The sequence below is a fragment of the Mustela nivalis genome (assembly GCF_964662115.1).
Source record: "Mustela nivalis genome assembly, chromosome: 3".
Taxonomy (NCBI): Eukaryota; Metazoa; Chordata; class Mammalia; order Carnivora; family Mustelidae; genus Mustela; species Mustela nivalis.
In genome coordinates, this window is record NC_139022.1 from 84,527,384 (window position 1) to 84,651,934 (window position 124,551).

The 124,551-nt window shown below is 41.5% G+C and overlaps 2 protein-coding genes across 4 annotated transcripts; both read right to left on the minus strand.

Annotated features, from left to right (window-relative positions):
- Positions 1–592: 592 nt before the first annotated feature.
- On the minus strand, positions 593–26,565 carry LOC309860667 (general transcription factor IIH subunit 2). Its single transcript, XM_082722982.1, has 16 exons — positions 26,169–26,565; positions 23,501–23,584; positions 22,776–22,853; positions 22,418–22,454; positions 21,932–22,018; positions 19,530–19,580; positions 19,150–19,204; positions 14,672–14,777; positions 12,731–12,821; positions 12,473–12,560; positions 11,296–11,403; positions 9,659–9,722; positions 6,919–7,022; positions 6,280–6,382; positions 3,892–3,931; positions 593–1,187 (listed from the first exon to the last, which is right to left on the minus strand). Exons 2-16 carry the CDS (start codon positions 23,554–23,556, stop codon positions 1,068–1,070), a joined length of 1,188 nt encoding a protein of 395 aa, XP_082579108.1. The 5' UTR covers positions 23,557–23,584; positions 26,169–26,565; the 3' UTR covers positions 593–1,067.
- Positions 26,566–30,516: 3,951 nt separating this feature from the next.
- Positions 30,517–96,739, minus strand: OCLN (occludin). Of its 3 annotated transcripts, none has more exons than XM_082722972.1 (9): positions 96,519–96,739; positions 87,381–87,493; positions 81,878–82,553; positions 79,025–79,186; positions 49,025–49,170; positions 40,968–41,183; positions 37,290–37,461; positions 35,942–35,983; positions 30,517–33,041 (listed from the first exon to the last, which is right to left on the minus strand). In XM_082722972.1, the coding sequence occupies exons 2-9, from the start codon at positions 87,428–87,430 to the stop codon at positions 32,940–32,942; spliced, it is 1,566 nt and encodes a 521-aa protein (XP_082579098.1). In that variant the 5' UTR covers positions 87,431–87,493; positions 96,519–96,739; the 3' UTR covers positions 30,517–32,939. The 3 variants fall into 3 exon arrangements, with proteins under 3 accessions (XP_082579098.1, XP_082579097.1, XP_082579099.1); XM_082722971.1 differs by lacking the exon at positions 96,519–96,739 and adding an exon at positions 96,286–96,443; XM_082722973.1 differs by lacking the exon at positions 96,519–96,739 and adding an exon at positions 94,728–96,278.
- Positions 96,740–124,551: the final 27,812 nt, after the last annotated feature.

Genomic DNA, 124,551 nt, shown 5'->3' on the forward strand with positions numbered 1-124,551 from the left:
GGACTTCCGCTGCTAAGGGGGACTGCCTGATGGTTTTCCGGCAGTCCAGTGCTCCTGTTTAATAGCCCCTGGAGCAGCCAACCCATGCCGCGTGTGGCCACAGTTATCTTTTGAGTTTGAACGTGTACACCTAAAAAGATCCCTTTTGGTCAAAGCTATAAAATAGCTCTAGATGCATAAATTCTATAGTTATATTATGATTGTTTAGTTAAGACCAAAGAGACCCCTCAGGTGGGTGGAACAGTAATAATTTCCTAAATATTGCTTAATTTTAATCTCACACTGAATTAATTAATAAATAATAAAATTTAAAATGAATAGATTTTTAAAATAAATTTAAATCAAAAATTTTTAACAAATAATAAATATTTATTTGCCAGAGAGAGAGAAAGAGAGAGAACACAAGCAGGGGGAGAGAAAGCAGGAGAAACAGGCTCCCCACTGAGCAAGGAGCCCAGTGTGGGACTTGGGACTAGGATCATGACTGGAGCCAAAGGCACACACTTAACTGACTGAGCCATCCAGGCACCTCTGAATTCACATTTATACTTAATTTTGTTTACACTAAAACTGAATAAAAATAAATCAGAGATTCTGTATTTACTTTAATTATAAAGCAATGAAATTATCACATCAATTTAATCATTGTAAGTAAAGTAGATAACATAATGTGTAAGACTTTGAAAACACTGTAACTCAAAATAATAGAAAACAAAAATGAGTGAACTACTATTGAATTCTGGGCACTTCTGTGACAGAACACAAATTTTAAAGTTTAATAAAATTCTACATTTTCTTTTTCTCCCCTCCTCCCCTTTAAGTTTATTTTACCTTTAAGCAATTCATCGTGGCGCTCGAACTCACAACCCTGAGATCAAGAGTCTCATGCTCTTCCAAATGACCAAGCCAGGCGCCCAATCCTACATTTTCTTAGCAAAAAGTTTCTTAAGTCAGATTTTCCTTTCAAACTGCTCTTCACATTTTAACTGGAGTTTCTTCTGAAGAATCACTTTATTAACAATTGCAAATGTCCTTTTAACACGTATAATGTGTACCATATGCTAGAATCAAATACTTGAAGAAGTTGGAATCTTATGAATACAGCCAGGACAACAATGAAGAGAGTCGTGAACAAAAACATCACAGTCCACACAGAAAACATTTTGGCACACAGCACAAACATAGACCTGCAGAGAAAAAGAAAAGAAAATTTAGACAGCAGTTTCCAGAAGTACAGAACAGCTAGAAGACATTCAAACTGCTTTGCTCTTTTAGATCTCTATCAATTTTCCCTACCCATCTACCTACTTTATTACTTTCAATATACTATTCTCCAATTTAAGGTGATTATTTTTCAAAAAAACCCATTCCTTACAAATGAGAAAATTACTTTGTCTTGACTCCTTAAAGTTTCTTGTATTGTAAAACATTCTTAATTACTTCGTTTTAAGTAACTACTGGGGAAGACACCTAAGCTTGAAATTAGTACTACTTTCAAATGCTTAGATTATTCCTCTGATTTGATTACAAAGAAAATCATAAATATTTAACACAGATTTAGTTATTGCTAGGGAATGACCTCACAACCAAACAAGTTATATTCCTCTTTTATTTAACTATTAAAGAATATGGAAAAAACAAATTTAAGACAAAAAAAATCCATTATTTCATCAATATTACATATATGGATACTTATGCCTTGGGGTGAAATTTTCAAGGCAGCATTATAAACAGGTTAAAAATTATTACATCTCAAGGGATGCCTGGGTGGCTCAATTGGTTGGACGACTGCCTTTGGCTCAGGTCATGATCCCGGAGTCCCGGGATCAAGTCCCACATTGGGCTCCCAGCTCCATGGGGAGTCTGCTTCTCCCTCTGACCATCTCCTCACTCATGCTCTTTCTCACTGTCTCTCTCAAATAAATAAATAAAATCTTTAAAAAAAAATTATTACATCTCAAAAGGCACAGAAATAAAGACAAAGTGTTTTCAACGACTTTTATTTATTTATTTATGTTTAAATTTATTTGGTAGAGAGAGAGAGAGATCCCAAGGCAGGCAGATAGAGAGGGGAAGCAGACTCCCGGTTGAGCAGGGCCCGATGAGCAGGGAGCCGATGCGGGGTAGGGGAATGGAGCGGTGGTGCTTAACCATCTGAGCCATCAGGTGCCCCAAGACAAAGTGTTTTTAAAAACTGTCAAGTGAGGGGGCGCCTGGGTGGTTCAGTGGTTTGGGCTGCTGCCTTTGGCTCGGGTCATGATCTCAGGGTCCTGGGATCGAGCCCCGCATCGGGCTCCCTGCTCCGCAGGAAGCCTGCTTCCCTCTCTCTCTCTCTCTGCCTGCCTCTCTGCCTACTTGTGATCTCCGTCTTTCAAATAAATAAATAAAATTAAAAAAAAAAAAAATGTCAAGTGAGGAATGCCTGGATGGCTCAGTAGGTTAAATGGTTAAGCCACTGCCTTTAACTCAGGTCTGTATGGATTCCTTGCTCAGCAAGGAGCCTGCTTCTCCCTCTGCCTGCTACTCCCCGTGCTGTGCTCCCTCTCTCACTCTGACAAAAAAGTAAAATCTTTTAAAAAAACAAACTGTCAAGTGATTCAAAGGTGGCTTTAGTAAGGATGAAGCTACTGATGTCCAAGAAGGATGTAAAACTTAATAAAATCGTTTTATGAATTGTGAGAGTAGAACAAGCAAGCAATCCTCCCAACTAATATTTCATACAGGGCATAAAGCATAGTTTTAAATATGAACACATAAATTCATAAAAACTTAAAACTAGACAGCTGTCTTATTTGCATCTTTACATAAGTGTATACATTCAAACTGGTCCCCTTCAAAAATTTAAAAGATATTTTCTCACTGGGACAATGGGGGAACAGCCTTTGATCTGTGGCCGCCTTTAGCAACAACTTCAGAACAAACTGTGAAAGAGCTTGAAAATACCATATGGAGAAAGAACTCCTAATACTTCCAACCTAAATGGAGGGGAGCTTGCCAACTAAAGACTGTTTATTAATTAAAGGTAAGTGGATTTTTAATTAAAAAAAAAATTTTTTTTTAAGGGGAGGTTGTTTGTTTTAAGGTTTCATTTATTTGACAGGGAGAGAGAGACAGCAAGAGAGGGAACACAAGCAGAGGGAGAAGCAAGCTTCTCTCTGAGCGGAGAGCTTGATGCAGGGCTCCATCTCAGGACCCTGGGATCATGACCTGAGCTGAAAGCAGATGCTTAATGACTGGGCCACCCAGGTGCCCCAGTTTTTGTTTTGTTTTGTTTTTTAAGGTTTTATTTATTTAAGAGAGAGAGACAGAGACAGAGAGCATGAGAAGGGGGTAGGGAGGAGTAGAGGGAGACAGAAAAGCAGGCTTCCTGCTGAGCAGGGAGTCTTGACATGGGACTATCTCAGGACCCCTGGATCATGACTTGAGCTGAACACAGACAACTGACTGAGCCACCCAGGTGCCAACTAAAGACAGTTTAAAGTACCAAAATGCTGTTAAAGAAAAATTAAAATGCAGAATTATAACAAAGACTATTTAAACCATTTTACTCCCATTTTATCAGGAATTTATTTATCAGTTTATTTATCAGGAATAACCTGATAGGAGCTTGGTTTTCGGTAATATACTAGAAACTTCTAATGTTATTTCCTCAATATTTCTTACATAATACTTAATATTTATCTATTTATTTATTTAAAAAAAAAGATTTTATCTATTTATTTGTCAGCGAGAGAGACAGCACGAGCAGGGGGAGCAGCACCAGGGTGGAGGAACCAGGCTCCAACTTGATCCCAGGACCCAGGATCATGACCTGAGCCAAAGGCAGATGCTTAACCAAATGAGCCACCCAGGCATCCCAATACTTAATATTTAAAAAGTAGATGAACTTACATGTTGGTCTTTCAATTCCCCCTGACATCCATAACAAAATCTGAAAAGAAAGTTTAAGAATCATTTTGTTAGGAATGCATTCCTTAAAATAGCGTAGCAAAATCTCAGTAACAAGAATCCTGTAATTAGTAAGTATATTATCTTTACACATGACTTTTATGAGAAAAACAGAATTAAGAATACCAATAACTTAAGAAATTCTACAGTATATTGCAAGATCATCTCAGAAAGCAAAATCCTACTTCAGAAAATCTGTTAAATTTTATTTTCATCAAGGTTAAATATGAGCATGCTTTCCCTCCTGGGATTCTGTGAGGGAATTACACCCTACAGAAAATAATCTGAGTGACTATTCTGCAACTCTCCTGAGAATAGCAGGTAGCCAGTATAATTCCAGATGCACAGAACAGAAGCTAATTCATGTCTGGATAGCTAAGGGCTTAATTTTCAAGAAATGGTTTTAAGAGTTAGAAGTTCTCAAAACTTAATACAAAATATAGCAGCCCTCTCCTTACCAACCCCACTTCATTTCCAGTTCCCAAACACTTTCGAAACTTTTGAAACTTGTAACTGTTTGATAGCTACCCTCACTTACAGTGCTATTTCTTGTTTTTCTGCCATTGGCTATAAGCCTCTATCTAAGGAAGATCAGAATTTAATTCTCTTTCAATCCTCTTGATCCCACAGCATGTACATATACATAAGTAATGCCATTCTCAATTCTATGTACTGCAATAATTTTGAATAGAGTAATATTAAATGCTTAGCTTATTAGGACTATATAAACATATTCAGCGGTGTCTGGGTGGCTCAGTGGGTTAAGCCTCTGCCTTCAGCTCAGGTCCTGATCTCAGGGTCCTGGGATAGAACCCTGCATCATTGCATCATCAGACTCTCTGCTCAGCGGGGAGCCTGCTCCCCCCTCTCTCTGCCTGCTTCTCTGCCTACTTGTGATCCCTTGTCTGTCAAATAAATAAATAAAATCTTTAAAAAACAAAAAGGGCTTATAAATTTAAAAAGGGACAAATGAGGAATTTAAAAAATAAATAAACAAACATACTCATCTAAGCCATATAATACAACTCTTCCAATCTTCAAAACATTTTTTTCCTGGAGTTAATAACTATATTGTGGTCCACAAGCTTAGTTTTCTATATAATTACCACCAACACACCCTCAACTTTTCCCTGAAAAATCTAAATGTCCTCTCTACATTCACCCACATCAGGAATTCCAGTTTTCACCCTCTTGGTGACCTCTCTCCTGGAACATTCTAACCTTCTCCAAACTGGACTATTTTGACATGTGACACAAAAGTGTTATTCTGGAATCTCCCCTTATCATCATCCTAGGGCTTTCTTTAGACACATTTGAACTAGAACAATATTCCTATTCTCTTCCGGTCATTCTCTTTCTCAGTTCCTCTGAATCATCACTTCCACAGCTTCCCCAGAAAGTCTCTTTTTGAAGCCTCACAAGTCTGAAAATGTCTTTATTCTACCTACATTTATTTTTTTTTAAAGTTTTTATTTATTTATTTGAGACAGAGAGCAAGCATGAACAGTGGGGGTGGGGCACAGGCAGAGGGAGAAGCAGGCTTGCACTGAGCAGAGAACCTGATGTGGGACGGATCCCAGGACCCTGACATCATGACCTGAGCCAAAGGCAGACGCTCAACTGACTGAGCCACCCAGACGGTCCTCTACCCAACATTTAATTGATAGGTTTGCTAGGTATGTCATTTAAGTTGGTAACAACTGTCCACATGTTGAAGGAAATCTTGCTCTCTGGCAGCATCCAGTATTATTGAGAAGCAAAATAATTTTAATTCCAGATTATGTGACCTAATTTGCCCTCATCAGAAATGTTTAGTTTTTTGCTGCTTATTCTAAAATTGCACAATGATAAACTCTAGCATGGGTCTATTTTCTCTGTTAAGACTCCTGAGAGTCCCTTTCGAGTTCTGTCCTCCCATAGCAGAAAATGTCCTTTAACTATTTCTTCCCTACTCTCCATATGATCTTTTCTCTATTTCTTTTATTATTTAATACTAGACCTTCTGGATAAACCCTCTGGTTTTATACCATGAAAATCAGCTAAGGTTGCAAACTGGGAATTTTTTTGTTGTTTTAGAGAGTTGATTTTTCAAAATATACCATACTTACTATTCAGAGATGGACTTAGGGAAATTAATAGATTTCTGGAGATCCAGATCTGTTTAATAATGACTCATTTCAGTCAGAACCAAGGCATTCTACCATCTCATTTTCCATTTTAGAAGTAATCTTGCCCAAGTTAACAGGACTATTTTTTTTAATGTAATAACAATGCATTCAAACATTACTCTACCACATATAACAGATTATAGATTAATCAACACTCATATACTTTTCTCCATTATGTTCTTCTAGAGGAATTTCTTGAAAAGCATCCAAAGGAAATAAATGATGGTAGGACCGAGCCAAATGTGGAGCAGACACCAAAGTGAGACCTAACAAAGAAAGCAGAGAACCATGTTTAATAGCCCAAACCTCGTTAAGACAATGGCTGAAATGTCAAATGATAGGCTAAATATTTTCAAGGTTTTTTTAGGTTTGCTGGTACTCATTTCTTCATTTACAGATCACCTTAAAAAGGAGATTTGAGGATGGAGTCTGTTTTCTATCATTAATCGTGTGACCTCTCTTGGCTATTTGCTTACTTAAAAATGAAACAAATTTCTACAATGCAATTACTTTTTTTTTTTTCAATGCAATTACTTTAATTCCTCATTGTCTTTACATATATTTTACAAAGGTTAAGAGCTGCAAAGATGTCTCCTGGATCTACTGCAAAGCCTTTGAAGAACAGACTCCTTTCAGAGGGAGAATCAGAAAACTCCTGGAATGTCATGTTTATACTTAGAAATGGAGTACTGGGCCCTCTGTAAAAAGAGGAATCCTTAATATTTACAGTTACTTTAAGAGCTACATAGATAAGAAGTTATTCAAGATTAATTTACTGGATAGAGAACAGCTAGTTTCTTACCACAGATTTTACATTCAACTGGAAGCTCACAGTACTTGGCCCGACACTGTGGGCAGAAGTATCCTCCTAATGTAAGTCCTGGCTCAGTGTTGCTATCCAAGTGCCTGTGGGAGGAAACAGTACTTTTAAAGTGGTATAGAAAGATGGGAATGGTTACAGCAAAACGAAGTACACTACCTTGATTTTAAAATCTTGAAGCTGTTTCATAGTTCATTTAAGCCAAGGTTTTCTTCTTTTCTCTCTGCATTTCTGTTTTGAATAGCGTATATTAATGTCTGTTTTTGTGTGGGGGAGTGTTTTTGTTTTTAAGTAATCTGCACATCCAACGTGGGGCTGGAACTCACAACCCTAAGATCAAGAGCTGCATGCTCTCCTGACTGAGCCCATCAGGTGTGTTGCATTAATGTCTTTGAATTCACTCATTTTTTTTCTTCTTGAGGGGCTCATCTGTTATTAGTTCCATCCAGTACATTTTTCATTTCAGACCCTGTATTCGTCTCTAAAACTTTGATTTGGGTCCTTTATGTAATAGCTGTTTTAATACTTTGTCTACTAATTCCATTAACTGTGTTGTTTCTTTTCTTTTCTTTTTTTTTTTTTTTTAAAGATTTTATCTATTTATTTGACAGAGAGAGATCACAAGCAGGCAGAGAGGCAGGCAGAGAGAGGAGGAAGCAGGCTCCCTGCTGAGCAGAGAGCCTGATGTGGGGCTGATCCCAGGACCCTGAGATCCTGACCCGAGCCGAAGGCAGCGTCTTAACTCACTGAGCCACCCAGGCGCCCCTAACTGTGTTGTTTCTAAGTATGTTTCTGTTCCATGAATCTCTCTTTGATATGGGTCCTATTTTCCTATTTATTTGCATGCCTGGTCATTTTTTGTGGGTGGGGTACTAACCACTTCTCAGTTATATTATCATAGGTGTCTTTGTGGGCTAAGTTTTTTCATCTGATAAATGCATATTCTTAAATTTAATGTCCAACTTATCTATTTATTTTGGTAGCATAATTCTTTTTTTAAATTTATTTTTAACATATAATGTATTATTTGAGGGGTACAGATTCACAATACACAGTACTCACCATAGCACATATCCTCCTCAATGTCCATCACCCAGTCACCCCATCTTTCCCATCCCCCTCCCCTCCAGCAACTCTCAGTTTGATTCCTGAGATTTAGAGTCTCTTAGTTTGTCTCCCTCTCTGGTTTTCTCGTTTCATTTGCTCCTCTCTTCCCCTATGATCCTCTGCCTTGTTTTTAAAATTCCACATATTAGTGAGATCATGTGATAATTGTCTTTCTCTGATTGACTTATTTCCATCCATGATGTTGCAAATGCAAGATTTCATTTTTTTTTTTTCATGTCAGGCCTGGTCATTTTTAATTGGCTGCCAGACATTATGAATTTTTCTGTTTCAGATGCCAGATTTTTTGGTAATGCAAATAATATGTTGGGGCTTTTTCTAGAATACAGTAAAGTAACTTGGAAATAGTTTGAACTGTTCAAAACTTTAGAGTTCATCAGGCTGTCCAGAACAGCTGTTAGTCTAGGGTTAATTTGGTTCCATTTCTGTGGACTCTATTCAGAGCCCATTGTTAAGATATCCCTCCACACTGGTAGGACCATGAAGTGTTTCCTGCTCCATGTGGGCTCCTACAACTATGCTGCCCGCTCCTCATCAGGAGTTCTTTCCTGGGCCTCTAGTGGCTCCCACACAAATGTGCTGATCATGACTCTGCTGATAATTCATGGGGAAGTCTCTGCAATCTAGAGAGCTCTCTGTACATCTCTTTACTTTCTAGCACTGTGCCTGGAAAACTACACCCATTTAGCCTCCCCCAACTCTGAACTTGGTGTCTTCACCTGACCAAGACCCCCAGGCTCTGCATGAGTTTTCCTTCCCTGTACTGCAGCCTAGAAATTCTCTTGAGGCAGTAAGCTGCACTCACAGGGCCCACACCTCATTTGCTTCCCTTCCTGCGCTGCTTGTTGTCCACATCTGAAAATCATTGTTTCATATATTTTGTCTGGTTTTCTGGCAGGAGGGAGGACAATACATTCAGTCCCTTATTGTACCTTTATAGCTGAAGACACAACTCTTATTTGTGATTTTGAAAAATTGCTTTTAGTTTTATAATTACAAAAATAAAAAGCTCTGAAGTTAAAACACAGTATGTTCAAAAAGGCCTAGGAGCCATCCCTTTGCCTTTCTCCACACACTGCCCAGGTAAACATTTGTTTAGTTTTTACTTTTTATTTCTGTTACTTTTTTTTTTTTTAACATTTTATTTATTTATTTGACAGACAGAGATCACAAGTAGGCAGAGAGAGAGGGGGAAGTAGGCTCCCCGACGAGCAGACAGCCTGATGTAGGGCTCGATCCCAGGACCCTGAGACCATGACCTGAGCCTAAGGCAGAGGCTTAACCCACCGAGCCACCCAGGTGCCCCATAAACAAGTATGTATATCCAGTGAAATGCCCACTGTCATCTTAGATGAGTAGCAGCATACAATACACTTTTCTCTAACCTGCTGTTTTACTTAGTAACAGAAGATTACTCCGCAGGAGTAAAAAGAGATAGTCCTCACCCTTGTTACAGCTATGAAGACGGTAACCTTTTACGAAAGCCATTGCACTGCAAGCGCACATAACTCAGTTTATGTTCTTTTATTTATAACTTATAGGAAAGAATTTAAAATGTCAAAACATAATCACTGACAGTTTCAAGGTTTTTACTTACGCCATGCTGAAAGAGGGTTTTGCATCTTGATCAGACAGAGAAGCAATGGTATGCTGAGGAAATCCTTCAGAGAAGAAAATGTATTACTTTCTTTTTTCAAGCAAATAGCAAAATTCTAGGACTAGGAACCTAAAAATGTTCCTACCAGAGAGCCCAAGGAGTTATACAAAAGTTCTCTCTCCTGCCTTTCAGATTTATTACAGTATGGCCAAGCTGACTGTAATTCAGGTCATGAGAAAAATTAAAAGTAGAGAATGTGGGGCAAAGTTCTGTCTGTACATATGGTTGCAGATTCTAAAGTTTATAATTATCTAATTTAATGACGACACATACTGCTTTTTTTTTTTTTTAAGATTTTATTTATTTATCAGAGAGAGAGAGGGAGAGAACAAGCACAGGCAGACAGAATGGCAGGCAGAGGCAGAGGGAGAAGCAGGCTCCCCGCCGAGCAAGGAGCCCGATGTGGGACTCGATCCCAGGACGCTGGGATCATGACCTGAGCCGAAGGCAGCTGCTTAATCAACTGAGCCACCCAGGCGTCCCCATACTGCTTTTAAAAAGAAAATGTTTGTAAGTTTTAAATACTTCAGACATAATGGAGGAATCTATTACATAGTTGTCCACTTTCATTTTATTATTATTATTTTTAAAGATTTTATTTATTTGACAGAGATCACAAGTAGGCAGAGAGGCAGGCAGAGAGAGAGGGGAAAGCAGGCTCCCCACTGAGCTCCCAGGACCCTGGGATCATGATCTGAGCTGAAGGCAGAGGCTTTAACCCACTGAGCCACCCAGGCGCCCTGCCCAATTTCATTTTATGTAAGAATTTACTTCTATGTTTAAAATCCTGGAATGCCTAAACTCATGCAGTCTGTCTTCCATACATATTTTTAAATTGAAAATACACCCAAGAAAAACAAAAACCATAAAAAAAAGATTTCATTACAGAAAAATGTTAAGTCTATCTACATATCAAAACAAGTAAGTAAGGGTCAGTCAGTTAAACATCTAACTCTAGATCTGGGCTTAGGTCGTGATCTCAGAGTTATGAGATTGAGCCCCACACCTGGTTCCACGTTCAGCACAGTCTGCTCAAGATTCTCTTTTCTTCTCTCTGTCCCTCCTTGTGGCTTGCACATGCACACACTCTCTATCAAATAAGTCTTTTTTTTTTTAGTAAAGATTTTATTTATTTATTTGACAGAGAGAGACACAGCGAGAGAGGGAACACAAGCAGAGGGAGTGGGAGAGGGAGAAGCAGGCTTCCTGCTGAGCAGGGCGCCCAATGTGGGACTCCATCCCAGGACCCAGGGATCATGACCTGAGCCAAAGGCAGATGCTTAATGACTGAGCCACCCAGGCATCCCTCAAATAAATGTTTAATAATAAACAAATATCTATTTTATTTTATTAATTTTTAAAGATCTTACTTATTTGGGAGAGAGACAGAAAGAGCAAGAGCAGGAAGGGCAGACAGAGGAGGACAAATAGACCCTGCATTGAGCACAGAGCCCAATGAGGGGCTCGATCCCAGGACTTCGAGATCATGACCTGAGCCCATGTCAGACACTTAACTGACTAAGCCACCCACGCACCCCTAAATATCCATTTTAAAATAACATAAAATAAACACTTACCCATGCGAATAAGTGAACATTCAGAACTTGAGCTAGCAGGTGGAGGACTAACATGATGTGTCAGCAATTCTTTGTAATGGCTTTCATCTAAAATAACATGGTATGTGCCTAATCAGATGAAAAGTAAAAGGAAAAAAAATTAGCTTTCCAGGCATAGGTACCAGTCATAGTTTCTTTTTTTTTTTTTAAGATTTTATTCTAAGTAATCTCTATACCCAAGGTGGGGCTCACACTCAAAACCCGAGATCAACAGCCACATGCCCTTTTGACTGAGCCAGCCAGATGCCCCTCAATTGTAATTCCTATGCAATTCTGTAGAAGTTTTACCATTTGAAAATGTATATTTTCAAAGTAAGTATTTAGGTTAAATTATCATTTTTCAAAAACCTCACTTAAATGACATCTCTAAACTAACTTCTCCAGGAATAATTATAATCACAATATAATTAAAGCCAAGTTGTAAGATCTTTACAAAGTATTACGTATTAGTGAAATTCCTAGTGTTTCTTTCTTTTTTTTTTTTTTTAAAGATTTTATTTAGACAGACAGAGATCACAAGTAGGCAGAGAGGCAGGAACAGAGAGAGAGGAAGAGAAGCAGGCTTCCTGCTGAGCAGAGAGCCCAATTTTGGGCTTGATCCCCGGACCCTGGGATCATGACCTGAGCCGAAGGCAGAAGCTTTAACCCACTGAGCCACCCAGACTCCCCTCTAGTGTTTCAAGACTTATAATGCTTCCTCTAAACACTGATATAATTACTGTAAAGTCCCTGCATTTTGAGATGATATCTTATAGAAGCAATGACACATTTAAGATGACTATCCATTGGGGCGCCTGGGTGGCTCAGTGGGTTAAGCCGCTGCCTTCGGCTCAGGTCATGATCTCAGGGTCCTGTGATCGACCCGCATCGGCCTCTCTGCTCAGCGGGGAGCCTGCTTCCTCCTCTCTCTCTCTGCCTGCCTCTCTGCCTACTTGTGATCTCTCTCTGTCAAATAAATAAATAAAATCTTTAAAAAAAAAAAAAAAAAAAAAAAAAGATGACTATCCATATTATGGATTTCAGGCCATGAAGTGACTTAAATTCAGTACCTTAAAAGTAGATGAAAACATCCTAATTAATAAATTGTTACTTCTTACATAGTAATTATGAATAAATACTGAGGAATCTAGATATATACCACCAGTTTCACGAGCAAGTACAGTGCAAACCCGAACCTCTGCAGACAATCCAATAACAGACACTCTTATTTTAGCTGCCTTTAGGGTCTTCATAAAATCCATGTAAATGAAGGATTTTGGGGGAAGAAAAAAAAAAAAAGCAAAAATTAACATACTTGAAAAACAGAATTTTCTGAAAACTAGTAATAAATTCACTACAGAATTCTCTTTAGAGTTATGACTCTGGTTTTGATTATGAAAAAATGTAGTGGTTCTACCTTGATTAGGTCATAGATATTAGATGGATCACAAGTTGTGAGGCTGCTAAAGATGATTAGGACTTCTCTACTTGTATGTCCAGGCATGTGTCTACAGAAGGATAAAATATATTCCCATTAGGTATAACTAATTAATAAAGACTTTACCCAGACAAAATAGTCCATGTGGTTTATGTGTTTAGACTACAGAGTATCTCATTTGTTTTAACATTGCAAAGGAATGAACTGGGTATATTCTAAACATGTTAATGTAAATTTTTCTAAAATTAGCTACACAAAAAACTGATTCATTTACTGTTTCCATAAATATTTACTGAATACTCTTTTAGGTTCTAGAAATAGAGTAATAAGCAAGAATGAACAAGGTTTCTGACATCATGAAGCCTACAAACCAGTAGATTCATTCTGTGCAAACTCTAAAGTGTACACTGGAAAAGTATGAGAATACCATATGGATCAACTTTAAGGTGTGTCTTGACAAAAGTAGCATGCTTCTTTTTTGAAGGGTATAATTTAACCTCATGGTGATTCAGAGTGATAATATTCATAAACATTAATTTCTGTGTATCATTTAATTATATGATAATTTAAAGGACTTGAAGACACAATGAACTGTTTTCCCCTATCTAAAAGGTATCTATGCTTTTTGGAGCAATTTTATCAGCTATTTACACTTTCCTGCTTCTGTCTGCATTGCTGGGCCCTCAGATTTCATTTGTGGATGCTGCTCTTGAGCCTACCTCTAATGCGGGTGTTAGCTCCTTCTCACCTACTTCAAAACTAGAAAAATGCCTATTATATAAGTATAATAGGTATAAAAGTCACGACAGACTTCCAGAGATAAAATATATGTGCTAGCACTAACAGAATATTTCCATTAGGGTCTTAACAACCTCCCAGATATCTGAAGTTGCTGGAAAAGCATGCAACTAATTTGCAGATGTACTACAAAGTAAGGAAAGTCAATAAACGTACAACAAACTCAAAAGTATTATGCACATTACATTTCATATACATTTCATAATTTCATAATTTTTAACAAAATATTTTTCCATCAACATTTCCTTTTATACTAATAGTGCTACAGTTTTAACTGTATTTTTCTAAAACCTCTAAGAATCTATCTTACCAACTCAAACGTAAAATAAAAACTACAAACATTCGGGTGCATGTGCCCCTTTGGATCACTACAAAGATACAAATGTAGTGATCCAAAGGGGCACATGCACCCGAATGTTTATAGCAGCAATGTCCACAATAGCCAAACTATGGAAAGAACCTAGATGTCCATCAACAGATGAATGGATCAAGAAGATGTGGTATATATACACAATGGAATACTATGCAGCCATCAAAAGAAATGAAATCTTGCCATTTGCGACAACATGGATGGAACTAGAGCGTATCATGCTTAGCGAAATAAGTCAAGCAGAGAAAGACAACTATCATATGATCTCCCTGATATGAGGCAGTGGTGATGCAACATGGAGGCTTAAGTGGGTAGGAGAAGAATCAATGAAACAAGATGGGATTGGGAGGGAGACAAACCATAAGTGACTCTTAATCTCACAAAACAAACTGAGGGTTGCTGGGGGCAGGGGGTTTGGGAGAAGGGGGTGGGATTATGGACATTGGGGAGGGTATGTGCTTTGGTGAGTGCTGTGAAGTGTGTAAACCTGGTGATTCACAGACCTGTACCCCTGGGGATAAAAATATATGTTTATAAAAAATAAAAAGTTAAAAAAAAAATAAATAAAAAATAAAAAATAAAAATAAAAACTACAAGCGGACAACACACTAAACATCATAAATGAGATTACATATTTCTCTTAAAGGTTTCATTACTGCTCAGCTTAGGAAGATACATATCAATACATTATCATCTCAACTCATTCAAAACAACTGGACACCAATTATAAATAAAAAATTTGAAATACCAACTTTAGAGTTTGCATAGCCATGCTTAAGGAGTTATAGAGAGATGGTTCTCCATGGCAGGTCATATCTACAGCTTTCTTCAAAGATGTTATGTGTTTCCTTGGGTTTCCTAAAATAGAAATAGAATAATCTACTCATAACATTTTATCTATACATTACAGAAATTTGTTTCTCCCCAAACTTATCTATGTTGTTAAAGAACAGAATCCCTTTGATTTACATTTTTAACAAGTTCCACTTTTACCAGAGGCATTTGTTGTATCAACTTTTACTTCATACAGAAAAGACAAAATAAGGGCGCCTGGGTGGCTCAGTGGGTTAAGCCGCTGCCTTCGGCTCAGGTCATGATCTCAGGGTCCTGGGATCGAGTCCCGCATCGGGCTCTCTGCTCAGCAGGGAGCCTGCTTCCCTTCCTTTCTCTCTGCCTGCCTCTCTGCCTACTTGTGATCTCGCTCTGTCAAATAAATAAGTAAAATCTAAAAAAAAAAAAAAAAAAAAAAAAAGAAAAGACAAAATAAGAGGGAGCACAAGCAGGGGGAGTGGGAGAGGGAGAAACAGGCAGGGAGCCGGATGCAGTGCTCAATCCCAGGACCCTGGGACCACGACCCTGGGACCATAACCCGAGCCAAAGGCAGACACTTAACGAATGAACCACCCAGGTGCCCCCACATTTTTTTTTTAATGTGAGGCCTGAACTCATGACCCTGAGATCAAGAGTTGCATGCTCTACTGACTGAGCCAGCCAGGTACCCTATTAGCACATATTTTAAATATTATTAACTTAAAGTGCAAAACTTTTTAATTTTAATACTCAAACATTTTCACATCTCTGAAGTCATGCTGCATCTTCCAATCATTGGCAGCCAAGGAGCACCTGTGACGCAGACATCACTGCTCCCACGTGAACCTACGAATGGCTACCACGGCCTTTTTCCAAATGCATCACGTACTTTTTTGTGCTATTCATGCTTAGTCTCACTGCCACTTCAAGTGTTTCTACAAAAGGTTATTAATGCAAAAGGTTCTATTTTTATGTAGAAAGGCAAGGAACAGAGCAGTAAGTTATAAATTTATTACTAGTGAAAAAAATTCATTAATAAAAGAAAAATTCCCTATTTTTCTTCAGGGGATTAAAAAAAGAGCTTTAGAAGACCTAAGAAAGGAAGATTTCTGCAAATAAAAACAGCTGTATTATCTTCTGTTACCAAAATAACATCTGAAAAAATTGTCTATTGCTATTTTCTCACACCAAACAATACATTTTTTGGTGTGAACAATTTATATTTATCATCTAGTACTGTAACAAATTTTAACTGCTAGAATGCTTCCTTCTTGATGGCTCATAAAATAAAAGTATCTTACAAATGATGGAATCTCAGAATCAATGACATATGGTATTCTTCAAACATTTTCTTCTATTTCAACACTGTCTTCATATTAATTAATGAAAATCAAAATATCATGAAATTGATTTGATCAGGTAATTCATCAAATTACCTCCACACTATTGAACACTTCTTCCCAATTTGTCACTACTGTTAGAAAGAGCATATTTGTAGAATGAGGTTTTTTTCTTCTTTCATAATGTTTCTTAAGTATAAATTCCAAGGAACAACCATTTTTCTATCTTTTCCCAAAAATGTTAAATAAATTAATCAGTCTATCAACACTATAGGTACCAGTTTTTCCATGGCTCCATAAGTAATATACTGCCTTTTAAACTTCATTTTGTTCATTTAAAGTATATAAAGTAATAAAATACTGAGTGGTTTTGATTTTCGATCACTTGTTTGACTAAAATTTCTTTTTTTTTAATTATTTTTTTAACTCTTTTTTTTTAAAGATTTTATCTATCTATTTATTTATTTATTTAAATTTTGTTTGTTTGTTTAAGATTTTATTTATTTATTTGACAGAGAGAGATCACAAGCAGGCAGAGAGGCAGGCAGAGAGAGAGGAGGCAGCAGGCTCCCTGCTGAGCAGAGAGCCCAATGCAGGGCTCGATCCCAGAACCCTGGGATCATGACCTGAACCAAAGGCTGAGGCTTTAACCCACTGAGCCATCCAGGTGCTCCTTAATTCTGTTTTTTTTTTTTTTTTTTTTTTAAATTAACATATAATGTATTATTAGCCCCAGGGGTACAGGTCTGTGAATCGCCAGGTTTACACACTGCACAGCACTTCCCATAGCACAAACCCTCCCCAATGTCCATAACCCAACCACCCTCTCCCTAGTCCCTTCCCCACAACAACCTAAAATTTCTTTTTTTTTTTTTTAAAGATTTTATTTATTTATTTGACAGAGAGAAATTACAAGTACACTGAAAGGCAGGCAGAGAGAGAGAGAGAGAAGGAAGCAGGCTCCCTGTTGAGCAGAGAGCCCGATGCGGGACTCGATCCCAGGACCCTGAGATCATGACCTGAGCCAAAGGCAGCAGCTTAACCCACTGAGCCACCCAGGTGCCCAATTTTTCTTTTTTTTTTTTAAAGAGTTTATTTATTTATTTGACAGAGAGAGATCACAAGTAGGCAGAGAGGCAGGCAGAGAGAGAGGAGGAAGCAGGCTCCCCAGCAAGCAGAGAGCCCGATGTCGGGCTCGATCCCAGGATCCCGGGATCATGACCTGAGCCAAAGGCAGAGGCTTTAACCCATTGAGCCACCCAGGCCCCCCTAAAATTTCTTTTTTAATAGCTATTTAATTTCTCTTTGTATTCTGGTATGAATTATCTGTCATCTTTGTCCATTCATCTACGTATAACTTCTTCACATTCTTATTTATCTGAGTAAGTTTTAAAATATCTGCCATTATTTAATACATATTTCAAGTATTTAGTCTTAGAATCAAAAAATTTTAGAAACAAGAAGTACCTCACTAAGTCCAAATCTGTCATTTCATAAGTAAGAAATGAATCTAAGAAGTTAAAAGATTTGCCTAAGACAACTACCTACCCGACAGCAGCACCATCACTTAAACCTACATCTCCTTGCTCTCTACCCACTTCTCTTTCTACTATGCCATACAAAAGAGTTTGTTCATATCCTACTGTATTGTGAGCATAGGAAAAAGGTGAATTAGTTTACTGTCAGTGTGGTTTACAGCAGTGATTCTGATCAGAGAGACAACGGGTGCTGTCAAAAGGCCTATCAAAATACCTAGAGGACTTTCATCCCTATATACATATGACTTCCCTGCACCCACAGAAAACTACTCTGAACGTGAGAAGGGTGCAAGACGGTTGGTCCTATGTCCTTTCCTTGGGGAAACCAACCTGTCCTCTCAGTATAACAAACCAGCTGCTCCCCCTGCTTCCATCATCCTGCTCCAGGTACAGGCACGTAATTCAGGCCTACCAACACAATACTGCACTCTGGGTCATTCTGCTCACGGGTGGGCAGGTCAGAAGCAGGGTCATTTGGAGACCTCTCTGGGACTTGTGCTGAAGCTACTGACTATGAGGGATATGGAGACTTGGGGCTAGTAACAGACATCTTTTTACCTTACAGAAATCCTTCAGAAAATGAGGTCAAACAGAACTAGAAACCCTGGAAACTACTATGTGTGAAATCAGCCCTCCTTTAGATGTGAGTCAATAATTTCCCTTGTGTGCTAAAGCTAGTTTGAGATTTTTTTTAGTTACTCATAACTGAATTTCTTGATCACTCCAGGCTAACATACATGTCACTCCTCACTGCCATAGTGAAAAACTATTAATTAATGACAAAAATATATTATTTCACATTCATCTGTATTGGTAAGGATGAAAGGATGAGAAAGGATAAAGGATAGCATATTTTGGAGACATTAAAACAGAATCAGTGATGTGAATTTGTTACAGCACATATACCAAAGCAAATAAAACCTGCACTACCTTTTTTTTTTTTTTTTTTAATTAACATGTAATGTACTATTTGCTTCAGGGATACAGGTCTGTGAATCATCAGGCTTACACATTTCACAGCACTCCCCATAGCACATACCCTCCCCAATGTCCACAAACCAGCGACTCTATCCCTTCCCCCACCCCCACCATTGCACTATCTTATAAGAGAATAAAATTTAGTTAGGCATGTCTTATAAGAAGAAAAATTGAATTATTAACAATAACTGCAACTCAATTTTTAAACCCTTTGTTCCTTAGAGGTTTAACTTTTAAAAAATTAATTTTAAGAGTAAGTGGATTTTTGGGAGTTGTTACAATAATTTTATCTTAATACTTTCAGGATAAGAATCTGTAAGCCTTATATAAACATTTACATTCATTGCAGTAGTATCCATTACCGTACAGAACTCAATTTAAAACAGTTCATCTTAGATACCAAGAGTTTAATGGAGGATTTAATGGACAGGTTATTAAGAGTTTCACATGGATAGAATAAAAGAAGTCTCCATTTTACTTATTAGCCAACCTTCTGAACAGGGTTACAAGGTTGAGTAAATAAAGCCAAGTCCTTGAGTTCTATAAAGGTAATTTTATGCATACCTGAGAGTTCAGTCAGTTTTTCAGCTCTTTTACTCTTTGTTACAATTATTCCAATCTCAAAATAAAAACAAAAATGATTATTAACAAATTATTTCTTCTTCATAAGAATGTACATAATGAAAATAAATTAGTAATTACAAAAGGCGTAAGTAACATATGAGAAACTTTTTCTCATGCTTTTGACAGAAATTTAGCTATGAGTTCACTGTACATTATTTAACTTTTAGAATTGTCTTGTCACTGGTAAGTGTACCAGAAACTGTTATAAAATCTGGGTCATACAGTAATTCACAGAACGTATGTCCAAAGTTTTAAAAATAAATTAGAATTGGCAGTAACAGCAGGAATCTAATTCTGAATTCCATCACTTATCTACATACCTGACTAATAGGATTTTGATCAAAATATTCTTCTACGAAGTATTCTAATAACTGTTTAAAGAAACACAAATATTAGATAAGGGCAAAATAATAACCACACAGAACATGTTCTGTGAAACCCACTTATCAAGCATTACTTCTCATGATTTTTAGGCTCATAGATTTTCAAATATGTTTAGTAAAAATATTAAATAAACAAAAATAAATTTAAGAACATTCAAATAAATAAAAATCACAATATTAAATAAATGTGAATTTAAAATGGTAAGTGATGAAATGGGTTTAACAGATGGAACCAGGGCACTGGATGGCTTAGTTGGTTAAAGATCTGACTCTTGATTTCAGCTCAAGTGGTGATCTCAGGGTGATGAGATAAAGCCCCAAGTCAGGTTCTGTGCTCAGTGGGAAGTCTGCTGGAGATTCTGTCTGTCCCTACATCACTCCCTGGCACATATGCTCTAATAAATAAATCTTCAAAAAATAATAAGAAAAGATAAATAAAAGATGGAACCATCTGGACTTATGAGATAGAAATAATCTAAACATGGAAAGCTCCAATGAAGCCAGAAACGAGAGAATGAGCAGAAATGAGGATGCGTTTTGATAAATTAGGAATAATCTGAATGTGTTTCTGAACTGGGGGGAAAGATCTGAGTAAGTCCAAAGACAATGAAAATGAGTAACTGACTGACAAAGCAAGACCATGACTGGGGTGAGAGGACAGAAATTAAGAGCATAAATAATTAGCCAGTTTGTTCATTTTTCTAAATAATGTGATGAAACTTCTAATTAGTTATAGTTTGTATTAACTCAAAAAAGTGCATTCTTTAAGAAAATTTCTTCATGGGAATGTGTAATATTTACCCAAGGGTAGAGGGTAGACAGAAAGAACTATGACCAAGTCCTAGGGCATTCTGGCATTCTAAAGTGGGAGAGAGGAGTCTAAGAAGAAACAGAGACTATATGTGACCAAAGTCAAAAGAAGGATGTGTGGGGCGCCTAGCTAGTTCGGTCCTTAGAGGGTGCGAATCTTGGTCAAAGGATCCTGAGTCTGAGCCCCACATCAGGGGTAGAAATTACTTAAAACAAAACAAACAAACAAACAAACCCACCACACAAACAAAAAACAAAAGAAGAATGCCTTTGAGGAAGGAAGAAGTGGTCAACTATTTCAGTTGCTATTAAAGATAAAAAGGAGTTGAATTTCACTTCCTAGAGGTTATGGTGGACCTTGAAAATGTAGTTGTGAAAAAAACACTCCAACTGGAGCGTGTTAAAGGTAGAATGCTGCAGACATTCAACTGTGGAGAGTTGATCAATACTGCAATAAAAGACAAATATAATCTAATAAATTTTACAAACTCATGTACACGAAGTACCCGAAAAGGAGCAGGGGATTCTGGAGCAGAATGCAGTCCAGCTGTAGGACTCAGTTTCTACCTCATCCTACTCCTCTGAAGCCCCATTCACCACTGAAAAAAATCCTGAGAACTTCCACTAATACTCTTGCTTTTGGAAAGAAGTGAAGAGAATGAGTATTCTTAACTTTTTCCTCCTCTGTTATGAATGAATAGGGAAAGAAATAAAGAACTGACCTTCCTTTTTAGAAGAGAAGAGCCCAAGCTTCCACTTAACTGAGGGAAAGAGTTCAAAGGCTGGAATAGCCTCATGGAAATGCATTATTTCCTCCCTCTCCTGCCCAGTTAGTTAAACAAGATACAGGATGGTTAATATAATCTCAGAAGATGAAACGAAGCCCTGTAAATCCAACAGAGTCTGCACACCACCCAAGCTGAGCCTCACCCCTTTGGTGCATACCATTTCACCCCAGGGGCTACTTTTAGGCCACAGAAAAGTAGAAAAGTTCAGTACCCTGAACTGCCCAGTCTAAAATCAAGCTTTAGAAGGGAAAACATGATCCACACAAAAACCTATTCATAGAGGTTCCCAGCAGCATTATTCATAATGGCCCCCAAAAGTGGAAACAACCCAGAGTTGTACACAATGGAATACTGTTTGGCAAAACTACAGAAAATTTTTGTGTTTTTCTACCACACCCCCGCTTTTTAAAAAAAATTTTATTTATTTAAGTAATGTCTACACCCAACGTGGGGCTCAAATTCACAACCCTGAGATCAAGAGTCGCATACTCCTCTGAGCCAGTCAGGCACCCCTGGGTTTTCTCTTCGTAATGATAAAAATGCTCTAAAATTGACTGTGGTAATAATGTTGCACAACTACTGTAATATTCAAAAACCTGTAACAGTATATTTTAAGTAAATTAACTTTATGGTATATGAATTATGTTTTAATAAAGACCTTATAGTAAAAAAAAATTTTTTTTTCTTCAAATTCAGCATCCTTTTTCACATTTAGTATAAATTAAAATGGTTTTACAATACCTTTAAAGTACAAGTTAGTCTATTTGGCTTTAAGTCTTGGTCTTCCATTGTTCTTGATCCATCTACTACCACATAAAGATGACGCATCTACCAAATATAAGCCACAAATACAACAATTTTCAAATAAATTTTTGGCCAAGAAGTAAAAATGGCATTTAGTATTTACATATTCTACACATACTTTTTTTTTTTTTTAAGATTTTATTTATTTATTTGACAGACAAGAGATCACAAGTAGGCAGAGAAGCAGGCAGAGAGAGAGGGAGGGAAGCAGAGAGCCCAATGCAGGACTCGATACCAGGACCCTGGGATCATGACCTGAGCTGAAGACAGAGGCTCTGAGCCACCCAGGCGCCCCTCTACACATACTTTTTCTTATATTCGTCTAAAACATTTATTCTCTTACTACTGTTAATTCTGTCATGACAGAATGTTTCTCTAACCCAACTAGCTCTGTATTGGTAAAGAAAAAAAATGTCAACATACCATTCCAAGTCGAACTTGTCCATGGTGCTCAAATACTCTGTTAAAATTATGTAAACATTTTAATGGAATGTCCTCTGTTATACCCCCCCAAAATACAACTTTTCAACTACCTGCATTTTTCAGTGAAGCAAATTATTAACTTATGTGGTCCACATAATTACAGGCATTTTGGACAGTTCCTGAAGACCCATTTCCCTTCTGAGGTGCTAAGTTGCTGGTTCTTTCCCCTTACTCAAGAGTTTAAAGGTCAGTTTCCCTAGAATACAGCTGAAATGAAGTACTGAGGAGTGGGTATAGGTGGACAGAAAGGCTTAAAGGACTCTATTTAATCTTTTGTAACACACAAAATTTTACATACTTTTTTCTCTTTGCTTTGAAGAGAATGTCTTCTATTGTAGCTTTAAGTGATCCCGATTCATCTTCTTTAAGAATCTCCCTAAAAGCAATATTTACTTGTTTGAAAAGCTAAAAATTTATTAACTCAAAAGAAATGAAAACATATATTCACACAGAGATCTGCAGATAAATGTTCATACTTGCATTACTCATAAAAGCCAAAAAGTGTAATCAGTCTAAAAGTCCATCAACTGGTGAATGCAAGAATGAAAACATGGTATACAATATAATGCTATCCGGTAATAAAAAGGAACGAATTACTGATCCCTGCTACAACATGGATCAACCTTGAAAATACTGTTATATGAAAGCAGCGAGACAATACTGATCACATATTCTATGATTACATTTACATGAAATATCCAAAAAGGCAAATGCATGGAGACAAAAAGTAGATTAGTAGTTGCCTCTGGCTAGAGACAGGAATGAAATTAATCGCAAACAGGCATGAAGGATCTTAATGGGGTGGTGAAAGTTTTCTAAAACTGATTTATGGTGGTGATTGCACAACTCAATAAATCTAAAAAATCGATGAATTTTAAGTTGGGAACAGGTGAATTTTAACATGTGTTAAACACACTTCAATAAATTTTAAAAACCAATCACTGAACGAGAAGAGAGACAAAGTTGTAAAGAACAGTAAGAAACAAGGTGTAAAAGAGAAGGGAGAAATAATGCCCTACTCACCATGTCCTTTCATAGCCTCCTTCCCATCGCTTAGTTCTTTCAGGTTCTTCATCCATTTTTTCCTTTAATGTATTATTCAATATCCTGTAAAAACCACTAAGTGTGAATTTCCTAAGAATATTTGGCACCAAATTCATACATTTAAATGTGAAAAGTAAAGAGAGAAAAGCAAACATACAGAGTAACAAACAAAGAATGCAAGGTCATCCAATTCTTTGCTATTTATTTAATAATCATTGTTGAATGAAAATACTGAACAAAATCCTCATGGAACTCTTTTTCCCATCCGTAAGAAAAAATACAAATGTTCACACACGAGTTTGGCACCAAGAGAGAGAGATAAGCATCTTTCTAAAATTTTTAAAAACAAAAATCCATTATTATCATAGGATAAAACTACAGAATTATGGGAAGTGAGAGAAGGTACAGATGAAACAAGATTAGCTACAAATGATGGTTATTATTATAGCTAAGTGATGGATCATGGTGCTTCACTCTATTACCTTTCCACCTTTGTATATGTGTGAATTTTCTTATTAAAAAAAAAAAAAAAAAAAAAACCTCTGGGGCTCCTGGGTGGCTCAGTGGGTTAAGGCTCTGCTTTTGGCTCAGGTCATGATCTCAGGGTCCTGGGATCAAGTCCTGCATTGGGCTCTCTGCTCTGCGGGGAGCCTGCTTCCCCCTCTCTCTGTTTGCCTCTACGCTTGCTTATGATCTGTGTTAAATAAACAAACAAACAAAATCTTTTAAAAAAAATCTCTAAGTAAGCTCTATGGTGAAAGTGGCACTCAAACTCATAAGGTGGATACCAAGAGTCACATGCTCTACTGACTAAGCCAGCTAGGTGCCCCATCTAATCATGAGTTTTAAAATGAAATGTATTATTTATAAATGGTAAAAGCTTATGGCTCATAATTCAAAAAAGGACAAAATATTAAATGTTTATTATGCTCTCAACTATTAAAAAATAGGAGATGTTTAGTAACTCAATAAATAGGACACAGTTTCATCTAGATGAAGGTTAACTGGTTTTTTGCTTTATTACTTTCTGTATTTTCATGTGAACATGAATTTTTTTAATAATCGGGGATGAAAATGGTGGTGGGGGAAATCTACTAACCACAGCCAAGTAATAAACATTCTAGTCACATCTACACTTCCATCTTCCCAAATGGTATATCCCTCCCCATCCTATGCTCCCACTTCCTTTGGCTTCCTTCTTCCATATATGATCAAAGGAATCCTAAGGGCTAAGAAGACATTAAGGCAAACAAATCCCCTCACTGACAGGAGCAAAAATTAATTTCTGTAATAAGGACCATAAGCAAGACCTTACACTTCCACTTATATCATGGTTTTCTATAGAAAAATGTATTTTAAAATCTAGAGAACTGACTTATCATGGACTTCTGAAATGAACATCTACTGACAAATTGGAGACTGCTTTAATGGTATCACTGCTTTCTGTGGCACCTGCTATCATCAGGGATTATTTGCTAAAGTTCTGTATGCCTCTCACTGAATTGACAAACCATTCCCGGGCATAGGAAGAGATCTATTGGTTTCAGGAAATCTGGTGATCTACTTCAGCATACTTCGGTAGAGTGCCTGAAGCAAGGACACATGACTTAGAATTCTAACATTTGTATTATTTCAATGCCCTGGGCTAGTGCTTGTAAATTTAACGATGAGTGCAGGCAGAGGATATGGTGATTAAATGAAGTTTTTGATCCTACATGAAAGTTTCTGTACTCACTGTGAAGTACAAAAATCAAAGCTTACATAGTATTCATGTTTTTAAACTCAAATTCTTACAAGTCACTACGGCCATCCATCATACCAATATTTAAACCGCTATTTTATTCTTAGTTTACTACTTTTAATTTTTCTGGAAGTCCAGAAACGCAGTGAGAACTAAAGAACAGAAGCTGCAAAGAGGCATACTTCTGGCTCACTACATCCAAGGACTTCCTAAGTAGATCTGTCTGCACTGGGAAATGACAGGGATAGGACAGAGGTTTTATGGTCCCGTAACTACTGACGTTCCAGGGGAAACTGGAAGTTTATCATGGATGTTATGAACGGAGCAGAAGGCTACGCATCCTAGAGAAAGATGTACTTGGCGACGTCTTAGGTCTGTTATCTCCAAAAGATCCGTTTCCTGAGGCTCCGACTGCAGAAAAGCCACTCTGCCTAGCAGAAGCCTGTCAGTGTGATTCCCGTCGCACGAACTCAGAATGCTGCTGCAAACAAACGAGATCTGCACCCAACGTCGCAGTTTAAGAAGCTTTTATTCACACATCACCCTGCCACGCTACGAGGCATGGGTGATCACTGTCCTGTTTTCATACATGGAACTCGAGGTTTACAACGCTGGGAACTCTCTCGAGGTCACACAGCCGGAGGCAAGTTAAACTCGAACTCAAGACCACAATTCCCAAAACTCGCATTCCGCTTTAGGGAAGGAGAGCCCGGCCCTGGACTGCAGCCCTAGATGCTTCCGTGCAGCTACAGGGCGGAAGCTGCCGTCCTCCCCCTCCACACGCTCCCTCCCACCCTCCATCCACAACCTGCGGGTCGAAGCCCTTCAGCCTCCGTCCCCCAACCCTCCCGCCCGGCCGCGAAGGCCCCTCCTTGCTGCCGCGCTCCCCAGACCGTCTATTCCCACCTTGGCTCCGCGAGGACCTCCACCCGCGCACTCGCCGGTCTCGTAGGACGCCGCTCTGCCCGGAAGCTCCGCCCAGTCTGCGCGGAGGCCTCTGCCGAAGTCCTTCCCCCGAGCGCCGCGGCGACGCACAAACGTTCCGGATGATGAGACCATCGGTCGCGAGAGCAAAGGGCTCGAGGACGGAGCGTTCCAGGAGCTGACTTAGGGTGCGAGGAGGAGCCTCTTGCCGCACTCTCAGCCGTTATTCACAGAAAGGCAGGAAAAGTGATGTCTCCTCGGCCGGGGAGCCGTCGGACCGGGATTTTAGGAGCTTGAATTTGGTGTATTCTGAATGCAGCAGCAGCAACTAAGCCAGAACCTTGCCGTGCCACAGTTTTCTGGGGCTGCTCTGCTGCCCTGTTCCTGCAAGAAGTATTATTGAGCACCTGCTTTGGGCCTGATAACAGTTCTAAGCACTGAGTAAATAGCAATTAAAGACTAATCCCTGCCCCCCCCCCCGTGGAATTCTTCTATGAATACATTTATCGAGAAAAACATACTGTATCAAATGGTGATAGTGCAAATGGAGAAAAATTAAGCATGGAAGGGGAAAATGGTACCAGCTTAGCAGAGTGCAAGTCAGAGGAGTCCTCACTGAGAAGACAGTCGAGCCCTGACCGAATGAGGAAGGGAGTTAACCATAGTTACAGCTAGGGCAAGCAAGATCTCCTGAGGCGAAGGGAACTGCAAGAGCTACCGCCCGGACGTGGAAACACATTCATGTGCTTCTGGGACTGAATGAGAAGATGGGTTGAGTGATGGCAGCGGAAGGCGGCTGGGGGCTCTCGACATTTTCAAAAACTTGGGACAGATGATAGTGGTTTGGAGGAGGGCGGTATGGCAGTGCAGCTAGCGAGAAGGGTTGGATTCTAATCTTGTCCATAGACCAGCTGTGGGTTAAAAAAGAGCCAGTGACCCAAAAGTTTTCAGTTGAGCAACTGCCCAGTTAGAGTTGCTATTTCTTAAAGGATGGGTGTGTGTGTTGATCAGTTCAGTTTTGGACAAGTTTGAGATGCCTGTGTTGCCTGCTAATACATACAGTTAGTAGTGTGCATGAACACTGTAGGGCCTTAAAATGGGAGAAAGATGTCAGCCTTCTGTGACTGCGGTGACCTCAAGCAGAAACCAAAAACAAGAAGTGGAAAACCAAAGAAGCAGGGGCCGAAGGATTTTTCATGTGTTTATGTGGAACTAAATTTTAGAACTGAATTTTTACAACTGATTATATGTCCTGACACATAATTATACATTAGATAACTGCTTGCAAGCACATCTATCCCTTCCCGCTTTGCTGTATATAACCCCCTGTGAAGGTGAAAGTTTCAGAGCGGTTCTGAGCAATGCGAAACAGTTTCCTGGGCTACAGTCCTCAGTAAGACAAATAATGCATTTATTAACCTACTGGGAGGCGGGCTTTTTTTGTTTTTTAAGAGGACACTAGCCTTTCCCACAAAGAGATGGCTAGGCAAGGCCCATGCAGAGGCGTCAGAAAAAGCTTACACCCAGGAGATGAACAGTGGGAAGGAACTGCAGGAACTGGAGCTTACTTCCCCATCAGCATACACTTCCCCGACTCTGCTGCCTATATCGCTTTGTTGGTACCAACATCTCCTCTTAGCTTCTGTCTGCTCAAAAATATAAACACCAGCCATGCAGCAGGATACTGAAAAGACCTGGATTTAAAATCAGGCTCTGCCACACTGGGTGAGTAGCCAACAAGCAAGTCACAAACTACATTTGATGTATGGAGTGGCGATACCTTCAGCTACCCTACAGGGCTTACGCATCACATAATGGCAGCTCCCTTACCAACTACTTTTAGCCCCCCCCCCCCCCAGAAGACAAAGGCCTTGTTATTTTCAGTGTTGTCTTTAAAAATGAAAGGAGGAGAATTTGGCATTGCTGAAATCTTTCCCAGGGCCAGTCACCTTTCATTTTTGCCTCCCCCACATCTTTAACTCTTCACAGGACTCAGACTTTTTCCTTGCCCTTCCTACTTTCCTCTGTCCTCCCTTCCTTTCACAAACTCCACTTCTTCCTTTTTCTGTTCCTCCATTCTGGTTGGCCACCGTGTTATAAGACAGGATGCATTCCTATGGAACAACTGGCCACAACCCCAAGCCCCAAGTATGTGTCATATATGTTCACAATCCATCAGTCTGGGAAAGCCTTGTTTTTTTTTGTTTTGTTTTGTTCTGTTTTTTAAATATTTTATTTATTTATCAGAGAGAGAGAAGGGGAGAGAGCAAGCACAGGCAGACAGAATGGCAGGCAGAGGCAGAGGGAGAAGCAGGCTCCCTGCCAAGCAAGGAGCCCCATGCGGGACTCAATCCCAGGACGCTGGGATCATGACCTGAGCCGAAGGCAGCTGCTTAACCCACTGAGCCACCCAGGCGTCCCGCCTTGGTTTTTTTTTTTTTTTTTAATTAAAAAATACTTGTGATTTCTGTCATATAAATAAATAAAATCTTTTTTAAAAAATTCTAATTTTTTTTTAAAAATGTAGGGTTTATACTCAATGTGGGGCTTGAACTCATGACTCTATCAAGAGTCCCATGTTCTACCAACTGAGCTAGCCAGCAACCCTAGGGATGGCTTTTCTTTTAAATGAAAAGAAAAAAAAAAAAAAAAGAGTCCCCAGCAAAGTGCATTTGTGGAGAGGAGGCTGGATCATTCAAATTCACAACTGTGAAGTTTACTCTCCTCTGTATATATTTTAGTCAAGGATCTTAACTAGACGTTGTACCAAGACAAAACAAAGCATGTATAAATCCATGGTAATCCCCTGACATAACTAGGGCTGACACAATATTCTAATTGTGTACAAATTGGGAGAAGAAATGGATCTAATCTAGTCTAATGTTTCAACTAGTAAAACTAAAGGATAGCTATGAAGAATGGAACAGTCTGTTCTTTGCCCATGGGTAGCTAGACACAGCCACCAGGCTTAATAAATTTATGAAGAGCTCAGCCAATGTTATTGTGCCAAAATTCAGACTGGAAGAGGTAGACTTGCCTTTTCCAATACCTTTAGATGAAACCTCACACACTGCAGAGACTCATTAAAAACCTTCACAACTTTTTATTTTTTTAAAGATTTATTCATTTGATAGACAGAAATCACAAGTAGGCAGAGAGGCAGGCAGAGAGGAGAGGCAGGCTCCCTGCCGAGCAGAGAGCCCGATGCAGGGCTCGATCCCAGAACCCCAGGATCATGACCAAAACCGAAGGCAGAGGCTATAACCCACTGAGCCACCCAGGCACCCCAACTGCTTTTAACAGTATAGAATAATCCTTATTTTGACACGTAAAGGATTTGTTATCATCCCTGAAGTCACAGTGCCAAGCCTAATGCCGTTATCTACCTAAAAGTCAAAAGAATTGATACCCTAAGGCTGCACCCAGCACAGACCAATAAGGATTGGGATGATTATACACTCTTACACAGGATTTGCTTTTTAAAAGCTTGTTTCGAGTCTCACCTTGCAGCTTTGGAAACTAGGTGTAACTGGCATATTTATTATGTTGTAATAAGGACTGTTGTTCTAAGTCCTACATTACCTTCATAACAACTATGGGAATAGGTACACATAGTTCTCACACAAATAAGCAAACTGAGGGACAGGAAAGCTAGGTAATTTGTCCAAGGTCACACAGCAAGTAACTGCTGCAGGGCAAAGGAAGAATAGGACAACACAAGCAGGGAGGAGCGAGCGGGTCCTGTGGCAGCCACTAGAAATCTCGGGGGGATGCCTATACCGGGTTGCAGTCCCCCCCCCCCCCCATAAAATCACAGTTATGTTTCCATGCTTTTCTCTAACTGCAAAGTGGTATTATTTTAACTTAACAGTGCTTTCTAAAAACTGCCCAAATTACTTGGGCAGTTTTCTTTATGAAAACTGTTCCCATTAAGACATGTGAACAATATGAAACACAGGAGGAAGGATGACACAGCCCTCCACCTAAGTCATTCGTCCTTTCACAGAAGAGAAGTCACACAGTTAGTGGAGAACCACAAGCTGCCAGGAGACTGGGTCTGAATCCTGATTCCTCCAGCTGAGCCTTCAGAAATGTGCAGACGAGGTATTTCCTATCACAGTGATGAAGCAGGGAAGACAGCTCTGGGTGAGGAAGTCTTAAACAACCTCAACTCAAGAAGGTCCCCAGAGCCACGACTGGAGAACTCCTTCTTCTTCTGCTCATACAGAACGAGTGGAGACACACACACACACACACACCCATTCTGGTCATTATAGATACTTTCAGTATTTCATATGAAACATTTTATATCAATTAAAAGTACTTAAAATACTCTTAAAATATATTTTATTAACACCAGACAGAGCAATCCCATTTTACCCAACCCATAAATTTAGTGACAGTCAACCCAGAACGGGAGTACAGAACCTAATACTCCAACAGACCAAGATTCCAATCCTATTTAATCACTTGCCACTGTGTGATGGGGGACCAGGCAACCTACCACATCATCAGTTTTCTTACATGTTAAATGAAGATGAGAAATGATTACATGTCAATGGAATGTTATAAGGATTAAATGATAATTTTATAGATGTGCGTGTATACAGTTTAACTTTGACTATAAATACTAGTAGCCTTCGATTTATTTCCAAAACTACACGGCATATATGAAAAAACTAACACCCGTTCTTTCTGGAAGATGGATATACATGTGTTTATAGTTTTCTATATTTCTTTAAATTTTTCAAAATACAGAGAAATTAAAATATTTGTCTTATCTACTTTTAATACAAAATCACCTACATAAAGGAATCCCTGTGTGCAGCTATCAGCAGGATCACAGGCTTTCCCAACAGAACTTCTGGAACAACTGTTTATATTAGAAGGCAGACTGCAGAAGTAAGCATCTCAGGTCAGAGCTGTAGGAGACCTCCTCTGACATCTAATCTAAACCTTTAATTTTCCAAACTAGAATTTGGCCTAAGTGGTTCTTAAAGTTACATCCAGCTGCTTAATTCCAAGAGGTATTTAAGTACCACATTTGAGAAATGGTTTTGTTATTTTATTTCTAAGTCCAATTTTCTGACACAATTTTTCAATGGAAATTCATGCTATTTGATTCTGTTCATTCAGCTGTACACTTTTGTTTTGTCAGAACCCCAGCAACCTTCCCATCTTCATAATCTAAGTACACTGACTTCCAAGAACAAAGAAATTTCAATTTTAGCATACATAAAACTGAGTTAAGTTGCTCAAGAGAGTCTTTACCGTCTGGTATAAAACCAAAAGGTATAAAACTATAAACTATTACCTTTTGTAGTAAGTATGTAAGGCACATGGAAAATTAAGAATTTCTTCAATTTGAAGAAATGAATCAATGTTATAATAGAAAAATTATTTTAAGATATATCTTTGGAAAAAGATTCAGACTTGTATATAAAGAATTACATACTTAAATGTCTGAATTGTATACTAATGATTATTTAAAGTTTATTCTTCAAAAATTTTCACAAAAACAGTTCTAAACCGAGGGGATAATCACAATCAACTGTGCTCACTATATGCCCACTACTATCAGCTAATTACACTTCACTAATAAAAATTTAAATTTAAAAAACAAGTGGTGAACCAAGGGTACCATCTGAAGTAATTTCATGTTTTGTGGGATTGCATTCTATTTCCAGAAAAATCATCCTTCTGATAGCCAAGACTGGGAAAGTGAGCAACCAGCACAGCACCCAAAATAGTTTAAAACATGAACAGATAAAACTGAGTATGATTTTCCAAAAACTTAACAGCACTAATGATGTAAAACAAGTGTATGAAAGAGAGACAACACCAGGTTTAATACCTTAGAAAGTATGTACAGAACCTGAACATTGTTCAATTCAAGTCACAACTGAATCAGCAACGTCATCAGATACTCTGATATAATGAAAAAGCCTAGTTGGTTTAAAAAAAAACAAACAAACAATGCATGTAAACCATAAAAGATTACAAAGTATTTTAGGTTACACAACAGAATTCTAACCAGGAGCTTTAAATTTTGATTCTTAAAAAGTGAATCTATATACAATCTTTAAGTTCCCATAATTTGTTATTTTTATATGATCTTTATTATCTGGATAACATAAAATAATAGAAGCTCTTTTTAACACCATTGATTCGCAGAAAGAAATCAACAGGAAGGTTGTAGTTAGCTAACACAGCTAACATACAAAAGGCCAGGGACTTTATTCATGGACTCAAGTCATAAAACAGACTTAACCAACACTGCAAGCCAGGAAACAAGCACTTTCACTTCAGACACTTCACTGCAGGGACAGAATTTCCTTACCTGAGAAGGAATGGTTATAAATAACAGTTCTGAAGGCAGAACTCCGGGAAGAATGGACGAGATAGCCTATGGGAACTAATGAGCGCACTTACATATTAACAGAAGACTGTGCAAGTTCACAGCACAGGTCACCGTGCTTCAAGGTTTAAAATCTTCAACCTGTAGTTAGTCAGTCCTTAATACAGCAGCCAAAGTTTAAAGCCTAGAATCCTTAAATGGAGTGTTCAGCCCAGTTGATTATCAAAAGCTAGTTATAAAATGCTTTAATACTGATGATATTAAAGCTACCAAAACTTTGTAATGATCACAAAGACTTGGTCTCCTGGGTTAGAATCCAAAGTCATTTTGCCTTCTGACAACATTGCAGAGATGTCAAATACTTCTTAATCTCTCAAGTTTATGCCATTTGTCTTTTATGTTTTCTGTCTGTCATAATCTCCCACCATTTTCTTGATGTGTGACAATTTGCTCTTCAGCTGCTTGCAATAATTCCTCTTATTTTTGTAATCTGCAGACTAAAAAAGAAAAAAATAAATAAACCAGGTAAATTTAACAGAATAAAAACAAGTTGTGTTAGCTGCTAGGAAGGCAGAGGTGAAGCAAAATAATCATGGAATATAAGTCAAAATTGTTGGGTTGAGGAATGGAGTAATACATACAGGCTTAGGCAGTTTCTCTGATCATACAGGCGGTTGATTCTTTTTGCTCAATTGTACCTTCTAACCTGAGTTTTACAAAGCATATGCTAATTTCTAGTTATTTGTAAAGTGACCCCCAAAATTAGTTGGACTTTTTGCTAACACATCATCTAAAAAAATCATTAAAGCAAGGGTGCTTGGCTGGTTCAACTGGTAGAGCATGTGATTCTTGGTCTCGGGGTTGTGGGGTCAAGCACCACACTGAGTGTAGAGAGAACTTAAAAACAATTTTTTAAAAGATTTTATTTATTTATTTGAGAGAGAGCAAGTGTGTGCTCGCACGCACACCAGGAGGGGGAGGGGCAGAGGGAGAAACAGGCTCCCAGCAGAGCGGGGAGCCCAATGTAGGGCTCGATCCCAGGACCTAGAGATCATAACCTAAGCCGAAGGCAGGCGCTTAACCATCTGAGCCACCCAGGCACCCCAAAAACAAAATCTTTTTTTTTTTTAAAGACTTATTTGACAGAGAGAGAGAAAGAAAGTGGGCACAAAAATGGGGAGCTAGGGGCGCCTGAGTGGCTCAGTGGGTTAGGCCGCTGCCTTCGGCTCAGGTCATGGTCTCAGGGTCCTGGGATCGAGCCCCACATCGGGCTCTCTGCTCAGCAGGGAGCCTGCTTCCTCCTCTCTCTCTCTGCCTGCCTGTCTGCCTACTTGTGATCTCTCTCTGTCAAATAAATAAATAAAATCTTAAAAAAAAAAAAAAAAAAAAAAAAAAAAAAAAAATGGGGAGCTATAGGCAGAGAGAGAGGGAGAAGCAGGCCTCCTGCTGAGCAGGGAGCCCAATGTGGGGCTCCATCCCAGGACCCTGGGATCATGGCCTGAGCTGAAGGCAGATGCTTTATCGGCTGAGCCACCCAGGGACTCCCAAAAAGATTTATCTGACACACAGAGAAAGAGAATGCAAGTGAGCATGAATGGGGGGAGGAGTAGAAGGAGAGGGAGAAGGAGACTCTCTGCTTAGGAGACAGCCCGATACCAGACTCGATGCCAGGACCCTGGGAATATGATCTGAACTGAGGGCAGACAACTTAATCAGCTGAGCCCCCAGGAGCTTCCCGAAAAACAAAATCTTTTTTTTTTTTTTTTTTTTTTTAAAGATTTTATTTATTTATTTGACAGAGAGAAATCACAAGTAGGCAGAGAGGCAGGCAGAGAGAGAGGAGGAAGCAGGCTCCCTGCTGAGCAGAGAGCCCGATGCGGGACTCGATCCCAGGACCCTGAGATCATGACCTGAGCCGAAGGCAGCGGCTTAACCACTGAGCCACCCAGGCGCCCCCGAAAAACAAAATCTTTAAAAAACAATTAGTCAGGGGTGCCTGGGTGGCTCAGTGGGTTAAGCCGCTGCCTTCGGCTCAGGTCATGATCTCAGGGTCCTGGGATCGAGTCCCGCATCGGGCTCTCTGCTCAGCAGGGAGCCTGCTTCCTCCTCTCTCTCTCTGCCTGCCTCTCTGCCTACTTGTGATCTCTCTCTGTCAAATAAATAAATAAAATCTTTAAAAAAAAAAAAAAAAAAAAAAAAAAAACAATTAGTCAAACAAAAACTGGTGATATTGGTTGACTTGGGAAAGGAGAAATAGGTAAATGGGGAGTAAGACAGGGAATTTTACTATATACCCTTTCCTTTCCTTTTTTTAAATTAAAAAAAAAAATTTTTAAAGTAATCTCTACAACCAACATGGGGCTTGAACTCAAAACCCCAAGAACAAAGATGCCCCCACTATATGCTCTTTTAAGTTCTTGCATTTAAAATTATGGTATTTTGTAATTTAAAAAAAAATTTAATATAATACCTATTAAAAACAAAGTTTTAAACCAAGACAGACCGATAAAGCCAAGTGTTGACAAGGATATGGAGCAAAAGGAATCTACACAGCTCACTGGGAAAATACTGGCAAACCAGGAAAGCCGTTGACACCATTTACCCGAGGTCAGACAGATACTTGCCCAATGACCCTGAAATTTCACTCCCAAGCACACACCTAACAAATGTGTTCACATGTGCAGAGACACTTACAAAAATGTTTCAAGCTGCATTAATTATAAAAGCCATAAGCTGGGAACAAGCCAAGCCCAACCAAGGCCCATATTGGACTCCATGCTTAGCACAGAGCCTGCTTTTCCCTCTGATCCTTCTGTGCTTGTGCTTTCACTCTCTCTCAAATAAATAAGTAAATAAATAAATAAATAAATAAATAAATAAAATCTTTTAAAAAAGAAATCACATCTAAAATATACATACTACATGATTCCATGTACATTAAGTCCAAAATAGGTTAAACTCCTCTATGTTGGCTAAACTCACTCTTCTCCTCTATGTTGGTAGAAAATAGGATGGTAGTTATCTGTGGGGAGAAGAAAAACTGGAGGAGAGCACAAGAGGGGTTTACCAGGGAAATGTATTTCTTCATCTGGGTGCCAGCTACAAAGGTAGATGGTTGCTTAGTGAAAATTTACCACGTTGTACACTCATGATGTGTGGTTTCTGTATATATATACTTCAAGTTTTAAAAAAAAAAAGCTTATCAGAATTGGTTGTAGCTGCAAACAACTGAAATGAAGTTCTACCTTCTGTTACAGTTTTCAGCTTGTGGTTTTAGGGCCTTTTGTCATAATCAGTGCTTGTGTGCTAAGTGTTCATAGTCATTTCAAAAGGTTAAATAAAAGACATATAATAGAAAAATTCTTCCTCGAAGGATCTTACAATCTGGGATACTTACTCCCTTAACTTGCTTCAGTCTATTGTACTCATCGGCAGCAGCCTATTAATGAGAAACACAATAGAGGATGGTTAGCGGGGCATTTTCTCTTTCAAAAATAACATTCCTGATGTTCTATTTTAGAGCTAAAACTGATACCAATGCCAAAATGACAGGCAATTAAAATAATGAAGTCTTTAGGTTCTAACAACTATTACAGTCAGCCAGAGGGCCTTAAGGCAGCCAGTAAAGAGAAATGTATGACTTATTCCTCACGTTTCATTTTCACAGACAGGTTAACTATTTTGTTTAGCTGCCTCTCATCTGTCCCCATGTTGGTCCATGTGCCACGCTGACACCAGAGAGACCTTCACTAAAGCATAGCTTTCATCTGGTTATAGCCCATTATGAAACTGGTCTAAGCTCCTTAGTAACTAACTTAAATATATATGTATTATGTATATATGTAAGTGTACAGACATATACCCACACTAATATATATATTTGTGATGTATATATTATAGATACGTTATTATATACTATACATATATAAAATATTTTGAGCAATAAACTAGTATTGGATTATAACGCAAAGCATAAAACAGATATCCATTTATGTCAGTACCGACATAAATTTATGTCAATACGGATATAAATGATTAAAATAGATAAACGTGAGGAAGTGACATATTTCTTATGCACAAGAATTCCAAATAATTTGTGTAAGTGCACTGTCTTTAAAGAGCTAAAGCATAATTTCCCATTCCTGAAGGGTGATGTAGGAACAGTGACTTCCTTGTAAAGAGTACAGTATAGAAAGGGAGATTAAAAAGGAAAGAGTAACTTTCACAGACAAACATTATCTCAGCCATGGGGGAAAACACCACCACCACCATAAGCTACTGCTGAGAAAAATAATAAGAAGGATGTAGTAAAACACAAGATAACTTCATATCAAAGATGGTGTGTGTCTAGGTGCACTTGTGCACGAAGGGGCTATATTAACAACCAATATTTTGGTGACAACCAACTGACAGAATTTAAGGCAGTTTATTTTTCAGTACCCAATTCTGTTTGCTTAATATTTTATATAAAGAATGAACTGTGTTTATAAATAGAAAAATATAGCTTTTTTTTTTAATAGAAAGGGATAAATGTACATAGCCTAATTTTTGTACTTTGTAACTACGTTAGTACACTCTTCATTTTGGAAAGACTTTCATCCAAGACAGGATTTCAGCTGTTTTTCAAGGAAATCAATTTGAGAACTGCTAGCCAAATCTGAGTCTGCATTAACAGAAAGGATACTCTATCCTCATAGATTAGAATAACATCATCTATAATATGTAATTATCAGGTCTGAATTTACCATGTACTCTTCACTTTCATCTCTATAGTCATCCAATTCTTTATCCAGACGAGAAAGTTCTTTATTGACCTCATCGAGTTCTGCTTGTAAGCTCTTATATTCCTGCAGGCCAGTGTCGAAATTTCTCTTGTACTGTTGTCTTTGTTGATCTGAAGTAATAGGTGGATATTCCCTAAAAATTGAAAAAATGACTATGACTCTAGCCGACATAAACCACAGTATTTCTTCATCAAAGATAATGAAGCTGGTGGGATATGGAAAATTACAATCTCCTGCTTTCGTTTTGTTGCTTATAGAAAGAGAAAGGTGGGATGCAAATGAGTTCTCTTAAGAAGATTATACTTCAGGGGCACCTGGGTGGCTCAGTCAGATGAGGATCAGACTCTTGATTTCAGCTTAGGTCATAAAACCAATCCTCTTCGGGCTCCATGCTCAGCATGGTGGCTGCTTAAGATTCTCGCCCACTCCCTCTGTCCCTTCCGCCTGCTTGCACTCTCTCCTTCTCTCAAAAAAAAAAAAAGAATGATTATACTTTATATATCACTGCTTATGCTTTTAAAAATACTATGCTTGAAAAAATATATATACTATGCTTGTGGGGAGTGCAGTGCCTGGGTGTCCCAGTGAGCTGAGTGGTTGACTCTTGGTTTTTGCTCAGGTCATGACCTTAGAAAGGTCCTGGGATCAAGCCTAGTGTTGGCTCGACTTCAGTGGGGAGCCTGCTTGAGATTACTTCTCTCTCTCTCCCTCTCCCCCAGTTTGTGCATGGTCTCTAAAATAAATACATCTTTTGAAAAATAAATTACTGTGCTTATATAATTTTTAGAAATAAAATTAAAGGGGCGCCTGGATGGCTCAGTGGGTTAAAGCCTCTGCCTTCGGCTCAGGTCATGATCCCAGGGTACTGGGATCGAGCCCTGTATCAGGGTCTCTGCTCAGCAGGGACCTGCTTCCTCCTCTCTCTCTCTGCTTGCCTCTCTGCCCACTTGTGATCTCTATCAAATAAATAAACAAAAATCTTAAAAAAAAAAAAAGAAAATTAAAAATCATTTATGAACTTTAAAAGTAAAGTCATAGGAACTCACTTATTCTAAATATACAACACCACATAATCATAGAATATTTCTGTTTAAAGTCTTAAAACTGGAATTTTGGAACATAAGTATGTTTTCATCATCACAGAGCAGAGCAGAGCAGGTGACAGCCAAGTAGTTGTTTTCTGCTACCAACTACAGTTTTTAGATTGTCTTTTTATTATTATTTTTTTTAAAGATTTTAAAAATTTATTTATTTGACAGACAGAGATCACAAGTAGGCAGAGATGCAGGCAGAGAGAGAGAGGAGGAAGTAGGCTCCCTGCTGAGCAGAGAGCCTGATATGGGGCTCGATCCCAGGACCCGGGGATCATGACCCAAGCCGAAGGTAGAGGCTTTAACCCACTGAGGCACCCAGGCGCCCCTAGACTGTCTTTTTAAATTGATCTTGTTTTCCTAAACAGGAATAGCTTATTTTGAGTCCTTTGATTACAGAAGTAGACTTTAAAATGTACATGTACAAAAATACATGCTCAGCATACAAATAATGCAGCAGTGCACAAAACTGAAAAAAAGCCCTGAAATTCTGCATCACTTGTAATTCTCAATATACTAGCCATTTTTTATGTGTCACTGTGATGCTCATTAACTAACAATCCACTGAGGAAATACTCTGAATTGTTTCACAGGACTAAGGAACTTCACAACAACAGGGAATTTCCATTTTTACATCTAAATTGGCCTTTTAACATCTTCATTTTACAAAGATGAGAAATGAAATGATTTGCTCAAAAGAGGAGTAAGAATTGAGGCTTCTTAAAAGTTTTAATTTAGGGGCGCCTGGGTGGCTCAGTCGGTTAAAGCCTCTGCTTTCGGCTCAGGTCATAATCCCCAGGTCCTGGGATCGAGCCCCGCATGGGGCTCTGCTCTGTGGGGAGCCTGCTTCCCCCTCTCTCTTTCTTTGCCTAATTGTGATCTCTGTCAAATAAATAAATAAAATCTTAAAAAAAAAAAGTTTTCATTTAAATCTTCCATGGTTCTAGTTAAAAATATATTTTATATCTAGATGGCTAAACTTGGCCAAGAACTTCTATTTCAAAGATTTATTCATTTGAGAGACAGAGAGCGAGCAAGCGTGTAGGGGAGGGGGAGAGGGAGAGAATCTCAAGTAAATTTCCCACTGGAAATGTGGCTCAATCTCACCACCTGAGCCAAAACCGAGGTTAACCTATTGAACTACTCAGGTGTCCCTGGCCAAGAACTCTTGTGAAGAAAGGGGAATGAAGAATGAGAATCACCAGTGAGATTTCATACTCTACTATACCACTCATCCCTCCTTCTACCCTGAGAAGCAATGTTTTGATGCACCACGATTCACACTACAGATGTTTCTGATTTGTACCCCACTTTTCAGAATACCTGAGCATCAAAGGGCCACACACCACCACGAGCAGAGTTGGTAATTATGCACTGTAACTCAACCACCAGCACACACAGGAACTTAACCACATCTCCGCCAGAACACTGCATTGCCCACTGTTTATGTAACTGTTTGCCAAAATCCTCCAGATTAAATTTTTTTTTTTTTCTTTTTGGACAGACAGAGATCACAAGTAGACAGACAGGCAGGCAGAGAGGGAGGGGAAAGCAGGGTCCTGGCTGAGCAGAGAGCCCGATGTGGGGCTCGATCCCAGGACCCTGAGATCATGATCTGAGCCAAAGGCAGAGGCCCAACCCACTGAGCCACCCAGAGGATTAAACTTCTAAAAGAATCTCTGGTCTCATCATGAAATCTTAACTTAAAAGTGAATGCCAGGGGCACCTGGGTGGCTCAGTGGGTTAAGCCCTCTGCCTTCAGCTTTGGTCATGATCTCAGGGTCCTGGGATTGAGCCCCACATCAGGCTTCTGCTCCAAGGGGAGCCTGCTTTCTCCTCTCTCTCTGCCTGCCTCTCTGCCTGCCTCTCTGCCTGCTTGTGATCTCTGTCGGTCAAATAAATAAATAAAATCTTAAAAAAAAAAAATCGATATACCTTAAAAAAAAAAAAATAAAGTGAATGCCAAAACAAAGCCATAGCATTGGTCTGGGAATTTTATGATCAGTAACCGCAGTTTCTGTATACTCATGTTTTCTTTGTTTGGAAGACCCTTCTTGGGTGATAACTGGTGCCCCAACACTGGTGGGGTTCATCAGTCACCTCGTGAAAGATGCTCAACATGTTTTTATTTTTATTTTTTTAAGATTTTATTTATTTATTTGACAGAGAGAGATCACAAGTAAGCAGAGAGGCAGGCAGAGAGAGAGGAAGGGAAGCAGGCTCCCTACCGAGCAGAGAGCCCGATGCGGGACTCGATCCCAGGACCCTGAGATCACAACCCGAGCCGAAGGCAGTGGCTTAACCCACTGAGCCACCCAGGCGCCCCTCAACATGTTTTTAGAACACAGTCACAGCCAAACAGACCCCTCCCCATCCACCTTTGTTACCAAAGAGTCCTAGGGGGGAAAAGAGCCTCCAGTCCTGGCTTTTCAAGGATGAAATTGTACCACCCAAGCCCAGCTGAGCCCGCAAGCACTTCCCCCAGCCGGCTGGCCCAGGCTAACATCAGAACCGGCATAGGCAGTTCCTGCACGAGGCCATCCACTACCTGATCCAGTCCTCCTCCAGCTCGTCGCACGACTCGCCGCCAGTCGTATAGTCTGTTTCATAGTGGTCCTGCTCCGGCCGCTTGGACCTGCCTGCTCTTCCTTTCGTGGGGGCTCTTCTGGAAGGAGTCTCATAGTTGCTGCTGCTGCTGTAGCGAGGCTGCCTGAAGTCATCCACGGGTGAGGTCACCGGCAGCTCCTGCACCACTTCCGGCACCCTAACGAAACAACAAGCAGTGTTCAGGGATGGTGGGGTCCACTACACCCCGTGGCCAGCAAGAGCACCATAACCACAGAGAGTAACAACAGTATGCACTAAGAGACATCCACACCTACATGTGTTCGCACAAGCAGTTCACGTACTCTGCATGACGGAGATCCCCAGGCTCCTGCGTTCAGGTTAGCACCAGCTCAGACCCTCTGGAACACACCAGAGGCTTTCAGGTTCCAACGTAAGGGGAGGCCCTCTGGAAATCCTTCTGAGTAAGATGGACCCAAGATTGCACTTTAGGAAGCCCAGGCTGCTGTGGGAGAGGTGTTTCCTGGACCTGTGCCAGGGACTTACTCCACAAAAGGCGGTCAAGAAAATAACACTCAGAATTCTTTTCCACAGGTTCTTCCAGGTTCGTGGAATTCAGAGTTGAAGAGAAATGCACGTACCTATCTACCTTTGGAAGATGACTCTCAGAGGTAAGCATTTTTTTATTTAAAGATTTTGTTTATTTATTTGACAGAGAGAGATAGGCAGAGAGGCAGATAGAGAGGGAAGCAGGCTCCCCCCCTGAGCAGAGAGCCCGATGAGGGGCTGGATCCCAGGACCCTGGGATCATGACCTGAGCCAAAGGCAGAGACTTTAACCCACTGAGCCACCCAGGGACCCCAGAGGTATGCATTTTTAATATTAATTCTAGACTCCTCTTCAGCAGTTTTCTTGTCAAGATATAATCTAGAAAAACTCAAGTACTAAAAATTTAAACTGCTAAGGTCATCTTATAGCCATGTAGACTGAATGGCATGGAAGCATTACAATTATTAGACTTATTTTCCTAATGCAATTATTTAATATTGCATTAGATTTTTTATTGCAAATGTTTCTGTGCCAAGCATGAAAACGAGGCCAAACACAAAAATAAGTAGCAAGAGCTATGGCAATGGTTAAGTACATGTGAGTGACAGCGATGCAGAGCTTAACTCTTCCTGGCAGCAGAGCTGCAGAAGGGCAAGAAGAGCACTGAAAGGAAGACAAAAGACAGGCCAGAGACTTTCCAGCCTCAGCCTTTGATATTCAAACCAACTATTTAAAATGTCTTAAGAGGGGGCCAGGGTGGCTCAGTGGTTGGGCCGCTGCCCTTCGGCTCAGGTCTTGATCTCAGGCTCCTGGGATCGAGCCCCACATCAGGCTCTCTGCTCAGCAGGGAGCCTGCTTCCTTCTCTCTCTCTGCCTGCCTCTCTGCCTGCTTGTGATCTCTCTCTGTCAAATAAATAAATAAAAACTTTTAAAAAAATAAATAAATAAAATGTCTTAAGATTTTTGTTTTCTCACTGCTTTCAATTTACAGAAGCTCTCATCTTGAGCTTTGTCTGTGAGGTGTAATCTATTTTTTAGGTGATCCAGAACTGCTTGTCACTAACTGTTGTCAGTCTTCAGATTTCTATCACACGTACTAATGTCTTGTAGAAACCTAAAGCGTTGGGATGTGTATGCACAGTTGCGGTGGTTAAGTGGGATTTATGCCTACTTTTGAATGTATTCAGGTTACAGTGGCTTTGTATGCTTTGTTATTGCTACATCTAAAGAAGGGAAAATGTGACTTTCTCCATGAGTCAATGAGTAACAAGTTCCTAGACACTCTGCCAAAACTGCCAGTATTATGCTTCTCGCTCTGGGAACGCAGTAGGTGTATCTGAGGGATTAGTGACTAGAGGAGGAGGAAGCCAAACAGCAAAAGAAAGTAGAAAAGAACAAAACCCAAAACATTAAAAAGGGCCTCCTCCCATAATTACTTTAGATATTGATCTTACAAATCTTTACTTTGTTGGGCTCCTCTGCCCCTTCCCCTTGCTTGTACACACACTCTCTCTCTCAAATAAATAAATACAATCTTTTAAAATAAATAAATAGCTCTTTACTTTGGAAGTTTTCCACCTCCCACTCTCCTACATACTTTCAACACCAGAGGGGTAACATACTTGATACAGCATAAAACCTAAACAAAAAATGCTTACTGTATATATACAGTTAAGAGCTAGGGAATATGGGGGCGCCCGGGGGGCTCAGTGGGTTAAGTCTCTGCCTTTGGCTCAGGTCATGATCTCAGGGTCCTAGGATAGAGCCCCACATCGGGCTCTCTGCTCAGCTTCCCTCCCACCCCCGCCTGCCTCTCTGCCTACTTGTGATCTCTGTCTCTCAAATAAATAAATAAAATCTTTTTTTAAAAAAAAGAGGGAATATGTGTACTGTCAATAATCTCTGAACCTACCTTTAGATACAAATTCCATTAGGTCATAATCTGCATGACCCTGAAGAGGCAACCAGCTGTATGCTTTCCCTGGTCTCCAAACTCAGTGTCCAGGACCAGAAGTTCACCCTTGTGTATTCTGTCTCTTCTATGCATATGTTTCCTTTACACATCCTCCCTCACTTGCCTTTGGTTCTCCCACCTTGCCCTGATTTTCAGTGTAGCTACTAGGTGTGGTCTTCTGTCCCTAGTAGATCGCCACCTCCATGAGAACAAGGACTTGGAATTCCCGGGGCACCTAGCCAAATACTGGTTACATGGCAGGTGTTCAAGAGAATTCCTGAACTGAAAACACATTCACAAGAATCCTCTTTTCTGATGACACCCAGTACCGACGAGGAAAGAGAAACAAGACATGATCAACATCAGTCAGCATACTGTCCATTATGTACATGGTATTTTATTTGATTTTAATCTTTTTACCAAAGAATTTATTTATTTATTTGAGAGACAAAGGGGACAGGGAGGAGAGGCAGAGGCAGAGGAAGAAGCAGGCTGCCTGCAGAGCAGAGAGCCTGAAGCGGGACTCGATCCCTGTCTCTGAGATCTTGACCTGAGCCAAAGTCAGACGCTTAACGACTGAGCCATGTAGTATTTTAGAACTGCCACCATTACTGGAGGGAATATCTAAACCTTGTCAATCAGAGAACCCCACCTCCCTAGCCTTGGGAATGACAATGACTCAAAAAGGGCCAATCAAGAATCTTTCAATATATTTTGTATGTCAGCTTTGGGAAAAAACATTCTATTTTCTAAATCCTGTGCTGGAAGGTCAATGTAGCCTGGAAAAAGTGGATGACTGTGCTGCTTTAAAAGAAGCTGTACTGACAATAAAGCCTACACAGCAACAGGAGTCCTCATATCTTCCTTCTGAGTTCCTGGCTCACACCCTTCCTGAAGGGAGCCCATTCCTTGGTCTAATGTGAACCAGTGAATTCCTACAACTCGTATACAGTCCTAACAGATTATCCTAATGGCTTCTTTACTGCACCATACAAGGGTTCATTGGCACTCTCGGGTGTCAGCCCACCTTGAAAGCTCTGGGACATGCCAACATTCAACTTCCTTGACTTACAAAGATGAATTCATCCTGGATTTAGACAGGATAGCAGGAGAGGTACCTAGTGGGGGGGCGGGTAGCTCCTAAATTTACCTAGAAAAGGTAGGGAAGCAACCATTTTCAGTTAAATTCTGCTATCTCCTAACCCAGTGTGAATTCTAATTGCCTTGAAATTCTAAGATACAGTACATGATGAGCACAAGGCACCAGACACAACTGTAATTACCGTATGATTCCACTTTATAAGAACTTCAATAATAAACTCAACTAAGAGGCAGTTACAGGCATCAAAATTGTGGTGGGGGGGGCGCCTGGGTGGCTCAGTGGGTTAGGTCTCTGCCTTCGGCTCAGGTCATGATCTCAGGGTCCTGGGATCGAGCCCTGCATCGGGCTCTCTGCTCAGCAGGGAGCCTGCTTCCTCCTCTCTCTCTGCCTGCCTCTCTGCCTACATGTAATCTGTCTGTCAAATAAATAAACAAAATCTTTAAAATAAAATAAAATAAAATTGTGGGGAGGGATGGAGATATCAATGAAGAATGGGCACATGAGGACCTTTTGGAGTGCTTGGCATGTTTCTCTGTTGGTGTGGTGATGGTGACTTCAGCATTCACACATGCAAAAAAAATCATCAAACTGTATGTGTTCAAGATTAGTACTCTTGACCGAATGTGTGTTATGCCCTGGGGGGAAAAATTCTAAGTGTGGAGGTACCTCATCCTTACCATGGACCTCAGACACAATGTTCCTGCTCTAATTCCTTGTCTATGGACTACAAGAGCAAGGAGAGGCCCTCGTGGGCTACTAAGCACCTTTATGAAAGCCTGAGGACAGACAAACCCATGACATAATGTGCATCTCCTACCCCATACAAGTGGATGTGCTCTGAATCTTCCAGAGCATGCAGAAAATCTGCCATGGGCAACACCTGGCCATATCTATTATTCCCCAGAGGCTGCAAGTTCCTTCCAACATTAATGGATACAAAACAGGACATAATGTCCCATCACATTCCTTAGCACCATCCCCATACTCCCCTTCTAGATTTTGAAACTAGGCATCACATTTGCATTTCCCAGACCTTCAAAAACGTTCTAGGGTGTAGGCTGGGAATAAAAATAAGTACACCCCCTGAGGACTACAATTCGAGTGTACCTATCAAAATGATATAGGAAATTTCTTCCAGCTCAGCACTTCTGCTTTTAGTTATTTTTCTTCCAGATGTATTCGCATATGTGAAAAGTGATTCATGTACAAGTTTATATCCTGTAGCGATTTGTAATAAAACACTGGGGGAAAAGTGTGCATCAATATAGGGTTAAAAGGTAGGGAAGCAACCATTTTGTACAGTACAGTATATCCATCTGGTGGAATATTATGCCGCTATAAAGCAGATCAGTAAACTCTTTGTACACTGATACGCACAATCTCCAAGACGTATTGCTAATAATGTATTTAATACGTTAGTATTTTTTTAAAAGATTTTATTTTTATTTATTTGAGATGGAGGGAGAAGAGCAAGGGACCACGAATTGGGGGCAGAGGGAGCAGGAGAAGCAGGCTCCCCACTGGGAGCCCAACATGGGGCTCGATTCCAGGACCCCAAGACCATGACCTGGGCCAAAGGTATATACTGGGCCACCCAGGTACCCCCTCAATATGCCAGTATTTTCTAAAGAAAGGTCTAACTAATGTACATTTTGGCCAACATATTTTAGAAATAATTTCTGGAATTATAAGAGAAATTAAGAGAAATCAAGAGTTATATAAGAGGGGCACCTGGGTGGCTCAGTGGGTTAAAGCCTCTGCCTTCAGCTCAGGTTGTGATCCCAGGGTCCTGGAATCGAGCCCTGCATCAGGCTCTCTGCTCGGCGAGAAGACTGCTCCCTCCTCTCTCTCTCTGCCTGCCTCTCTAACTACTTGTGATCTCTGTCTGTCAAATAAATGAATAAAATCTTAAAAAAAAAAAAGAGTTATATAAGAAAAATTGGTGGGGTGCCTGGGTGGCTCAATTGGTTAAGCATCTGACTCTTGATCTCAGCTCAGGTTTTGATCTCAGGGTTGTGAGCTCAAGCTCTGCACCTGAGTTCAAGCCCAGTGTGGAGCCTACTTAAAAAAAAGAAAGTGGTAACACTAGCTGCCTCTAGGAACAGGAACTAGGTAGTGGGGGACAAAAGCTAAACCTATGTCCGTTTTTCATTTTATATTTACAAATGTACTGGCTTATTCAAGAATAAGTAAGATTTTTAAATTGTTGCAAATGAACTTGTGAAAATATCTTGGTTTTCATGAAAAGAGACAGTATATGGAATACTATGTAACCATTCAGGCTTTATAATTAATTTAGAGGCACAGCTGGTCACAAGATGCATTATAAATATTTATTATGTATGCACGGAAGTCATACAAATCATACTTTTAAACTTTTACAAGGATTGTGTCTCTACTTTGTACACCTTTGCCCCTGACTGCCTCAAGCACTTTGGCTTTTTCTCAAAATCCAAACAGAAGGAGAACAAAGAAAATGCTCTTCCTCCAAATCATTCACAACTGAAACCAATGGCATAGTCAATTCTTTTTTATTTTATTTTATTTATTTATTTGACAGACAGAGACTACAAGTAGGCAGAGAGGCAGGCAGAGAGAGAGGAGGAAGCAGGCTCTCCGAGGAGCAGAGAGCCCGATGTGGGGCTCGATCCCAGGACCCCAAGATCATGACCCCAGCCAAAGACAGAGGCTTTAACCCACTGAGCCATCCAGGTGTCCCGGCATAGTCAATTCTAAAGACCCAAACAAAATAAGTATTGAGGGTAAGGCAAACTCCTGTTTCCAAGTTCCATTCCAGGGTAATAAAAAAAGCTATTGTCTCAAACTGACTCCACATTTAACTCAGCTGCAGGTGCCCAAACTACAGTGCATTCGGGGGGATTTCTACCTAAAGTGGACCACTAGATGGGAGGGATGGGGGTAGGCGCGGGAGCTGGAGATACAACTTTGAAGCAACACCAAGTTTTCCAGCAGATACACCTTTAACTTAAAACAATCCAAGTAGTTAAAGGGAAGATTTATTTATTTTTTTTAAATTTATTTTTATTTTTAAAATTTTTTTATTTAAAGATTTTTATTTATTTATTTATTTATTTGATAGATCACAAGTAGGCAGAGAGGCAGGCGGAGAGAGAGAGAGGGGAGGAAGCAGGCTCCCTGCTGAGCAGAGAGCCTGATGTGGGACTCAATCCCAGAACCCTAAAATCATGACCTAAGCCGAAGGCAGAGGATTTAACCCACTGAGCCACGCGGGCACCCAGGGAAGGCTTTATTTTTTAGTCTACAAAGGAATTTGAAGTTCTAGAATTGTATATAGAAAAGAGGGTGGCTGCCTGAGTCAGTCGCTGGAATACGTGACTCTTGATCTCAAGGCCGTGAGTTTCAGCCTCACCGTGGGTGTAGAGGTGACCTAAAAATAAAATCTTCAGGGGCACCTGGGTGGCTCGGTGTGTTGGGCCTCTGCCTTCCACTTGGATCATGATCTCGGGGTCCTGGGATGGAGTCAGAGAGCCCCGAGTCAGGCTCTCTGCTCAGCGGGGAGTCTGCTTCCCCATCTATCTCCCCCTCTGTCTGCCTCTCTGCTTACTTGTGATCTCTGTCAAATAAATAAATAAAACCTTAAAAAAATAATAAAATAAAATCTTCAAAAAAAAAAAGATGAGTAATTTTTCATCCTCAGGCAAAAATTATATCCAGTCTACAAATGTATTTCAAAATACCCTTCCCTTTCTAGTCATTAGGTTGAATTTGAATTAGGCTTTACGGTAAATTAAAACCACAACAGGGATACCATTTCAGCAACCATAATGGCACCTACTCTAGGCCAGAAGCTCAGTGTGAGATTATTTACACTACTTGTAAAATGGACACCTACAGGCTTTATCAGTTTCACATCCCCCAGCAACATGAAGGATCTAGCACAGCCAGTGAGATCTCAGAATTCCTGAATTCAAACAAAGTCTGCTCGTTAAATAAAGATGGATGTGCCTGGGGGGTGGATCAACCTGCAACCTTCCCCTTCCATTCATGAGACCTAGTAGTTACAGGCAAGGAGAGACAGAACCGCACACAGCTCTGCCTTCTATCAGTACCATCCTCCACTTGAACCTCAACTTCAAAACCAGCAAGAGGGAAGAGAACCACTTTTTTTCAAGGCAGAAAAACCCGATTTATCCTTTCACCCTTAAACCAGCAAGAGAAAAGAAGCTTAGAAGGGGGAGAAGATCCCACCAGCTGACAGTCTCACCCTTCTCATCTGCCAACCCTCCATCAACACTGCAAAAGATCAGTCTCCAGCCTTTGGGAAACTGTTAAATTTATTTATTTATTTTAAAGCATTTATTTTAAATGATACAATAGGAACTGATTTATCAACGTATATCCAATTACTCATTTTTAAGACTCATTCTATCTGAAGGAGGAAGATGCTACTTACGGTGTTGACTTGTAGGAAGACTCCGGATAGGGCCTCTTGTCATTCACTTTACCATTAGAAGAGTAGGCCACAGGACTGTCCACTCTGTCCACATAGTCAGAAGGGGGAGGAGGCATGTCCTGTGTGCCTGCAGAAACGTTTTTAACCTAAAGAAAAAGCCCCAGGAGACACAGTTATTACTGACCCTGTAATTTAAAGGGGAAAGAAATGAAGAAAAATATCACATATAAAATTACCTAATACTTATTGGGCTTATTAATACTGTTAACCCACCTTGTTATTGTTAGTTAGTGTTAACAATCAAACCCATATTCCTACCAATACACAACTGATGCCGTTGTTAACAAGTCCAGAATTACAAAGAAGGGGAAAAAATCCCAATTACCTGACCCTCATCCTGATGTGACCAGGCAGAAAGATTATCCATTGCTCCACCCCATATACAAGGACTAATCTCATTTTATCTAGGCTGGGTCTGGGTTAGGGCAAGAATTTTCATTTCATTTGTTTTCCTTTCCTTTCTTTTTTTTTTTTTATTTATTTTATTTTATAAAGAGCACAAGAACACAAGCGGGGTAGTGGCAGAAGGAGAAGACTCCCCACTGAGAGGGAGGCCAACACGGGGCTCAATCCCAGGACCCCGGGATCATGACCTGAGCCAAAGGCAGACGCTTAACCAACTGAGCCACCCAGGCGCCCCAAGAATTTTCATCCCTAACAAGTTCTAAGGTAATGCTTATGCTGCTGTCTGGGCACCACAGTTAGAAAACAACTAATCTAGGACAAAAGACACTGGTTCTTCTTAACCTATCCACACTAAATATGGAATGTTGAAGCCACAGAAGAAATTAAGAAGCACAAACTGACTTCTGCTATAGTTCTTCAATGAGAGATTTGTTTATCTTTTTTTTAAGATTTTATTTATTTGACAAAGATAACAAGATCACAAGTAGGCAGAGAGAGAGGAGGAAACAGGCTCCCTGCTGAGCAGAGAGTCCGATGTGGGGCTCGATCTCAGGACCACGACGTAAGTCGAAGGTAGAGGCTTAACCCACTGAGCCACCCAGGTGCACCTATTCTCCTTTAACATACATTTTCAATGGTTCTGTTCTTAATACACGACCTCAGTTATCAGGAAAAACCAAACAATCTGATTAAAAATGGGCAGAGGACCTGATAGACATTTTCCCAAAGACGACGAACAGAGGGCCAACAGACACATGAAACCATAAAAACCTGATAAAAAAAAACTTAAGATGACACACACAAATGGAAAGATACTCCATGCTCTCGGATTGTAAGAACGATTATTGTTTGTATGTCCATAGTACCCAAAGCAATCTACAGATGTAATGCAGTCCCTATCAAAATACAACAGCATTGTTCACAGAACTAGAATATCTGAAATTTGTATGAAGGCACAAAGACTCCAAAAAGCCAAAGCAATCTTGGGAAAGAACAACAAAACTGGAGGTATCACAACCCTGGACTGCAAGATACACTAAAAAGCTGAAGTACTCAAGACAGCATGGTACTGGGACAAAAATTAGACACATGGATCAGTGGAACAGAATGGAGAGCGCAGAAACAGACCACACTCATACGGTCAAACTAGACAAAGGAGGCAAGAACACAAAACCTGGAGAAAACAGTCTCTCCAACAGACGGGGCTGCACAACTGGACCGCAGTATGCCCAGGCTGGAACTGGATCACTGTCCTACACCAAATACACTCAAAATGGCCTAAGGACCTAACTGGGAGGCCTGAAACCATACAACAATTAGAAGAAAACACAGGCAGTAATCTTTTTGGCATCAGCTATAGAAACATTTTTCTAGGTCTGTCTCCTGAGACAAGGCAAACAAAAGCAAAAATAAACTACCGGGACTACCCCAAAATAAAACTTTCGCACAGCAAAGTTAACGATCAACAAAACAAAGAAGCAACACACTGCATGAGAGAAGGTATTTGCGAATGATACATCCAATAAGGGATTAATATCTAAAATACATGAACTCAGCATCCAGAAAAACCAAATAATCTGATTAAAAATGGGCAGAGGACCTGACATTTCTCCCAAGACGACACACAAATGGCCAAGAGACACATGAGAAGATGCTCAACATCACCAATCATCAGGGAAATGCAAATCAAAACCATTATGAGGTATCACCTTACACCTGCCAGAAAGGCCAAAACCAAAAAGAAATAATAAGAAGACAAAATAATGATGATAACAACAACAAAAAGACAAGACACTGGTAAAGATGTGGAGAAAAAGGAACCCTCAGGCACTACTGGACGGAATGCAAACTGGTACAGCCACTGTGGAAAACAGTATGGAGGCTCCTCAAAAAATTAAAAATAGGCCATAAGATCCAGTCATTCCACTACTGGCCATTTGCCCAAAGAAAACAAAAACACTAATTCAAAAAGATATATGCATCCCTCCCTGTGTTTATTGCAGCATTATTTACAATAGCCAAGATGTGGAAACAACCAGTGTCCAATGACAGCTGACTGGGCAAAGATGATGTGATATATATGGAATAAAGTTACTCAGCCACAAAAAAGAATGAGATCGGGTCATATGCAACAACATGAATGAACCTAGAAGCTATGTTAGTCATGTAAGTCAAGCTAAGTCAAATAAGTCAGATAAAGAAAAACAAATACCACATGATTTCACTCATATATGGAATTTAAGAAATAAATGAATAAACAGAGAAAAAGGGAGACAAAAACCAGATCTTTTTTTTTTTTTTTAAGATTTTTATTTATTTAACACACAGACAGCGATCACAAGTAGGCAAAGAGGCAGGTGAATAGAGAGGGGGAAGCAGGCTCCCTGCTAAGCAGAGAGCCCAATGCGAGGCTTGATCTCATGACCCTGAGATCATGACCTGAGCTGAAGGCAGAGGCTTAACCCTCTGAGCCACCCAGGCGCCTCAAAAAACCAGATCTTCAATACAAGGAACAAACCTGTGGTTGCTGGAGGGGACGTGGGTCGGGGGATAGGTTAAAAAAAAAAAGGGGATTAAAAGGTGCAAACTTGGGGTGCCTGAGTGGCTCAGTGGGTTAAGCCTCTGCCTTCTGCTCAGGTCATGATCTCAGGGTCCTGGAATGGAACCCCATGTCAGGCTCTCTGCTCAGCAGGGAGCCTGCTTCCCCCTCCCTCTCTCTGCCTGCCTCTCTGCCTACTTGTGATCTCTATCAAATAAATAAATAAACTCTTAAAAAAAAAAAAAAGAGGTGCAAACTTCCAGTTACAAAACAAGTCATAAAGATGAAAAGTTCAGCATAGAAAATACAGTCAGTAAGATTGTAATAAGGTTGTCTGGTGACAAGTGGTGACTATACTTATCATATGAGCAATGAGGAATATAGACAGTTGTGGAATCATTACGTCATACACCTTAAACTGATATAACATTGTATGTTAATTTAACTATAACTAAAAAAAATTAGTGGCATGGTCAATGGGGAAACGCCCTATGTCATAAAGTTATGTTTACAGTCCAATGAGATGAGAATACACCATATTTAGCACAGTACCTTGATGAGCATAGTAAAAACTCAGAAGATGCTGGGTTTTGAAATTAAAGCCAGCTGATGTAAATAAAGAACTTCTGCAAGTATTTAAATGTGAAAGCAGACTATTTTGCTATTAAGTCCTTACAATTAGGTTCAGCACCAATACAGCGTATTTCCCTATGACACACACAGTTTACACCTTGTTTCCCATTAAGCATAGCATTGAAACGGGACCTGCTCCTTTCCATCACTGCAGTAACACATACCACGATACCTCTTTACCCACCACTTGAAGTACATAAGGTATTCTTGATTAGCAGTCCCTCAAGCCAGAAATGGGATCACTTCCTTCGGAAAGTGGGCGTTTGGCGGCAACTGGGAAACCAGTGGGTGGCTTGCAAGGGAGTGTGCTTAGATGTCACCGCATGGGGACACGGACAGGTGGGAACCATTCTCAGCTCCCAGTGGATTCCCTAGAACTTGACACCACTGCCAAGCTTCACAGGCAAACACTCCCCAAGTCAAAGGTCTATTCTTTTTTTTTTTTTTTAAAGATTTTATTTATTTATCAGAGAGAGAGAGGGAGAGAGAGCAAGCACAGGCAGAGGGAGAAGCAGGCAAGGAGCCCGATGTGGGACTCGATCCCAGGACGCTGGGATCATGACCTGAGCCGAGGGCAGCTGCTTAACCAACTGAGCCACCCAGGCGTCCCTCAAAGGTCTATTCTTATCATGGACACTTCATCAGAATTTCAAAAGACTTCCTTTACTTAAAGACCCATTTAACACTTTTCCATGTTTTTCCTCTTCACAACTTGAGCTGAGGCTGCAAAGCTCTACTGTTCTAGCAAACCTGAAATCGAAACCTTACCAAAAAAAGGCACCTGGGTGTACTTGCAGACTTCTTAGTGCCTGGAAGAATAAGCCCTTCCTCTGTCTTTGCCAGATAATCCTTAATTGGGCTTCAAGTCTTGGCTCATTACCAAGTAGTGGCCATGCCCATAAGCCCCAGAGGCCTTCCACACATGTCTTTGCTGAGAGATGAGGCACCCACCTGCGCTCGGTCTCGCTCAGCACCTGTGCACACAAGCCTCCCACAGGAGAGCACTTAGGCACGGCCTTACAGGCGTTCCCAACCAGAATAATGATGGCTTGCTCCCGTCATTGTTCTAACTTCAGGGAGCAGTGGACTATTCTTAAGACCACAACTTTCTGCCCGCTTACAATGTGTCAAACAATAAACACAGATCATTCAGTAGGCACAAGCGTACAGATAAATACTAACATTCCCTTTTCAGAAATGAGGAAGCTATGACTCAGAGAAATAGACACCTTTTCCAAGCACCTACACTTAGGATAAAGGTTAATGTGGGATTGAACTATACGGCTCCCTCAAAAGCCTCTGCTACAATCCGCCACCCCTCCCTGGGCTGCCTCCTACCTTTCCCTGGGTCTCCAGAGCCCAGCCTGGTACCAGGCACAAATCAGGGGCCCAGAACTGGCTGCAGAAAGGTGATCTCGTTTATTACAGCTGAACTTCTATGCTGTACATATCCAAACATCTTATCAAATGAGCTGCTCTGAGCTGACCTTCAGCTCTTTGAGTCAGCAGAACCAGACCAGCTTGACCCCTCACTTCACCCTCCAGCACAGGGCTCCAGTTTTTAAACCTTTTTTATGCATTTTTACACAGAAAATCCCAAGGCAGTGCTTTGCTTTGGCAGAAGGTATACTAAAGTTAGAACAATGCAGGGAAGATTAATTATTAACATGGCCCCGGTGCAAGTATGATATGCAAATTTATAATGCATTGCAGATTAAAAAAAAAAATTCTCCAGCCAGACTCAAAGATAAATAAGAAGCAGGCTTTGTCCTGAAAAGGAGCTCAACAATCTCTAGGCAAAGGCAAAATATGTTTGTAAAACAGGGAGTAAGGTATTTTTTTTCTTCCTATCCTTCATTTTTCCCGAAAGAAGCTGAATTATTCCTTTTCTCATAGTACCAACACAAACTTGCTGCATTCAAAGAACAGCAGCCCCAATGGGCACTTACACAGGAGTCCTCAGCCTGTGTTTCCTGGAGTGAGCAGAGGCATTTCCTTTTTTTTTTTTTTTTTTTTTTGAGCAGAGGCATTTCTTTTTTTTTAAGATTTCATTTATTTATTTGACACAGAGAGAGACACAGGAATAGAGGGAACACAAGCATGGCGAGTGGGAGAGGGAGAAGCAGGCTTCCTGCTGAGCAGGGAGCCCCATATGGGGCTCCACCCCAGGACTCATGACCTGAGCCAAAGGCAGGTCTGCCTGATGCGCCCCACAAAGGGATTTCTGAGCGGCACTGGTATTACTGATTGGGTCCTCAGCCAGTCCACAAAACTTGATGATGCAGCTCAAATTCTTGACAATAAGCAAATAAAACCCACCATTCTAATAACTGTTGTAAATTTTTAAAGCTTTAGAACCTGAGAAAAACGAGGCTTAATACTCAATAAAAAATAGTGAACAACCTTCCTAAACTATCCTGAGAAAAGCTCTAAGGGATTAGGGTCAGTAGAAAGCAGAGTGCAACTATAAAGTAAAAAAAGATAGGCCTTTGAAGCATAAGTACTGAGGGGAAAGAAAAGTTTGAGAGCCGGTGGGTACTGCTCTGAAGCCGGGTAGAGCCTTGGGGCCAGCCTGGAGGCCTGATCCCCTACTCCCACCCCAGAGCCTTTCAGTGGGGAGGAGACCCAAGTAAAGCAGGGGGTGTGGGGGTGGATGGATGCTGCAGAAATGCACACAGCAGGCCCAATTGGCTTCCCTTAAATGGCTTCTGTTTGAGGAGGTGCTGGTCCTAGTAGCACCCCATCCCACATTCAGACATTGTGAAAGGGAAAAACAAGACAGCAGAAGGAAGCAGATGCCTGGGTGGCAAGCTGGTTAAGTATCTGCCTTTGGCTCAGGTCATGGTCCCAGCATTCTGGAACCAAGCCCCACGTGGAGCCCCACACAGGAGCCTGCTGCTCCTCCTGCTTGTGCTCTCTCTCTGACGAATAAGTAAATGAAATCTTTTAACAAGAGAAGAAAGAGGAGGGATGGACATACACAGTGGCTGTAGAGAAGACATACATCTAACCAACTAAAGAGTGACTCAGACTCACTCAAGACTAACTTCAAAAAGGAAAGTACTCACACAGACCACGTTTAAAGAATACAAATAAGTAATTTAGGGTAATACATAGGAAAGTTCCACTAAGAGTCCTACTCCCATTAAGAAAGAACTAAAGTGCTTCTGAAATGTCAAAATAAAATACTTTCAAATAAAGTAATTTCAAAAGATTTTCACAAGAGGTAATTACAACGAGGACAAATTTTTATTCAAAATTTAATTATACCTGGGGCACCTGGGTAGCTTAATCAGTTAAGTGCCTGCCTTGGGCTCAGGTCATGATCTTGGGTTCCTGGGCTAGAGTCCCAGGTTGAACTCCATACTCAGCGGGAAGCCTGCTTCTCCCTCTGCCTCTCTGCCCTTCCTCCTGCTCGTACTCTCTCAAATAAATAAATAAAATCCTTTTTTTAAAAAAATCCTCCATTTTAATTATACTTATTAGAAGTGTTCTGATTATGCACTTGTGAAAAAAATCCTGGTAATAAATAACATCTAACGCTCCTTGGAGAGTTAATAAAAACATCCTAAGTCCCTGTGGGGTGCCAAAAGGCAAACAAAAGGGGTGGCTCCAGCGCCACCTTGGTGTCCCCCCAGCAACTATCATCACGGCCCCTCCTTCCCTGGATCGGATCATCTCCACCATCATGGGTGCCTGCGCTCTGGGCTTCTGTGCAGCCGCCCCACCCTGACTTTCTTCAAGTCAGAGATGGCACAAAAAGGTCAAGAAAGGTTTATAGGTCACTTTGAAAGGAAACCTTCCCTCTCCCAAAACCAAGTGTGGGTAAACACTGCTCTCCACACAAACCAAGGTCGTCTGCAATTAGCATAACTCAAAAAGAGCAATGACAACCAACCCCCACTCTCCTCTTGGCCCCCTCTTCATTCCCAGTCCACACAACACAGGCTCCACCCACATCCAAGTGGTGGGGTCAATGTGACACAAGTCACTGACCTCTGAGAACGGAAGGGAAAGTTCACCTGTTTGAGTATCGGTCACATGCCTACAAAACCTGGCCTTGTTTGTTCCTCACCACTGCCAGGAGAGATAGGACTATCTCCATTTTCAGATGAGGAAATTGAGTCTTTGTGAATAAATTAATCGGCCCAAGGTCACTTGGTAGAGGGAGGATTGGAACCCTGGTCTGCCTGACTCCAAAGACAAACTCTTTCTGGCACAACTAACAGCCACCTCGGTCACTTAAGGATGGCTGGAGGTACTCCTGTTATCTAGGTGCTGACTATTCCCCGAAACAACAGGAACCATTCTCAGTGCCTTCCCTCCTCACCACACCCTAACCGGTGTGACGTGTATCCACTCTGAAGAGTTTTACTTGCTTATCAGACGAATGTTGTTAGAGACAATTTTGAAACAAAACTACTGTGGATTAAACGGACTTGAAAATTAAAATGAATACGTGCTTCGTCACCAGGGGTCTCTGTTGAGATCAGAGTGTAGGAACACCACCCTCCAAAGGGAAACAGAAAGGCTTTTCCTGCTTGGTAAGTTAAGTGGAGAAACATAGCAGACATCAGAGGGAAGAGCACCATAATCTCAAAGTACCATCTCCAGTGTTTACCACCTGAGGTCCACCTTCTCTGGCACTACAGCAAGTGGCCCAACTCGTTTTTCCTGTTTTGGGTTGTTTTACTCTCATAGATGCTCGCTCAACAAAGCCTCAAAATTGCCTCCAGAAAGCACCAAGAGGTTCCTCTGCCCTCAGCGGGTTGAACAGAGATGCTCTCCAAGGAACTAATCCGACAAGTGATGAGATGGTGGACGAGGCTTGAGCAAATCTGATTAATTTATGTCAATCAGATTAATCAAATTAATTTATATTAATTTATAATTAATTTATATTAATCAGATGCCACTGAGGATTTAGCTAACACAAGGTCCCCTGCCCAAACTGACGTTGCCCACAGGGAATTACTAACGTATACCAGCAAAGGTGAATTCTGCCGCTCCTAAGTTTCAAAGTGGGGAGCAGTGTAGAAACCTCATACTCAATCTGTGATCTCATTGTCCTGAAAACGGAAATCCTGCTGCAGACTCATGTACCCTGTGTCAGCACACCCCAGCAGGTGTGCCATGAAGCACAGAACACTTAAGTCCTCAGAGCTAGAGCCCATGGTCAGTCACCATCTGGGGATCCACATCCCCTTTAAGTTTACTGCTCTGTACAACAATACCATTTTCTTCTAAGTATGCCATAGCATGGAAAAGGCCTCGGCTTCTCTCAAAAGCTCTCTGGGGTTGCGGTGTTACCACTGCAGCTTGCTTCTATGGAACAGTGGTTCTCAAAGCGTGGTCCCCACTCCCAGAACATCTACAGTACCTGAGAACTTGCTAGAACCACACACTCTCATGTGCCATTCCTGAGGATGAGAAACCACGGGGGTGGGCCAGCAAGCCCTTTTTAACTCTGCCCTCCACATGATCCTGATGCTTGCTATGGTTTGAAAACTGCTAAGGGACCACAAACTTTTCCTACACATCACAGACAAGTGACCCACTTAGACCATGACAACTACAGTTAACATTTATTGCAGTGCCAGAAATATAAGAATCTTTGCTTTCAAAGAGCCACAGAGACACCCACTAGCTCAAGCATTTTCAACCTCCCACCTCACCATTCATCACAACTCCCTAAACTGGCTCTCCATGATGCTCTGGCCTCCCCAAGATTGAGCCCTAAGTCTGCAGACGAATAGGGCACTCCTACTTTTGTTCTATTCTGTCCCCTCTGAGGCCACAGATAACAGCAAAATCTTTCCTGGGGTGAGAATCTAGGATCCTGAGAGTCAGCACTCCTTCTTGGCCCTGGTTGAAAATTAAAATGCTGTTCCAGTTTCTGCAGATGTCTAATGTTGATCACCAGTACCCCCCTGTCCCTGTCACCTGCCCAAACACACTGGCCTCCCCACTCCCATGTGCAGGGATAGAACAGGCAGAGCCTGCCTACAACCTTCAAGAGAGGGGCTCCTGGGTGGCTCAGTGGCTTAAGCCATGATCTCAGGGTCCTGGGATCAAGCCCTGCATCGGGCTCTCTGCCCGGCGGGGAGCCTCTTTCCCCCTCTCTCTCTGCCTGACTCTCTGCCTATTTGTGATCTCTCTCTCTGTCAAATAAATAAATAAAATCTTTTAAAAAAAAAAACCCTCAAGAGAACATTTGGTACTTAATCTCTCGTGGCAAGCTTACAAATCAGGGGAAGATTAAGTTAAAATGAACCAACATTACAGTTCCATTCAAATTTTAGGATTATTTGTTCCAGCACTTTGAAGAATGCTGGTGGAATTTTGAAAGGGATGGCACTGAAAGTATAGATTGCTCTGGGCAATAGACATTTTAACAATGTTTATTCTTCCGCTCCATGACACCATACACAAAGATAAACTGGAAATGGATGAAAGACCTCAATGTGAGGCAAGAATCTATCAAAATCCTAGAGGAGACCATAGGCAGTAACCTCTTCAACATCGGCCACAGCAACTTCTTTCAAGACATGTCTCCCAAAGGCAAAGGAAACAAAAGTGAAAATGAATTTTAGGACTTCATCAAGATAAAAAGCTGTACAGCAAAAAAAACAGTCAATAAAACAAAGAGGCAACCCACAGAATGGGAGATGTTCACAAATGACATTACAGACAAAGGGCTGATATCCAAGATCTAGAAAGAAATCCTCAAATTCAACACCCAAAAACCAGATGATCATGTCAAAAAATGGGCAGAAGACATGAACAGACACTTCTCAAAAGAAAACATACAGAAAGCCAAAGTTGGTGGCATCACAATTCCAGACTTCAAGCTCTATTACAAAGCTGTTATCATCAAGATGGAATGGTACTGGCACAAAACAGACACACAGATCAATGGAATACAAGAGAGAGCCCAGAAATAGACCCTCAACTCTACGGTCAACTAATCTTCAACAAAGCAGAAAGAATGTCCAATAGAAAAAAGACAGTCTCTTCAACAAATGGTGTTGGGAAAATTGGACATCCACAAGGAGAAAAATGAAATTGGACCATTTCCTTACACGACACATGAAAATAGACTCAAAATGGATGAAGAACCTCAATGTAAGAAAGGAATCCATCAACATCCTTGAGGAGAACACAGGCACCAACCTCTTCCACCTCAGCCGCGGAAACTTCTTCCCAGGAACATCGCCAAAGGCAAGGGACACAGGGCAAAAATGAACTATTGGGACTTCATCAAGATCAAAATCTTTTGCACAGCAAAGGAAACAGTTAAAACCAAAAGACAGCAGACAAAATGGGAGAAGATATTTTGACACGACATATTAGATAAAGGGCTAGTATCCAAAATCTATAAAGAACTTAATCAAACTCAACACCCAAAGAACAAATAATCCAATCAAGTAATGGGCAGAGGACATGAACAGACATTTCTACAAAGAAGACATCCAAATGGCCAACAGACACATGAAAAAGTGCTCCACATCACTCGGCATCAGGGAAATACAATCAAAACCACAGTGAGATACCACCTCACACCAGTCAGAATGGCTAAAATGAACAAGTCAGGAAATGATGCTGGCAAGGATGCGGAAAAGGGGGAACCCTCCTACACTGTTAGTGGGAATGCAAGCTGGTGCAACCACTCTGGAAAACAGCATGGAAGTTCCTCAAAAAGTTGAAAACAGAGCTACCCTACGACCCAGCAATCGCACTACTGGGTATTTACCCTAAAGATACAAATGTAGTGATCCGAAGGGGCACGTGCACCCCAATGTTTATAGCAGTAATGTCTACAATATCCAACTATGGAAAGAACCTAGATGTCCATCAACAGATGAATGGATAAAGATGTGTGGTGTGTACACACACACACACACACAATGAAATACTATGTAGCCATCAAAAGAAATGAAATCTTGCCATTTGCGATGACGTGGATGGAACTAGAGGGTATTATGCTAGTGAAATAAGTCAATTGAAGAAAGACAATTATCATATGATCTCACTAATATGAGGAAGTTGAGAGGCAACGTGGGGGGCGTTGGGGGTTAGGAAAAGAATAAATGAAACAAGACGGGATCAGGAGGGAGACAAACCATAAGAAACTCTTAATCTCACAAAACAAACTGAGGGTTGTGGGGGTAGAGGGGTAGGGAGGAGGAGGTGGGCTTATGGACATTGGGGAAGGTATGTGCTATGGTGAGTGCTGTGAAGTATGTAAACCTGGTGATTCACAGACCTGTACCCCTGGGGTTAATAATACATTATATGTTAATTTTAAAAAATTTAAATTAAAAAAAATAATAAAAACATACAAATGGCTAACAGACACATGAGAAAATGTTCATCATCACTAACCATCAGGGGAATTCAAATCAAAACCACATTGAGATACCACCTTACACCAGGTAGAATGGTCAAAATCAACAGGACAGTAAATAACATGTGTTGGAGAGGATGTGGAAAAAGGGGAACCCTCTTACACTGTGGGTGGCAATGCAAGTTGGTGCAGCCACTTTGGAAAACCGTAGAGATTCCCCAAAAAATTAAAAACAGAGCTACCCTATGACCCTGCAATTGCACTACTGGGTATTTATCCCAAAGATAAAGACACAGTAAAACAAAGGGCCATATGTACCCCAGTGTCCACAGCAGCAACGTCCACAACCGCCAAACTGTGCAAAGAGCCAAGATGCCCTTCAACAGAGGAATGGCTAAAGAAGATGCAGTCCATATATACAATGGAATATTACTCAGCCATCAGAAAAGATATATACCCTTCTTTTTGTATCAACATAGATGGGACTAGAGGAGATTGTGCTGAGTGAAATAAGTCAAGCAGAGAAAGTCAATTATCATATGGTTTCACTTACTTGTGGAGCATAAAGAATAACATGGAGGACATTAGGAGAAGTGAATCGGGGGAAATCAGAGTGGGAGACAAACCATGAGAGACTGGACTCAGAAACAAACTGAGGGTTTTGGAAGGAGGGGCGTGGGGGATGGGTGAGCCTTGTGGTGGGTATTAAGGAGGGCACATATTGCAAGGAGCACTGGTGTGATGCATAAACAATGAATCTTTGAACACTAAAAAAATAAAATAAAACAAAGATGTTAAAAAAAAATGAACCAACATTAAACGTATTTATATTTTGGGTACTCTTACCAAGCTTCCTTATTCAAGCTCATCATTGCAACAAGGCAATTACCATTCTAGCTAGAATTTACTGTGTGTTAATAAGTTATGTGCTGGTCCTGACCTAAGCCCTTTAATCACTACAGCGTCAGCTTATCTGAAGATAAAACCTTTATTTTCAGTGACATATAAAGATTCTATCAAACGAAAAGACAAAGACCTGGGGCAAGGTGATTACCTTCATCAGAATCCAAGGAAGCCAAAAGTCACCCAATACTGATCACAAAGAACAGGGCCCAAGAGCCACATCATGGACCCTGTCTCTTTCTCTCCCCTTCTCTAGGTCCAGCCAGATCATCCTCACTAGCTCCCATCATGAGAGGTAAATGCTGGAAATAAGGCTACATAAATGTTTCATCACTATGTCAAAACCTTACAAACTTCTAGAAATGAGACTAGGTAGAGATCAAAGTCAGTCTTTAGATTTAAAGTATGTCTTACTTAAAAACAGGATCTTATTTAATAAACTTCACTTACAACTTGGTAACAATGAAGAAATTAGTTGATGGCGTGTTCTTTCCAAACTTAGTCTATTCTTGCTTCTGATATAAACCAAGTAGCATAACCAGAAAAAGTGCAAATTAGGAGACATGCAGAAAATATTAGCTGGGAAGTGATATCCTGGTCTGTAGTAGACAAGCATTTCGCATGCATATAAATCTCATTTTAGTCTGTTAGTTTTATTACCTAAGTACTGTTTTCCCCAATTCTACTGGCAAAGACAACTGAGGCTTAGAGGTTTTCAAAAGAAGAACAACAGAACAAAATCTATACGTTACAAGGCAAATACAACACTTGTCCTGCTGGTCATGAGGACAGGTTTGAGACAAGCTGCCAAAGCCCTCTGCAAACCTTGGTTTCTCTTTCTTTTTCTTTTCTCTTTTTTTTTTTTTAAGATTTTATTTATTTATTTGACAGAGAGAGATCATAAGGAGGCAGAGAGGCAGGCAGAGAGAGAGAGGAGGAAGCAGGCTCCCCGGTGAGCAGAGAGCCCAATGTGGGACTCGATCCCAGGACCCTGAGATCATGTCCTGAGCCGAAGGCAGCGGCTTAACCCACTGAACCACCCAGGCGCCCTTGGTTTCTCTTTCTACAAGAAGGGTGCCCATCCTGTTAGGGCTGCAGTTAGGATAATAATAATAATGTATAAAGTGGCTAGCCCAAAATATATACTTAGGAAGTGCTGATTCCTTTATTTCTTTTACTGTGATTTTTTCTTTTGGCTTTGTTGCCAAAATTCAGATGTGAAACTCAAACCCGGGTCATCTTGATATACTATGCCGGCAAGAGCACTGAGAAAGCAGTCTCAGCTAGAGCACCCTCCGCCTGACTCCAGGTCACTGACAAGCTGCCATCTTGGTAGTGAGGTAGTGTGGTAGTGTGACCCCACCCTAAGATCCCGAACCTCACTCAGGTTGTTTCACTTTACCAAAGCCGAATCAAAATTTATTCACAGAGCACTTGAAACCGAGGTGCTGAACTCTTAGTTACTATAGCAACCCGAACACAGTTGGTAGCAATAAAAACTAACCTCCAGAGCACATGTCTCACAATCAGTGCCTTGATATTTACCATAGGCATGTGCTTTTCCAAGGCCCAGCCCCACTGGTAAGTATGAACTCGAGAGAAAATGAATATGTATGTCTTGATACTTATGTTTACGACCTTTTGAAAGTGCAGGTGGAGGGAAGAGAGATTTGAACACAAAGATAAACATGAAATACTCATCTTCGTGGGCTACTGAATATTAGTCCTTCCCAACTCTGCTCTGACATCCACGGCTAAAGAGTGCCCCCACTTGCATTCTTGGTGTTCTGGCAAGACTTGGCTCCTCATAACACAGTTCTCTGCCCTGGTAAGAAGCCCAACTCAAGCAGGGGCTGGAAGGGATCTGAGCAGCATGACACCCTCCTGGGAGAAGCTGGCAGAGTTCAGAGGGGCGATGAGTGAAGCAGGCACGTTCGAAGATGCTCAGAGGGGCACCTGGGTGGCTCAGTGGGTTAAAGCCTCTGCCTTCGGCTCAGGTCATGATCCCAGGGTCCTGGGATCGAGCCCTGCTTTGGGCTCTCTTCTCAGCGGGGAGTCTGCTTCCCCTTCCCCCCAAACCCCCCACCACCTGCCTCTCGGCCTACTTGTGATCTCTCTCTGTCAAATAAATAAATAAAATATTAAAAAAAAAAAAAAAGAAAAGAAAGCTACTCAGAAACCCATCCTAAGCCATTCTGAATTTAAACCAGCCCACGTGGCCAGAGTCATCATGAATCAGAGGGCAATTACAATTAATTCATGTACTACATATTGTCTACAGGGCAGTTTCCCTAGAAACCACCTCGCTATTCCACACAGTAACTGTGGGAAGTGCCAACTGACATGTTATGTGACGAGGGTCCTCCCATGAGCACCACGGGTTAGTGTACAGATGGTGCCCTGACCTCAGCCTCATCAGGGCCCCTTCCACAGGCCAGTCCTAGATGAAGCACTAACATGAAAAATTCAAGAGCTCTAAGTGGCTGCTTCCTGCCCCTCTCCTCCTATAGAAAAATGAAGCCTATCCAGACAGAAGGAAAACAAGGAAATAAATCTTAACAGCGTTTAAATCCCTGATTTTAATTGTTCCTGATATCCAGCCATATCCCCGTCCTCTGTGGCTAAGTTGTTGAAGTTCTAAGTACCATGAGTCAACACCCAAAATCTTGCAAATAAGATAAAGATTAGGTATAGGTAAATCTTTTTACCTATACTAAGTTGTATTGTCTGTCACCTGTAACTAGGAAATTGCTAATTCGATCAACATCAAAATTCTTTCTTTTTTGTACATTGAATTGTTTTCAATATCCCTGGAAGGCACACAACTATACTTCTACTGCATTTTCTCAGATACATGCCATATTGGTCTTGAGAAGCAGACAAGAGGGCGCCTGGGTGGCTCAGTGGGTTAAGCCGCTGCCTTCAGCTCAGGTCATGATCCCAGGGTCCTGGGATCGAGCCCCGCATCAGGCTCTCTGCTCAGCAGGAAGCCTGCTTCCTCTTGGGGCGCCTGGGTGGCTCAGTGGGTTAAGCCGCTGCCTTCGGCTCAGGTCATGATCTCAGGGTTCTGGGATCGAGTCCCGCATCGGGCTCTGTGCTCAGCAGGGAGCCTGCTTCCTCCTCTCTCTCTCTCTCTCTGCCTGCCTCTCTGCCTACTTGTGATCTCTCTCTGCAGAATAAATAAATAAAATCTTTAAAAAAAAAAAAAAAAAAAAGAGAAGCAGACAAGATAATATGGCCAGATTATATGAATAAGGAACCCAGGGTCGAGAGGATTTAATCTGTTTGCCAAAGAGTGCTGGAATCAGCACTCGAACCTAGACCTTCAAAATCCTGTGTTGCTGCCCTATACCAGGCATCCATTCCCAAACCAGACTTCCTTGACATACATATTGGTTAAAAATAATAGAAACAATCTGCCTTAAGTTACAACAGAAGCATTGAAGCTAGACTCCAAACCCTGTTATTTCAAGTCCCTAGCATGCTGCTGCTGCTTTAGGGTAGGTTACATAATTTATTAATTCTTCTGTTTGAAACACATCAAAGCATATACAGAATCTATGCAATAATAAAAAAAAATTATTCGAGTGGAATTGAGCTAATACGCTGCTTCTACCAGACAAAGGTAGAAAAGCCACCATCATACATGAAGAGTAGAAGAAAGGGGTGGCCCTAACAACCCTGTGAGGCTGTTTATCCACAACACACTACAAAAGAAGGAAGCGTCTCCTCCGCCTATGGCAACGCACAAACCTAGCAGTGCCTGGTTTTCCAGGCTGTTCACATTGCTCAGAGCATCAAGGAGGAGGTCTGCTCCATATGAGAACATCTGAGGGGACCTACTCGATTCCACTGGGACTATGAGCTGATTCCCAGCACTGAAAAGCACCTCGTCCTAAGGCCAAGACAATGGAAAGGGAAAGATCACCATCTCATCTAATTGAAGCAGGGAAGGCAGCTTGGAGCTAGTTCACCTCTGGGGGCAGGTAAATGGAAGGGTAAAATCCACAAAGCATAATGTAACTGAGACTTAATAATTCTTGAGTGAGCTGGTGGATATGTAGGTGTCCATTATGAAACAAATAATAAACAGGGAGGCTATGCATAGGCCAGAGGTGACAATGTCATGAACCAAGATTTAAGATTAATTTGTTTCTATGAACCTGTAATCCAATTAAAAAAGAGAGAGAGAAGTAATAATTAAAGTTTCCCTAAGAGCATGCTGGTATGGAAAAACTCAGTTAGGGTTCTAGACCTGGCTTTAAACCTACTGTATGACCCTATATCTGTAAATTAAAAAATGCTCTCCATTACATAATAGCAAAGTTAACTTCAACACTGATTTCCTCCTTTTTCAAAAAAAAAAAAATACCATATACTTGAAGAAAATGACATAACAACTTTAAAAAAAAAAAGACTTATTTATTTGAGAGAGAGAGAGAAGCAGACTCCCCACGGAGCAGATAGCTTAATATGGAGCTCCATTCCCAGGACTCTGAGATCAGGACCTGAGCTGAAGGCAGACACTTAACTAACTGAGTCACCCAGATGTCCCAATCTAGTAACTTTTTACATAATTATTCTTGTCAAAATGAGTAACCCAGAGAATTGACTTTCACCAAAAATGTAAAATTACAGAAGATAAAAATTCAGGATGACTGGCCATTTGGGAACAAAATTAAATTAGATCTTCTCTCATATCACACTAAGAAATAACTTGGTCAATCGTAATGAACTGTCTCATTAGGAATCAGTATTTATTAAAGACTTTACAGTGAAAACTGAATGCAGTGTATAGGGAACCCTTTCTATCATCTTTCCAACTTTTCAATAAATCTAAAACTATTCTAACATAAAAAAATTTATTTTAAAAATTGGATTGGGGGTAATGGGTGCACAATGCTACAAGTTTACTAAAAATCAGTTAATTGTATACTTATAATGTGTGAATTTTATGGTATGCAAATTATACTTCACTAAAGCTATTTTTTTTTTTTAAGATTTTATTTATTGGGCGCCTGGGTGGCTCAGTGGGTTAAGCCGCTGCCTTCAGCTCAGGTCATGATCCCGGGGTCCCGAGATCGAGTCCCACATCGGGCTCTCTGCTCAGCAGGGAGCCTGCTTCCCTTCCTCTCTCTCTGCCTGCCTCTCTGCCTACTTGTGATCTCTCTCTGTCAAATAAATAAATAAAATCTTAAAAAAAAAAAAGATTTTATTTATTTATTTAACACACAGAGAGAGAAATCACAAGTAGGCAGAGAGAGAGGGAGAAGCAGGCTCCCCACTGAGCAGAGAGTCCAATGCGGGACTCGATCCCGGGACCCCAGGATCATGACCTGAGCTGAAGGCAGAGGCTTAACCCACTAAGCCACCCAGGCGCCCTCACTAAAGCTATTTTTAAAAGTCCCTGGGTCTAGGGGCGCCTGAGTGGCTCAGTGGGATAAAGCCTCAGGTGGTGATCCCAAGGGTCCTGGGATTAAGCCCCATATCGGGCTCTCTGCTCAGTAGGGAGCCTGCTTCCTCCTCTCTCTCTGCCTGCCTCTCTGTCAAATAGATAAATAAAATCGTTAAATAAAATAAAAGTTCCTGGGTCTAAAGGTTTAAAATGAAAAGATTATAAAATCAAGAAACACAAGAGAGGAACTTTATACTAATCAAGGATGAACTGACAGATATGTTTAACTGAATCCTCTGCATACATTTAGTCCACAACAGGGTAAAAAAATAAAACTTTAAAAACTGAAGAAACTATAGAAGACTATTCTTTTTTTTAAGATTTTATTTATTTATTTTAGAGAGTGCATACAGGGCCAGGGGCAGAGGGAGTCTCAAGCAGATTCCCTGCTAAGCACAGAGCCTGATGCAGGGCTCATTTCATGACCCAGAAATCACAACCTGAGCTGAAACCAAGATCTGGACACAACCAACTGCCTACACAGGTGCCCCCAAACTACAGAAGACTATTAACACACCTCAAAGATGTCTGGAAAACTCTAGGAACAGCACAAAAATAATATGGAAGCCATAAACATACAAATGGAAAAATGTAAGCACTTAAAAAATAAAAACATTGTAAAAAAAAAAAAAAGATGAAAGACCAAAAACGGGCGCCTGGGTGGCTCAGTGGGTTAAGCCACTGCCTTCGGCTCAGGTCATGGTCTCAGGGTCCTGGGATCGAGTCCCGCATCGGGCTCTCTGCTCAGCAGGGAGCCTGCTTCCTCCTCTCTTTATCTCTGCCTGCCTCTCTGCCTACTCGTGATCTCTGTCTGTCAAATAAATAAATAAAATCTTTAAAAAAAAAAAAAAAAGAAAGAAAGAAAGACCAAAAACAATCTGCGAAAAAATATTAGCAACATATAAGACAAAATGCTAATATTCACAATATGAAAAAACTCCATTAAGAGTGAACAAACCAAAAGAAAACTAAGCCAGGTATGAATCAATCAATTTAAGAATACAAATTAGCAGATGGAAATATGCTGAATCACACAAAAAAAATTTTTTTAAAGATTTTATTTGTTTTTTTGACAGAGAGAGCACAAGCGGGGGGAGCAGCAGGCAGAGGGAGAGGGAGAGGGAGAAGCAGGCTCCCCACTGAGCAGGGAGCCTGATGCAGAGAGATCATGACCTGAGCCAAAGGGAGATGCTTACCCAACTGAGCCACCAAGGCACCCCTGATCACAGTAATTTTTAAGTTAAAATAAAACTCAATCTTCACTTATCAGATTAATAAAAATCAGACTAGTGATGTCCAGAGCAGGGCAAAGATGTGGAGAAAAAAGCACTCTCCTATATTGTCAGTAGAACTAAACAGCCTTTAAAAACAAGGCAATGTGGCAGCACCTGACAATTTAAAATCTGACACTCGATGAACCCTTTTAAAAATCTACCTCATATATACTACTAAGAGTGCATAAAAACATGTAGGAATGTTCACTGCACCGTTATCTCTAACTGCAAACAAGTGGAAGCAATCAAAATGTCCATAAATAGGAGAATGAATCATAGGACTGTCATACTATGTAATACCATACAGCTGCTAAAAGCAACTAGGTAAAGGGTTATGTACTGACAGATTTAATTATTCTAAGTATTTTACAAAGTTCACTTATTGTAACAAACCCATTCAGTAGGTACAACGATCATCCTCATTTTAGAGATGGGGAAGCTCAAGTAGAAGGATCTTGCCAGGTCCCACAAAAGCAACTGGCAGGGCTGCATTTTGACCTGGGGAATTTGGCCCAAGTCTACACTTTATACCCACTCTGCTATACTGTACTGATTTTGTGTCTGTGACTACACACATGAATGGAGTCTAAGTTGGGGAGCTGGGCGAGGAGAAACATCCACATGACAATAAGAAGTACCTAATTTCAAAAAATTAAATTGTGAGTGAGCAAATGAGTGTCTGAGAATGTATGAAATCGGGGGCGTCTGGGTGGCTCCGTCATTTAAAAGTCCAACTCTTAATTTCAGCTCAGATCACAATCTCAGGGTCATAAGATCAAGAACCTGTGTAAGATTCTCTTTCTCCTTCTGCTCCTTCACTACTCCCCACCCTCACTCTTTCTCTCCCTCTCTTAAAAAAAAAAAAAAATAGATAAGAAAAGAAAAAAGCATGAAATCAATAATTAAGGAGAAGGATTAAAAAGACATTGACCTTTCTGATATGGAACAACTGAATAGTTCATTTGAGAAAATTCTTCAGAGAGCATTAAAAATTTTAAGAATAAAATTTGTCTGAATTTTCTTTTCTTTCTTTTTTTTTTGTATATGTGCTGCCAAAACGAGCACTGAATTTTCATAAAAAGGATTGGGCACCTAGGTGGCCCAATTGGTTAGGCTTCCGACTCTTAATCTCACCTCAGGTCTTGATTTCTGGGTCATAAGTTCAAGCCCTGTGCTGGGCTCCACACTGGGCAGAGAACCTACTTAAAAAAAACAAAAAGAAAAAAGAAAAAGAAAAAGAAAAAAAGAAAAAAGATATAAACCTCTTAGAAGTCATTAAGCAGGCCCAATGGAAATGGTGAGAGAGAAGATGGAACTTTCACTTTTTTCTTTTTTTTTCCTATATTTGTGTTTGGTTAGAATAAATTTGATTCTTTTCATACTAAGACCTTCTCACAAACCACCACAAACAAAACCCATTACTTTAAAAAGTCAAAAACTGGAAAAAAAATTTAATATTCAGCAATAGGGATTGGCCAAATATATCTATACAATGGAATGTTACTAGAAAAGGTGTGTGGAACCACAGATTCAAACATCACTGCTGGTTGTCTAAATTGGTACAGGTATTTTATTTAAAAAAAATTTTTTTTTAAGATTTTATTTATTTATTTGACAGAGGGAGATCACAAGTAGGCAGAGAGGCAGGCAGAGAAAGAGAGAGGAGGAAGCAGTCTCCCTGCTGAGCAGAGAGCCCGATGCGGGACTCGATCCCAGGATCCTGAGATCATGACCTGAGCCAAAGGCAGCGGCTTAACCCACTGAGCCACCCAGGCGCCCAGTACAGGTATTTTAAAAGGCAATTTCAATATTCAATTTCTCAATATTTATCAAAAAAAAAAAAAATATATATATATATATATATCTCCTCTGACTCAGTAATACTACTCTGAAAAATCTGTCCTAGAGAAGTATGTAACCAGATACACAAGGTATACAAAGTTTTGTTTTGGTTTTTTTTTAAGATTTTATTTATTTATTTGACAGACAGAGATCACAAGTAGGCAGAGAGGCAGGCGGAGAGAGGAGGAAGCAGGCTCCCTGGGAGCCATGCGGGGCTCGATCCCAGGACTCCAAGATCATGACCGAAGGCGAAGGCAGAGGCCTCAAGCCACTGAGCCACCCAGGCGCTGCAGTATACAAAGTTTTAAAAATCCTATCACTGATTATAATATTAAATAGCAAATGTATGGGGTGCCTGGGTGGCTCAGTCAGTTAAGCGTCTGCCTTCAGCACAGGTTGTGATCACGCGGTCCTGGGATCAAGCCCTGCATTGGGCTCCTTATTCAGTGGGGAGCCTGCTTCTCCCTCTGCCTGTCACTCCCCCTGCTTGTGCTCTCTTTCTCACTGTCAAATAAATAAATAAATCTTAAAAAAAAATAAAGAGCAAATGTAATCATCAATGAGACTGGTTACATCAAACATGTTATATCCATAGGAAACATGAATATGAAGTGGTAAGAAGTTCATCACAATAGGTTGTAAAGCGAAAAGGGCAAGGTACAGGTAGAATGGTGTGATCAGTACACTTTCGTGTAATTAAGCAGGGAGTCTACTTTTCTCTGATTTATTTTCACAAAATGAAACAATGAAAGAAAGCGCCTGGTTGGCTCAGTTGGTTGAGTGTCTGACCCTTGGTTTTAGCTTAGATCATGGTCTCAAGGTCCTGGGGTTGGTGCAGGGTCCTGGGTCCTTCAGAAACCCCACTCAGTGGGGAGTGTGCTTGTCTCCCTCTTCCTCTGCCCCTCCCCCCACCTGTGCTCTCTTCAAAATAAGTAAATAAGTCTTTTTAAAAAATACCACAATAGGGACGCCTAGGTGGCTCAGTTGGTTGGGCGGCTACCTTCGGCTGGGGTCATGATCCCAGTGTCCTGGGATCGAGTCCCACATCAGGCTCCTTGCTCAGCAGGGAGCCTGCTTCTCCCTCTGCCTGCCACTCTGTCTGCCTGTGCTCACTCACTCTCTCTGACAAATAAATAAATAAAATCTTTAAAAAACAACAACAACAAAAACCACAATAAAAGGAATCATAAAAAACCAAGAAGAGTACTTCCAAGAGTAGGAAATGGTAGAAAAAGATACCTAGAAATGAGCAAATGGGAATGAATAATACAAGGATGGAAAGGACAGATTTCCCTTAAAACCTTTTTGTTTTTTACTATTTTTAAGTTTTTATTTTAATTCCAGTTAGTTAACATACAGTATTATTATTATTTTTTTTAAAGATTTTATTTATTTATTTGACAGAGAGAAATTACAAGTAGATGGAGAGGCAGGCAGAGAGAGAGAGAGGAGGAAGCAGGCTCCCTACTGAGCAGAGAGCCCGATGCGGGACTCGATCCCAGGACCCTGAGATCATGACCTGAGCCGAAGGCAGCGGCTTAACCCACTGAGCCACCCAGGCGCCCCAACATACAGTATTATGTATGACATAATGACTTAAAACTTCCATACAACAACTGTGAACGTAAGTTTTGTAATAGAACTTGAAGTCTGGAATTGTAATGCCTCGAATTTTTTCTTCTTCAAGATTGTTTTGGCTATTTGGGGTCTTTTGTGGTTCCACACAAATTTTAGGGCTATTTGTTCTACTTCTGTGAAAAGTGCTGTTGGTATTTTGATAAGGAATGCATTAAATATACACACTGCCTTGGGTCGTATAGACATTTGAACAATACTTGTTTTTCCAATCCACAGGCATTATGGAATGTCTTTCCCTTTCTTTGTGTCAGCTTTAATTTCTTTCATTAGTGTTTTGTATTTCAGAGTACAGGTCGTTCACCTCTTTGAGCAAACCTGTTTTTTGTTTTGTTTTGTTTTTAATTATAATTCTGACCACAGGATTTTTGTTTTGTTTTTTTAAGTAGGTTCCACACTGGGCTCACAGTCCTGAGACCAACACCTAAACCAAAACCAAGAGTTGGCCACTTAACACACTAAGCCACCCAGGTGCTCCATCCACGGGCTTTTTAAAAGATTATAATTGATTGGGGAAGTTGCTACTTTGCTAAAAAGTACAAAAATTAAAATAGCACACTGATAGTTGCAACAACATAAATGAATCTCACAGACACTATGTTAAGTGGACACAAAAACACACATTTTGTAATTTCATTCATATAAATTTTAAGAACAGGCAAAACCAACTGACAGAAAAACCAAGTGACAGGAATGAGAGGGGTTACCATCCTTTAAGGGATACTGAGAAAGGGCATGAGGAAACCACGGACACTGGAACAAACTACATCTTAACCTGGGTGAGTTATGTATATGTACAAAAACTCACCAAGCTAAGCAACTGGTGGACCTACTGTACTTTACTCTGTACACACAGATATACATTGCACTTCAATAAAAAGTATCAAAAATGTTTGAGGAGTATTTAATGATGTGATTTAAAAATCTGTAATATAATGTTAAATCAAAAAGCAGAATTTTGGGGCGCCTGGGTGGCTCAGTGAGTTAAAGCCTCTGCTTTCAGCTCAGGTCATGATCCCAGGGTCCTACGATTGAGTCCCTCATCACGCTCTCTGCTTGGCAGGGAGCCTGCTTCCCCCCTCTCTCTCTGCCTGCCTCTCTGCCTGCTTGTGATCTCTGTCCAAAAAAAAAAAAAAAAGTCTTAAAAAAAAGAATTTCACACTGACAAGGAACATAATCATACTTCCTCTGATTTAGAATAAGAAGGGGGGAGGGATTAAAGAAAATACATCAGGGGGCACCTGGGTGGCTCAGTGGGTTAAGCCTCTGCCTTCGGCTCAGGTTATGATCTCAGGGTCCTGGGATCGAGTCCCACACAGGGCTCTCTGCTAAACATGGAACCTACTTCCCTTCCTCTCTGCCTGCCTCTCTGCCTACTTGTGATCTCTGCCTGCCAAATAAATAAATAAAATCTTTTTTAAAAAAATAATACATCAGAAATTCAATTAGCTAACATATAGTACATCATCAGTTTTTTATGTAGTGTTCAGTGATTTTTTTTTTTAAATACTTTATTTATTCGACAGAGATCAAAAGTAGGCAGAGAGGCAGGCAGAGAGAACGAGGGGGAAGCAGGCTCCTCACTGGGCAGAAAGCCCGATGCAGGGCTTGATTCCAGGACCCTGAGATCATGACCTGAGCTGAAGGTAGAGGCTTAACCCTCTGAGCCACCCTGGCACCCCTCAATGATTCTTTAGTTGAGTATTAACACCCAGAACTCATCACATCATGGGCCCTCCTTAATGCCTGTCACCCAGTTACTATATATATATATCTTTTTAAAGATTTTATTTATCTGAAAGAAAGAGTATGAGAGAGCGCACGAGTCGGTGCGGAGGGATGAGAGGGAGAAGGAGGTTCTCCACTAAGCAGGGAGAGCCCAATGTCAGGACCTTAGGACCATGACCTGAGCCAAAAGCAGATGCTTAACAAACTGACCCACCCAGGCACCCCAATATATACATTTTTTAATTTAGAAAAAGTACCAATGGGGCGCCTGGGTGGCTCAGTGGGTTAAGCCTCTGCCTTCGGCTCAGGTCATGATCTCAGGGTCCTGGGATCGAGCCCCGCATCAGGCTCTCTGCTCAGCAGGGAGCCTGCTTTCCCCTCTCTCTCTGCCTGCCTCTCTGCCTACTTGTGATCTCTCTGTCAAATAAATAAATAAAATCTTAAAAAAAAAAAAAAGAAAGAAAGAAAGAAAGAAAAAGTACCAACTAGCTCTGGAGTTTGAGGACATAACAGAAGAAAACAAACACCCTCAGATTTATTAAAAGAAACTTCTCTGTCAAATAAATAAATAAAATCTTTAAAAAAAAAAAAACCTTCAAACATCTAACATACAACAATGTTGGTACAAACTTAAGGGACTGACTACAAAGGACCAGATTAACACCCACAACATGGCCTGCTTATTTTATAAAGTATAAGATATGCAGAAAAAGGAAGGGGGAAAAAAAAAACCCCTAAGAATCCCTAGGAAGGCAAAGAAACCATTGCGCTAGAGATTTGGGAGACAGGAAATTACAGAGTTGTACATTCTCTCACACATAATACCTAAGGGCTGAAACCTGCTTAAAACTCTTAAGACACAACTTTTTTTTTTTTTAAAAGATTTTATTTATTTATTTGACAGACAGAGATCACAAGTAGGCAGAGAGGCAGGCAGAGACAGAGGAGGAAGCAGGCTCCCTGCTGAGCAGAGGGCCCGATGCGGGGCTCGATCCCAGGACCCTGGGATCATGACCTGAGCCGAAGGCAGAGGCTTTAACCCACTGAGCCACCCAGGCGCCCCAAGACACAACTTTTGAAGTGCTTTTCTCTGGGGATTCTGATCCTAAAGATTTCAAAAATCCAGGAAAAAGCAGTAGGACCTAATAAAATAATAACTGTCTAGACCTACCCTAATACATAGGGAAGAAGGAAACTAATTTTCAATAGCTAAATAATTGTTCCTTTAATAAGGTTTTCTTCCCCCCAAAAAACCCCCGCGATATTAGCTATATGGGGAGTATCTGATCTCAGTTCCCTACAATTAAATTCAAATTTTACATTTTTATTTATTTATTTAATTTTTTGAAAAAGTGAGGGAGGGGCCGAGGGAGAGGGAGAGAACCTTAAGCAGGCTCCATGCTCAGTACAGAGCCCCCACTGTGGGGCTCAATCTCACAACCCTGAGATCATGACCTAAGTGGAAAAAAATCAAGAGTCAGAATCTTAACCAACTGAGCCACCCAGATCTCCTAGAAGTCAAATATTAATCCCCACTTAGTACAACTAATCAATGGTACATTTTTTTTCCATTATTTTTTTTTTAAGATTTTATTTATTTAGTTATTTGAGAGAGAGACAGTGAGAGAGAACATGAGAGGCGAGAAGGTCAGAGGGAGAAGCAGACTCCCCATGGAGCTGGGAGCCCGATGCGGGACTCGATCCCGGCACTCCAGGACCGTGACCTGAACCAAAGGCAGTTGCCCAACCAACTGAGCCACCCAGGCGCCCTCTTTCCATTATTTTAAGTGAAGATTATTTTTACGGTATTAATTTCTAAAATCCAAAAGGTAGAAAAATCACAAATCCACTGTCAGGCATTTCAAACGCAGCATCAAACATTTTCACCTGGGTCGCTATTGTTAGGAGTTAGTTGGACAGTTAGGCGGTCAGGGTCCCCAAAAAGAAGATAGAGTCAGGACAGCTAAAATCAAGTATCAGTGACATCCTGGTTCTGCAGCTTAGACTGGATAGCACTGACATCCCATTTTGCAGCCTCTGCAGAAATGATTTCTGCAAAACGACCCAAAATAAGACAATTACCACAAAGCACTAGTCAGTATCACGGGCAAGGGACAGTGAAGACATAAGCCTCCACATTCCGTAAGAGAAAAAGACCATCAACACAAAACATTAACCTAATAGATAGACAAATACGTGGCCCATGCCCTGACTGGCACCACTCAGCACACCCTGATTACTTAAGAAGGTTCTGCGAAAGAGGTCATAAAAACCCCTAAACTTAGGAGTTCCATGGGCAACCCACCTGGGTTCCTCCTCCCTCTCTGGGAACTTTACACTCTTGCTCAATAACCTTTGCTTTGCTGCCCACCAGTATTTGTCTGGTCTACCTCTTCATTCTTGGAAGTGGCATGGCCAAGAACCATGGGCATTAAGGGGATACAAATCCTGTAACACACATTATCAGAGGGACAGAGGTGCTGAGCAGAATGGAGCAAAAGAGCACAGAAAGGAGAGTTGTGTAAGTAAATGGCAGAAACAAGGAAGAGGGACTAAGGTCAGCAAAGCAAACTTGGGCAGGGTGAGGGGAGAATGGATGGAAAAGCAAACTACCTGTGGCTAAAATCACCTCCAAATAACTTATTTCAGTATATGTGCTGCCGAAGCGAGCACCAAATAACTTATTTCAAATAGCATTTCTTAGCCACATCAACTGGGGAAACTAAGGGAAGCGGCCGGCGGTGCATGCGACTCTTGATCTCACCATTTGTGGGTCTGAGCCCCACACTGGGTGTAGAGAATACTTCCAAATAAAATCTTTAAAAAATAAAATGATTAAATAAAAAAATAAAAGTAAAGTCCTTTCTGCTTTATGGAAGTATCATTTTCATAAATTGTTATGGCTATCTTTTGCCCAATTATCAAAAGCACCCAGAACTGATTAAAACCTCAGGACAATAAAATCAGACGAGAGAGACCAAAGTTCACTAGAACACTATTACTACCAGCATTAGTCTCTCTTTAGTTGTTTTTTTTTCCCCAGGCTCTCGAAACCTCGAGTAAACAAATCCAACAGCCAGTGAAAACTGACACACCCAGAAACTCCCAGAGAAACATTTACTTCATAGTTCACAATAGAAGTCCTATTCCTATTCCGTCTACAGGTGGCCTTGCCTGGAGCTAAAGGTCGAAAGAAAACACTCCCCTACACCTTCACACTTTATGGGGGAAAAAGCGGGAGGAAAAAGAAACCACGCAGGCCTCAAGGCAAGGCCAGGAACACAGGAACTCTCCTCTCAGTGGTGTATATATGCCACACCTTCTGATGTTCCTAAGACTGTTTCCTTTTGGCTCCTTAACTAACTAGAGGAAAATCTCATCTACAGTTCTAGATTTCTTAAAATCAGACATACACAGGGACACCTGGATGGCTCAGTCAGTTGGGCGTCTGCCTTCAGCTCAGGTGATGATCCCAGGATTGAGCCTCGCATCGGGATCCCTGCTCAGCTGCTCAGCGGGAAGTCTGCTTCTCCCTCTGCCTGCCACTCCCCCTGATAGTTCTCTCTCTCTCCCTCTCAAATACAGAAATAGAATCTTAAAAAAAAAAAGCAGACATACAGAATGCCAGAGCTAAAGAAGTCTTCAAAATAAGCAACGTCTTTATCCCTGACCTGACCAGCAGTCCCCGCCCTTAGTGCTTTTCCCTTCACTCCCACTGGCCAGAACAAACCTCCCCTGAAGCCCTGTCCAGGCTTCTCAGCTAACCCTCATCACAGGAAGTCAGTCTGCTCAAAGAAACCTATGATGGCAGTTTCTGAGGATGCCTCCAACTGCTTCCTAATGGAGTTTCTGAGAAATAAAGTCTCACTCCAGACATCTCTGAGGACATGTTAGGTATCAGTAATACATATTTCCAAGGTATTTTCGGAAGGAGGAAATTGCTGAGCTTTCAGCAAACCACATCTACACATACTGGTAGGAATGACAATATGGCATATATAAAAAAGGGAATTGCTCTAATTTCTCTCTGCCTCACTGACATATTTCCTAAGTATCCATGCAGAATTAGTCACTACAGGGGCACCTGGGTGGCTCAGCGGGTTAAAGCCTCTGCCGTTGGCTCAGGTCAGGCTCAGGTCATGATCCCAGGGTTGTGGGATCGAGCCCCACATCAGGCTCGCTGCCCGGCAGGGAGCCTGCTTCCTCCTCTCTCTCTGCCTGCCTCTTTGCCTACCTATGATCTCTGTCAAATAAATAAGATCTTAAAAAAAAAAAAGAATTAGTCACTATAATTTGCTAGGCTGTTACTCATGTAAACACTTTGTACATAGCACCTGCCACCACTCCAAAACACCCCTCTTGACCCAAGACAGCAAGCACCCGAAGTAGCAGTGCACCCCTCCAAAATGATATCCAGGAATATAAAGGGGGAGGAATGGTTCTGTTTTGCAAAGACCAAGTTCTTTCTGCATAATTCCTTTAGAAGCCATTTCTTTTCAATGCCTAGATACACTTCTTGCAAATGGAAATCTGAGGGGTGCCTGGGTGGCTCAGTTAGCTAAACACCTGATTTTTTTTTTTTTTTTTAAAGATTTTACTTATTTATTTGAGAGACAGAGAGAAAGCGCAAGTGAAGGGAGGAGCAGAGGAGGAGGGACAAGCAGACTCCAAGCTGCTTGGAGCCCGATGCAGAGCTGAATCCCAGAATCCTGAGACTGGACCTGAGCAAGAAACAAGAGTCCGACACTTAACGGACTGAGCAACCCAGGTGCCCCAGTGTCTGACTCTTGATTTGACTCAGGTCATGATCTCAGGGTTATGAGATCAAGCCCCATGTCGGGCTTGGTGCAGAGTCAGCTTGAGATTCTCCCTCTCCTTCTGCCCCTCCCCCTGCTTGTGAATGCACCCCCACAAAATGAATGAATGAATAAATCAGTCAATCAATCTTAAAAAGATCTGGTTTTCATTTTGCAGTAAAACAATTTCCACTTAACATAGCACCTTTTTTTAAAAATCATCGCACCTTCTTAAATTCTGAGTAAAACATGAGGGCACAACTCTTGCAACATATACAAACAGTAATTCTAAGAACATAATTTCACAAAGCACTAAAGGTCAGGTTGAGACAGAAACCTGTTATAAAAAAAAAAAAGCAAATGTCCAATATTTTACCACTTACCCACTCTTCGACATTGGGGGGTTGTTCATCATAAATATGTTCTTTGTCCCACAAAATATTCGACTTGTCATACCGATCCATCTTTCCTCGGGTTTTCACGGCAAAGAAAATTATTAAAGCAAAAGCCACAATAACCATGAACCCCAGTACAATGGCAATTGCCTAAAAAGAGATTAAAGATATTGACAGTTAGATTTTAATTGTTTACTTTATCTTAATCCAGTAAAAACCTAAGGCCCTACACTACATATCTGTGGTTTAACAGATATAAAACTGAAACACTCACATTTCAGAAATATAAAATGTTGGCCCAGGCTAGGTGGGCTGAAGCTAACAACACACGCAGCTTGATTCAATACTCAGAAAAGGCTTCAAGTTAGGCACTATCATCATTCCATTTTAAGTGACAGAACTCTAGTTCCAAAGCTTGAGTGCCAAGTGGCCTTATTTTTATTAACAGATGAAAATGGCCAATAAATTAACTCAATCATCAGTATCTTTCTAAAGGGCTTGAAAATTGTGACTCTCAGAAATAGCTTTAGATACATAAGCATGTTTATAATCTCGTTCATAACACATACTGGGCAAATGTTTTTACCCTGAATGTAAATTCCAGTCCATAGAGGATCTACCTTACCATAAAGTATGCAGACATGATTTAACCAAGCTATAAATTAGAGAAAATGGATGAGTGATTCATGTAGTCTGGCAGGTGGTTTCTGCTGGAAATTTTTTGTGTACTTGCAAGAAAGGGCCCCGTGACAAGGAAACTCCCACCCCGACAGTTCTCCCAGTGTCTGGTAGGTCTGTTAAGTGGCCTGAAGAAATTTGAAACTGAGGCAGGTACCAGGCCCCTGGCCTAGATTCTGCTCACTGTAACAGGGGGGTCTCTGTGTAGCCATTATACCCTTTTTCAGTGAATACAGGTTTGGGGCACTCAAAGGACTAAGAGAGATGGGGTGTGGTAAGGCATGAGTACCAACCCTCAGCCCTGTTTACCACAGGTAGCATCTGAATGCCAACAACAAATCTGCTGAAATTCAGAGGGAAAACATTTCAGTCTTCAAAATAATGGTAGTGGGAGCCTGAGTGGCTCAGTGGGTTAGGCCGCTGCTTTCGGCTCGGGTGGTGATCTCAGGGTCCTGGGATCGAGTCCTGCATCAGGCTCTCTGCTCGGCGGGGAGCCTGCTTCCCTCTCTCTCTCTCTCTTTGCTTGCCTCTCTCTCCATCTACTTGAGATCTCTCTCTGTCAAATAAATAAATAAAATCTTTAAAAAAAAAAACAAAAAAAAACCAAAAACAAAATAATGGTAGTTACTGGAGATAATCTAACCCCAAAGGAGTGACTCAATCAGGTAAAAGAGTAAGAATTCCTGGTTCAGTTTAAGAAAGGGGGGCAGGAAAAAAAAAAAAAACGGAAAAAAAGATTAGAACTCCATCATGAGAAAGATCAGCAACCTCATACCTATTCGCATGGGTAGAATCAAAGAGATAAAACAATGCTGGTGAGAATGTGTACAAAATAGAATCCTCACACACTTCTGGTAAATGTGAAACAGTCCAACCAGTCTGGAGGACAGTCTGGCAGCTCCTCAAAAGCTTAAGAACAGACACACTGTAAGACCCAGCAATTCTATCCCTAGGCATACACCCAAGAAACATGGGTTCACGCAAGAACTTGTCCACAAATGGTCAGAGCATTATTCCTAACAGCCAAAACAGACATAGCCCAAATGCCCATCAATTGCTGAACGGATAAGTAAGATATGCTATATCCATACAATGGAATATTATTCCACAATAAAAAGGAATTGATAAGACATGCATGAATCGTGAAAACATTAATGTGAAATGAATGAAGCCAATCATGGAGGCACCTGGATGGCTTGGTCAGGGGGGGAGCATGTGACTCTTGATCTTGGGGTTGTAAACTCGAGGCCCACAATGAGAGCACAGATTACTTAAATAAAACTTCAAAAAAAAAAAAAAAAGAAAGAAGCCAATCATAAAATGCCACATATTGTATGATTTTGTATATATGAAATATCCAGAATAGGCAAATGTATAGAATAAGATTAGCGGTCACCTAGATCTGGGAAGGGTTAGAGAAAAAAGTTACCGCTAATTCGTATGGGGTTTTTGTTGAGGCTACTGAAAATTCTAAAACTGATGATGGTGATGGCTGCACAACTCTGAATATACTTAGATTACTGAACCAAACTTTAAGTGAATGAATTATATGGTATGTTAATAGTATCTTTGTTTTTTTTAAGATTTTATTTATTGGGACGCCTGGGTGGCTCAGTTGGTTAAGCAGCTGCCTTTGGCTCAGGTCATGATCCCAGCGTCCTGGGATCGAGTCCCACATCGGGCTACTTGCTCCGCAGGGAGCCTGCTTCTCCCTCTGACTCTGCCTTCCACTCTGTCTGCCTGTGCTCGCTCTCACTCTCTCTCTCTCTTACAAATAAATAAATAAAATCTTAAAAAAAAAAAAAGATTTTATTTATTTATTGGACACAGAGAGAGAGATCACAAGTAGGCAGAGAGGCAGGCAGAGAAGAGAGGGGGAAGGAAGCTCCCTGCTGAGCAGAGAGCCTGATGCGGGGTTTGATCCCAGGACCCTGAGATCACCACCTGAGCCGAAGGCAGAGCCTCAACCCACTGAGCCACCCAGGCGCTCCTGTTAATAGTATCGTAATAATGACACCCAGCCCCTCTACAGATTCTGATCTAAATACAAGTGACACCTTGTCAGCTATATTTTTTCAAAGTTCCCCCAAGTGATTCTATTAAGCATCCCGAGAGCCTCTACCCAAAGCCTCTACCCAAAGCCAGGACAAAAACCATCCATACCTCTTGGGGATCCACCACACAGTAGTGATACAAATACTGATCCATGTAGATCCCAGTAGCTGTAGACGCATAATACTGGTTGCAGAGGGCATATATCTGTGTACTGTATATAGACCCAGAAGCCTGGGCAGTTGGGTTGACTCCCATTATGTAGACAATGGTAGCGATAAACATCATGACACCCAGGATAGCACTCAGTATTATGACGGTCAAGTAGTATCTTCTTGTCCTAGATATGTCAGATCGTATAACGCTGGTAACAAATACCACCAATGCGGCAATGAAACAAAAGGCCGCCATGGCCAGAAGGAAGCCCTTTGCTGCTCTTGGATCGGTGTAGCCTCCATAGCCATAACCATAATTATAACCATATGCATAGCCACCTCCATAGCTACCAAAGCCACTGCTATAAGGGTAGCCTAGTCCGCCACCCAGTAAGCCAGTTCCATAGCCTCGATCCCAGGCAAGTGTGGAGGCAACACAGGCAAATATGGCGATGCACATCACAATAATGAGCATAGACAGAATCCGAATGACTCCTGGAGGAGAGGTCCATTTGTAGAAGTGAAGAATTTCATCTTCTGGGTAGAAGGAGTACGCCGGCTGAGAGAGCATGGGTCGGACGTGCATGTCTCCACCATAGACATCATTGCTTGGTGCATAATGACTGGGTTTGCTGAAATGCACATGAAAACACTTTCAAGTTAATACCATTTGGAGGCAGCAGAAAGAACACAGAATGTACATGGAATAATTTAAACCAGCCACTGGCCAAAAAAAAAAAAAATTAACCTGTTAGTACTACGTCACTACAATGGGACACTTTATGTTCCCCAAATTCAAATATCAACATCTTAAGTCCCAATGTAATGGTATTAGAAGTATGGCCTAACTAGATTCTGAGCTAGAGTGCTCATGAATGGGAACAGTGCCTTCACAAAGGAGATCCCAGGAACGGTCTCGCCCCTTCTACCATGTGAGGATACAGGAAGTCGGCAGTCTGGGGTGCCTGGGTGACTCAGGGGGTGGGGGTCTAAAGAAGTCCACAGTCTGCAACCCAGAAGAGAACGCTCCCTAGAACCTGACCACACTGGTACCTTATCTTGGACTTCCAGTCTCTAGAACTGTGAGTGAGTGAGTGAGTGAGTAAGGAGGAGGAAGGAAGGAAAAGAAAAGACAGAAGAAAGAAAAGAGAGAGAGAAAGGAAGGAAGGAAAATAAATAAATAAATGGAGGGAGGGAGAAAATGGAAGGAAGGACGGAAGGAAGGAATTCATGTTGTTTACATGCTACCCAGTGTGTGGTACTTTTTATAGCACCCTGAAGCTACTGAGACGCCTGAAGCTACTGAGACACCTTCACTGAACAGTAAAGGTTTCTGTGTATCAGAATCACCTGAAGGGCTTGTTTAAACATAGATTGTTGGTCTCCAACCCCAACTTGCTGATTCTGCAAATCTGGGGCAGGACAAGTTTCCAGATGCGGCTGCTGCTGCCAGTCTGGGAACCATACATTGAGAACGACAGCTCTAAGTTCTATGGACTAGAGGTTCTCGAATCTTCTACCTACGAGAATCACCTGGGGAACCTGTAGAATGCCCAGATGGAGCACTCCATCTCCAGTAAAACTGTAACCCCTGGGGAGGGGACCCAGGCAGTTCAGAACAATGATGTTAACCCTTTGGCTTGTGTGAGGTGAGACCAGTGCATTCAGATACAACACCTACAGTGGCCCACGCAGTGTCACATCCAATTTCTGGCAGCCTCACTCTCTTACCTGAGACAGCACATTCATTCATTTATTCACATGACAGCTATTTACTGGAGCTGCTGGGCTGGTGTGTGGGGGGGGGCACTGTGCCAAGTACTGACGACACAACAATCAACGCAAGTATCTCAACCCAGCCCCCCAATCCAGGTTAGTCTCTTTGAAGGCAGTAAGACATTAAACAAATCACTACATGATCTCCAGTTAGTTATGGTAAGAGCTACAAGATATATCGGATATTCACTGAGGGCTCATCAGGGTGATGCCTATTAACTTGTCGACTCTAGTGACATAATCATAAACTCGCTGGAGACAGATACGTTGATGTGTGGCATGCAGAATCTAAGAAATGTGGGTCCGGGCAGAGCAGAATTCAATTCCCAAACGGACCTCACCCTCTTTGGTTTTTGCCATTATTTCCTTGGTCTGCTTCTCTCTTTCCAAAGCAAGACATCCTACAACTGGGTGCTGCCACAAGAATTCAAGGAAAAGGAGAAACTGGAAAGAACTCTGACATGCTGGTCTTTGAAAATGTCACATGAAAATTCCATAACTCATTCTACTTGGTTATTTGGGATGTCTCTATCTGGAGTTGTCACGAACAGTGTAGCTCTGGGCATCCTGAACAAGTGTCCTCACAAACACAAGTACTTCTTTTTCTACGGTATATATCCAGGAGAATTTTTGAGTCAATTTTTTTTTTTACCTTCCACTCTGAGACAACATCGAGGTGTTTTCCAAAATGATTACAGCACTTTTTTAAATGATTCTATCATTTAAAATCCCACTGACACTGTAACATTCAGAGAAGCATTGTTTATGAGATCCTGAAACTGGAAAATAGACCAAATATCTACCTAGAGAGGAACAGGTACCTGTAACATAGCCACAGACGGAATGCTACAGAGATGATGAGCTAATACAGCAGCCACTGGCTACATGATTTACTGAACACCTGACATATACCTTGTCCAAACTGAGATGTGCTATTAAGTATAAAATACTTAGTAATTCTAGTATAAAAAAAGAAATGCAGGGGTTCCTGGGGGGCTCAGTCAGTTAAGCATCAGACTCTTGGTTTCAACTCAGGTCATGATCTCAGGGTCATGAGATCAAGCCCCATGTTGGGCTCTGCACTGAGCAGGGAGCCTGCTTAAGATTCTCTATCCTCGGGGCGCCTGGGTGGCTCAGCTGGTTAAGCCACCGCCTTTGGCTCGGGTCACCGCCCGAGTCCTGGGATCGAGTCCCACATGGGGCTTCCTCTGCTCTGCGGGGAGCCTGCTTCTCCCTCTCCCTCAGCCTTTCCCCCTGCTTGTGCTCTCTTTCTCTCTCTGACAAATAAATAAATAAAATCTTTAAAAAAAAAAAAAAAAGAAAAAGATTCTCTATCCTTCATCCTCTGCCCCACCCCCCACCACTCATGTTCCCTCTCTCTTTCTCTCTCTCAAAGGAAGAAAGAAAAAAGAAATTTAACACCACCTAGAGAGAACCCTACTATTAACTATGTATTTTGTGTGACAATGATTTGTCAGTTAAGGTTCATCAATTTTAACACATGTACCACCCTGGTGGAGGATACTGATAATGGGATAGGCAACACATGCATAACGGAGGGGGCATATGGGAAATCTTTGTCCTTCCATCTCAGAGTTTTGCTGTGAATACAAAACTGCTCTAAAAAAAAAAAAATAACGATTATTCTAAAAAAGGAATATAAAGTACCTCATGTGTCAGTGTTTACAGTACATACTGAAATGATACTTTAAATACATTAGGTTAAGTGAAAAATTAAATATTATTAAAATCAGTATAATTATTAAAATAAATTTGTTTTTAATTGGTTAGAAGAAAACAAAATTACACATATGGTTCATGTTTGTTTGTTTGTTTTAATTTTTATTTATTTATTTTAAAGAGCAAGGGTATGGGGGGGCAGGCAGGGAGCAGGCAGAGAGGGAGAAGCAGACTCCCCACTGAGCAGGGAGCCCAATGCAAGGCTCAATCCCAGGACCCCAAGATCATGACCTTAACCAACTGAGACACCCGGGCACCCCTCACATTTTATTTCTATGGTAGTCCTTTGAAGCAAAGAAAGTTTAATAACGAAGTAAAACTGAAATGTATTGTTTAGGATAAAACAGTAAAAAAAAAAAAAAAAAAAAAGAAAATGAAAAAGAAAGAGCAAGTGATAACCATATGTAAGAACAGCAGTTTCCAGGGAAAGGTGGGGACACATAGAAGGGCTTGGAGGTGTTCTATTCTTGACCTATATGATGATCTTGCTTTGACTTTATTCATCGTTTCATATACAGGTCCTGTGCTGTTTTCTATATGTGCATTATATTTCATCAGTGTTTACAAAAGCAACACAAAATAAGTTTCAGGTTCATGGAGCACTACTCAATTACTATATTTTCTAGCATAACGTAAGGACCACATCTTCATGAACAACTGTGTCCCTACAATGCTCAGGTATTAATCAAGAGGCAATGTAACAGGAGCACAATTCCCACCATAGCTATCGAAGAGCTGAGGCTACAAACTACTTAAAGGAAAAAAATCTGCAACAAATTTAAAAATTTTCACTATTAAATTTCCAAATGACTAGGGATGCCAAGAACCCTTAACTTCGCTTCTTGTTTTATATAATGGCAAGAATCACTCTTAAAACTGACAATGTGGGGGCACCTGGGTGGCTCAGTGGGTTAAAGCCTCTGCCTTCAGCTCAGGTCATGATCCCAGGGTCCTGGAATCGAGCCCCGCATCAGGCTCTCTGCTCAGCGGGGAGCCTGCTTCCCCTTCTCTCTCTCTGCCTGCCTCTCTGACTACTTGTGATCTCTGTCAAATAAATAAATAAAATCTTAAAAAAAAAAAAAAAAAAAACCTGACAATTGGAGGGCCTGTGGGTAGCACAGTTAGTTAGGCAACTGCCTTCAGCTCAGGTCCTGGAGTCCGGGATCAAGTCCCACACTGGGCTCCCAGCTCCCAGCTCAAGATAAAATCTTTAAAAAAAAATAAGTTAAAAAAAAAAAAAAAAAACCTGACAATATGGAAAACATTATGTCAAGTCAAAGAATCAGCCACAGAGGACCACATACTGCATGGTAACATGCACAGGAAAGGTGCAAAATGGACAAATCTAGAAACACAGAGAGATTCGTGACTGCCTAGTACTGGGAAGGTGGAGGGTGGGGGGGGGTGATAACTGGCAGTAGTTTCTTTGTGGGGGGTGGGGGGGTGATGAAAATGTTCTTAAATTGATGTGATGGCCGCACAGCTCTGTGACTATACTAAAACCCCTGAAGAGTCCATTCTAAATGGGTGAATTGCACCGTGTGTTACCACTATCTCAAAAAAAGTATGAATTAAAGAATCAACAATGTGTCAGGGTTAGGATCAGTCACCTCAACGAAGCATTAATACAGAAGCTTCATACCATCTGTGAAAAAACAAAAAGGAATAAAGAGACACAAAAGTGTCAGCCTAGACTATACAGAAGCAAACAACAGCAACAGGTGACAGCAGTTGCCTCTGCAGAGAAACTCGGGCATCCTGGATGTTAAGCTTCGGGGGAAACTCACTTCCACTTTACACCCTTAGTTTCCATCTAAATTTACAAACACACGTTATTTTGCTATTCTTAACAGCAAACACTTAACAGATCAAAGTTTCACTTATATATATTTTTTACACGTGACAGACTTAACAAAAAGAAAAAAAAGTGAAGCATTACTCACAATTCATCAGGTCTGTATGGAGGTGGACTTTCAAAAGGCCGCGACGACATGGCTGATGTCACTGATCACCTGCTCTTCAGGCACTGCCCCACAGCTCCCCAGAATAAACCGATCTGAGCAACGTAAGGAGGGTAATGGCATTACTGCTGAGCTCAGAGTTTCCTTGATTGCTAAGAAAACTAATGACACCAATCTCAAATAACTCCACACACCATGATTATTCCTCTTGTCCTTCTCACCGCATCCTTACATCCTTACCTCCTTACATACCATTAATTCTTTGAGTACAGGGAATCACTGAGCATAGAACTACTCAGCCTGGTGGTCCTCACAGTACCAAGCACCATGCTCTGCACATCACTGGCAAATAAATTCTAACTTTAGGGGTGCCTGGGTGGCTCAGTGGGTTAAAGCCTCTGCCTTCAGCTCAGGTCATGATCCAAGGGTCCTGGGATCGAGCCCCGCATCGGCTCTCTGCTCGGCAGGGAGCCTGCTTCCTCCTCTCTCTCTGCCTGCCTCTCTGCCTACTTGTGATCTCTGTCTGTCAAATAAATAAATTTTTAGATAAATAAATAAATAAAAATCTTGGAAACAAATCCTAACTTAAAAAAAATATATATATATTTTATTTATTTATTTGATAGAGATCACAAGGAGGTAGAGAGGCAGGCAGAGAGAGAGAGGGAAGCAGGCTCCCCGCAGAGCAGAGAGCCTGATGTGGGGCTCCATCCCAGGACCCTGGAACCATGACCTGAGCCGAAGGCAGAGGCTTTAACCCACTGAGCCACCCAGGCGCCCTAGAAATCCTAACTTTTTTTTTTTTTTTTTTTTTTTTAAAGATTTTATTTATTTATTTGACAGAGAGAAATCACAAGTAGATGGAGAGGCAGGCAGAGAGAGAGAGAGGAAAGCAGGCTCTCTGCTGAGCAGAGAGCCCGATGCGGGACTCGATCCCAGGACTCTGAGATCATGACCTGAGCCGAAGGCAGCGGCTTAACCCACTGAGCCACCCAGGCGCCCTAGAAATCCTAACTTTAATTACTAAGCTGTAGTCATAAAAAATTCACAAAGTTTTTACAGCATAGGTTAAAAATAAAAATGGTATTTTCCAAACCGTTCCTTCGAAGAACAAGAAACGTAAAAAATAAGAAAATTTCTATAAATGTATTTACTGTTGTTGTTGTTTTTTTAAAGTTTGAGTAACACCATTTTTTAAAAATTTTTATTTTTTGAGAGAGAGCAAGCGAGTACAGGCATGAGTAGTGGGAGGGGCAGAAGGAGCGGAAGAGGGAGAATCTCAAGGAAACTCCGTACTGAATGCAGAACCTGACATGGGGCTCAACCTCACCACCCTGAGAGCATGACCTTGAGATTATGACATGAGCAGAAATCAAGAGTCTGATGCTTAATCAACTGACTGAGCCACCCAGGCACCCCAATCAACAAGTAATTATTAAGTGCCTACCCTATACCATGGGAGTCTGTAGAAGTACTAGAGAAGGTCAGAGACAAAGAAAAAAAGCAACTACAACAGGCAGTTATTTAGTTATCAGGGATGACTATGTGATCAAGTGCAGGGCAGGGATAAGCAGAGGAGAAAGACCAAGACTTAAAGAAGAGGAGGAAGAAGCTGGGGGTGGGGGAGTGGGCAAGGAAGATCACTTGAGCAAGAGCTACAATCCAAGTATATTAAACTATGTATTTTTTCCTTTTAAAATAAAGTTTGCAGAAAAAAGGTATTATGTTAGGTAAATAAATTCAAACTCTCTAAATTCCTTAGAATCAGTGACAATTATCCTCCACATCCTTATGGACAGTCAATTCCAAATTTTCAAAATAAGATGTCACCCAAATGTATATAAAACCTCAAAGATGGAAATATGTTGACTTGTTAGGAACACCAAGACAATTAGCGTGATTTTTCAAACACAGTGAGGGAAGACAAGTTCTTTAGTTTATTAAAAACAAAACAAAAAACTGTTTTACTGAGTATTAACATACCCCAAAAAATGCACAAATCTTTAAGTGTACAGAGCTCTGAAACTAGCACCTAAATGCACATATAAATGGGCAACTTAAGCCATTAGCACGTTACAGTGTTGTGGAAGAGTAATAGAAGTCCAGACTGGCTTTCTAACTGATGTTCAAAAAAAGAACATTAAAAAAAAAAAAAAAACTGAATTTAAACACTATTAGGGGCAACCTGAGTGGCTCAGACTGTTAAGCATCCCACTCTTTATTTCCACAGCTCAGGTTGGGACAGGGGGGTCCTGAGATGGAGCCCCTAGGGAGCCTCTGCTCTCAGCACAGGGTCTGCTTGAGATTCTCCCTCTGCCCCTCCCCCCAACTCATGAGCGCAAGGGCATGCACTTGCTCTCTGATTAATATATCAATTTGGGGGTGCCTGGGTGGCTCAGCTCATGCCTTCTGCTCGGGTCACGGTCCTGGGACCAAGCCCCATATCTGGTTCCCTGCTCAGCGGCAGGAAGCCTGCTTCTCCCTCTCCCATTGCTGTTGCTTATATTCCCTCTCTTCCTGTGTCTCTGTCAAATAAATAAATAAAATCTTAATTTGTTTAAAGATTTTATTTATTTGACAGAGAGAAAGGGCACAAGTAGAGCAGTAAACGGTGGGAGAACGAGGCTTCCTGCCAGCAAGAAGCCTGATGCGGGACTCAATCCTAAGACCATGGAATCATGACCTGAGCTGAAGGCAGACGCTTAACCTACTGCCTTCGGCTCAGGTCATGATCCCAGGGTCATGGGACTGAGCCCCACATTGGGCTCTCTGCTCAGCAAGGAGCCTGCTTCCATCTCTCTCTGCCTGCCTCTCTGCCTACTTATGATCTCTACCTGTCAAATAAACAAATAAATAATCTTAAAAAGAAAAAAGATAAACTGAATTTAAACACTATGAAATGTAGGACTCCAATTCTGAAGCTGAATGTCAAATGCTGACAAACGTTATCTTAACCCTTTTATAGCTATGGCTCACACATTCAACCTATGCTAAAAAATTCCAGGCTCCGTGGTATTTTTTTTTTAATTTAATTTATTTATTTGAGAGAGAAAGAACAAGCGAGAGCATGAGAAGGGGTAAGGTCAGAGGGAGAAGCAGACTCCCCGCTGAGCAGGGAGCCCAATGTGGGACTCGATCCCGGGATTCCAGGATCATGACCTGAGCTGAAGGCAGTGGCTTAACCAACTGAGCCACCCAGGAGCTCAGTTTTTTAAGTCATCTCTACACCCAACATGGGGCTTGAACTCACAACTCCAAGATCAAGAGTCGCATGCTCTACTGATTGAGCCAGCCAGCGGCCCCTCCATGGTAGTTTTCAGGAATTCTAAATTAATCCAGACTCAAGCTAAAGTTTAAATTTTGTCAAAAATCCAGATACCAAAACCTCTTTCCACAGTGCTATTTCAGGGATTCAGAGTTTAGTTATCATGCCTCCTCTATTACCAAAGATTTTATATTGTGTAGCAAGTAATTTTAGGAAGTTTATCAAGAACAAGGCACACCATATTGACTTCATTTCATTTTTTTAGAAGGTTACCAAACTGGCAGATGAAGCCCAAGAATCTTGAGCACATCCCCGTGCACAGACACTCCTCTGGAACTGAAAAATGGAATGTAAATATGATAAAAGAACAGACTGTTCATGATCCCAGCCTCCTGGGACTGACTCCTACACCTGGGGCTCTTTGCTCAGCAGGGAGCCTGCTTCTCCCTCTGTCTGCCATTCCCCCTGCTTTTGCTCCTGTTTGCTAGCTCTGTCACTCTGACAAATGAAATCCTAAAATAAAACACAAAAAAACTTGGACCATTTATGTCCACCTAAAGGGAAGTTGCTTTGGTGACCACAGATGAGGTGGGTAAGCTTATCCAGATTTGCAGCTGACAAAACACTGTAAAGGATAACCAACCCACTGGCTTCAAGTATATCAAATTCTCCGCAGGGCCAGACTGACGGATTAAAACAAACCTAGCGGTTTTAAAGGCTCGCTGTGAGAGGACAAATTCTACTTCTCTTCCTTGAACCTCACTACCCTACTTTGCCAAAGGGCAGGGGATAAGCCTGACCTCTAGGCTGAAATAATTAAGATAATATATTAAGGAAGATGAGCAAAAGCATTCACAGCAAGGTGGTTATCTTGAAAGTGAGACATTCCAGTGTTCAGGCACTTGGGTACATTGTATTCATTTTCAAATACTGGTAGCACAAATAAACATGTTACAAAAGGAGGCTTAATTTTTAAAAAGGCATTTCCTTGGTGAGAATTTCAACAAACTTAACAAGTTATCCCAAACTCTGGCAGTATTCACAAACAGTGCTTCCATCTAGGAATGCTACACTTTTTTTTTTTTTAAAGATTTTTATTTATTTGACAGAAAGATCACAAGTAGCCAAGAGAGGCAAGCAGAGAGAGAGAGAGAGAGAAGCAGGCTCCCTGCTGAGCAGAGAGCCCGATGTGGGACTTGATCACAGCACCCTGGGACCATGACCTGAGCAGAAGGCAGAGGTTTAACCCACTGAGCCACCCAGGCGCCCCAGAATGCTACACTTTAAAAAATAAACCTGCATAACCATGAAATTTGTGCATCATGTGTCCCAACTAGGTGCCTGCCTGGAGGTGACTGACTGTTCAAGAACTAGAAAAACCCGGCTCCTGGGTGGCTTAATTGGTTATTAAGTGACTGCCTTCGGCTCAGGTCCTGATCCTGGAGTCACAAGATCGAGTCCCGCACTGGACTCCCTACTGAGCACGAAGTCTACTTCTCCCTTTGACACCCCCCCTCATGGTCTCCACTGCAAATAAATAAATAAATAAAATCTTAAAAAGAACTAGAAAAACCATGTCTTAAGACAACTGATTGAAAAAACAGGAAATGTCTGGCCTGGTCAAATCAACACCAGATGGACCACCACAGCAACCTTCACGTATCTGCAGAGCTGTCTTTGTAGTCCTAGAAACCATTCTTTGAAGAAAAGATACCACAGGATCAGATTTCATGTCAATGTTAGGAAGCCTCTCCCTCACCCAGACTTCCCACACCCTCCAAAAATAACAAATAACAATTTTTATCTCAAGCCATGTATGCAAACCTTAAACTGTTTGATATCAGGGGAGGCTGAACTGAAGGAACTCTAATGTCTCCTTCAAGGCAGTCTGGGACATGCTTTCAGGATACAGCCACAGGAAAAAAGAAAAGAAAAGAAAAGAAAAGAATCAACAAGAGACTGTTACCCAAACGCCAGCGGGACACTGTTAACATTATCCGCTCAATAAATGAATGTTGACTGAAGGATAAAATAAAAGGAATGAAGAGGATACAGGATCCAGCCTAAGAGGCTCAGTGGCCAAGGTCACAGTGCCCGAACCAAGCGGATGATAGAGACATAAGTCAAACAGACTAATTAGAGTCAGGAGCAAAAAGGAAACAGCAGACTCTTCCTAAATATATATATAAGGTTAACTGAAGTTAAAATATTAAAAAGTTCTCCCCTTGAAAATGTTTTTTTTTCCCCCCTGAAGATTTTATTTATTTATTTGACAGACAGAGAATACAGTAGGCAGAGAGGCAGGAAGAAAGAGGAGAAAGCAGGCTTCCCGCTGAGCAGAGAGCCCGATAGGGGGCTTGCTTGATCCCAGGACCCACTGAGCAACCCAGGCGCCCCTCCCCTTGAAAATGTTTACTGGCTAAAGCTGTCCTAAATAGAAGTCTAAGCTAAGACAAAGAATTTTCTTCTGCCTGAAAACACTATGTCTCTGAATAATTCTTTAAAGCAATGGTCAGTAAAAGATAAATTTTATCATATCTAAGGAGAGCCTATTCCTTTTCAATCACATGCAGCAACGGTTAATTTGTCTTTATGAAGTTTTTTTAAAGTTGTGACTGGTACAAAATTTTCTATTTATATTTTAGCACATAATTAGTAAGTTGTCTAAAATTTTAAAATTAGGCAGATTTTAGGGCACCTGGGTGGATCAATGGGTTAAAGCCTCTGCCTTCAGCTCAGGTCATGATCTCAGGGTCCTGAGATTGAGCCCCATATTGGGCACTCTGCTCAGTGGGGAGCCTGCTTCCCCTCTCTCTCTGCCTGCCTCTCTGCCTACCTGTGATCTGTCTGTCGAATACATAAAAATCTTAAAAAAAAAAATTGGGCAGATTTTGCAATAGAGGAGTTCTGTATTGGTAACTGTGTTTCAGATAAACTCTCCAAATGATTTTTAAGCACACCATGTGTTTCCAGCATAGCTGCCTAGATTAAAGGAGTCAATCCCAGGAGGGCCTTGATCTTGGCATTTCCTGTCTATAATGGGCAGGAACCAGCTGCTCAGATCTCACATCAAATATCCCCTCCTCAGAGGTGCCCTCCTGGAAGTCACCCACTTCATCCACCAAATCGTGTTTTTTCGGAACACCCCCCCTACTAATTATTATTTTTTCTTTCTTTTTTAAAAATTTCTTAAACTGCCAGCATCTCCGCCCCAACTGGAATACAGCTTTTCTGTCTTGACCATCAATCACTCTTCTTCCTGATCCCTGATATAAAGTGTTGTGTGACCAATCAACATACGATTTATAAAACCCAACAGTTCATATTACAGTTGGGATTTCAATACAGCTGTGAATGCCTATAAGTTCCTCACAATGCTAGCACTCAGTAAACATAATCCTTTAGTTTCGACCAAATTAGTTAAGTGCTTACAATCTGAAGGAGAGAAGAGAGTCAAACACACAACCATGAGGACATCATTTGGTAGTCTGTTGAAAAGCGGAATTCCAGTCTCACATCTGCCCAATGAATCCGAATCTATCTTAATAAGATCCCCAGGTGATTCATACCACAATCAAGGTTAGGAACCATGGGGTTAGGGGGCAGGGCAAGCCAAGAGGCTAAAACAAAAGTGTTAATAAAAATCCTCAGGGTCTTTTCACCCCCAGTATTTCCATAAATAATAACCTGGATGGAGAAAAAAAAAAAAAAACTGCTAAGGACTCTAATCAAGGAAGCCTTTAAACGCAACTGCCTTCTGGTAGTCTCCTGGGCAGGTGAAAGATTTTATATCAATTAATTTGTGTGGTCAAAAGTAATCTTTGTTATTTTGAAAGGACAGTAATTCCAATTATCTTTAAAAGAAAACAGGAAGTTTACCATCACAGCAAACAAGAGGTGGAAATATTCTATGAGACCAGAGCAGCTAGTCAAAAGTAGAGTGATCCAGAAAAACCCCAAATCCTTCTAGTGCCGGAGTATCAAGGGCTGCTGCTTTTCTGGTATACCCTCCCCGATTAGCCAAAGCAGTTTTCAAGCCATACCATTTGTAATGTTTCCCCTACCTTCGTTTTCCCTTTGAAATGAAGTTCTAGTAAGATCTGCCTTTTAGAGTTGTCAGTATCACCAAATGATAAGAACAAAACTCTTGGCACAGTGTCGGGCTCTCAGTCAGGAGGCACTGCCCATCGTTTCCTTGAAATCTCGCCCTCCGCCTCTCCATCACTGAACCACGGTGGCACTAATAACTAAATAAATGCAAAACAACAACAACAACAACAAAAAAAAACCCTACACAGAAGTGTTGCTTTGAGGAGACAGCTATTACTGTGGCTCCACCATTTACTATTCTAAAACACCAGAAAGAGAAAACAAAGACTCATTTGTACCGAGCAAAAGCAACACGGCTATACTGGGAATGGGCAGTTTGAGAAATCCACCTGCGCCTAGAAAGGACTAGTTTGCTGTTCCACCAAGCATCACCAGAAGTGCCTTCATGTGAAGGTTTCTCTTTTCCAGGGATCCCAATAATACACCTATTGTGCGAGAGGGCCACACACTAACCTGGCAGGCTGCCTCTGCCCCGCCCCGAGTCGTCTCCCAGGTGGGCAGTTTGCCCAGCCAGCCCCAGGGCCGGCCTGAGGATGCCCTGGCTTCTCGGGGTTATCGCTTTGCCCGGGACACAGAGGCTCGGAACTGCTCTTCCAGCCCGGAGGAGCAGAGGCCATTTTGGCCCCTCAACCCCGCTCTCCCCGCACACTTCCTCCGACGCAGGCAACATGTCGGCCGGCCCTGCCCCGTAGGTGTCTGAGCCCCGCGGCAGGTCCGCGTCGGTGCGCCCGGCCGGTGAGCGCCCGCGCGCGCCCAGCTGCGAAAGCCCGGAGGCAGGTCCGCCCACCCGGCCGCGGCCTCTGGGTCACGGGTGAGAATCCGAAGCGTGAGCAGCTTCCCTCGAAGGCCAGCCTCGCTCGAAAATAAATCCCCGCCCCAGGCGTGAATCGACGCGGGCTCGCACAGCTCCCCACCAACTGGACGCCACACGGCCGGCAGGCCCACCCCGGGCGCTAGCAGGATTTCACGAAGACAGCCGGCCCCCGCGCCTCCCCCGCCCCGCGACACCCGAGGGGTGGGTCGGGGGGAATCGATGAGGTCCTGCCCCAGCCCCGGGATCCCAGCCGCCCGGCCAGCGAGCAGGCCCCCCGGCTGCAGCCGTCTGGCTCAGGACCCCGGAGAAGGCGGGCGTGCGCCCCGCTCCCGAGCACCTCCCAGCATCGCTCCGGAGGGCTGAACGCGGGGCTCGGGAATCGCCCGCCCGCCCCCATCAAAGCGAAAAGGTGGGCGCGCTGCCGAGACGCAGGGAGAGCACCAAGCGTTTCCGCGGAAAAGAGCTGATCGGCCGCTCCAAGTGGCCCTTCGCCGAGGCAGCCTCCAAGTTAGACCAGTGCGGCTCCCCCGCCAGACCCGCTCCCTTGCGACTCCCGCCGGTCCCAGCCCAGAGCGAAACCGCCACCGAAACCAGTGTTGGGCGTCCTTCCCCGCGCCTCCCGTACCGGACCCGAGCCACGATCCCGCGCGGGTACTCTGAGGCTACCGTGCGCCCCCGGCGCCGCGCCCAACTCTCACCTACTCACGGCAGCCCCGCCGACCCTCCAAGGACCGCGGGAGCCCAAGGACGCGCTCGCTTGGCGAGCGCACCTGCCGGAGACTCGGCTAGGAATTCAGTCAGACCTCTTCCACTCCTCCTCCTCCTCCTCCCCCTCGCCCCCACCCACCATCCCGGCCGTCCTGCCCCCGGGCATGCGCACCAACGCCAGGCCGGTGCTGGAGGTCCGCGGCCCCGCGCACGGCCAGCTCACCTGTTGCACCCTGCGCGGGCCCCTGGGTGCTCTGGCTGGAGTCCCGCCGCCACCTGCAGGGGAAGGAGAAAGGGGGAGGAAGACGCCAGCGAGGAAGCGTGCTGTGGCCGTCCCCTCCCTCAGTGACCCATTCACCTGAAACTCGGATGGGAGGGGGAAGGGAGCGGTGGAGAAGGAGGCGGGAGGAACCAGCCCTTCTCCGCACACCCTTGCCGCGATCCCAGTTAAAGGAACAGCGCGGCCTGGGAGACTGAGCGTAGACGAGGCGCCCGGGCTCCGGGAGGGTGCGGGTGGCCCTGGCCCGCGCTGTGGCGCGCTCCGAACTCGGGAGGCTTCGGGTAGAACAGGGGAGTAGTTAGCGATCCCAGGCCAAGGGACGTCTGGAGGGGACTGACTGTTTGAAGAGGGTCCAAGGGTAGTCAGCCCTCCGAAGCGAAATGCCCCTCCTTACTTACCAATTTTCTGCTCCGAAAATTTGGTAAGATTTTGTTGGAAAGAAGCAGCCAGAAGTGGGAGATCTCAAAATTAAATTAAGGAACTGTTTCTGAATCTCTGGAGCCAGACAAGAAGACCATTACTCAGAGAGGTTAAATGAAGGTGAGAGATGATAGATGTTCTTGTTGGTAAATTTGCCATGAAAATAAAGTTCACACTGTAGTATCCATTATTTACAACTCAACGTCCTTTGCCGCGCCCCGAGATTTAAACTATTTAATATTCTCTTGGATGGGGGCGGGGGAGCCTAGTTCTGTGTGCTGTATTCTATTTCGTGATCTGGAGGTTAATTCCAAAGGAGTGTTCACTTAGGAAAATTCATCGTCTAACACATAGCATTGTGTATCTTTTTATATAGTATATTAATATATTTTTAAATTGTACTCTAAATTCCTCAAAATGTTAAAAATAGAATTACCTATTATCCAGCAATTACACTGCTAGGTATTTACCCACGGGATATAAAAATAGAGATTCAAAGGGATACATGCCCCCGCCCCCCATGTTATAGAAGCATTATCAAGAATAGCCAAACTATGGAAAGGTCCAAAAGTCCATAGGTCCATACACTGATGAATGGATGAAATAGATGTGGTAAATATATATAGATACAGATATAGATATGTAGATATATGGATATAGATAGTATGGACTATTACAAAGCCATCAGAAAGAATGAAATCTTGACATTTGCAATGGCATGGATTGAGCTAGAGTGTATTATGCTAAGTGAGGTAAGTCATTCAGAGAAAGACAAATACCATAAATCTCACTAATCTGTGGAATTTAAGAAAGAAAACAGATGGGAAGGGGGAAAGGAAAAAAGAGAGGGGGGGGGAAACAAGTCATAAGAGACTTTTATGGACAGAGAACAAACTGAGGGTTGATGGAGGGAGGTGGATGGTTGATGGGCTAGATGGGGGATGGGCATTCAGGAGGGCACTTGTGATGAGCACTGGGTATTGCATGTAAGTAATGAATCACTAAATCCTTCCCCAAAACCAATATTGTACTGTATGTTAACTGCCTAAAATTAAAATTAAAAACAAATAATAATAATTTTACTCCAAAATTTACTATTTTAGTTATTGGCAATTTAACTATCTGCATTGAAGCCTAGAATTTCGGTTTCTTAAATTCCTGCTCCACTTTGTGCTTCAATGTGGAATGTCAGCATTGCTAATTAATTTATGTTCAATCCCACCCATTTCCCTGCCTTTAACTGCATGGTTAGAGATGTGACTCTCCCATACATTAGATCTTTAGGTACAATTCAATCCTTAAGGAAGTAAAAGCATTATGTAAATATAAGGGATTTGAAATGATGACAGCCTTAATGGGTAGTTAATCTAATTTTGTGTGTGTGCGTGTGCGTGTGTGTGTGTGTGTGTGTAAATCATTGCTACAATTATTTTAGCATGACCATGTAGTTTTCAAATGATGCAGTTTAAATTAGTGTTCTTAACACTGGGGAAGTCAGGTTAATCCTCTTAATGTTCTGCTGTCAGATTACTGAAATCTCCAAACATTCCATTCAGTTTATAATTAAACAAGGGAACATTTCCTAATACTCTCAGACTTATAAACACACATCTATTATTTTATAGTGTACTTTGAGATGTTCTGAAGAGAACTGAGAGTTTTCTTCCACTTTTTAAAACTTGAAATATTTTTCACAGGCCATAAACTTCACCCTGAATTTTAAAGATTTTATTTATTTATTTGACAGAGAGAAATCACAAGTACACTGAGAGGCAGGCAGAGAGAGAGAGAGAAGGAAGCAGGCTCCCTGCTGAGCAGAGAGCCCGATGCGGACTCGATCCTAGGACCCTGAGATCATGACCTGAGCCGAAGGCAGCGGCCTAACCCACTGAGCCACCCAGGCGCCCCCACTGAGCCACCCAGGCGCCCCCACCCTGAATTTTAAAGCATGCATACAAGTCAGTGGCTTTTCCTGTATTCTCAAGATTGTATAATTACTACCACAGTCTAACTCCAGAAATCTCGGGTCCATCAGCAGTCACTCCCATTGCCTCTTGTCTCCAGACCCTGGCAACCACTACCCTACTTTCTGTCTCTACTGATTTGCCCATTCTGGACATTTTATATGAATGGATAATACAATATGTGACCTTCTGTGTCTAAGAATAGCACAATGTTTTCAAGATTCATTCATGTTGTGGTACCTGCCAGTACTCCATTCCTTCTTTTTTTAAAAGATTTTATATATTTCGGGCAGCTGGGTGACTTAGTTGTTTAGGCTCTGCCTTCAGCTCAGGTCATGATCCCTGGGTCCCTGGGATTTTCACTGTCTCTCTCTGTGTTGAATAAATAAAATCTTTTAAAAATATTTTTTAAAGATTTTATTTATTTGCTTGACAGAGAAAGAGAGCAAGCGAGTACAAGCAGGGGGAACAGCAGAGGGAAAGGGAAAAGCAGGCCCTCCACTGAGCAGAAGCCCCACCCTGGGCTCTATCCCAGGACTCTGAGATCATGACCTGAGCCAAAGGCACACACTTAACTGACTGAGCCACCCAGGTGCTCCACTCCATTCCTTTTTATGGCTGAATAATATTCCATCACATGGACATGACATACCACATTTTGTTTAAACTTTCATCAATTGATGGACATCTGGGTTATTTCTATTTTCTGGCTATTATCAATAATGCCACTATGAACACACATGTTCAAGTGTTTGTGTGGACGTATGTTTTCAATTTCCTTGGGTGAATTAAGTTTTTATTTATTTATTTTTAAGATTTTATTTATTCATTTGACAGACAGAGATCACAAGGAGGCAGTGAGGCAGGCAGAGAGAGAGGGGGAAGCAGGCTCCCTGCTGAGCAGAGAGCCCAATTCGAGGCTCGATCCCAGGACCCTGGGATCATGACCCAAGCTGAAGGCAGAGGCTTTAACCCACTCAGCCACCCAAGTGCCCCTGAATCAAGTTTTTTAATTAAACTTTTTATCATTTTAAGAGACCAACTTATGCATAGAATGTTATTTTTCTTATTCCCACACTAAACCTAAACACAAAGGCATCTGTTAGGATGGAAGGTGAGTTCCCATATTTTATTTGCTTCCTTGGCAAATTCATTCATTCAACCACCTTTTCTGAGGGCCCACCACATGAACAGTAGTGAACCAAATCCAGAAATCCCGGTCTTTGGGAAGCTTACATTCTAGTTACTGCCTAATTTATGAAGATGAAATAATCAGATTTTTAAGGTGAACTATGTGAATTAGTAAGTTTTATTCACATTTTTAACTACAAAATGGCAATTTCATATGGTTCAATTTGATAGCTAAATTTCTATTGGAATATTATGTAGTATTTTTATTCCATTCAAGTTAATTTCCTAGACAATGCTGACAACATTGAAAAAAAATTTTTTTTTAATTTTATTTATTTATTTGATAGATCACAAGTAGGCAGGCAGAGAGAGAGGAGGAAGCAGGCTCCCTGCTGAGCAGAGAGCCCGATGCAGGGCTCGATCCCAAGACCCTGGGATCATGACCTGAGCTGAAGGCAGAGGCTTTAACCCACTGAGCCACCCAGGTGCCCCAACATTGAAAAAATTTAAAAATATTTCTCTCTTAGCTATTTTCTTTTTTTTTTTTTAATATTTTATTTATTTATTTGACAGAGATCACAAGTAGGCAGAGAGGCGGGCAGAGATAGAGGAGGAAGCAGGCTCCTTGCTGAGCAGAGAGCCCGATGCGGGGCTTGATCCCAGGACCCTGGGATCATGACCTGAGCCGAAGGCAGAGGCTTAACCCACTGAGCCACCCAGGTGCCCCTCTTAGCTATTTTCTAATGGGGTGTGTTTAGGTAGTAGTTGAAAATGTTCAGAAAGGGGCGCCTGGGTGGCTCAGTGGTTTAAGCCTCTGCCTTCAGCTCAGGTCATGATCTCAGTGCCGCATCGGGCTCTCTGCTCGGCAGGGAGCCTGCTTCCCCCTCTCTCTCTGCCTCCCTCTCTGCCTGCTTGTGATCTCTCTCTGTCTATCAAATAAATAAATAAAATCTTTAAAAAATAAAAGAAAAAAAAGAAAATGTTCAGAAAGAAAAGCCAGCCTGAAAACCTAAGACATGATCTGTCAATAGCGAGATAGTTTGTTGAATGCTATATGAGGCCATGCTCAATGTAATCATGTTCTGTAATCACAAATTGTAGCAAAGCTTTGTTTTTAATCAAATATTCCTTTCCTTCCCAGCAACTCAGTAATGTTTTCAACTATCATACACTTTTGAACATTATTTGAGGAAAATTCTCATGACTCAGAAACAAAGTAAATATTATTCCCAGAAGACCTACGATTAGAAACTTGTTGATTTAACATGCAGCCAAATGAATAAGATTTTAAAAACCAGTTTTTCTTCCCTTTTTTTTTTTTTTTAATCTAAAGGAGAAAGTTCAGAGCTCAGAATATGGTCAGAAATTTGGGCTCAGGGCACCTGAGCGACTCAGTTGGTTAAGTGACAGCCTTCGACTCCCATCGTGATCTTGTAGTCCTGGGATCCACTCATCAGGGAGTCTGCTTCTCCCTCTGACCCTCCCCCTTTTCATGTTGTCTTCCTCATTCTCTCTCTCAAATAAAAAATAAATAAAAATTAAATTAAAAAAAAAAAGAGGGGCACCTGGGTGGCTCAGTGGGTTAAGCCGCTGCCTTCGGCTCAGGTCATGATCTCAGGGTCCTGGGATCGAGTCCCACGTCGGGCTCTCTGCTCATCAGGGAGCCTGCTTCCCTCTCTCTCTCTCTTTCTCTGCCTGCCTCTCTGCCTACTTGTGATCTCTCTCTGTCAAATAAATAAATAAAATCTTAAAAAAAAAAAAAAAGAAATTTAGGTTCAGATCTCAATGTTGCCCCTTAGTAGCTGGATAAAATTAATCCTTCAGGGAAATTAAACTGCATAGACCTCTTTTTTTCTCCACTGTAAATATGGGATGACGGTAAACGGTAGTCTCTTCCTATGGTTGTTGAGCAGCGCATGGGCTGTTCACCAAGACAGACCATATGCTGGGCCACATGACAAGTGTCAATAAATTTAACAAGTCTCTGTCCCATCTGCCCGAAACTGTCCCTGTCACATGGTTATTCCATAAATATTGGTCAGATAAGCAAATGAATACAACCCTGATTCCCTATTCCAGCACACCTGTGGAACCGTGCCCATCTCTCAGATAACATCCTGTCACTGTGAAAACAGTACATTCCTTCACAGTGTTTCAAGGCTTACATCCCTCAGACTAGGTTTCAAAGGAGAGAAGCTTGGAGATGAGACTATTTCCCTTCTGCTCTACCTGCTCAGTGAATGAATTCAGTGATGGGCATCTGTTCAAGGGCAACTCAGTCTGGCGTTGACGAGGGCCTGGTGTAAAGTGCATCTGGGCTCCCCACCCAGTCACGAGTGGGGAGGCTCCCAGTCCCTGGAGGGCAATTTCCTTGTACAGATTTATGGAAGAATTCTTGGGGAAGTCACCGGGAAGGCAAATTCGGAGAGGACGGTGACACAAGATGAGTAAAGCTTTATCACTCCAATTGCTGTGTGTTGAGCAAGATCCTTCCGGAAGGAAGGATCCAAAGTCCAGCAGAGTGAGCACCTGGATGGGAACTTCAACAACTGGAATGATAGTAACTGCAAATGCCGTCGTCATCCTGTGCCAGTGCCAGTGCCAGGCTCTGCACTGTTTTATGGACTTTTTTTTTTTTTTTTTTTTGGTCCTCACTACAATCTTATGAGGTACTATTAATTCCCCCATGTAGGGATAACTAAAGCTCAGAGAATTTTCTTTGTTTGCTCAAAACACCTGCTAGTTGTAGAGACAGGATTCAACCCAAGGAATCTAGTTCCAGAACCAATGTCTTAACACTGTTACTATACCCTAGGACTGCTTTTTTTTCCTCTTTAAAAAATACCCAAACTCCTTTAAACTACCTACCCAGAGAAAGATTTCAGAATGCGGCTATAGAAAAAAAATAAAATAAAATAAATGGCTGTCATGGAATGTTACGGATGAGAATGAGCCAATTAGAGAGTCCCCAACTTTCAAACATATTGGACAAAATAAACAGGGCCATCCCCCATTCAAAAAATACAGTATGATTCCATTTATATAAGGTTTAAGAAAAGGCAAAACTAAGCTATATCACTTGGGGATTCTTTTTTTTTTTTTAAGATTTTTTATTTCTTCATGTAACAGAGAGAGATCACAAGTAGACAGAGAGGCAGGCAGAGAGAGCGAGAGGGAAGCAGACTCCCTGCTGTGCAGAGAGCCCCATTCGGGGCTCGATCCCAGGACCCTGAGATCATGACCCGAGCCGAAGGCAGAGGCTTAACCCACTGAGTCACCCAGGCACTCCCACTTGGGGATTCTATATGTAAGTGGTAAAACTACAAAGGAAAAGCAAAGAAATTATTATCTTTCTTAAGAAAATAAGAGCACAGTGGAGAGAAGAGCAAGCTGTACTTGGAGGGATGGCAATGTTCTATTTTCTTCACTTAGGTACAGGTTACATGGCTATTAGCTTTATAACAATTTGTTAAACTGTACATGAATGTTTATGTACTTTCTGTGGGGATTTTGTCTTTTCTAATAAACATTTTAAAGAACAGGGTTGGGGACATTCTTAAAAGTTGGTTGGAGACCTACCTTCAGTTTGTTTTGTTTTGTGAATAACATTCCCCAAATACAAGCAGAAAAGAACTTTCTAGGGTCAGAGTAAATTGAAACCATCTTTTTTTTTTTTTAAGATTTTATTTATTTATTTGACAGAGAGAGATCACAAGTAGATGGAGAGGCAGTCAGAGAGAGAGAGGGAAGCAGGCGCCCTGCTGAGCAGAGAGCCCGATGTGGGACTCGATCCCAGGACCCTGAGATCATGACCTGAGCCGAAGGCAGCAGCTTAACCCACTGAGCCACCCAGGCGCCCCAGTTGAGACCATCTGAAGAGGAAATGGGAGGGTTTCAGTCTGGAACAGGATATAGTTATAATTATGTGGATGATGCAGAGAAAGAGATTTGGGGCTGATTTTTGTTTTAATTATATCACTGATCCTTGGAGGGGAAAATTGGCCTTGCAGGTTTTTTAGGGAACTGACCTTCCTGGATCTTTTTTTTTTTTTAAAGATTTTATTTATGTATTTGGCAGACGGAGATCACAAGTAGGCAGAGAGGCAGGCAGAGAGAGAGGAGGAAGCAGGCTCCCTGCTGAGCAGAGAGCCCGATGTGAGGCTCGATCCCAAGACCCTGGGATCATGACCTGAGCTGAAGGCAGAGGCTTTAATCCACTGAGCCACCCAGACGCCCTTTTTTTTTTTTTTTTTTTTTTAATTTCCTGGATCTTTTAAGCTTAAAAAAAAGAGAGAGGAAAAAGTGAACATTAACCAACTACTGCAAATACAGTGTTCTTATATCTAATATTAACTTCATGGGGGTTCTTTACCTCCTGTGTCCCCAAACTTTAAAAAGTACTAAAACTAGGGGCGCCTGGGTGGCTCATTGAGTTGGGTGTCTGACTCTTGATTTTGACTCTGGTCATGATCTTGGGGGAAGGGGAATGAGCTCCACGTTGTTTCTGTGCCCAGTGGGGAATCTGCTTGGGGATTCTTCTTCCCTCTCCGTCTGCCCCTCCACCCACTCACGCTCTTTCTCTCTCTAGGATAAATAAATAAATCTTTTTAAAAAGTACTAAAATTAATCCTTAACTTATCACAAGAAATCTTGACCCTAGAAAAACCACTTGAACTGGGATGGTATGAAACTCATACTCCTAGCAGACAACAACCTTCTCTTGACATTTTGTTGGTTACGAATTACCATTCTGTTATTCGTTACTGGGGTGTCTGCTTGGCAGCTCTTCTGACTTCATTTGGAGATTATTCAGGAGAAACTTCAGGAGCCTGCAAACAGAAACTCACTTCAGCTCCTGAAATGTTGATGCTAACCCACACAGGGTGCGGTCTGAGCGGCACATTTGCGAGCTGTACATGAAAGGGACTAGTTAGTCACTCCAAAAATATTTATTCGGTACCAGCTATACACCCTCCAGACCCTGTTCTGAGCCCTGGAGATACCATGGACTCAAGAAAAACAGGGTCCCTCACGGAGGCTTATACTTTATTTGGGAGAAGACTTACAACAGAGACAATTAAACTGAAAATGAACAAGATAATTTCAAATAATGATGAATGACTTAAAGAAGTCCAACAGGCTAGGGCACCTGGCTGGCTTAGTCAGAGGAGCATGTGACTCTTGATCTAAGGGTGAGAGTTCGAGTCCTGCTTTGGGGGTAGAGAATAAACAAACAAACAAACAAACAAACAAACTTAAGAATAAAAGAAGTAGAAACAAGCGAAGGGGACAGAGAGAGAGGGAGAGGCAGTGGACAGGAGCTACAGGAAGTAGGGCAGAGTGGACACTGGTGGCTGCCCCAAAGCAGTGACATTTGAATTGAGACTTTAATGATGAGAAGGAGCCAGTCATGCAGAGATCTGAGCCAAGAACATCCTACAGCAAAATTGGGGACCACTTTAGGCATTTAAAGAACAGGAGGCCAGGAGAAGGGGAGTTGAAGCATGTTGGAGAAGAAGTGTGCAGAGGCAGAGGTCAGGCCTCAGATGCCATGGCACCTGCCTGCATGTTTTCATCTAACTGAGTGAGAAGGCTTTGGAGGGCTTTAGGCATGTCATAGTAATGGATTTATGTGTTAGCATTTTGTGCAATTTTAACTGTCCACCTAAGCATTTTCCTGTTTTTTAAAATAATTTTTGGTAACGCTTGAGGACTTACCTTTGAAATTTGTAGCTTCTGAACAGAAAGGACTAAACCTGAGCAAGAGAGCAAGGGTGATTGGAAACCAACTGATAGGATCTTGAGAAATGCAAACTGACTCCTATTTATCTTCCTACCTGCATCTTAATTAGAAAGGTCAGCCTCCGTGCCTGAGAGGTACAAGCTGCTGGAGGGGCTAGAAACGGAAATGGTAAGGGGGTTTCTGCAATAATCATGGGACTCTTTTCCATGCTTTTTCTATGTTTTCTGAAATTCCTCAGTGAATGAGCATGTATTCCTTTTTCTTTTTTTTTTTTTTTTAAGATTTTATTTATTTATTTATTTGAGAGAGAGAGCAGAGAGGGGAAAAGAGGGTAAGAGCTGGGCTGGAGGAGAGGGAGAAGGAGAAGCAGGCACCCCACTGAGCAGGGAGCCTGAGGATATGGGACTCAATCCCAGGACCCGGGCATCATGACCTGAGCGAAAGGTAGATACCTAACCCACTGAGCCACCCAGGCACCCTGAGCATGTATTCTTTTTGACAGTTAGGAAAAGGATAGGTTTCCATTTTTTCCTAAGTTATTGTGCTGGAAAATTCAAATATAATTACAGAAAAGTTGAGAAGCTAGCACAATGAGCTAATCCTTCACCTAAATTCACCAGTTGTTAAGACTGGTCACATTTCCACTTGCATGCATGTGTGTGCACACACACTAATGTACATGGTAATTTTTTTCTCAATCATTTATACTCATTGATGCCTTTTTTGGTTCGGCCATTTAAAACTTTCTTGGAGGGCACCTGGGTGGCTCAGGGGGTTAAAACCTCTGCCTTCGGCTCAGGTCATGATCCCAGAGTCCTGGGATGGAGCCCCGCATCGGGCTCTCTGCTCAGCAGGGAGCCTGCTTCCCTTCTCTCTCTCTGCCTGCCTCTCTGCCTGCTTATGATCTCTGTCTGTCAAATAAATAAATAAAATCTTTAAAAAATAAAAATAAAACTTTCTTGCAGATGGGGGTGTGACACTTTACCCCACATACTTCAGCGTGGACTCCTAAAAACGGAGACAGTCTCCTACACAGCCACAGTCAGTGTGTGCTGCTACAACAGAATACCGTAGACTGGGTGTGTTATAAACAACAGAAATTTCTTTCTCACAGTTTGGAGCATGGAAGTCAGGAGACCAGGGTGCCTGCACAGTCAGGTTCTGGTGAGAAGCCTTCCCCCAGATGCACATAGTAGTTTCCCCTTACCGGCTGAAGGTGGGGAGATCTCGCTCTGGGGTCTTTTGGGAGGGCACTATTCCCATTCACAAGGGGTCCACCCTCGTGACCTAATCTCCCAAAAGGCCCCACCTTCTAAAACCATCAGGTTGGTTAGGATTTTAACATAAGAATTTCAGGGGGATACAAACATTCAGATCATAGCAACCCCCATACCACTAGCAGACCCCCGAAAATGAATACTAATACATAATCATATCTAATACGTAGAACATACTCACGTAGTTACAGTTGTTCCAGAAATGTCTTTTATGGTTTGTTGTTGTTATTCAAAGATTTTATTTATTTGAGAGAGAGAGAGGGGTTGTGCACAAGCGGGGGGGCGGGAGGAGCAGAGGAAGAGGAAAAGAAATTCTCAGACTCTGGAAGAGTGTGGGCGGTGGCTGGGCTCGATCTCACGACTCCAAGATTACAACCTGAGCCAAAACCCAGAGTCAAATGCTCAATGGGCTGAGCTGCCCAGGCAACCCCGTTGTTGCTGTTGTTTTAAATCCAGGCGCCAGGGGTGCCTGGGTGGCTAGTGGGTTAGACCTCTGCCTTTGGCTCGAGTCGGTCTTGGGATCCTGGGGTAGAGTCCTGCGGTACTGAGTCGAGTCCCGAGTCAGGCTCTCTGCTCGGTGGGGAGCCTGCTTCCTCCTCTCTCTCACTCTGCCTGCCTCTCTGCCTGCTTGTGGTCTCTCTCTGTCAAATAAGTAAAATCTTAAAAATCAATCAATCAATCAATCAATCCATGAACCAGGGTTCCTGGATGGCTTAGTCAGTTAAGCATCTGCCTTTGGTTCAGGTCATGATTCCAGGATCCTGGGATTGAGTCCCCACATCAGGCTCCCTGCTAGTCTTCTTCCCTCTCTGCCTTTCCCCCTGCTCCTGCTTGTGCTCTCTCTCTCTCTCATACACAAAAATAAATAAATAAAATCCTAAAAAAAAAAAAAAATCCAGGAGCGAGTCCAGGATTATTCCTTGGATTGCACTGTTGTGTCTCTTTAGTCTCCTTAATTCTTGAATAGTCCCATTACCATTTCTGTCCCTCATGACATTGTCATTTTTAGAAAAAGAATCTGGTCCAGTTGTTCTGTTGAATGCCTCATGATTTGGATTTGTACACCCCCTCCCCCTGCTAAATGTTAAAGCAAACCTTACTGGCAAGAACACTATATAGATGATGGGACTCCATCCCATTAGGAGGCTGACATTATGAAGCTGTCCCAGTATGAGTGATGCTAACTTTGAATCAGGTGGTGTCTTCCCTTTATAATCAAGAAGTACTCCTTGGGGTCTTACTCTGTAGCAACCTTTCATCGTGAAAGCTCTCAGTGTCCATTGCTGACTCCTGCCCGACTCAAGTGTTCCATCAGTTGGTGCGTTGTGTCTGCTAGTACTAATCAAGAATTAGCATCAACACTATCGAGTACCACCAAGAAAAAGAAAATACAAAGAATTTCCACATGTAAGAAAAAGAAGGTGGAACACATTCTAAGTCATTAACATATTGACCTCACATGAGAAAAGTTTCCTTTTTGAGGTACAATTTTTTTTCTGTGTTGCCTTTAAAAAGTCAACCAGTTCCTGGGGCACCTGGGTGACTTAGTTGGTTAAGTGTCTGCCTTTGGGGGGCGCCTGGGTGGCTCAGTGGCTTAAGCCTCTGCCCTTGGCTCAGGTCATGATCTCAGGGTCCTGGGATCGAGGCCCACATCGGGCTCTCTGCTCAGCGGGGAGCCTGCTTCCCCCTGCCTCTCTGCCTACTTGTGATCTTTCCCCTCTGCTTGTGCTCTCTCTTTCTCAAATAAATAAATAAAATCTTTTTTAAAATTCGACCAATTCCCTTAACTGCATAATATATATACTGAGTGTTTATTTGGGAAGGAGGGCAGCTGATGTGGGAAGAATGCAAAGCCTACTTTTGTAGAGCTCTCTTCCCTCACACAGCCTACGAGATAAGGTGTACACTCATAAAAATGAAAAATAATAAAACAAAGGACAGATAAGTGCTGTGTGAGTGGTAACAATAAGAACACTCTCTTTTCTGAGTAAGTGCACCTGCTTACCTGGCCATCTGTATGCTCTTCCTACTTGTGTCTCTGCAACTTGCCCTTTGCTCACACTTATTCTTCTACCTGGAACCTTCTCCTTCCACCTTTGCATCCGCAGGCTCATGTATTAAGATATTGCTGCTGCTTCAAGGCTGAGCTACTCCATCTTCTATTTAAAAAAAAAAGGCAACAAAGACACTTCTTTAGTTTCTCCTCTTCTTTATTTTTTTTTTTAATTCTTTAAAACATTTTATTTTATTTATTCATTTGACAGAGGGGGAGAGTACAAGCAGAGGGAGAAGGAGAAGCAGATCACCACCGAGCGGGGAGCCTGATGAGGGACTCGATCCCAGAACCCCGGGATCATGACCTGAGCTGAAGGTAGTCGCCCAACCGACTGAGCCACCCAGGCACCCTCTCCTCTTCTTTAAACAGTGGTTTCTCCCAGTTCTGCAAAAATTCCAGAATCAACTTATCTACATCTTTTGGCTGTCCAATGTCACACCGCTTTCTAACTTGGATTATATAAGTGTGTGGCTGACTGAGGGTGAGCTCCCCTTCTGCCTTGCCTGGGTTCCCAGCGGGCCTCTCTCTCTGGTATTTTGCACTTGTCTTGCTTTGAGTAAATGAACAACAGTCAATGCATCAATAAACTGTCCTTATATTTATTGAGGTTGAATTATGCTGGTAATAATCTTGATGCGAAACTCTGCACTTGGCCTCTGTGCTTATTTTTTTCCAAACATGTTCCTTAGAGTACTAAGTTAACCAGGAAGTTTCCTTTACTCCCTTCCTCTAGACAGAGGGAAAAAAATAACAGGAAACCAACCCGCAGCAAACAATGAAGATGAATATCAAATATTTATTCCTTTCCGTCCTACAGGAGTTAGCACAATATTAGGTCATCATGGTACCACTTGAAACAATCAAAGTTGCTTTGAGCTTTAAGAACTTTCAGTAGAGCAATTTGGCTGTTTTTATTGAAATGAGGTCAAGTTAAAATACAGCTACAGAAATCAGTAGATATTATTCCAAGTGTCCAAAAGTGTCACTTGAAAGCCATGCTTGCTCTCAACTTTGTGATTCAGGAACGAGGTCTGAGGCTGTTGGCAGATAACTTCCTTTCTTTCTGTGATCCCATACATTTTGGACATGGTAAGAAAAGAAATCGGAACTACCAAGTAACTTTCCTGTGTCACTATGACATCACAAGCTAAATATTAACTCCATCTTGTAGATAAGAAAACTCAGTTTCATAGACAATAAAAACTTGCTTCAAATTACACAGCTAGGGAAGGTTAAAGCCAGGATTCAAACATACATGTCTTTTGGACCCAAATCCATGCCATCATCACAGGACATGCTTTTAACAGATTTTTTTTTAATTTGAGAGAGAGTGAGAAAGAGAGAGACAGTGAGCAAGAGAGAGACAGAGACAGAGACAGAGCATGAGGAGGGGGGAGGAGCAGAGGGAAAGGGAGAAGAGATCACGACCCCAGCCCAAGGCAGCACTTAACTGATTGAACCACCTGGATGCCCCAGGACTGTGCTTTTGTTAGATGCCTGCCCCCTATACCAAAGTGTGCGGTCCTTCGGTCCACAATACCTACCATAATGGCTGGAGCATGAATACTGAATATATTCGAGTATTTCCCCATTTCCATTCCCCCTTTCCTCTATCTCACCGAATGTCAAGTTCAGTCTTATATTCATCCTCCCCATACAGCCAGAGGCTTCAGAAGAAGCTGACTCCACCCCAGCTCCATCAGCGGGAAACTGGACCTCCTGCTCCACTGCTGTTGGCAGCCATCTTACAACCACAAGGGGAATCAACATAGACGACATCAAGTCCACACCAGACACGGCAGAGATAAGAGAACCAAGAAAAACCAGAGCCTAGAGTCCACTCTGGATTTCCACGAATGTGAGATAAAACATTACCTTATTTTTTAAACTACTTCAAAAATGTTCATCGTTGTTGCATTGAGCTGAAATGGTCCTGATATAGAGTGTGTACTTCATAAATGTCCATGGATGAATATTTCTTTTGCATCAGGAATAGCCCTTCCAAGGCCCTTCCTTATCCTGGATAAGGAAATTAAACCTCAGCAGGTTAAGTGATTTGCTTAAGGTCACAGAACTGTTGAGGTGAAAAATGAATTCAGAACTCAAACTAGGATCTCTTGATTCTGTGGGTCCCTTACCTCCCATACAAATGAAGGGGGTGAGGGTCTTCATTCTGTGACAACCTTTTGCTTAAGAAAAAACTTACAAGAAGTGATAAGACCATTTCTTGGCAAGATTAATTTTTCTACCTCATTTACTAAACAGACATTTCCACAAACTTTCGTTGACATTGACTAAAACATCCATGTCCAAAATGGCCAAGCACTCATGGTGATTCAATCAACATAGTCTAGGTTGTGCAGAATTAACAAAAGCCTCACAAAGTCTTGGTGCCTAAACACAACAAATGTTTATTTTTGTTCATGCTCCATATCTAAAGAGGGTTGGTTAGATACACTGCATCAGAGTTTTCTTACTCTAGGACCCAGGCTGTCAGAGAAGCCACCATTTCAAATGTTACCCAACACAGTAAAGGAAAAGAAAGTTCTGGAGGCTCTCACACGGACAGTTAAGTGCTTTAGGTCAGAAGTGATGCAAGTCACTTTCATTAACCATATACTGCCAGAACTAGACCTATGGCTCCACCCAGCCACAGTCTTCTGTGTGCCTGGAAGGGGAAGAAAACCGGGTACCTAAGTGGTGAGCAGCAGTCATGACCACATGGCTGGTTATATTGATGACTGCGCTAATGTTTGTTCCTTTTTTTTTTTTTTTAAACATTATTTATTTATTTGATAGACAGAGATCACAAGCAGGCAGAGAGGCAGGCAGAGAGAGGAAGGGAAGCAGGCTCCCTGCTGAGCAGAGAGCCTGATGCGGGCCTCAATCCCAGGACCCTGGGATCATGACCGGAGCTGAAGGCAGAGGCTTTAACCCACTGAACCACCCAGCCGCCCCTACTGTTTGTACTTAAACGAAGACAACATAATGTAAAATGTAGAGCTTACAAATTTCACAGAGCCCTTCAAAACACTTCGCCAAAGGGCGCCTGGGTGGCTCAGTGGTTAGAGACTTTGCCTTCAGCTCAGGTTGTGATCCCAGGGTCCTGAGATTGAGCCCCGCATGGGGCTCTCTGCTCAGCAGGGAGCCTGCTTCCCTTCCTTTCTCTGCCTGCCTCTCTGCCTGCTTGTGATCTTTGTCTGTCAAATAAATAAATAAAATCTTAAAAAGAAAACAACAACAACAATTCGCCAAGGTACTTTTACTAACATTTTTATCTGCACCGCAACCCTATGACAGCGTGTGAGCACATCAAAGTGTCGTCAAACACAGGACAAATATTAGCCTTAGAAATAAGACAATACATGAGGTTTCCTCTGCCAGATTCCATAACTCGATATACTAATAGGACACACGGTAAGAGTCATCCATTACACACACACATAATTAGGCTGAAGGATAGAGGTAGCCTGGTTACCTACCACACCATGGCCTTCCAGGGACAAAACCGTATGAAGCCTTCTAAGAAGTAGTGAAAGAATGACCAAAATGTCTCTTTCTTCTTTCCTTCCCCTGTGACATCAGTGATGGCAGCAAGAGAGAAGAAAGAGGAAGACTTGCTAAGGAAACTGGACTAGAATTGAGGAGACCCAGTTATACTCAGTTCTGTCAGAAACCAGCTATGTTTTTTAAAAAGTTTTATTTATTTATTTAGCGCATGAGAGCTGGGGGAGGGGCAAAGGGAAAGAGAGAAAGAGAGAAACAGGTTCCCTGCTGAGTGCAGAGCCCAAAAGAGGGTCATAGTGCAAGTCGGGGGTGGACTCTAGCCCATCACCCTGAGATCATGACCTGAGCCAAAACCAAGAGCTTGTTGCTTAACCAACTGAGTCACCCAGACACCCCAGAAACCAGCTATGTAACTTTAAGCCAGTTTTTTACTATCTTACCAGTGACAATAAAATGATGTCTATTATTTTAAAAGGTTTTGTTATATATTATTTTTACTATACATTTTATTATATATTTTAATAATGTCTATTATAAGAGGTTTTAGAAATATAAAGTGCTCTAAGTAATTAATCATCCAATACTAAGCTGTTCTTTGTGCTTGGTCTCAGGGGAATACAAGAATAAAGACATATCTATGCCATGGGCATCTGTTATTTTTGAATGGCTGGCTTCTGTTAAGAACACCCAGCTCAGGTGAGCCTTCAGCTTAGGTCATGATTCTGGACTCCTGGACAGGATAGAATCCCAAATCACATGGGGCTCCCTACACAGCAGAGCATCAGCTTCTCTCTCTCCCTCCACCCCTCCCTCCACTCATGCTCTCTCTCTATCTTTGTCTCTCTCTCTCTCACTCTGTCTCTCTCTCAAATAAATAAAATCTTTAGGGGCATGTGGGTGGCTCAATGGGCTAAAGCCTCTGCCTTCGGCTCAGGTCATGGTCCCAGGGTCCTGGGATCGATTCCTGTATGGGGCTCTCTGCTCAGTTGGGAGTCTGCTTCCTGTTCTCTCTCTTTCTGCCTGCCTCTCTGCCTGCTTGTGATCTCTCTCTCTGTCAAATAAACAAATAGAATCTTAAAAAAATAAAATAAAATCTTTATGTTTTTTTAAAGATTTTATTTATTTATTTGACAGAGATGGAGATCACAAGTAGGCAGAGAGGCAGGCAGAGAGAGAGAGGGAAGCAGGCTCCCTGCTGAGCAGAGAGCCCCCAAAATAAAATCTTTAAAAAAGAAAAAAGAACACACAGCTCTTCCTTTGAAGACTTGTCCCTTCCCCTACTTCATGAGGTCTGCCAGAGCTGTCAGTCACAATGCTGTGTCCCCACAGCAGAGAGTAGACTAATGAGATGTGGCGATTGGCTCACAGAGGACACGAGACCCAGTCAAGTTTTCCCAGAGATGTGGTAGAGAATTGCTGGAAGAGAATCTCGTGTAATCCTGGACATAACCATGGCACATAGGGGGCTGAGCCATCTTCCTCAGTTACACAGGATTATAAATAGAGGAAAATGAGACTAATATGCTGTGAGAAGCAGAGAAGACAGAGGATGGGCTGCCAGGGAGCACTGAAGCCAAGTCAACTCCTGAAATGTTCTGTCCTTTAAATCAGTACGTTCAGTCAGTCTCACTTTCTTACCCTGCTTTGTGAGGGCTCAACTTTGTGAGGGCTCACTCCGGGCTCAATTCCCACCTTCTTTCTTTTTTTTTTTTTTTTCCCCCACCTTATCTCTTTATCCAAATATTCTCTGGCCATTCCAGCCTATGGTAGCCTCTCTGGAACTCCCCTCCCCCTCCCCAGAATTCCTGGCTCTACTGGGCTCTGTTAATCCTGAGATGAGCTCTATAAAAAAGTGCTTAAGAAAGAAGGATTACATAAATGTGAAAGTATCTGTTGTGAAAGTAAAGTAAAAGAGAAAATAGTGTGTGTTGAATTGTTAAACATATTCCATCATCCTGAGGTCAGCAGAATTAAAAACGCTCTTCAAACTGCTTTAAATACCAAAGAGCACTCTACTTGCTAATACCAGCTCACTTCATCATTCTCAAACCCTGTCTAGCCTTCACATTCTTTCAAGCTTGTCTCAACCAAGCTTTGTTATTACTGAGAACATCTGGGCCACTTCACCCTTCTCGAATGATCTCTAGAGTCGACCCCAACCCTCTCCTTCTGTTCTCCGCTCCCTCTCCCCACATTACACACCCCCTCAGAGTTAGCTTTTGCTCTGCAAGTGCACCTCCTATGGCTGTCCACTAATCCCCAAACTGGAAGTCCTTTCCTTGATTCCTGGGTTCAAAAATGCAGGAATTCCTTTTTTCTTTTTAAGGATAAAATTTTTATAGAACACCAAGTCATTCAAGTTATTAAAGGTAACTCATCTTTGCTATTCATAAACCAGAGCATTGGCTCTTCACTCAAGTTTACTTTGTGCTGAGAAGCTGAGTTTCCAGCAATTTTGCAAAGCCCCCACTACACAATTACCCGGATAGTTGGAATTCCTTAGTTTTCCAGCTAGAAGGCTTTGCTAAGGTGCATTATCAGTGTTGACTCAGGTTGGTCTTTAGGTATTAGGTTGGTTTAGTCCTTCCTTGAAATGTCAATTATTGTTAGTCTAGCTTTATTATTATCCTTTGGTGGGTTGCTTTGCTAACCATATGGTTTTTTTAAGGCTTTATTGTACCACTAGGATTTTGGAGCCATAATTTTCAAGGAACTAGATTCTAAGATGTGTATGGTTTGTATCCTAATAGAACTCCTTTATACCTGTAGAGCTAAATCAGATGTTTTTATAATTCCCTAGAATGTGCTCATATTATGACACTTCATTGTTTATATGCTTTTCATGAATGTGTATTACTTATATAACTATGACCTAGAATCCAGATTAAGTGTAATGAAACCACTGGGTTATTTTTATATTTATGAGACATTGTTTTACAATATAAAATCATGTGAGCAAGCTCATATTTTTCTGTTATCAAGTAAATGGTAAGTGTCTGACGAAAAACATATTAATGATACCCTTTGTCTAAAATGTGGTAATATTGCCATTTATTGTTTTGTTTAAAATATATTGCTATTTTAGACAAGGGTGCCAAGGCTATTCAGTGGGCAAAGGACAGTCTTTTCAACAATTGTTGAGAAAAACCAGATATCCATAAGCAAGGAAATGAAGTTGCATGCCTACCTTCGACTGTATAAAAAAATTAACTCGAGGTTATTATATTGCCAAATTGCTACTTATAGAGGATGCAACAATTTATACTCCTTTTGCTAAAAATGTAAATGATGGTTTCCCAAACTCCGGTCAACAGGGGGTTATCACATCTTTGGTACTCTGATATATGACAAAAGAGCATTTTGACTTAATTCTAATTTGTATATCTAATAATAGTGAAGTGAGCTGAACAATTTTGCATGTGTTTAACAAGCCATTTGTATTATTTTTCAGTGAACTGTCCCAATCCTTCCCAAATTTTCTATTGTATTATCCATCTTTATTGATTTATAGGGACTCTATTTATTAATGAAATTAGCCCTGTGATGGACATTGGGCAGCTTATGTGCTATGGGGAGTGCTATGAATTATTTAAGACTGAAAAACCACAGACCTGTACCCCTAAAACAAATAATACATATGTATTATATGTTAATTTAAAAAAAAAAAAACACTTCACCAGATACAAGAGGGGAAAAAATGATATTCCTGAAGGAATACCAACCCCTTCCCAGTCTTTTTTATATCACTGCTGATCATAGGGTTCTGGTATGTTTTCAGTGTTTATTTGTCTGCTGGTGCTAATTGCGTTTTTAATATTTCTGCTATTCACTGTCACATTACATTCTGTGCTTTCTTATTTACTTGAAAAATATTTACAAAACAAAATAGAATAGAAAAGGAAATTAGCTCTTTGGACTACAAGTGACAGATTTTTCCCCCTGGTGTGTCACCTGTCACTTTTCTTTTGTTTTTTGGTGGTTGTTTTTGGGGGAGGCATGGGGCATTGCCATGAAAATATGTGTTGAGATACTGTACACCCAAATTTTAGATGGATCACAGAATTACTCGTAAAGAATGCCAACATTAATAGGAAACTATGGAAGAACTTTCTTTTGGTCTCAAAGTAGGAAGCGCCTTTCAAAGAATGAATTAAAAACCCCCAAAGACCGATAACCTTGATTCTATGAATAAAGTATGTCTTCATAGCAACATCTGACAGACTAACGCCCAGTACCTTAGAATGTAACCTTATTTGGAAATAGAGACCTTGCAGATATAGTTAAGGTAAAATGATGTCCTACCGGAGTGAGGTGGGTCCTGAATCCACCATGACTAGTGTCCTTATGAGAAGAGAAGAGGACTCAGAGATAGAGACCCAGGGAAGACACCACATGACAATAGAGACAGAGACCCATTGTGCTGCAGCTAGAAGCCAAAGAATGCCGAGGGTGGTCACCAACCACCAAAAGCTGGGAGAGACACAGAGAAAGATTCTCCCCTGTGGGTTTCAGAGGGAACACCACCCTGCTATCACCAGAACTGTTCAACAATATATTTCTGTTGTTGTAAGCCACCCAGATAGTGGTACTTTGCTACAGTAGCCCTAGGAAATGAAGAGACCCAGCTTCCTTTCTGGCTGGGTAAGACAACTAGTCTTTTTTTTTTTTTTTTTTTAAGATTTTATTTATTTATTTGACAGACAGAGATCACAAGTAGGCAGAGAGGCAGTCAGAGAGAGAGAGAGGAGGAAGCAGGCTCCCCTTTGAGCAGAGAGCCCGATGCGGGCTCCATCGCAGGACCCTGGGATTATGACTTGAGCCCAAGGCAGAGGCTTTAACCCACTGAGCCATGCAGGCGCCCCAGACAACTAGTCTGATCAAATGAAAGGTTTTGTTCTGAATCACTCTGGGAAAACGCATGGAGGTATAAAACACAGGGTACATTTACTTGCCTAGAAGTATTCTTATGGTGATACATTGTGAGCAATGTATAGAATTGTTGAATCACTGTATTGAACACCTGAAATGAATAGAACATTGTATGTTAATTACATTGGGATTAAAAAGGTAAATAGGGGCGCCTGGGTGGCTCAGTGGGTTAAGCCGCTGCCTTCGGCTCGGGTCGTGATCTCAGGGTCCTGGGATCGAGTCCCGCATCGGGCTCTCTGCTCAGCGGGGAGCTTGCTTCCCTCTCTCTCTCTCTACCTGCCTCTCCATCTACTTGTGATCTCTCTCTGTCAAATAAATAAATAAAATCTTTAAAAAAAGAAAAAAAAAAAAGGTAAATAAATAGGGTGCCTGGGTGGCTCAGTGGGTTAACCCTCTGCTTTCAGCTCAGGTCATAATCCCAGGGTCCTGGGATTGAGCCCCACATCAGGCTCTCTGCTCATCTGGGAGCCTGCTTCCCCCTCCCTCTCTGCCTGCTTCTCTGCCTACATGTGATGTCTCTCTCTCTGTCAAATAAATAAATAAAATCTTTTAAAAAAAAAGGTAAATAAATAAAAGTTTGTTAAAGTGGCCTCCCCTGACCCCCCACTTTTAGGTAGCCATAGAGCTCTCTCTTTGACATCATAATTCCTCTCTGATACTAATCTTATTTACCTTTGCTTCATGAGAACACAAACTGCATGACAGGGAGAATTTTCCTTTCTGTTCACCACTCTGTCCTGAGGTGATCCCTTAAAAGATGGTAGATAGTCAATACTATTTGGATGATGAATGAATAAAAACCATAAAGAATTCTAGCACATCACTGATTCTGTGCCCTAAGTCATGCTCTGGAGCTGTTCCATCTCTCTGGGTCTTCATCCGTGAAATGGGGAGAAGGGTCCGTGCTGCGGGTTGGGGAGAACGGGGGCCACGGGGAGTGGTGGTGTTTTGGGGGGAGCAATCAGCCAGACTGTAAGCTCTGCTGGGTTCCCCACCAGACTGATTAACGGCCGTGTGCCCCACAGCTACTGTGGCCTGACACATAGTAGGTGGTCAAGAAATTTACTGAGTAAGTGAATGGAAGGCCTCAGGAGGCGGCGGTTTGGAGAAATACTTGGAATGTAAAACCTGGTACTGAAGTGGATGTTGGGGAGATTAAAGTGATGACGCCACATCCTCTCTTCAGCCTTGGGAACTGGTGTGAGCTGTCCACAGATTTTAACACTTGTGAAGCAAAGGAAATAACACCCCTCCAGGGCTTTTGAACCATCAAGCCTTACCCTTGGATTTCTACCACCCCAGCCCCTCAGAGAAGAAAAGGCAGACTTTCAAAGCGGGCAAAATAACAAAGTTTGGCGTTTTAAATGGAAACAAAAACAAACATGAACAAGCCTTTTTCCACTTCTCAGCCTCCTCCAGGCAAAGGTTTAATAAGTAAATATTTGCCTTCTGTCCTCTCAAAAAAACCCACAACACTTTTCTCCTTACAACTTAATATATCAAATTAAGTGCGATGCAATATTCAAATATATATGATTTCAGTATCCCTCCCTCCTTTTTTTTTTTTTTTTTGAAGATTTCATTCATTTTGACAGAGACACGGCAAGAGAGGGAACACAAGCAGGGGGAATGGGAGAGGGAGAAGAAGCAGGCTTCCTGCTGAGCAGAGAGCCTGATGCAGGGCTTGATCCCAGGACCCTGGGATCATGACCTGAGCCTAAGGCAGACGCTTAATGACTGAGCCACCCAGGTGCCCCTGTTTTCAGTCCCTTCTTATAGATTAACAAACCCCGGGATTTTAAAAATTATTTATGTATTCATATTAGGTAAAGATTTTGTTAAGTGATTTTGGGAGCATTTTTTAACTGTTACCCCCTTCTTGTTTGGAAAATATGTTGAATGAATATAATGAAATGGTACATAGAGATCGTTTTCTATAAAGTTAGATATTTGGATAGAACCGTTTTTTGTGTTGCTATTTTGAAAAGATGCATTTTTGTCAGCATGGTGCTTTGGTTATTTGTAACATTCATGGGACTGTCTCAACACTTAAATGCTTATATCTTCAGTGTAAAGGCTTCAACTACACTGCAAACAAGGCAAAGGTTACATTGTGAAAGTAAACATTTCATTGCTTCTTAAAATAACTCTGCCAGTTGCAATATTCCCATAAAACAGTGTTTCTAAAACCAGCTCCAAGGGTGAAAACCATAACTGGGTATTTAAAAAAAATTTTAAACTCTATCTCTAAAAGTATACTTCTGAAAAATGACTTTCATAATCTTAGTTAATATTTATACATCTAAATGTCCATTCCTCAGTGTCTCTGAAAGTGCCCTGTCACAGTGTACTCCTAATTTCATTCTTAGGTCTTACAGTATGTTCATCAAGTGTATACTCTATCTGCTTCAGACTCTTTTTTTTTTTTTTTTAAAGCTTTTTTTTTTTTTTTTTTAAGATTTTATTTATTTATTTGACAGAGAGAGATCACAAGTATGGAGAGAGAGGCAAGCAGAGAGAGAGAGAGAGGGAAGCAGGCCCCCTGCTGAGCAGAGAGCCCGATGCGGGACTCGATCCCAGGACCCTGAGATCATGACCTGAGCTGAAGGCAGCGGCTTAATCCACTGAGCCACCCAGGCGCCCCTGCTTCAGACTCTTTTGACCTAGAAGGTCCTTGAATGATACCCTGGAGCACTCCTTCTCCCACTACAAGCCATAATACCTCTGAAACTTCTCCCTTCATTTCCTGGTGGTTCAGTAAAGAGGCCAGCAGCAACCTTGGGTACCACGGTACCCGGAAACACAGGCCTAAAAAGAGACTTGACTTTAGTTGCTTGCCATTTTTGTGTATGTGACCTACTGTCCTGAACTAATCTGGCGAGGCCAGCCAGCAGTCTATCTGTCATGCCTGTTGACTTAAGCACACACACACCCCCAACATTAAATTCCCATCAGATTTTATTTTTTTATATTATGCTTCTGAAGATAATCTAGTTAAGATTATTTTCTGGAGTGTATATTTATAGATTTTTCTGATGAACAAACATGGATTTATTCAAGTTCAAAACTAAATCAAGTCCAGAATAAAGAACGTTTACAACTCAACAACGGAAAAAAATAAACAATAAAAAAGGGGACAGAGGTCTTACGTAGACATTTCTCCACCAAAAATACACATGTGACCCATAAGCACATGAAAAGATGCTCCACATTTCTAATCATTAGGGAAACACACAACAAAACCATAATGAGATATCCCTTCACAACCACTAGGATGGCCATTTTTTAAAAAGGAGAAAGAAAGTAACAAGTGTTGGTGAGAATGTTAAGAGATTGGAACTCTCAAGCACTGCCAAAGGGAATGTAAAATGGTGCAACCACTGCGGAAAAGAGTTTAGTGGTCCCTCAAGAAATTAAACAGAGAATTACACATGATCTAGCGATTTTGCTCCAACGTATATAAACCAAATAGCTGAAAATGGGGATTCAAACATATCAATATTCATAGCAGCATTATTCACAATAGCCAAAAGATGGAAAAAATCCATATCTATCAACAGATGCATGAATAAGCAAATACCCTACCACAAGCAAAGAGAACTCATTGGCATAAATAAAACCATATTAGAAAAAAAGCATATTTTGTGACAATTTGCTAATAATTTGCAAATGTTTGGTCTGCTACTGTGTGCAAAGACACTGTCCTAAGTGTGCTTTACATGTTTTAGTTCAATTAATCTTTACAAAGGTCTTAGGGGGCAAGTGATATTATTCTCATTATACAATAAGAAACCTGAGGCACAGAGAGGTGAAGTCGCTTGGCAAAGGTTACACAGCATGTAAGTGGCACTGCCAGGATTTGGACCCAGACAGTCTGGTTCCGGAGCCAGTACTCTCTGCCACTCCATTCAAACTTCCCACAAAGTTCCTGAGCATATGGTACACAAATGACCTCTGTGAGAGAAAGAAAACATGGTTATGTCTCATGGGCAGTGTAACCAAAGCACTTACTTTGTACACGGGAGGTGCTCAAGTCACAGACAGCTAACGTTGCAAAAGGGAGATGGGTAGATCAGGGAGGCACTGAAAATTATTCCAGCCTCGACATGAGCTGATGAGGACTTGAGTGTCCCCCAAATTTTCAATGGTCCTCTCATGCAGTACCAGTTTCTCATCATAAGAAGAGGGAGAATCAAGGAGCCCCCTGTAGTGACTCTCGAAGAGTCACTCACCCACGCTGGCATGTTGACCACAGACACCGACAAGAACCCTTTTGCAGTATGTGATCTCTCCAAATTCTCTGCTTTCAAGCCCTTAGGCCCCAGGGTTTCTAAGAAAATCCTAGATATCACCACTGATTGTACGAGCAGCCACAGACCGTTTCCACCACACTGTTGTATCTGGGTGGCTAAATCCCACAGCGGGCACCTTCCAAATACTTTTGAAGGCAGTTCTGCATAGCTTCATCCCACGGCTTAACTTGGGCTTGCCCTCTGGCAAGATCAATCTGCAGAGTACGCTTGAATATTAACAACACTGGCAGGCTTCCTGGTCACGAACAAGATTTAAATAGAGAAGGGCTGCTGCTTTTCACACATTACCAACAAACAGTATTTTCCTCACCAGTTGTCCATCCTGCAACCAGCCCCTTGGCCTACACCCAAAGGCAGTTCATGGGCACTGATACAGCAATGTTGGAGGGAAAGCATGTCAACAGGTAAAAATAATTTTAAGGTTCACTCATTTGTAAACTTTATGTTTTTGAGCTGCTCACAGAGGAAAAGGTGGAGAAAATGGTTAGAATCTGCCATCTCAGATGGAGACTCAGTTCAAAGTCACAAACACAATCTTGGATTTCAAACAGGACTCATCAAGCCAACAGTTTCAAGACTGTTGTGTTGCTCTAGTTATAAATGTTCTTCAGAGACTGCTAGAAAACTAAGCAGTTTCTTTTCCCTTTTTTTTAAGATTTTATTTATTTATTTCACAGAGAGAGAGAGAGAGATAACAAGTAGGTAGAGAGAGAGAGGGAGAAGGGCGCAAGCTCCCTGCTGAGCAGAGAGCCCAATGCGGGGCTCGATCCTAGGACCCTGAGATCATGACCTGAGCCGAAGGCAGAGGCTTAACCCACTGAGCCACCCAGGTGCCCCTAAATTTTTTAAATAATTATTTTTTATATAAAACAGACATATGTTAGGGGCAAAAAGTGAGCAAATCTCAAGGGTAGAGCGAAACAAATATTTAAATATGTATGTACCTGTGTAACTACCATCAAGAATAGTATACAGAACATTCTCATACCTAAGAATGCTCCCTCATACCCCTTTCCCAGTTAATAACCAGCTCTCCTGGAAAAAAGCAAACAAACAAACAAAAACAAAAACAAAAAAACACCTGCAAAAAACTGGGAGCCTGCCTGGCTCAGTCAGTAGAGCATTCAGCTCTTGGTCTCAGGGTCCTGAGTTCAAGCCTCATGTTGGGCATGCAGACTACTTTAAAAAAATAAATAAAATAACTGGCTCTCCTGAAGTCATCCCTATTTGTACGTCACCCTTGCTTAGTTTTGCATCTTTGGGGGTTTTAGATAAATTGTGCACTGTGCATTCTTGTCTGGCTTTTGTTCAACACTATGTCACGGTTTACATAAAACAGCAATTTGTCCTTTATTTATTGCTCTGTTATACTCTATGACTATATCATAATTTGTTCTTATTTCTACTACTCAGCTGGTTCTTTAAATATTTATTTATTTATAAATAATAAAATAAATAATTTAATAATTAATTATAGTTATAATAATTAATAAATAAATATTATTCATAAATAAAAATTAATTATTTATATATATAGAGAGAACACGCGTGCACAAGCAGGTAGAGCAGCGGGCAGAGGGAGAAGCAGACTCCTGGCTGAGCAGAGAGCCCAATGTAGAACTTGATCCCAGGACCCTGAGATCATGACCTGAGCCAAAGGCAGATGTTTAACCATTTGAGCCACCCAGGTGTCCCTTGACTGTTTATTTATTTATTTATTTATTTATTTATTTATTATTTATTTATCCGACAGACAGAGATCACAAGTAGGCAGAGAGGCAGGCCCAGAGAGAGGAAGGGAAGCAGGCTCCCCACTGAGCAGAGTCCGATGGATGCGGGGCTTGATCCCAGGACCCTGAGATCATGACCTGAGTGGAAGGCAGCGGCTTAACCCACTGAGCCACCCAGGCGCCCCGACTGTTTCTTTTTAATGTAGATTTTATTTATTTATTTTAGAGAGAAAGAAAGTGTGTGGTAGCAGGGGAAGGGGCAAAGGGAAAATATCCCAAGCAGACTCCCCGATGAACCAGGAGCCCAAGGCAGGGCTGGATCTCATGACCCGGAGTCGAAAGCAAGAGTTGAACGTTTAACTGAGCCACCCAGGTGCCCCTCTACAATTCTACTGTTGATGGACATCTGGATTATTGCCTATTTGGGGCTATTATGTGTAAAGCTGCTAAGCACATTCTGTATATGTCTTTGGCAAACATATACACTCATTTCAATAAAAAGTACAGGAGTCTTGGGTATATAGGAAAATTTGACCTATTCTAGTAAGTCCAGGAAATTATTGCACTAAAACGCTTTTTGGGTGCTAATGTTTTCTGAATCTCAAACTTGGAGGTCAGGAACACATCTCCTATGTCTGGGAAGTTAGTTGGGACCCTTCCTGCCTTTTCTCTCGGTCCTAGAAGTGCTAAGGTTAAAGACGTTTTGGCACTGGCTGTCACGTATGTATTTGACTCTGTAAATGAGTAAGATAAAGCCCTGACTACACTCACAATTCAGACAACTACTATTCTGTAGGAGATAGCTGTTTTCCTTTTGCTGTCAGCATCCAAATCCCTTCATAGCTTGGGGATTTCCCCACGGGATGACTCTTAGTTGCAAGGCCCAGCCCACATGCTGAAGCTGAA

Coding starts and splice junctions, on each gene's coding strand:
- LOC309860667 (XM_082722982.1), bottom strand. CDS start 23,556: ATGGATGAAGAACCTGAAAGAACTAAGCGATGGGAAGGAGGCTATGAA. Junction 12,822..14,671: donor ATGGCTATGCAAACTCTAAA/GTTGGTATTTCA, acceptor ATCCTTCTGTAG/ACACATGCCTGGACATACAA. Junction 3,932..6,279: donor GAAGAACATAATGGAGAAAA/GTATATGAGTGT, acceptor CTTTCTTTTCAG/ATTTTGTTATGGATGTCAGG.
- OCLN (XM_082722972.1), bottom strand. CDS start 87,430: ATGTCGTCGCGGCCTTTTGAAAGTCCACCTCCATACAGACCTGATGAA. Junction 82,554..87,380: donor CCATACAGACCTGATGAATT/GTGAGTAATGCT, acceptor TGTGCATTTCAG/CAAACCCAGTCATTATGCAC. Junction 35,984..37,289: donor ATGAAAGTGAAGAGTACATG/GTAAATTCAGAC, acceptor TCTCATTAATAG/GCTGCTGCCGATGAGTACAA.